The sequence below is a fragment of the Saccopteryx leptura genome, chromosome 2, assembly GCF_036850995.1.
Source record: "Saccopteryx leptura isolate mSacLep1 chromosome 2, mSacLep1_pri_phased_curated, whole genome shotgun sequence".
Taxonomy (NCBI): Eukaryota; Metazoa; Chordata; class Mammalia; order Chiroptera; family Emballonuridae; genus Saccopteryx; species Saccopteryx leptura.
The window spans coordinates 52602063-52720600 of record NC_089504.1 but is presented as its reverse complement, the minus strand read 5'-3'; the positions used below and the strand labels follow the sequence as shown (position 1 = coordinate 52720600).

Sequence of the window (118538 nt, the reverse complement as noted above, 5' to 3'; positions counted from 1 at the left end):
GATACAATTCATGGCTGGAACTAAGGTGAGTAAGAGAAAGGGGATGGTACTTATAGGTCAGACGATTTATTGTTGCAAAGGCTAAAGCCCACCCTTATATGGATTTTTAGGTCCTAGAGCTGATATACCATATGTTACACCATACAGAGTCATTTCTTTTATGTAGTGAACATAATTAAGGTAAGTAACAAGGAAAAGCTTAAAGGGAAAGAATACTAATTAAAGAAATCCCAAGAGTTGTATGTGATTCACTTCTATTCATGGTAATAGGCTTAGATCTCTCTTAATAACACTTTAACCTTTGAGGAGCTCTTTGGAGTCTTTGGATTGTTTCATAACATTTTATTTGATCTTAAGAATAATCTTGGGTTCATAGGATGGAGTTCAGAAGGTTGGGACTGAAAGATAGAGCTAATAATTGTGAACACCCACCAGGTGCTAGACACTTGACTGGGTGCTTTGTATGTATTAACCCTTTTAACCAAAACCCATGAGGTTAGTGTTAATCATTTTGATTTTGAGAGAAGCTCGGTTTCTTTAGCCTCAGAGAGGTTAAATGGCATGCCCATGGCCAAGCATCAGAGCTAGAAAGAGAACCCAGGTTTTTCTACTCATGGCCCACCTACTTTCCACTTGGCTGTTTCACTCTTTAGCATGACCAGTCATTGCTGCTGACTTCCCCACTTGATAGGTCCATGATTCACTCTTCATCTTCTGGTAGCATGGGACTCCCGCAAAACAAGGGATGCTATAATTGTAGGCCCAGACTTACTGTATCCTCAGAATGGTTTTTTTTGTTTTTGTTTGTTTGTTTTGGTGAACACTTCCTTACAAGCCTAATGGAAAGAGAAAGAGAGAGAGAGAGAGAGTGAGAGAGAGAGAGAGAGAGAGAGCAAAGAAAAGTATATTGGGTCGGAAAAGAGACCTAGTTTATATTCTATATTGAAATAAATCCAAGTCTCTAGGAAACTCTACCTTTGTTTGATTTTTATTAAAAATCTGACTCTAATGCAGACTATTTGAGTGGCCCCAAGTAACACTTTGGTACCTCATTTTCCTGTGTTGTTAAGTGGGGTAAAATTCCAGGCTGGTCTGCCTTTCATGCTGTGGAAGGATAGGTGGCATGAAAGATGGGAAGCACTTCATGTTCCTATATGTGTTTGGGGGGAACGAAAACCTCCTGAATCCCTTTGAGTGTCACCCAAAACTTGGACTTCCTCTATTTCTGGATTTACAAAACACAAAACTTGGATTTTCTTTATTTCTGGGTAAAAATTAACCACAATCAAACAAATCTTTATACAAATGAGTTTTGCAGCCCAATCACCTTCTCTACGTTAAACTTTCTTTGCTAAAATTAAGCACTAAGGTTTCCTCTACAATCTTCATCTATGGCACAGGCTCTTGCATCTATGAAGCAGCCAAGCCAGAACTGGAGGTGTTTCTCCATAACACCCAGAAGAAAAAGCTTCTTCTTACAAAAAAATTTTTTTAAGAAAGAGCTATCTTAATGTTCTAGCTTAGTGTCAGTTTTCACAAAGGCTCCCTTGTAGGTGCTATTGTATAATCATACAGGTTGTAGCTCATAGCCCTTGTAGACCTCTGAGTCAGAGTCATGCCATGCTCTGAGAGCCGGGCAGAGTGGGGCAGAGTGGGGAAGAGCAGGGTCTCATGCCACCCTCCTCCACAGCCACCCACTTGCTAGGGAGATGACAGCTGTTTCTTTAAAGCAGGGCATGGCAGAGCAGAACACAGGGAAGGCCAGAGCAGAGGGAACGTTCGAGAGCAGGATGAGCCCCGTCACAGTGAATACACCAGCTTCTTCCATGTATTTTTCATAAAGCTAAATTATCTCCTAAGAGAGGTAACTCAGACTTAGGAAAGTGATTATTGTTTAATCATGGAATCCAAAAGGGATTTCTATGCTGCTACTGTGATTAGTATTATTAGACTAGAAAGAGAAGACATGAATACAGGCAGTTGAAAATCGCTAGCATAGACCATTCCCTGATGCCTTTGTGCCTTATTTTTACCACATCTTCCATTTCAAAAACAGGAAGAAAGAACAAAAGGTGAATACCCGGATAAGTCCAGAAAGAGTCTGCTGGCTCTATCTTTTGCCTGGAGGGAGAAAAAAACAGCAACTCACAAAGGTAAATTCAAGGAACATGTTGAACAAACACGCCACCTTGAATTGAGTAGCTACAGATTCCATGTACTCCTCTGTCAGCCTCCTATTGTATTAACTTCTGTGATATTATAACAAAGGGAGCACAGAATGTTCCGAAGTTAGACGGCTACTCTGATTGGTTCTTGTATATTGAACTATGAAGCCCTTTTACAGGATATAAATCGGGTGGCCTAGAGCCATGGGGGTATAATTACCTACTAAGGGCAGTGACAACAGCAAGTAGGTCACAGAGATTTAGGATTAGCTTCATAATACAATATAGCATATTGGTCTAGAGCTCTCTATTTGGGTCATGAAGACTTTGGGTTCCAAACCTTGTTCCAAGTGTTAACAGTATGACTTTGGGTATTTATTTTATACCTCAAAGCCTCATATTTATACAGTTGTTATAAGGATTACATAAAGTAATGTATGTAAAGTATTGCAAAAATATACTTTTCAAGAAGTTAAAAACATGACTGTCTTACAAATGTAAAGGGAACATGTGTTAAAGATTCACTTAACATTTTAATAAGGGAACTGGCAAGGTGCTTTGGGAGATTCAAAGAAAATTGGAGACAGCAATGCGTTCATGGTAGCTGAAGGAAAAAGGCTTGAATAAGATGATTAATTTTAATACAAAACTGGTTAATGTGAAAGGCAGTAAAACTGTCATTTTTGATTTTTTAAAATTAGATAACTCACTTATATCTCTGGTGGACAAAGTTAATTTTCATTGCTATCAGCAGTTGGTCTCAAGTGGAGATAATTTTGCCCTCAGGGGACATTTGGCAATGTTTGAACACATTCTTTTTTTTTTTTTTTTTAAGATTTTATTTATTCATTTTAGAGAGGAGACAGAGAAAGAGAGAAGGGGGGAGGAGCAGGAAGCGTCAACTCCCACATGTGCCCTGACCAGGCAAGCCCAGGGTTTTGAACCAGCAACCTCAGCATTCCAGGTCGATGCTTTATCCACTGAGCCACCACAGGTCAGGCGAAGACATTCTTTGTGTGTGTGTGTGTGTGTGTGTGTGTACTTTAACATTTCTTTTTTTTTTTTGTATTTTTCTGAAGCTGGAAATGGGGAGAGACAGTCAGACAGACTCCCGCATGCGCCGGACTAGGATCCACTAGGCACGCCCACCAGGGGGCGACGCTCTGCCCACCAGGGGGCGATGCTCTGCCCCTCCGGGGCGTCGCTCTTTTGCGACCAGAGCCACTCCAGCGCCTGGGGCAGAGGCCAAGGAGCCATCCCCAGCGCCCGGGCCATCTTTGCTCCAATGGAACCTCGCTGTGGGAGGGGAAGAGAGAGACAGAGAGGAAGGGGGGGAGGGGGGGAGAGGCAGATGGGCGCCTCTCCTGTGTGCCCTGGCCAGGAATCGAACCCGGGACTTCTACACGCCAGGCTGACACTCTACCACTGAGCCAACTGGCCAGGGCCACATTTCTTAATTGAATTAATTGGGGTGACATTGGTTAATAAAATTATATGGGTTTCAAGTGTAAAATTCTATAATACATCATCTGTATATTGTGTTGTGTGTTCACCACCCAAATTTAAGTCTCTTTTTTTGTCACCATTTATCCCCCTTCTTTACCCTCTTATATCTTCCCCTATGCCCTTTCCCTCTGGTAATCACCATACTGTTGTTCGTATCTATGAGTTTTATTTTTTTTTCTTAATTCCTTAACCTATTTCACCCAGCCTCCCAATACCCCTCCTCTCTGACAATTGTCAATCTGTTCTCTGTATCTATGAGTCTGTTTCCATTTTGTTTGTTAGTTTGTTTTTGTTCATTAGATTCCACATATGTGTGAAATCATATGGTACTTGTCTTTCTCTGACTTGCATGTTTCACTTAGCATAATACTCTACAGTTTCATCCAAGCTGTTGCAAAAGGTAAGATTTCCCTTTTTTTTTTTTTTACGGTGAAGTAGTATTCCACCGTGTGTACCATAGCCTTTTTATCCACTCATCTGCTGATGGGTATTTGGGCTGCTTCCAAATCATGGCTATTGTATATAATGCTGTAATGAACAAAGGAGTGCATATATTCTTTTGAATTAGTGTTTTGGGTTTCTTATGAGATAGTTCCAGAAGTGGAATTTCTGGGTCATAAGGCAATTTCATTTTTAATTTTTCAGAACCCTACACACTGCTTTCCACAGTGGCTGCCCCAATCTGCATTCCCACCAACAGTGCTTGAGGGTTCGCTTTTCTCTGGAGACATGTTTGCTGTCACAACCTGGGAGAGGGGACCACTACTGATACCTAGTGGGTAGAGAACAAGGATGGTACTATACATCCTTCAATGTACAGGAAAGTCCACCACACAGAAAAAAATTATCTAGGTCCAAATGCTAATAGCACTATGGTTAAGAAACCCTAGCTATCAATTTCCACAAGATAACATTTAATCTTGTGGCAATCAAAATATCCTAATCAAGAGAAAATAGCAAGTCAAACAGGTATATACTGCTAGAGAATTGTCTAATCCTTCGGTGGGTTGCCTAGGCAATCCTGTGATAACTGAAAAGGACATGTAGTAAACTCTTTTGACTGTTTCCAAGCTTTGGAAAATTTTCTTAATAGCACTTGACATCATATCTAGCACATGCAAAGTGCTCAAAAAAAAAAAAGTTTAGTTATTATAAATTCATAGGCCACTAGATAGAAGTCCAAATGATAGATCATACTGAGAAATAAATACACATTTAAAATTTTTTTCTGAAATCCTCACTCAAGAAAAGCCTTTCTTCCAATTTAAGAAACTTGACTGTCAAATGGAGAATATCCGAGATAGCCTTAGAAAGTCCATTTCACGTCTGCTGTAAAAAGAAGTACAGTAACATAAAGATCAAAGGATTGCAGGCTCTGGCCATTTTTTTTTTTTTTTTGTACTTTTCTGAAGCTGGAAACAGGGAGAGACAGTCAGACAGACTCCACATACGCCCGACCAGGATCCACCTGGCACGCCCACCAGGGGCGACGCTCTGCCCACCAGGGGGCGATGCTCTGCCCCTCCAGGGCATTGCTCTGTTGCGACCAGAGCCACTCTAGCGCCTGGGGCAGAGGCCAAGGAGCCATCCCCAGCACCCGAGCCATCTTTGCTCCAATGGAGCCTCGGCTGTGGGAGGGGAAGAGAGAGACAGAGAGGAAGGAGAGGGGGAAGGGTGGAGAAGCAGATGGGTGCTTCTCCTGTGTGCCCTGGCCAGGAATCGAACCCGGGACTTCTGCATGCCAGGCCGACGCTTTACCACTGAGCCAACCGGCTGGCTCTGGCCATTTTGATGGACCAAAATGTTTTTATCTTATGAGCATGGTATCCCAGAGATAAGACATGTTAAAACAAGCAAGCAAACAAACAAATAAAAAAACCCACAGTTGCCCAAATTCATCTATAAATCAGTTGAATAGTATACCCAATAATTGTATCAATTTGAATTCATCAGGAGAGAGAAACCACAAAGATATGTGAACAAGGTAAGTTTAATATAAAGAATTTCATCGCCTGACTAGGCAGTGGTGCAGTAGATAGAGCATTGGCCTGGAATGTTGAGGACCCAGGTTTGAAATCCTGAGGTCACTGACTTAGCATGAGCTCATTTGATTTGAGCGTGAGCTCACCAGCTTGAGCACAGGGTCGCCAACTTGAGCGTGGGATCATAGACATGACCCCAAGGTCGCTGGCTTGAGTAAGGGGTCACTGGCTAGGCTGCAGCCTCCCAGTCAAGGCACGTATGAGAAAGCAATCAATGAACAACTAAGGTGCCACAACTACAAGTTGATGCTTCTCATCTCTCTACCTTCCTGTCTGTTTGTCCCTGTCTTTCCCTCCATCTCTCTCTCTCTTGCTTTAAAAAAAAGAATTTTAGCCCTGGCCGGTTGGCTCAGCGGTAGAGCATCGGCCTGGCGTGCGGGGGACCTGGGTTTGATTCCCGGCCAGGGCACATAGGAGTAGCGTCCATTTGCTTCTCCACCCCCCACCCCCCCTCCTTCCTCTCTGTCTCTCTCTTCCCCTCCCGCAGCCAAGGCTCCATTGGAGCAAAGATGGCCCGGGCGCTGGGGATGGCTCCTTGGCCTCTGCCCCAGGCGCTAGAGTGGCTCTGGTCGCGGCACAGTGACACCCCGGAGGGGCAGAGCATCGCCCCCTGGTGGGCAGAGCGGCGCCCCTGGTGGGTGTGCCGGGTGGATCCCGGTCGGGTGCATGCGGGAGTCTGTCTGACTGTCTCTCCCCATTTCCAGCTTCAGAAAAAAAAAAAAAAAAAAAAAAAGAATTTTATAAATTCTTACATAAAATATATATTATTCTTAAAAATTAATAATTGTATTATATAAATTAAATAAGTAGACACATAAGTTATATAGAAATAAATACATAAAACAGATTTTAAGTATATTTATATAAATATATGTGTGAAAATATAAAATACATTATAACATATAATATATATCATTCATTTATAAGACCTAAATCATTTAATTGTTATAATTATGTATTTATTATATAAACAGAATACACACAAGGTGCTGACTACTAAGAAATAATAACTCTAAGGAACAACCACATCTGCTGATTGAAAGTTAATACCCATGGAAGGGATGAGCCGGTAATGAGAGCCAGATCTTGTTGGAGAAGGCACAGCCATGGCTCACGAATGGCAGGGAAGTTGCTGTGGTGCCATGTCAGCAAAATTTGCTGGAAGTTAATCCTCTGGAATCCTGGGGAAATTCTAGGATGCTATTGAAAAGCCACTTGCCGGGAGGAGTCTCACCAGATCTTTGCTATACAGTTGCTGACTTATGGAAGCCAAAAAGCAGAAACCTTTTCTTTTTCATTGTCTCCCCAACGTCCTCTGTTGTCAAAGCTTAACATCGTTCCACCTGGTAAAGGAAAAATATTTAAAAGGCCCAGGTCCATTTTTACATGTGAGGCAAAAATGAAGAATTTGGAGCTAAGAGTGGAAAAGAAAAGTTGGCACAAGAGTGGTGCTGTAATATCTTTAGGGGCTTAATATACTGGTAAATTCAAGCTGGTAGTGTCCAAATAGCCAGTGTGGGCCCTTAACGGTCAGCCAGCTATTTGTCCATTATAGTGCAGAGTGTAGTAATTCTCAAAGTGTGGACCCTGGATCAGCAATGGCAACATCATCTGGAAACTTGTTTGAAATGCAAGTTCCAGTGCCCTACCCCAAACCTATTGAATCAGAAACTGGGGTTGGGGCCCAGCAATCTGTTTTAACAAGCCTTCCAATTAATTCAGATACATGCTAAGGTTTGAGAACCACTGCTATAACAAGTTCTTGAAACTTGCTTTGCAGGTTTGAAGGAAAGTCAATAGAGATTTCTTTGTATAAATTTTAGTCTCAATATTTTTTTAAGCAAAGTAAATGGGTATTATTTTTTCTCTCCCTTTTTGAAGTTTTATTGATTTTAGAGAGAGAGGGTGAGAGAAACATTGATTTATTGTGCCACTTATTTACGTATTCATTGGTTGATTCTTGTATGTGCTCTGACCAGGGATTAAGCCCTTAACCTTGGTGTATTGGGACTACACTGTAACCCACTGAATTATCAGGCTAATGCTACTCTCAATTTTTCATCTTGAAGAAGACAACCTAACTTCTTTAGGATCTGGAAGCTAGCAGAGACCATATTATTATATCTCTACTTTTGCTATATTGATGACATCTTTGTGGACCCTGTGGGTATGACTATATGGGATATGCTCACTTTGCTAAGAAAAAGAATTTTTTTTTTATGTTCTCTTTATCTGCGGATCATTCTACCTTAATTAGGGCCCCAAAGCTGCTATTGCAATTGTCATCTCTTTCTGTGTGTAAACAGAAGTGGAGAGTAGTGCTTATTCTATTTGTCCATATCTTTTTCCCCCTAACCACCCTGGTTGGAAAATTGAAAGATCTGAAACCGCAAACCTAAGGTCTGCACGGTCAGACAGTCAGAAAGTGGCATGGAGCTTGCGTTAGCTTCCTACACTCCTTGCCCCAAGGGAGTTAGCTTGCCTCCCTAAGTTGTGAAAGTCCAGACAGACAGCTTCATTTTCCCCTGATATATACGTCTTGTTTTTCCAGGCTCTTCCATGTGCTCTCTTCAAAGGAGAGATGGAAAAATGATGTATTCTAGCAGGCGTTTTTTCTATTCTCTGCTTTAAAATTTAAAATGTGTGTGTGCATATTTGAGTGGAGAAGGCTTGAAACCTGGCTCTGGTCCCACCACTAACTAGCTGCATGTGGTTGGGCAGGTCACCAGCTCTGATTTTAATATTCATACTGACCTATAGAGCATAGGACCAGTTGATACTGTTCCAACATTTTATGATTCTATTTTCTACCAGAAGCATATCCTTAAAAGGTAACTGGTCTTAAATCTCACCCTTTAGCATAACAGTCTCTTCATGAGATCCTCTTTTAAACTTTCTCCTCTATTTGATGTTAAGCTCAGTGAAGCCTTTCTACAGCAAATTCAACCTAAAGGAATTAAGGTTATTTATTCACATAAAGTGAAGACTTCAGCAGATTTTCTCGGTTCCAATAAATACAGAATGTACGCCTTTTGAAAGAGATACAATACCCCATTAATTGCTTTGATGAGTGCACTGTGAAACCACACACCCAGACACGAAGCAGTGTATTCTTTATTTCAGTCCTGATTTTTCACTGATAACAATATACGAAAAGATATTTCTTCTTCCAAAATTATTTGAATGTTTTTCTTTTTAATTTACATTAATATTTTGTTTGTTTTTCTTCAAGACAGTCTTTCTCTGACCTATTCTCACATGCGGAACACAAGTCAAGGGTCATGATAATCAGCAGGGTGAAGATGTTATTTCAGAAATTCTTGGAAATCATATTTGAAAAATCACACCTAGACTTTTATTCTAAATATAAATATTATATATTCCTACTGTTCTCATAACAGTAATTTGGAATTGTAGCCATCAGCTTGATAAAATCATGGCTAACACTCCTAGTTGCTTACCTGTTTCCTAGTCCTTCCTTGCTAAAAGAAGCTTGATTTTGTTCCCACAGCCACATCCCCAGGCAATGAATCATAATTGCTCCAATTCTATCGTGACATTCTCTTTCCAGCCTCCTTTGCAGTGAGAGGTGGCGATGTCAGCCAGTTCTGGAACCAGAGGCATACGGGGGAGTCTGTTAAAGACACTATTAGGTGATTTGGGGAGGCATGTAGCTCTCTGTGCCGCCAGTACTCATCTTCTTGCCTTGATAGTTGACACTATTCAGGTAGCTTTTGCTGCTTCCTGTAATCTCCTGGCAATGGGGCCACAAAGCTAGGATGAAATACCCTGGCTTTTTCATGACATTTTTGAGTTGCGGCTAAAGTAGAGGTACAGATAAAATACAGGAACACCCCAATTAAATTAGAATTTCAGAAAAACAGCACTCTTAAATGTTTGGAACTAACATATATAGAAAGTTATTTATACTTTATCTGAAATTCAAATTCAAATGTGTGTCCTCTAACCCCCCCCCCCCCCCCATCTGACATCTGTATGCACAAGCCTGGACTGTCTGCCTTGGACTTCCTTGTTATGTTTAAAACAACAACAACAAAAAAAACCTCCGATGAGTGTAAGCTATTAGTTAAGTAATATATTGGTAGCATGTGAACTCATTCCTGACTTAACAGTAATTAACAAAAGGTACCTAGCATTTATTGTGTTCATCATGTGCCAGACACTGTGCTAGTCAGCAGGGACACGTTTATAACTAAGTCACAGAGGTAGGGCCTGCCATCATGGAGCTTGTATCTAGCTGGAGAGACGGCCACTAAGCAAGAGATCCTGCAAGTGGCAGTATAATTACAGTTGTAATTAGTGCTTTCAAGAAAAAAAAAGCGTTTTGAGAGCACCAAGTAGGGGGGATCAGGAAGGCCTCCCTGAAGTGGGATTTTAGGGGCAATCTGAAGGAGGAGGTGGAGGAGGGAGCAAGCTGGTTGGAAGGACGGGCTGCAGAAGTTCGCTGTCAGCATTGGGAGCAGAGTGTGTGCCAGCTGCGGCCGGGAGGGGTCCTGGTGAGTTGGAGGAGAGCTCCCGCTGGCTGACCAGGAGTGTGCTGAGTGATGGGAAATGAGGGTAGAGACCTACTCAGACGCTAAATCGGGGAATGCCTCAGAGGTTATTTTAAGGATTTCAAACTTTTTTGGTACTCTGCACAACACCTTAATGTTGATATCCCCACCTTAAAAAGAGGAAATCAAGACTTTCAATAACTCCATCAAAGTCATACAGCCTTTAAGTATCTGAACTGTAATTTGAGTTCAGGTTGGTTTTCTTGTTTTATATAGAGTGTGTGACAAACAAAACAAAACTAAGCAAAGCAAGAAAAACAAAACCAAAGCAACCCCAATCATCACCAAGTGCAAGCTAGTTAGAAATACAGAATGAGCGCTGATCAAATGAGTCTGTAGAGAACATTTAAAGTTAATGTAACAAAATATTTTATATTTGTAAGGACTGAAAGGGCTGTGAGCAATCTATTTGTTATTTATAAACAAAAAGTTGATCAGTACAGTAGATACTTTAAATTCCAGCATTGAAAAAAGCCTCAAAAAATCACACAATTCAAATTTCTTATCTGTGCTATATTACTTGTAGTTGAAATAACTATAACTCATTTCTGTGATTTTTAGACCATTGGTTTTACAAAAACAAAACAAAACACAGAAAAAAAAAACCCTATTTGTAATACTGTCTCAACATAAATGACACAATGATTCAGTGGTTTTAGACACACACAAAAAACAGTAAGTGAATCAATAATGAGAAAACACACAAAAGTTACTATAGGATATCTCTGATTTATTTAATATGATTGCTACTCTTGGTAATGCCATTATTTGTAGGAGGCGAGCATTAGTGTGTAATATTTTAAAAAATTAAAAATGGAAAAATAGAAGAATACACATATATAAGGTAAATATTTTATGATACTTCATTATGTGTGTGTATATATACACACATATATAAAGAATACACATATAGACATGTACACACAAACACATACCAGATTACATTTATACTGGATTGTGATATAAATCTTATTGCTTACTCTGGGTCCCATTCAGAGAAGTTTGACAATTCATTGGTCTAGAAGAGGAGCTGACTCACTGTTTGTGAGCTATGCTGTATCTATACACTGCTTGGAGTGAAAACAACTCATTATGATAAATTTATGCCGCCTGACCAGGCAGTGGCGCAGTGGATAGAGCATTGGACTGGGATACAGAGAACCCAGGCTCCAAACCCTGAGGTCGCCAGCTTGAGCACGGGCTCCCCAGCTTAAGCATGGGGTCGCTGGCTTGAGCGTGAGATCAAAGACATGACCCTAAGGACACTGGCTTGAGCCCAAGGTTGCTGGCTAGAGCAAGGGGTCACTTGCTCTGCTGTAGCCCCCCAATCAAGGCACATACAAGAAAGCAATCAATGAACAACTAAGGTGCCTCAACAAAGAATTGATGCTTCTCACTCTCCCTTCCTCTCTGTCTGTCCCTATCTGTCCCTATCTCTGTCTCTCTCTCTGTCTCTGTCAGAAAAAAAAAAAAGTTAAGTTCATGACCATTGTCAGGGATAACTGTTTACTGTTCCACATATTGGGGAAATCATGTGTGCTAGAACAAACAAAACAACAGTTATCATTGTACCAAAGTGCATGTTATATCTTGATAGGTTAAGGTTCTTGAATAAGGTCCTTGGTTAAGTTTCTTAATTCACACAGGAAGAGTTCAGTGTGTTCCATCTTTATGTTGTTACTTGCAGACCTTGGAAATAAATATAATAGAAATTAATGGAGAATTCCATTCTCATTTTACTAGGTCCTCATACAAACAACAGTCAGTATCCTAAGGCTGTTATTACAGAGATTCTGGAGCCAGCAATGCTGGTTTTCCATAGAACTAGAGTCCAAGTCTCATTCTTTTCATCCTTGCATTAAATTTAACTCTATATTAAAATATCAGATATCCATTATGATTTGCAGTTGGTATAATGATCCTTGACTTCAAGGAATGAAATAGTTTGAGAACTAGAAGAATATCACAAAGTGGAGCTAGCTGCGTAGAATTTGTGTTTTGGAGTGTTGTTCTTGATTTGGAAAAATAAGTATTGTTACCTTAATCATTTTTCTTAAACCAAGGAAGCCTAGCTGAATACTTAGTGACTTTGCCTTAGAAATCCAGTAATAAACCTACTGCATTCTTATTACACAGCTCATGTTGGAAAAACACATTTTTAGCATAGTATTTAATTTTTGAAGTATGTAAAATTTAAAAATGATTCTACTCTTTGACCAAATACATGTTCCTTTGAAAAAAATTTTTTTTTGTATTTTTCCAAAGCTAGAAGTGGGGAGGCAGTCTGACAGACTCCCACAAGAGCCCGACCAGGATCCCCCTGGCACGCCCACCAGGAGGCAATGCTCTGCCCATGTGGAGCATTGCTCCATTACAACTGGAGCCATTCTAGCACCTGAGGCAGAGGCCATGGAGCCATCCTCAGTGCCAGGACTAACTTTGCTCCAATGGAGCCTTGGCTGTGGGAGGGGAAGAGAGAGATAGAGAGAAAGGAAAGGGAGAAAGGTGGAGAAGCAGATGAGCTCTTCTCCTGTGTGTCCTGACTGAGAATCAAACCTGGGACTTCCACACACTGGGCTGACGCTGTACCACTGAGCCAACTGGCCAGGGCACTTTGAAAATTTTTAATGTAATTTAAGAAGAAGGAAACCAGAAATCTGTACAGATATTTTTATAGCATGTTATTTGCCAATGTGAAAAATTTGTACAATACTAAAAATCAAGCAAGGGGGAAATGACTCAATAATTATATGTTAATTTGAACTATTATGCTACTATTACTTTATAATTAGAAATTATATTTTAAATTCAATACAAAAGAATGCCAAACAGAAAAATATAAACATTCAATTAAATTTTTATTTTGCAATTTCTTATTCCTATTATTTGAAAGTAGGCATGTGACATCTTCTCCACTAAGATGTCTATGTCAAGCCTATAATTCACTTTTAAAACAGAACTCAGCCTTCAATCCTTTAACTGGGAGAGCTATTTAGTTTTATTTAGTTTCATTCGATAATGAACTCTATAAAACTTCTTGAATATTAAATATTAATCTAAAAAGGAAATAAGTGTCACAATTAACCATGTAACCATATAAAAGACAGATGAATGTAAACAGCAAAAAACAATGGATGTATACTCATTAAAATATTAACATTGCTGACTGGTAGAAATATAGGTTGTATTTTTCTCTTTTGCTTTTACATTAAAACCTTTTTTTTTATAATTAATATACTTTTATCATGAGATAAAAATAAATATTCTTAAAGGAAGTATGAATGTTGCTGGTGGCAGACTGCTTTGTTTTAGTGAGAATAAGTAATGATTCATTTTTGCCTCAAAGTCTGGATTTAGATAAGTATTGAATTAAATACAAAACTTCATATCCTTACTCTCTTGGGTCATTTATTGTTTCATTATTAAGTAAATTGAATCTTTGTTGTTTCCCTTTCATTACTGTTGCTTTATCACAATTATGATTTTAGATGCTTAGAGTAGAAAATTAGTTTAACAGGTTTATGAGATCTTAGGAGAAGCTTCAAGAGTAGTCAGCTGAGCCTGACCAGGCGGTGGTGCAGTGGATAGAGTGTTGGACTGGAATGCAGAGGACTCAGGTTCGAGACCCCGAGGTCGCCAGCCTGAGCGTGGGCTCATCTGGTTGGAGCAAAAAGCTCACCAGCTTGGACCCAAGGTCGCTGGCTCGAACAAGGGGTTACTCGGTGCTGAAAGCCCGCGGTCAAGGCACATATGAGAAAGCAATCAATGAATAACTAAGGTCTCGCAATGAAAAACTGATGATTGATGCTTCTCATCTCTCTCCATTCCTGTCTGTCTGTCCCTGTCTATCCCTCTCTCTGACTCTCTGTCTCAAAAAAAAAAAAAAAAAAAAAAAGAGGCCCTGGCGGGTTGGCTCAGAGGTAGAGCGTCAGCCTGGCATGCGGGAGTCCCGGGTTTGATTCCCAGCCAGGGCACACAGGAGAAGCGCCCATCTGCTTCTCCACCCCTCCCCCTCTCCTTCCTCTCTGTCTCTCTCTTCCCCTCCCACAGCCAAGGCTCCATTGGAGCAGCATTTGCCCGGGTGCTGAGGATGGCTCCTTGGCCTCTGCCTCAGGTGCTAGAATGGCTCTGATTGCGGCAGAGCGATGCCCCAAGATGGGCAGAGCATCGCCCCCTGGGGGGCGTGCTGGGTGGATCCCGGTTGGGCGCATGTGGGAGTCTGTCTGACTGCCTCCCCATTTCCAACTTCAGAGAAATACAAAAAAGAAAAAAGAAAAAAAAATACTAAAAAAAAAAAAAAAAGATGTGTTTTAAGAGTAGTCAGCTAAAACTTCTGAAAAGCCTCCCCAGTGGCTCATTCCTGAAACTGAAAGGTTAAAGCAGGTTATACTGAGGATCCCTGCAGGCTGGCTTGGCCAGGACACTGTGGTTGGAAGAAATGGGAAAGAAAGATGGTGGTTTAAGAGAACACAGTAACTTATTTATGTAACTAAAAAAAATAATAGGAAAAGCTGATCTGCTTTGGATTTTATTTCTCTTCTAATATATCTGTCACATACAAAGATGGGCAAAAGTAGGTTTACAGTTGTTCATATAGAAAATATAATATTAATAAATAATAATGCAAGAATAAACGCTGTGTTTCATGTACTCACAACTGTAAGCCTACATTTGCCCACTCCGTATTTTTTTTAAAACTTTATCCAATATCTAGTACACAAGCATGATAGCCTTAAAGGTTAAATATTTCCTTACAAGCCTGTAGGACATTGGCAAGGAAAGAGGAGAGGTCAACACATGGACATGTATAGATACTGTCTCGTGGGCTTTCAGTACCTGTCAAAACACGCCAGATATTCCTGGGCCTTGGACCAGACTGCAAAAGCTGGCATTTGGTAGGAACTAGGTGCTGTTTGCTGGAAATACATGATCAAGGCTCCTTTCATTCGTATCAGCAGGTAGAACAATCATAAAGCCAAACTCCAGTATTTGACTTAGTCGCTAAGGGAGAATTGCACCTGCACACTGGTCATTATTAAGAGGATGGAGAAGTCTAGCTGACCCACTGGCAGAAATGCCCCCAGAAGTATCTCATTAGGGTCAGAAAGGAAGCCAATAACCTCTATAAAAGTGGTTTTGGCACAGGTGCTATCCTGAAGGCAGAGCCCCTCCCTTCCCCTTACATTCTCTGTGTCTATTCATGATGATGTCCTTAGCTTCACTGTTGGAGGCCTGCTCTTCATCAGAGTAACAGATGGTAGGGGTGGGCAAGCATATCTGGCAAGAATTATAAGTTCTACTAAGAAGCAATTTAAAAACAGTCCTGAAATTTCTTCAAACTGGTTCATGCCTACATGAAGGGATGGTCTTGAAATTAGGAGTATGTAGGAATAAATAGCTGCTGGGTGGCTGAGCTCAGTCTTCTAGTCAGATGGAAATTTACAGAGGACATTGGAAATCTTTTTATTATTTATTTATTTATTCATTTATTTATTTATTTATTTATTTTGAGAGAGATAGAGAGGCAGCGAGAGAGACAGAAACATCAAGCTACTCCTGTATGTGCCCTGACTGGGGAATCGAACCAGCAACCTCTGCACTCCAGGACGATGCTCCAACTAACCAAGGGATTGGCCAGGGTTTAATTTTTATTGATTTTTAGAGAGACAGGGAGAGGAAGGGAGAGAGAGGGGAGGGGGAAGGAAGCATTCATTTGTTGTTCCACTCAGTCTTGCATTCTTTGGTTGCTTCCCATGTGCGCCCTGACAGGGGACCAAACTATAACTTTGTCATTTCCAGATGACACTCTTACCCGACTGAACTAATTGGCCAGGGCTAGGAAATCTAGTTCTTATTGAGAGATGATGACATTTGGACTAGGGCAGTTATGTCTCACCAAAAAAGCGTGTAATATTCTTAATTGCTGGAGTGATTCATACTGTTTTCTCTTGATCAGCTGATGACTGCATTTTGCATGAGTTAGTCATGAATATCCATTTATTTCAAATATAACAGTAGGCAGAGCTACAATTTTGTTCTCCCAGTATGATTTGTTATCCTTTTTCTTCTGGTTTCTACTTCCTACCCTTCTTTCTCTTTGGTGAATTTCTCCCCTTGATTCAGGAGGCCTTATGAGGTATATTCAATTACAAGATCAGTACATGATCCATTCCTAGCCATTCAGAGTGTGCCATCTCCCTGGCCATAGTGATTGGTTTAGCAAAAGCCATGTGACCCAAGCAGGACCAATTAAAGTCTTTTCTGGAAATTGTCAGGTGGCCTGAAATGGAAAATTGCTTTAAAAAAACTGTTTAAGGGGAAGAGGTTTTGGAGGAGGTAGATAAAAAAGGTGAAGAGATTAAGAAGTACAAATTGGTAGTTACAAAATAGTTGTGGGTTATAAAGTGCAGCATAGGGAATATAAGCAATAATATTGTAATAACCAAGTATGGTGTCAGGTGGGTGCTTGAAATATTGGAGGGAATCACTGTAAATTATGCGATTGTCTAAACACACCTGAAACGAATATAAAATAATATGGATGTCAATTGTACTTGAAAAATAAAATTTTAAAAACTTTATAATAATAAAATATTAAACATTGGCAAAAGCAGTGAGAATAATATGTAAACCCCTTGTGCCCAACACCAGCTTCAACATTTATCAACTTATGGATAATTGTGAAAAAGGATAAACTATCTTTTGTCACTGGGGCTGTCAAACCCAGGGAGACAGTTCTTCCAACAGCCATGATGACCATCAGCGATTGATGTCTGTCAGTGATGGCTTCCCCTGTATGGTTTTTGCTTACGTTAAATTTAGGAGGATTTCTGTCACTTACAAAATGTGTTGTTGGCTCTGGCCGGCTGGCTCAGTGGTAGAGCATCAGCCTGGCATGTGGTTGTCCTGGGTTCGATTCCGGTCAGGGCACACAGGAAAGGCACCAATCTGCTTCTCCACCCCTCCCTCTCTCTATCTATCTCTTTCACTCCTGCAGCAATGGCTTGATAGGAGCGAGTTGGCCCCAGTCCCTGAAGATGGCTTAGTGGCCTCTGCCTTAGTTGCTAAAAAAAAAAAAAAAAAAAAAAAAATGGCTTGGTTGCTGAGCAATGGAGCAATGGCCCCAGATGGCCAGAGCATTGCCCCCTAGTAGGCTTGCTGGGGCTCATGTGGGAGTCTGTCTTTCCTTTCACTAAAAAAAAAAAAAAAAAAGTATTGTCCAATATAAAAATCTGAAAGAAACACTTAATAATTTTTTAGAATCTTGTGTTACTTTTGAGATATTTGGTAAGTAGAAATTCATGTACAATCCTTAAGAGGAATCTTTAAGAGGCCCTGGGCAGGTAGCTTAGAGCATTGCCTCTATACGTCAAAGTTGTGTGTTTGATCCCCGGTCAGGGAACATACAAGAATCAACCAATGAATGTGTAAATAAGTTGAACAACAAATTGATGTTTCTCTTTTTCACTCCCTCCTTTCCTTTCTCTCAAAATCAATCAATAAATTTTAAAATATTTAAAAAAGAAGAATAAAGAAGAAGGGGAGCTTGAGACATATTAAAACAAGATCATTAGCATTTTAACTTCACTTGGCCAAAGGATAGTTTCAGTCTTATTGAAATAGCAGCCATTTATTAAAATATTAAACTACATAACATAAATATTATTAGGAGATATATCAAAGGGTGGAAAAAATAATCAAGTCTCCAAATCCATTTAGAGCATCTGATTCTGAATTGTCTTCAAAGCAATGAATGAATGGATATAATCACTCCTACGTTAGCATCTGGATGCCATTTTGGGTGTATAATTAACTATATTCCTCACTGTTCCTTCACCATCTATGTTGACAATACTTACATTTTTGCTTTGCTAGTTGTTGTCTTAGATCTTTATACACTTGTGAAAATAGGTCCTCTTCAGATTTTGTTCCATCTAGGTAAACTGAAAAGTGAAAAAGAGAGCAAATCAAATGCTAACAAGCTTATCAATATAAGATGCTTACTTTGGCACCTGATAGCTCTTGAAAGTACCTGTAGGTTTAACCAAAGAACCCTGGACCATAAAGTGAAAAGAAGAGAGAAAGAGAGCCTGACCAGGCAGTGGCACAGTGGATAGAGTATTGGCCTGAGACACTGAGGACCAAGGTTTGAAACCCCCGGTCACCAGCTTGAGCACGAACTCATACGGCTTGAGCACGGGATCACAGATGTGGACCCATGGTTGCTGGCTTAAGCCCTAGGGTCGCTGGCTTGAAGCTCAAGGCTGCTGGCTGGCACAAGGGGTCACTGACTCAGCTGGAGACCCTGGTCAAGGCACATTTGAGAAAGCAATCAATGAACAACAAAAAATGCCACAACTAAGAGTTGATGCTTCTCATCTCTCTACCTGTCTGTCCCTGCACCACTTAAGAAAATAAACAAACAAAAAAACGGAGAGAGAGATTACAGTCAGAAACAACAGGTAATATATTTTGGTTAATTACAGAGAAATACACACTAGCTAATGTTACATTGTTTTTAGAAAAAGAAAGAAAAAGAATGAAGTAGCATTGTGAATACGGTACTTAGGAAGACTGAAGAAGGGCCTCCCTGAAAGAATCATTTAAAAGAGTAGTTCTTCAACTTACTTATGCATCAAGATGACCAATGAAACTTTTTAAACCATGTAGGGGGCTGGGCTCTGGCATACGTTCTTAATCAGAATTCTCTAGGCCCAGAAGATATGTATTTTTAATAAAACTGGCATAGGCAATTTTCAAGAAAAAGTAGAAGTTATGTATGTTAAAGGAAGGAAAGGTCTTCTAGTCGGAAAACTGCAGAGATGGGGAGGTAGGAAAGAATTTTGCCTGTTAAGAGAAAGATGCACAGTGTGGAAAACCAGGAACAGTGGAGAGATGAGGTTTTAGAGCAAGTCTGTGTCTTTGTCCTTAGATGTCTGGCTGTGTAGGTTTTACCCAAGGGCTGGAAACTCTCTGAAGATGTTCAACAAGGCAGGACATAGTTCTGCATTTTAGATGGAGGAGCAGTAAGAAGAGGACACCCTGAAGCCATGATCCAGACTGGAAGTGTTGTGGCTAGAACTTCAGCAGTGGCTCTGGAGATGGGGAGAAGGGGTTGGACCTGACTGAGGAAGAGGTCAGGGCTGTCAGAACATGGGGAGGCCGTAGGCGTTTTCCGTGCAGCTCAGACATAGCCACCCTGGAGGCTACAAAGCTTCTCAGAATATGGGCAACTCCCTTTATTCTGAAAAGTATACATCAGTTCTGATACCTCTGCCCCGACTAACAACCTTCTTTCTCAACCTCCTGTAGCTTCTCGGTGTTGAGCTCTGTATACCAGCTGTTTGTTCTAAGCCTGAGCTCACAGAGTCAGATGTTTATCCCTAAATACTCCCTTTACATCTCTCAGGCATCTCCACGACATTATGTGCAAAACAGACTTGCATTCTTACCTTACAGACCTGCAACTCCTTCACTTGGTTTCTGTTTTCCACAATAGCACCAACCAGGTTCCAAGGTGTTATCCTTGACACTTCAATTTCCCGCACCCTCCATATCTACACTATCATCCAAGTCTATTGAGCACGCGTTTCTAATACTGCACCCTCTACACCCACCCTCCCCATAGCCAGAGGGATCTTACTACAACAAGAATCTGATATCTATGATGTCCTTGTCTAAACCTCTCTGTAAAGGGCTTCTCACTATTCTTGGGATAATCCTTACATGACCTATGGCCTTATAGGGTTTGGATCTTTCCTGTACTGCCAGCCACACCTCTTGTCCTTGGTTTTCTCTATCACAAATACACCAACCTTCTTTCAGGTGCTGATCATTCCTTCCCGCCCCCTGGCTTTTCATATACCATACCCACTGTCTGGGGTGATCTTCCATCTTAACACTCTTCTCTTTGTCCAGTGAAACCTGTCAGAGAGTGGTTTAACTGTGGCCAGATCACTGAGGCTTAGGCAGTCCCCCAAGAGCTTGCTGTCATGTCCTCAGCACAGTGAGAAAGGACAGCAGCTAGAGTGTTTAACATCCGCTTTCCCGACAGAATGTTCGTGCAGGAGTTAAGGGACGGGATTGGCCTATTTCCTTTGATATACATCATTATTCAATCAACATTTATTGAATAAATGACCACCTAGAAGTTGACAAGCTATTCACAAGAGCCACAGAGAGATCAGGAGAAGCCAGGAGAGCCAGTTGTGAAGAACTGCCCGGGGAGCCCAGTGTTATGGTTTAAAGTATTCCTTTATAATGTAATACATGAGAAATGTGCCTTCTGATGTCCTTTTGTTTGTGTACTTTGAGGCAATGATAAGTAAGAGGCCTTCCGTGGAGGGAGAAAGGGCACTTACCAATTTCCCATGTGATGTCTTCCATTTCTTGTCTGTGCTTTAGATACATGGGCCACACGTGTCCATCAAAGTACCCTGGGGGGTCTGGAGGCGTGTAGACCCTAGTACTATTGAAACATGTAGGGAACTTTATGTTGATAGAAACACACATTGATAAAGTAATATAATAATAGTCAGAATAATGGGAAAAATCACTCAGAGACTGAATCTAAACAGGATTAAGACTATACATTTTAGACTCAATGTCAGTTAAAAAGACAAAAAAATGGATTTAGTTCACTTGTCCAAAAATTAATCTTCTAATACACTATCATTCATATTATTTTTCCCCTTCTTGTTTTTATAAAATAATTGAGAGATAAGTATTGATATAAATACTGATATGTTTAAACTAAGTGGTGTTCTTTGTGGCTGTAGCAGACTATAAGCCAACTAATTTAAAATCATAATCAACATGAAATAGTGAAGATTTAGGAGAAATGAGCCAAATAGGTCCCATCAGGGACTTTTCTTAGAAAAGTAATCTGTGCCCTGGCCGTTTGGCTCAGTGGTAAAGCATTAGGCCTGGTGTGTGGATGTACTGGGTTTGATTTCTGGTTAGGGCACACAGGAGAAGCGACCATCTGCTTCTCCACCCCTGCCCCTCTCCCTTCTCTGTGTCTCTTCCTCTCCCACAACCATGGCTGTACTGGTTTGAGCATTTTGGCCCCAGGTGCTGAGGATGGCTCTGTGGACCCTCTGCCTCAGGTGCTAGAAATACATGGCTTGGTTGCAAACATGGGCCCAGATTGACAAAGCATTGGCCCCAGATGCAGGTTGTTGGGCGGATCCAGGTTGGGGCACATATGGGAGTTTGTCTCTCTATCTCTCTATCTCCCCTTCACTCACTTGGAAAAGAAGAAAAAAAAATAGAAAGTTGTAATACTCCTGTGAATGATTATTTATGAAAAAAGGTTTTGCTCATTGTATAAAAGAGTTAAGGCTTCCCTTGTTTGAAAAATGACATATTTCTCAATAATGACACTTTCCTCACTTTTAATAAAGTTTGCCTTCTGAATAACATCTGCAAAGGCACTTTTAAAACTCACCTCCTCCTCCTCTTACATTCTTCATATGGAATGGTCACAAAGTAGCTTCTATTCCATATAGTGTCAAGGGGCCTAAAATAACAGCATATTTAGTTCACAAGATTTTTACTCCCATTCATTCAGAATCAATATTTGAGTGAGGAATACTTACTTATAATTAAAGAGAAGGAAACCTTCGATGATTAATATGGGAATTTCCTCAGAGCTTCCCCAGTCTGTTGACACCAGAGAGTGTCTCGGGTTTTCCATCCAGCAAGAAATGGTGGCCATCATTTTTTCCATGTTAAGTGCTTCAAGCACTTCAAACAACGTACAAAAAAATGAAATCAGTACAAAAATTTTATGGTGCAGCTTTTTATGATAAGTATATTATATGTAGCTCTATAAATTTATAATGCCATTTACTCTTCAAAAAAACCTAATAACAGCTCTGGCCGGCTGGCTCAGTGGTAGAGTGTCGGCCTGGCATGCAAGAGTCCCAGGATCGATTCCCGGCCAGGGCACACAGGAGAAGCACCCATCTGCTTCTCCACCCCTCCACCTCTCCTTCCTCTCTGTCTCTCTCTTCCCCTCCCGCAGCCAAGGCTCCATTGGAGCAAAGTTTCCCCGGGCGCTGAGGATGGCTCTGTGGCCTCTGCCTCAGGTGCTAGAATGGCTCTGGTTGCAACAGAGCAATGCCCCAGATGGGCAGAGCATCGCCCCCTGGTGGGCGTGCCGGGTGGATCCCGGTCGGGCGCATCCCGGTCGGGCGCATGCAGGAGTCTGTCTGACTGCCTCCCGTTTCCAACTTCAGAAAAATACAAAAAAAAAACACAAAAAAACCCAAAACAAAAACCTAATAACAAAACTTTTAGATACGTTTTGAACTCTAATATTGATAAATTGGTATGCTTGAAATATTTTATTATGGGAAATTTGAAATATACACAAATGTAGAGAGTAAAGTAAAATGAACTCCCACATCCCCATGCTCAGCTTTGACAATCATAAACTCATGACTAATCTTGCTCTATTATAATTTCTACTATGCCCGACTACATAAAAGTTTAGCATTTTTGGATGACAAAATATCTATAAATTAGTTAAAAAGATATATGACACACTGAGGAAAATATATGCAATGTATTTGGCAAAGAGCTAATATTTTTAATATATAAAGAGACCTTACCTATAAAAGAAAAATCATTAAAAACTTTTACAATGAACACAAGTATGTCATTTTCAAACTCTAAAATGTGTATACTTTTTTTGTGTGAGCAAGAGAGACAGACAGGGACAGAAAGACAGCATCAACTCATAGTTGCAGCACCTTAGTTGTTCATTGATTGCTTTCTCATATGTGTCTTAACCTAGGGGGCTCCAGCTGAGCTAGTGACCCCTTGTTCAAGCCAGCAACCTTGGGCTCAAGCCAGCAATCTTGGGCTTCAAGCCAGCGACCTTTGGGCTCAAGCCAACAACCATGGCGTCATGTCTATGATCCCACACTCAAGCCGACAACCTCAGGGTTTTGAAACTGGGTTCATAGTGTCCCAGGCCGATGCTCTATCCACTGCACCACTTTCTGGTCAGGCTAAAATGTGTATACTGTTCTAGCTTATAACACTATAGTAACTATCAACATGATTCTGAAAGTGTGATCCTAGACCAGCAGCATCAGCATCGCCTAGGAACTTACTAGGAATGCAAAGTCATCTGGGTTTAGAAGTTTTTAGTTAAATTATGGATTAATTTATTTAATAGATACAGGGCTATTAGGATTTTCTCTTTGTTCTGGTGTTCGTCTTGGTAAGTTGTATTTTTTCTGGGAACTTGTTCATTTCATTTATATTTTCTAATTTAGTTATTTAAGTTATCTATAATACCTTCTTAACTTTTTTCATGTTTGTAGGATCTGTAATGCTATTATCTTCTTTTCATTTTTGATATTTGTTATTTGTGTTTTCCCTATATTTTTCTTCATCAGTGTTGTGTAACCTGTTTGGGGATCACTCAGATTCTTACATATGTAATTTATGTCCTATGCTAAATTTGAGATGTTTTACCCCATTACTTCTTTAAATACTTTTTCAGCACCATACTCTTTCTCCTCTCCTTCTGAGACTCCAGTGATACGTTAGATCTTTTGTTATTGTTTCGCATTTCTTTTCATTTCTTTGCAGTCTATTTTCTCTTTGTTGTTTAGGTTGAGTAATTTCTACAGTATCTGTTTTGCTTTATAGTTCACTGATTCTTTCCTCTATCTTATTTTTTCCATTGAGCTCATTCAGTACGTTTTAAATTTTCGGTTACTATTTGTTTTCAGTTCTAAAATTTCTCTTTGATTCTTTTTTACGTCTTGTATTTTACTGGAGCTTTCTAATTTTTCACTTGACTCAAGAATATGCACAATTGCTTGCTGAAGCCTTTTAATAAACACTGCTTTGAAATACTTTGTCAGATAATTCCAACGTCCATGCCATCATGGAGTTGATGTCTGTTGTTTTTTTTCTCACTCAACTTGAATTACCTGGTTCTTGATATGATAAGTGATATTCAATCTTGTCCTGGAAACTTTGGGCATTATGTTGCAAGGCTCTTAAGCCTACTTAATTTTCTTTTTTTTCAGGTAGTCAACCTTTTTTTTTCAGGTGTAGTCTGCCCAGGTAGGGGGATGTTCAGCTCCTTGCTGGGCCTCACCAAGAATGAGTGAGGAATTGCCATGGAGGGAGAAAGGGAAAAGCAAACAGCTGGTGTGGCTTTACAGCTGCTCAGTGAAGGGTGAAGTTCAGCTCTCCATTGAGTTCTGATAGTAGCTGACACCATTTGGTTGAGGAAAGTGACCAGCTAGCACCACCTCACATTGCCTCATTCTGCCCCTTAGCTGCTAGGTGGTGGTGGAAGCTCAGTCACAGTTTGGCTCCACTGATACAATCCCTGTGGATGACATGGAGAGCCAACTCAACCTTCCTTACTAGTGTTGGTGGATTCAGAAGTCTTGCTCCCCACATGGCCCTGCTAAATCCACAAAGGAGAACAGTTTGTTTGTTTGTTTGGGTTGAGTAGGGTGGATATTATAAAAATGATTTTCTATTCTGCTAAGATACCCTTTATATGGTCCTTTGATTTAGAGAACAGTCTTCCTGTTTATTTTTGTCTGTACCTATTGATGGTTCCGTATTGTACCCTTCTCCAGCACCTCTTTCTGAAAACCTAAGAGGCAAAAAGAAAACTCTGGTAACTCACAGCCATGTTCTTCCTCAAGTCCTATAGTCCCTAGTCAGTCTGCTCTTGTTTTTCATCTTTCAAAGCCTTCCTTTTGTTTGCTGTATCCATCCAGGGTTTTTAGGTGTAAGAGGGAGGAACAGCAAGGAATAGGGCCAATGCATTTTGGCTGGGGCCAGAAATACCATTAGTTTTAATATATTTTCACTATCACTCAGTTAAAAATATTTTCTAATTTTCATTGTGATTTATTCTTTAACCCATGGGATATAGAATTGTTTTGCTTCAAACAAAGTTCAATGTCTGGAATTTATTCAAAATAATATAGGAGAAAGTGAGTGAGGATATAGATAAAATATAATTGGTTAAGAGTTCATCATTTTTAAAGCTGGATATTGAACTCATGAAAATTCATTGTACTTTCCTGCCTACTTTTATATATATTAAAATTTTTCCATAAGAAAAAGTTTTTAAAAATTAGAAAAAAAAGGTACTGATTATTTTCCAAACACTTGGGACTTTTCTACTTCCTCTTTTGTTACTGACTTCTAATTTGGTTCTCTGTGATTGGAGGGTGTTTCTGTATTACTTGAATCCACTGAAATGTATTAGGACTTGCTCATGTATATAGGCCTCCATTTTGGTTAACGTTTCATGTGTTCTTGAGAAAACAAATGTGCATTCTGCTGTTGCTGGGTGCCTGTTTCATATGCGTTAGTTTGGTCAAATTTGTTAACTGTATTGTTCAAGTCTGTTATACTTTATAAATTTTGCCTGTTTATTCCATTAATTTTTGAGGACGTTGTATTAAAATCTGCCATAATAATTATAAGTTTGTCCATTTCTCCTCTTAGTTTAGGTCAGTGGTCCCCAACCCCCAGGCCATGGACCAGTACCGGTCCGTGGGCCATTTGGTACCAGTCCGCAGAGAAAGAATAAATAACTTACATTATTTCCGTTTTATTTATATTTAAGTCTGAATGATGTTTTATTTTTTAAAAATGACCAGATTCCCTCTGTTACATCCGTCTAAGACTCACTCTTGATGCTTGTCTCAGTCACGTGATACATTTATCCGTCCTACCCTAAAGGCCAGTCTGTGAAAATATTTTCTGACATTAAACTGGTCCGTAGCCCAAAAAAGGTTGGGGACCACTGGCTTAGGTCATTTGGAAGTTTCTGATTAGGTACACACAAATTTTAGGTTGTTTATCTTCCTCTTGAATTGATTTACTTATCTCTCTTTATCTTTAGCAATACTCTTTGCCTTAAAGTTTACTTTGTCTGATAGTAATATAGTTATATCAGTTTTCTTTCAGTGGGGTATGTGCATGATGTACCACTATCTTTTTCCAGCCTTTTACTGACTACTTTTCTATGTTATAATATTTAAATATATCTTTTATAAGGAACTGGCAGTTGGCTTTGAAAAAATAAACCAGTCTGATAATATCTAGAGAATTTTAGTTCATTTAATTTAATGTAGCTACTGATGTATTTGTTTTAAATCTATCAGCTTACTATCATTTTCTATTTTTATACCACCCTTTGATGTTTTTAAGATCTGTTTTTTTACTTCTTTTGACTTACTTTGTATTTACCAACTATATTTTAATGATTCCCTTTATTTATAAATTTGATAGCTGTATGTTTAAAAATTATTCTTTTGGTAGTTATAAAGATTTCAACATTACCTTGATTTACCTTAAATTTGTACATTTACCTAAAATGCTCAGATTTTTGCTTCTATGAATAGTTTATTCACATCCTTGGACATTTTTTCAATTGGGATATTAATGATTTTCTTATCAGTTTGTAAGAACTCATTTAAATTAAGAATACCTCTTTGCCAATTATTAAAAACAGTTTTTCCTTGTTTAATTCTTCTTTGTAATAATCTTCTTTACTAACCTTTAGAGGAGGGGAATATAAAAATAATATCCTGGCTGCAGCTCAAGACACAAGAACAGACAGCAAGTCAAGGACTTTGCCTCTCTTAAAACTATCATGTGTAGGTGAGAACTAACTATACAACATTTTCCCTCCAAGATTATCAGTGAAAAATAAAGAACATATTTTATAGATCCTCAAGAGAAATCTCTTGGTTGCTAGTTTACATAAGCTCTCAGTGATCATCCTGTTAGTTATAAAAGCTGATAATACCATTAAATATAGTTTATTAGCATGATATTCTTTATAGGAAAATAAAATTTTTTTTGATGGACTTTAATCCTTTGGCTTCAAAGCAGTGTTAGATTGGGCAGAGAAGTGACGTGAATCCATCTTAAAAATAATCACTGTCCTTTCTGATCAATGAAAAGGAAACGTGCTGCCAGTCCACCCTGGTCACTGGGAAAGAAGGCTCAGAAGATGATGCTTAGAGTGTGTTCTAGGTGAGACTAGGAGGTGGGAGGGAAGTCTAGTTTGTTATGCATTCCCCAGGCAGGGAAGACTAGAGTGCCAGTGGACCCACAGTGCCTCAGCTTCAGAAGAGATATCTATATCATTCCAGTGTGTTCAGTTTTAAATATAAAACTGGGAAAAAGATTTCAATTTTAAAAATAGCTGAACATATATCACAAATCTTTACAAAGGCAGGTTTAAAGTACAGTGATATATTTTAAAAATACTTTGAGAATGTCTTCATAGACAGTAAAGTATTTGTGTTTGAAGAGAAAATGAACACGAAAGCATAATATTTTCACAAGCTCATCTACTTACCATCATACTGCAGAAATCCATTTTTATCTGTCTCTATCTCAGATTCTGGCTGAAAAATAATAAAGTATCAATAAAAACTGTGCAGTGCAGAATTACAGAATGAAAGGTGATAAGCCTTTAATAAATGCACTGGATGACGAAGATAAATAAAAATATAAGAACAGCATCAATAGTAGTGCCATCTAGTGGAAAAGTAACGCTACTGCATTGACTCGACCTTCACTTCAAAAGCTGTATCACTCAGCAAAGGCTTTTTGGATGTAATTCATTTAACTTTGCAAATAGAACATCTTTTGTGTTAAATAAATTACCTTAAAGAAATCATCCTGAGATATGACACTGCAGTTTGGGAGATGTTTCTGCAAATTTTTAGCCAGTGTTGTCTTCCCACCATTTGTCACACTGAAGCCAAAAAAATAAATAAATTAATAAAAGATCGGGGTTTTTTTTGGAAATACTGAAAATACCAAGAAGATGCATTAAAAACATAGAACATTTAGTCTGCCAAGGTGGTGGAGCAGTAGATAGAGCATTGGCCTGGGACATTGAGGACTCAGGTTCAAAACCCTGAGTTCCCTGGCTTGAGTGCTGGCTCATCTGGCTTGAGCATGGTCTCACCAGCTTGAGCACAGGGTGGCCGGCTTGGGCATAAGATCATAGACATGACCCCATGGTTGCTGGCTTGAAGCCTAAGATAGCTGGCTTGAGCAAGGGGTCACTGGCTTGGCTGGAGCTCCCCCATCAAGGCACATATGAGAAAGCAATCAATGAACTAAGGTGCCACAATGAAGAATTGATGCTTTTTCTCTCTCTCCCTTCCTTTCTGTCTGTCCCTCTATTTTTCTCTTGCTAGAACAAAACAAAACAAAACAAAACACAGACCATTTAAAAATTATCTTAGAAAAAGAATATTTAAAACAATATTTAGTACCTAAGGAAAAAAATACTTCTTTCATAGATGTTTTTCTGTTGGCAAAACCACAGGCATAAATAGACCTGATATAATAAATGGTAAGAAAGAAGCTGGAAGGGTTGAATAGAAAGGTAACTAACTACTGGGCAAGTAAATTGGGTAATACCAACACTAAAAATACAGCTGTTGTTTTGGAATCAAAAGAATTTTTTGTCTATGATGAAACATTCACAGGGTTTATATGTAACACAGAACATGAGTAGCACATTTTAGTGCAAGGATAAAACTGCCTGTGGTTATTGTGATTTTGTTTCAATGCACAGTATAGAAAAATGGAGGAGTGGCTTATTACAATCCCACCTATCATAAATTTACTTCTCTGTGGTGTCTCTTTTTCCTTTAATCTTTTTCCACCTTAGGGCTAGGTGGGCGGTCCATTTTAGGTTTATCACACTAGTCGGGTGAGGTGGTTCCATATTCCAATATCCAAAGCTGAGCATAAGAGAAAAGAAATGATAGATTTTCTCCAGTGTTACACTGGGGAAGCAGCCATATGGGGAATGAAACCATCCCGACCCAAAGTAGCATCTGATCAGGCCTTGCCTCTGGTATCAGATCCAAAAAATAGATGATAAAGTAGGCATACTTCGCTTATCGACTGTATTGTTTTTCTGTTTATAAGAAAACTCTCCCGTCTCTCACTGGCATTTATGTAGCCGGTGCTGCACTGTTTTACATTCGATAGTGGCCTGCTTTCTCCAGGACTCAGGAATCCTCACTGCCTCTCCTTCCCCCACCACATCCACATTAAAACACCCTTTGGACATCCTCAATGTCTTGACCAGCTGTTTGTAGCAACATTACTTACCCACCAATTCCAATGACAAATGTTTTCATAATTAGCTTTGAAAATGTCTTCCTAAAAAAAAAAAAAAAGCAAATGCTTATCACTTAGATGTCTGAAGAGGCAAAGGAAAGAGTGTAAATTAGGAGGACCAGCAGGGGGAGAAAGATGGCTACCTCACCCCTGGATTAACCACATTCTGTGGAAGAGCTTCACACTGTACAGGCATACCTCAGAGATATCGTGGGTTTAGTTCCAGACCACCCTGCAATAAAGGGAATCATAATCTTTTTGCTGGTGGAGGGTCTGGCCTTCACTTTGTAAAAAAAGTGCAACATCTGTAAAGTGCAATAAAACGAGGTATGCTTCTGCTGGCTTCTCTCTGCCATACTCCCCTGCTAAGTGCCAACAGATGGCGCATGCTCAGGGCCTGTATGCCCAAGTCAAGTGAACTGAAAGGACCTTGGAGACAAAACATCTACCTTCAAGGTCTGTTCTCAAGGCTCTGGAAGAGTTGCTAGGCCGCAGAGCACACTACAGTTTCATACGCTTCTTAGCCAGGTCACCTTTTACTTGCATGATTCAGTCACTTGGAGATGACTCATTGCCCCCATGGAGGGGCCAGCAGAGCCTCTCCCCCCAGACCCCCTTCTGAGATGGGGATAAAGGTACTGTTGGCCAAAGGCAAAAGGAATTTAATGCCCTTTAAGGGCACTATTTCCTCACTGAAAAGACTAGGTCTAGGGCCAGGGTAGACACATTTTCCTAGAAATGGGATAGACTGTAAAAAGTAGAGGCTCTCTGGGCTAAGAGGCAAAATCCAGGTTATTATGCAGGAATTTCTACAAGAGAGAAAAAAAAATTTCCACAATTTTTTTTATGAAAGTCAAAACATCATAATAATTGAGTACAATTATTTTTGGTAATTCATGTCTACTAATGAGAAGGATGGTTTTCTTTTTTTGTTTGTTTGTTTGGATAACACTTCCCTTACTGGATTTGAAAGTTTGTGCTACCAATCAGGAAATTGACAGCCAGTGTTCAAGCAGAGGTCCAGTTTTTAGCCACAGGTCATTGTCTGTTGACCCCTGGTCTCAGAGGTGGAGGGCAGTTTCACACATGGTCATCTAAGATTCACCATAGCGTTCCCTTCCAATGGGCCATTTTCACCTTTTTAAGTGAAAAATTGAAGTTTGCTGGAGGGACTTTAGAAAACTGCTCATTATTCCTGATTGCTTTGGTTGGGTCATCAGGCACCTAAGTTGTGCTGTCCAGGGTGAGTGGCTTCTGGATGGAGGTTCCCAGCTACCCTGCCAATGCCTGTCTCTGACCCGTGTCTAGCCTTCCCCTGGGAAGAGGGGGTGAGAGAAGAACCTGGTGGAGAGAGGGCTGTTGTTTCTTGGCATCATCTCAGTTTATTCAGAATATTCCAAATTAAGAGCAATTGCCCAAGATTCAGTTCTACTTTCATTAACAAGCTGATGTGAGACAAGAATTCAACAATGTGCTAAAAATAAAATAGCAGAAAAGTTGAACATCTGAGTTTCACCAGGAGTTGCATTATTGAGTATTTATTACACCCAAATTGACAAAGAGTATCAAGGGAACAATTGCATACAATGAGTACTGTAAATTTTTATGCTATAATTGTCAATGTAGGAAACGTCCAAACCTGTAGAGACTTTTTATGAGTTTATTTGAGCATTTGGGCCAAACTGACAACAATTGCTGGCAAACAAGATCTGAATGGATTGAGATAATGCTCTGGAAGATGGCAGTTTTGAAGCTTATTTATACATTAACTTTATTTTTACGCATTAGAATCAAAGGAGGATTAATAACGTTTAACCAGACTTTTCAAGAAAAAGAGAGAGAAAATCCAAATAAATGAAATAAAAAATGAAAGAGAAATAACAACTGACACCACAGATATATGAATGATTATAAGAAACTATTACACACAACTCTATGCCAACAAATTGGATAATCTGGAAGAAATTGATAAATTCCAAGAAACATACAATCTAAGAAGCTGAATGAAGAAAAAACTAAAAATCTGAACAGACTGATTATAACTAGGGAAATTAGAGCAGTAATCATGAAATTGCCAAGAGACAAAAGTTCTGGGCTGTGGCTTTACAGATAAATTTTACCAAAAATTGAATGAAGAACTAACACTTATCTTTCTCAAACCATTCCAAAAAATTCAAGATATGGAAATACTCCTAAGCTTATTTTACAAGGCCAACAGTATCCTAATTCTAAAACCAGATAAAGATACTAAAAAGAAAGAAAATTATAGGCCAAAACCTCTAATAAACATAGATGCAAGAATCTTCAACAAAATATTAGCAAACTAAATCAAACAATGCATTTAAAAAAATCATACACATGCCTGACCTGTGGTGGCGCAGTGGATAAAGTGTCAACCTGGAAACACTGAGGTTGCCGGTTCAAAACCCTGGGCTTGCCTGGTCAAGGCACATATGGGAGTTGATGCTTCCTGCTCCTCCCCCCTTCCCTCTTTCTCTCTCCCCTCTCTATAATGAATAAATAAAGTCTTTAAAAAAATAAAAATAAAATAAAAAATAAAAAATCATACACAATAAGCAAGTAGGATTTATTCTTGGAATGCAAATCTGGTCCAATATCTGCAAATCATTTAAGGTGATACACCATATAAACAAAATGAAGGATTACAATCATATGATTGTAGCAATAGATATAGAAAAGACATCTGACAAAATCCAGCACTCATTCATGATAAAAACTCAGTTAAGTTGGGAATGGAGGGAACAAATCTCAACATAATAAAGGCCAAATATGACATACCCACAGCTCACATCATACGCAGCAGGAAAAAACTAAAAGCATTTCCCTAATTATCAAAAACAAGATGGAGATGTCCACTGTCACCACTCTTATTCAACATAGTACTGGAAGTCTTAGCCACAACAATCAGACAAGAAGAAAAAATAAAAGCCATCCACATTGTAAAGAAGTAAAACTCTTATTATTTGCAGATAATATATGACACTGCATGCAGATAACCCTAAAGATTCTACCAGAAAACTACTAGAAGTGATAAATGAATTCAGCAAAGTACCAGATACAAAATTAATATTCAGAAATCAGTTGCAGTTTTATACACCAATAATGAATTTTCAGAAAGGGAAACCTGGAAAATAATCCTGTTTACAATGCCGCAAGAAAAAAGTTATACACCTGAAACCTATATAATTTTATTAACCAATGTTATCCCAATAAATTTAATTTTTAAAAATATAGAAAATTTAAAAATAAAAAGTTAAAATAATTAATTAAAAATACCTGTACTCGAAAATTATAAGACAATGACAAAAAATTGAAGAAGATACCAATAAATGGAAACATGTATCATGCTCACAAACACGAAGCCTAAAGATCATTAACATTTTAATACTACCAAAGTTATCTACATGTTCAACACAATTCCTATCAAAATACTAATGGTGTATTTCACAGAACTAAAATATTTAATCCACAAATTTACATGGAATCACAAAAGACCCCAAACAGCCTCAGGTATCACACTACCTGATATCAAACTATACTACAAGGCTATAGTAATCAAAACAGCTTGGTACTATCATAAAATCAGACATATAGCTCAATGGAACAAAATAGAAGGCCTAGAAATAAACCCATGTCTATATGGTCAATTAAAATTTGATAAAGAAAGCAAGAACATACAATGGGGTAAAGACCTTGTATGTGATAAATGGTTTGAGAAAATTAGATACATGCAAAACAAAGAAGACAACCTTCTTATACCGTACACAAGAGTAAACTCAAAATGGATTCAAGTCTTCATTTTATGACTTGAAACCATAAATTCCTAGAAGATAACGTAGACGGTAAAATCTCGAACATTTGTCTTAGTAATATTTTTTTCCTGATACATGTTTCACTGCGTGGTGTAGTGAGCTGACTGCCCTTGCCAGGAAGTGAAGTCACTGCTCTTGTCTGGGAAGCCACTCAGGGTAGGGGACCCAGGCAGTGACTGCACTTCCTGACCATGGAACACAGCCCTGGTAACCAGGCAGCCACATTCTAACACAGCCTCTACTCAGCTCACTTGGCTAGAGACATTTGAACTCACAGAATGTTCTCCTGTTGTATGCCAATGCCCAGAGGCTGTGGCCCCCAAAATGCCAGCCATGATGGTATGTTCCCGTGGACTCAGCCCAGACGTCTGTGGCTCTTTACACGGGGGGATCCAAAGGTAACACCTGGTTGGTCAGGGTGGTTTTGTTGAGGCCACGCCACCACTCTGATCCTACCTGAGCAGCCCTATGTCCCCTGTGTGTGTGTAAGAGGGGTTCACCTAAGGAAGGCCTGCCAGGAGCAGGAACATGCTGAGCAGGCATCAGAAGCCTGGCGGGCCTGTCATGTTCACCCCTAGGTCAAGGCTGGCTGGGTGGACACGGAGTGCAAGGGGCACCCTCTGCCCGAGGTTCACCCGAGCACTGGAGGTGTATCTCACTTCCCCTGGGTGGAGGTCTGCCAACACAGGGCTGACCCTGATCCAGGAGCAGAAGGTCCGGTGGGCAGAAGTGGGAACAATGAGGGCCAGTCAGGGCTTGATGTCTTCTGACCTGCTGCTGCTCACTGTCATTGCAGAGCTCAACCAAGGACACTGAGGAGCAGCAGCTGGATGAGGAGACCCCTCAACCCCATCTCCACCAGTGAAGGGTAATTGTGCCACACCACCAGAAGCACAGCAGGCCTGAAGTGAGTGTGGCCACCTGGGAGCCTGGGGAAGCAGGGCCCGTGGAACCAGGGCCTGTGGATGGCCGAAGCTGCCCAGGCTCTACAGGCCTCCTCCCATGACACCGCCCAAGCTTCATGGGCAGCTAATGATTTCTGACTCCAACCTGGGGCACTAGGCCCATGCTAAACCAATTGGGCAGGTGGACCTGGAGCCCAAGTAGGCAGAGCCCAAGGGTGAGAAGGTGAGGGAGGTGGCGGTGCATGGGGGCTGGAGGTACATGGAAGATTATTGGAGAGGGTTGGTGCCAGACGCACAGGGGTCACCCCCAGAGGCCAGGAGCAAAGACCAGCCTCAGACCACCTATTTGCTGAACTGCCAGCAGGGAGGACGTCCTGTGTGGGTCCTGGGCTGCAGCTGTGTTCTAACTTTGGGGGGAACATTGAAATGCAGGCACATAGGTGATCGATCTTTTCTCCTCTTGTAACTCTAGCAGCAGCCGCCCAGGAGGCAGAGCCATTGCTGCTACACCTGTGGGACATCCCATGGAGCCGGCTGCACGGGCAGACCTGGAGGCAGACGCGGACTGGGAGCAGTGCCCAACACCAGCGGTTGTGCCCCCTCCAGCAGCCACGCCAGCTGCAGCGCTGGAGCCGGCCAGCACAGCATCTCCTAAGCCACCTGAGGCCCTGCCACCCCTGCCTGAGGCAGCCTCTCCCAACATGCCTTGGGTCCTGCAGAAGGGAGGAGCTGCCTCTGGAAAATGCACCAGGGCCAGCTCTAGAGCCACCTCTAGAGCTCAGTCGTCCAGCCATGAGAAGAATCTTTATACGCCTCCTCTTTGACTTTTTTCTTACTTTCTACAGTTGGTATGTTTTTCTTCTCTATGGCGTGATTCAGTATTTTATTTTCTTTATTTGGGATTATGGGGGTTTCTTTCTTTTTTTTTTAATTTTTTTTTTTTTTTTTTTTTTTTTTTTTTACAGAGACAGAGAGTCAGAGAGAGGAATAGACAGGGACAGACAGACAGGAACGGAGAGATGAGAAGCATCAATCATTACTTTTTCATTGCACGTTGTGACACCTTAGTTGTTCATTGATTGCTTTCTCATATGTGCCTTGACCGTGGGGCTACAGCAGACCGAGTAACCCCTTGCTTGAGCCAGTGACCTTGGGTCCAAGCTTGTGAGCTTTGCTCAAACCAGATGAGCCCACGCTCAAGCTGGTGACCTCGGGGTCTCGAACCTGGGTCCTCCGTGTCCCAGTCCGACGCTCTATCCACTACGCCACCGCCTGGTCAGACTGTTTCTTTTTTTTTATCCTTTGTTTTTTCATGGCATGATTAAGTATCTTAAGTAATAAAAAATGTTATTGTTTATATTTTAAATTGTGCCATTCCTGAGCATGAAGTACATTCACGATGCGTGCGAGCATGGCCACTGTCTAGTTGCAGAATGTTCCTTCACCCCCAATAAGAGACCCTGCACCAAAAGTCCTCACCCCACTCCTCCTGCCCCTGGCAAACCCTGATCCTTTGTCTGTCTATGCTCCTTTACCTATTCTGGTCATTTCCCAGCAATGGATTAGAGATCAGATGTAAAAAAAAAAAAAAGCCCTTTTGTTAAGTGTGAAGTGTGTGCTTCATCTCGGGGTAGAGACCACTGTGTAATGTGTGACCCCACAGTCAGAAGACAGTCAGGTAACAGCTGGCTCTTCTTGTGCCCAAAACAAAAAAAAAGAGAAAAATGCAGAAATTTGAAAATACAAACCACACGCTGGACAACATTTCTCACGCAACAAGACCAGAGAAAGGTTAACATCTCTGTAGTGAAGAAAACTTTCTAAGTTGGTGTTTTCTAAAGGGACAGAGGGCAAACACGTGCACTTGAGAGATGCACATTAGAGATGCCTAACGGCCCCGATGGGGACACACACGCAATGTAAACACTGGGGAGACAGCACTGTCACTAACAGACTGGATGGCCTCTGGTCTGATGGCGACCAGCCCTGGGGACAAAGTGAGGAAGGAGAGGCCCCTGCACCTCCCTGTGAAAGCCTCCCCCCACACCGAAAGAACAGTGTGCAGCACCTGTCAAACTTCCACAGGTGCTCACCTTCACCTGGCAGTGCTCATCCTAGGAGGTTACCTCGCAGAAATTCTTGCTCTATTTATCAAAATGTACTTTCGAGACTGCCCTTCAGCGCTCTGATGAAACAGCCAGAAATTAGGAAAAATACTTATGGCCATGGAGAGAGAATGGGACCAAGCAATCCTGGTCCACATGAACGAGGGAAGCTGAACAGCTGCAGAAGTGGGTGTGGGGGGGTCCCTACATGCTGACAGATAAAGACCTCAGGGGTCCTCTTACATGAGACACATGAACCAACTGTCTGCATCCAGGATCCCACCTGTTAGACCACATACGTATGATTTTAACAGGAAAACATGCATATGTGAAAATCAGTCTGAGTGTAACAGACACGGGCAAGACAATGAGACCGGCGAACCCTGTGAGATATCCACCAAGCCTGTCATGATGGTCACCTGTGGAGTGAGGCTTGTAAATCTCTTATCTTTTCTTTGAGGTGATGCCCAAATTTTTATAATGCATGCATAACTTTGATAGTTCTAAAAATGTTAAAATCATATGTTCAATGTTATCCATTATCACTTATCTATGGAGTAAAGTACATTATTTAATTTTTATTGTAAGAGATTAATGACAAGGAAAATTAAATATTTATTATAGTACAATAATGAATTCTAAAGGAATTCAGAATCAAGAAAGAATTCTAAAGGAATTCAGAATTAAGAAAAGTACCAAGTCCTTCCAGGGAGGAGAGCCCTGACATGGGGTGCCCACCGTTCCAGCCCTTTCCCTGTGTGTCAGCATGTGCACGTGTGTGTCCCTGTGTTCTCACACCCATGTGTCTATGTGTGTGTGTTTCCACACCTGTGGGTTTCAGGTGGGGAGGGTTTCCAGATGTGTACCCGTCCAGAACCACATTTCCCTAGGGGTGGACTCTGCCAGTTAGTTCTCTTCCTCCTTGGCATTTTCTGTGTCCCCACTTCAGAATTTCCCAAGGCTCTACTGTGGAACATGAGCTGTTTCCAATTTTTCACTCCTATCTTCATGCGGAAGGGCAAGTCTGCATCCATAAATCTTTATTTATCTAGAACAGGTCTCTCAAACTGGAGATTCTTGGTCTAATGTAAAAATAATTTTAAGGCGTTGGATACCTTTCCCTACATCCAAGGTCCCCTGTCCCTTTGAGCCTTGTTTGGGAAAGGAGGGGTGCTGAGACTGGGGGGGTGAGACCTCAGGGAGGGAGGGAAGAGGAGAGGCCAGGAAGGAGGGGAGGGGAGGGGCAGGGAGTAGAGGAGATGAAGGTACCTGGGAATGACAGGTCCCCTCTGTTCTGCCTCTGCCCGACACAATGTCTCACACAGCTGCCCCTGCCCTTAGCCCGCACCAACCCCACTCTGCTCCAATAACTCTACTGGGAGGGACAGTTTGGCCCTGCCTTCCTGGACACAGGAGGGAGCAGCCCTGCGCATTCTGGCTTGCTCCCTGTCTCTCCAAGTGCAGAGCCCGTTCCTCTCAGTCAGGAGAGCAGGTCTACAGAGGGTGCTCTATGTAGGTGAATTCTCAGTGGCAACAGCAGAACCCGCTTGAGGTTGTATGAGCAGAAGGGACCTTGCAAGAGGCTTCATGGAAGGTGCCATAAGGTGCTGTAGAACAGCAAACAAAGCCCCAAGCGAGTGGAAGAAAGGAAACGATAAAGATCAGAGCAGAATTAAACAAAATAGAGTCTATTAAGTACACACACAAAATACCAATGAACAGGATTAATACATGAAATCCATTGGTTTTTAGGGAGGCAGGAGAAAGCGAAGTGGGGAAATCTCTAGGATTGGATCAAGAGTAAAACACAGACACCTCTTTTACACTGGTGGGTCCAGGACAGTGAACAATTAACATCACAGCCCACAGTGATGGCATTTAGGAAACAAGCAATGAGGGGTCCTTGGCCTTGTGCCCTGATGCAAGGTGGTATTCAGAGGGGTCTGGGAAAAGGGGATTACTCTGACATTCCAAGGGTTTGTTATTTTAGATGCAAAAGGACAACAGACAGGCTTCCTTACAGTAAAGACTGACCTTTGCCAAGGAAGCTGCAGGCCTAGGATGTGACTACCTGCCATGACTAGCTTTTAGTTAGGAATATTTACATTCTTACCATGATTATATGGTTATTTTTAGTTTCTGAGTCTGTGAGGCCCACCCTGCAGGCCTTCCCTGAGCTTGTCAGGTTTAGGATGTGGCCCCTTTTTATCCACATAGTTTTTCTGCTTTTGATTTTAATTTTACCTTATTCTTCTTTTTAATATGTTAGTGCAAGGTTGGTAACTACTCTTTTTTGGGGGAAGAAAAAGGCTGCCCTTTATCGTGAGATGGTGCCTTTTAAATTTTTTTGGTGATAAATGTCTTTTCTCTTATGCAGTAAGTAGTAGATTGATGTCCTTACTTGGCAAAAGAAATAATAAATAAATAAAACTTTGTCATTCCTTGCTCCCACTTTACTTAATTTTAGATGGTTTGTCAGAACATTAAACTCTCAAGCCTAGAGAAGTATTGCCTTGGAGTTTACTTAGTCTACCCCTTCATTTTGCAGAAGTTGAAACTGACCCAGAAAATGGAGTGACTTGCCAAGGTCACACAGCGAGTAAGTTTTCGGAAAGCAAGAAACAAAACTAGACCAAAGAAGTTAACTTCTTTCCTCTTTCCAAGCTGCTAAAAAGCACTTTCTTACCAAGAGCAAAGAAAAGATGGTGTTCAGTAGATGAGTGGATAAAAAAGCTGTGGTACAATGGAATACTACTTGGCCTTAAAAAGAAGGAAGTTTTACCTTTTACAACAGCATAGATGGACCTGGAGAACATTATGCTAAGTGAAATAAGACAGTCAGAGAAAGATAATTATCATATGAATTCACTTATATGTGGAGTCCAATGAACAAAATAAACAAGCAAAATAGAAATAGACTCACCTGAGTGGTGGTGGCACAGTGGATAGTGTGTGTTGACCTGGGACACTGAGGTCCCAGGTCTGAAACCTTAAAGTCACTGGCTTGAGCGCAGGTTCACCAGTTTTAGCACAGGGTTGCAGGCTTGAGCGTGGGATCATCGACATGATCCCATGGTTGCTGGCTTGAGCAAGGGGTCACTGGCTTGGCTGGGGCCCCCTGATCAAGGCACATATGAAAAGTAATCAATGAACAACTAAAGTGCCGCATCTACGAGTTGATGCTTCTCATCTCTCTCCCTGTCTCTCTTTCATTAAAAAAGAAAAGAAAAAAGAAAATAGATTTGTAAATATAGAAAATGGACTGATAGCTATTAGAGGGGAGGGGGATTAAGGGGCTGGGTGAAAAAGGTGAGGAGATCAAGCAAAAAAAAAAAAAAAAACAGAACTAAAAGAAAACTCATAGACACAGACAGCAATATGCGATTTAGACAGAAAGGAAGGTGGGGGAAGGTAGAGGAGGATGGCCGGGTGATAAATGGTGATGGAAGGATACCTGACTTTGAGTGGTGAACACACAATACAACATGCGGATGGTATATTATAGAATTGTATACCCGAAACCTATATAATTTTATTAAGCAATGTCACCTCAATAAATTCAATAAAGATAAAAAGAAAGAATGGTGCACATGCGCTGGCTTGTGAGGTTCTCATGTATAATAAATGCCCTTTTTATTGATGTATTATTGATGGGTGTATATTTGCTGTGCACACTGAATGGCAAGGATTACTGGTCCCCAGTTCTTCTTGCCACATCTGTGCACACACACTAAGGTATTGTATCAATTATACAGCATGTGAATAACAAGTGAATGTGGAAATAGGTTCCCAGAAATAGGTTTGAAGGGATTATCATGTGGAAACTCTAGCAATTCAGAAACTAGGAGTGAGGGAGCGTCAAAAACCTAATATTATAAAATCTCTCAGGTTCAGGAGGGAACTCCCTCTGTCAAATGCAAGTTTTTACCAAAACAGGAACTCTTAGTTTTATACCAGCAGTCTTAGCCTATTATAAGACAGTGTTTGGATAACTGTTGGGTACTGTCCATTAGCAATGAACAGGTGACAATGTGCTGGTAAGGGTGGGGAACTGGAAGAAGTAGAAGCAAGACCTGTGTCTGGGGTGAGTAGCTGGGGTGGGAGAGGGTGTAGAAATCCCTGAAGCCATTTAATTTCATTAACACTGTTGGGTGCACAGGGAAGCTTCAGGTGAATTCTAAGTTCAAGCCTGGCACCTGTTCACCTCAACACCATGTTCTGCTATTTCACTGCCAGTTGTCCTCCTTAAGAACTACTTTAAAACCACACTTAAAAAGCTTTCAATCAGGAGTTACCCATCACTAAATATCTATACGTAGCAGCAGGCTCCATGGAACAAACACAAATTTGATCAACTACATACTATTTATCACTGCAATGTCTCCAGAGAGACAGACAACCTTTTGGACTTTCCAGCCTCATCAATCCAGGGCATCCAATTACTAGGAATATAAATCAACACCCAATCTCGTGGATATTTGTATACTTTATTCTCCTAATAAGTGCAAAGCTTTCCTCAACTGCACAGAACACCAAATAAGAGATCCATGAGCAAACCCAAAATAAGTAATTTTAATTATTTTTAATACTTTTTTTAAACCTAAGTAAACTATGTTGTTGAGTCCTTTTTTCATAGCTCATGTTTATTATATTTCATTTATTTCACGACTAAACTTGGTATATTTTAAATTCCAAACTGCAAAATGGTCAGGTGGCATGTGCAGATTCAGCAGATTATAAGCATGAAGCAACTCCCTAATACAAACTGTCTGAAAGAGGGATTCTGTTTTTCCATGAATTGAAAGAGTGGTTTGATATTTCTAAGAGTGAAATGTTTTAAGAACTTCTCTCTCATTTATTTTATTCAATAGGTATTTTGATTAGCTTCTTCCAAGCAGCAGGGAAGACTTTTCCTACTATTGTTTAAACTTTGCTCCCTTTTAGTAAACAAAACTCTCCCAAGGCTAAGGTTTCTAAATATGCAAACCATCCCCCTTTCTCTTGGAATCACTCCATCTTTCACTAACCCCTAGTAGAAACTTTGAAGCTTCATTTTATGTAGACACTCACGTAGAAAGTAAAAAAAAATTTTTTTTTAAATTTACCGATTTTAGAGAGAGGAAGGGAGGGAGGGAAGGGAGGGAGCGAGACTGGGGAGAGAGAGAAAGAGAGCCAGGGAATGGGGGCGGGGAGGGAGAGAGATGATTTGTTGTTCACTTATTTATGCATTCATTGGTTGATTCCAGTATGTGTCCTAACCCGGGAGCCAACGGGCAACCTTGGCATGCTGGGAGGACTCTTTAACCAACTTAGATACCCGGCCAGGGCAGGATTTAAAAATATTCTTTTCAATGTTTTTACCCCCAAACACACAATTGGTTTATAATACTGACTGTTTTTCCGAACTCATGAACGTTGCAGATTCTGTGTGATCCAGCCCTTGCGTTCCTTGTTAGGTTATGGGTGGGCACACTTCTGTTAAGTCTCTGATCGAAAATTCTTCGGACGATGCGGCGGGCAGCTGTTGTCAAGTGAAAGCGGCCACAGACAATAAATAAGCAAACGAGTGTAGCTGTGTTCCAATAAAGCTTTATGAACACAGAAGGGTAAAATTTATATAATTTTCACAAAATATTCTTTTGATATTTTTGTTAGCCATATAAAAATCTAAAAACCATTCTCGGTTAGCAAGCGGTACAATAAAAGGAGGCAGGCGGGCCGCAGAGTCAGCCGACCCCAACGCGAGAGGAATAAAAGACTTCCTGCCGTGAAGATCAGGGCCTGGTCTCGTCCCCGGTGACTTTCCCCACAACCTGTACGATCTCTGGGAGGCGGACTCCTATTTTAAGGGTTATCGCGGGGCGTGAAAGCACTAAGCTGTCACGAGTACACTTGGCAGGCCACGTATCAGCCCTTTCAGGGTTGTTAGGAATCTCTATGGGGCTTGCAAGACGCAGCCAGGGTCGGGCTCCAGCGCGGGAACACGCGGGACACACTCCTGGGCCCCCCGGGAGGCTGCGCGGCGCGGCGGGGTCGGGCAGGTACTCACCGGGCGCCAGTTTTAATCCTCCCAAGCAAAGCGGCAGAGGCGACGGCCCAGCGCGCGCTTGGCACTAACCCGCCGCAACCCCACAGCTCGCTAACTGAGAGGCCCACGGTCCCTTGCCCAGCGCCCCTCTCGGGTCAGAGGCGGTCCAGGTAGAGATCTTCAACCTTGGGATCGGTCCCAGCCCGGCCCGACGCTGCGCCCGGCACAGCCCCCGCTGGGCGGGGTCGGGCTCCCGCGAGCGTGGCTGTGCGCGCGCCCCTGCAGGGTCCGGCCCTTTCTCCTCGGGGGCGCGCGCCGCCCGCGCTCCCGCCGCAGCTGCCAGCGTCGGAACCAATTAGCGCTCGGCAAGGCGGCGGCCACTTCCTCATCGGCCCGGCCGCGCGCTCCGGGCGGCTCCGGCGGCCGCGGGGCGGGGCGGGGACTGTGCGGAGCCGCTCTGCCGCGTCCGCTGGTCCTGCCGCCGAGGGTGGGCGCAGGTCCTTGAAGGCGCAGCACTGCAAACCAGACAAAAAGAAACTTTGGGGCGCCGGGAGTACCGACTGGCGGGGTATTCGGTTGGCTTTTCGTCCGTGGACTTTAGGCTCAGCTGCTCCAGGAAGCGAAATGTCGAAGCCGCCACCCAAACCAGTCAAACCAGGTAAGGGAGGTGCTCTCTGGGTCCCTTGATCGCCTCGGTGCCCTGCGCTTCCTCTGCCACTTGGCACGGCGGACCAGGCACGTACCCGGCCCGGAGCCTCGCTCTTGAGATCCGACCCACCGGGATGAGAGTTGTTATCTTTGTTGCATTCGCTAAAGGGGAGGGACCGCTTTGGGTAGCAAGAGGATTTCGAGGATTTTTAAAACGTTTATTTTTAAAGAGGAGTCGCCCTCGGTTTTGCAACATTGACATTCTCTGCAACTTGAAAGTGGGTGTGATGGCTACGTCCTATTGAAGCTTTCGTGGTATACAGGGCCACCGATCTCCCTTTAAAAAATAAATTAAATAATTGTCTTGAGAAGGTCTTGTAGCCACTTCCTTTTTTTTTTTTTCTTTCAGTGTGTGTCACTGTCAAGTTAGAGTTCTTGACCGGCCAGAGCGAACGGGAAGTGCGCTGCTTGCAGGGAGGGGTGGGTGAGCGAGTGTCCTTTGGGACTTTTGAGAGGAACATCGTTTGGAATTGACCTCGAAATCTTGGGGAAAACATTTAGAAGAAAAAACAAAACTCTGTACTCGGGTTCATGGCGAGAACAATCTAGGCTGCGGCAGAGTAATCTCGGCTATTCCTATTAGGAAGTGTCACTTTATCGTGCAATACAAGTTCTGAGCCTCCGCTTCCCCGGTGAATTTGGCCTGCTAAACTGGAGAGGGCGAGATTAGGAACTTCCTCAAAATCGTTTTCTTGTCAAATAGTCCAGGTTAATTTTTTACTTTATTCTTAGAATATTGTCTGTGATAGGGAGAAAGGAGAATTTAAAAGGAACTGATGTATTCAGCTCAATACTCTATAACAAAATCCTTCCTACCTTCATTTCGTAGGTAATTATGGGAAACATACGGAATGGAAAATAAATAGCTCTGACATGCTGTCAGGTTTTTTCTTTCTTTCTCTTAATCTCATGTAACTTTAGTACAGCACAGGCTGAAATTTATCCACTTACCTTACATTTCAAAGTAACCTTGATTGCAAGGCATAGAGTATCAGCGATTAATTATTTTCTTTATTTTTCTAAAATTTAGTCAAGCACTGCAACTTGCACTCAGTTTTCTTTCTTTGCCCTCAAGCATTGTTAGTTTCAAGTAATTTTACTTGAAAATTATGTACATACTCACATATGTGGAGAGTGATTCACTGAGGAATTAAATTAAATTGGTGGGCTGGGTGTGGAGGAAGTTGCTGGGATTTAGGCTCTGCTGTGAGCAAAGATGGGCTAGAATTGGGCTCTGTTCTTCTTTAGATGTGGAATCTGATGAGGAATTTGCATTTTGAGTGAATGTGTAGGAGGTGGCAACTTTGTAATCTCAGATGGGACCTCAAGTATTCAACAAAGCAGAGTTGTTATTTTTTTATTTTTCAGAGACAGAAAGAGAGAGTCAGAGAGAGGGATAGACAGGGACAGGCTGACAGGAATGGAGAGATGAGAAGCATCAATCATTAGTTTTTTGTTGCGCATTGCGACACCTAAGTTGTTCATTGATTGCTTTCTCATATGTGCCTTGACCATGGGCCTTCAGCAGACCGAGTAACCCCTTGCTGGAGCCAGCAACCTTGGGTCCAAGCTGGTGGGCTTTTGCTCAAACCAGATGAGACCGCGCTCAAGCTGGCAACCTCAGGGTCTTGAACCTGGGTCCTCCGCATCCCAGTTTGACACTCCATCCACTGCGCCACCGCCTGGTCAGGCCAGAGTTGTTATTTGATAGTGAAACAAAGTGCTATATTTTAGAGTGTACTGTTCATGAGGTTTTTCATCCCTCTAGACATTAAGTCAGAGGTCCCCAAACTACGGCCTGCGGGGGCCATTTTTCTGGCCCCTGCCGCACTTCCGGAAGGGGCACCTCTTTCATTGGTGGTCAGTGAGAGGAGCACATTGACCATCTCATTAGCCAAAAGCAGGCCAATAGTTCCCATTGCAATACTGGTCAGTTTGTTGATTTAAATTTACTTGTTCTTTATTTTAAATATATTTTTTCCCATTTTGTTTTTTTACTTTAAAATAAGATATGTGCAGTGTGCATAGGGATTTGTTCATAGTTCTTTTTATAGTCCGGCCCTCCAATGGTCTGAGGGACAGTGAACTGGCCCCCTGTGTAAAAAGTTTGGGGACCCCTGCATTAAGTGATGTCTTTTTGGAGGGACATCAACAGTGATGTATATGTGTGTGCATATGAGTATGTAAATGTGTACTTATGTACACTTATGGTTTAGGGATCATAGTTTTGCCGGTTGGGGATAAACTTCCAGGAACCATTTTTGTTGTCTAATGCCACTGCTGTCTCCTGTTCTGCAAACCAGAATGCAAATGGTTGAAAATGACTGCTGTTTAGAGAGAACTTGGACTCAACACTTATTTATAAATGACATCAAAACTTAAATAAGGTCACCACAGAAATTGGTTTGTACAGTAAGAAATATTACTTGCAATCAGACTTGAAACTTTGTGTGGTCTGACTTAATTGAAAACAGAATTGTCCTGTTACAGTACTGGCCCATATTTACTGTGTGCCAGGCACTGATCTAATCACTTTAAATGTATTAACTCATTTACTTCTTACAACCCTGTGAGGTCAGCACCATTATTGTTTCCATTGCACAGGTGGGGAGTGAAGGCAAGGCACAGAAAGAGTAAGTAACTTGCTCAAAGTCGGTAGCTGGATGAAGAAGAGCAGGAAAGATTAGAACTCAGGTAGTCTGGATCCAGGGTCTGGGTTCTTAAGTGTAATGCTATTCTGCCTTACAGTGCATCATTCATATGAGTGGCCATATGTATTTTAGAGCTTGTGGGCAGGAAGTGGAAAGGAAAGTGCCTCTGGTTCTCTGTCAGACTTTCTTGTCACAAATGCACGTAAAAGTCACCCTCTGGTTGGTAGCAGCAAGAAGAGTGGTGCTGAGCTTTACTCACTTGTCCTGCAAACAGGCTACATAGGTGAAAATGTCTGAAGCCAAGATTGGACTGGGGGATTTAATTATTGGTTTCTTGATTTGTTGATACTCTGCCTCATCCCAAATGAGAGTATAAAAATAAAGAAAGCAGGGTCGTAGAGGGAGGAAAGAGTAATAGGAGGAAACCAGTAGAAAAGTTAGCTTTCAGACACATGTTGTAAGGTCCTACAAAGTTTGCAAAGGAGGGTTGTAGATTTGGCCGTCAGCTTCAAGCAGAGAGGTAGGAGATAAATTACAAGATTCCTAGTATTCACAAAATTAAAATGTATTACTTGCTTTGAGAAGAGCTATTTTAGTGGCACTGAGATGTGAGTGGAAGATCATAGTGGTGGTCCCTATGGCTTTCTGCAAAGCAAGTCTTGGCAGAACAGCATGGCTCACTTCATAGGCAGTGCTAAAAGAAGGGCAGCTGGGCGAAGGAGGACAAAGGACTTAATGGAAGATTTTAGTAGCAAGGAACATTAAACTATAATGTAGGCTCCTGTATCTATTGGTCTGATTAGCAGTTCCCTGGAAGGGAGACCTTTTTGGAAAGGAGGCTGCCCAGACAGGCACTCATCAGCTGCTTGTGGGAAGGCTGTCGCTTATTTTTTCTTTGCACTTCCTTAATTTTCTTCCTGAGGTTATACCAGGGGTCACCTTGTTTGAGATTTTGGACACAATCAAAATTCATTTGCTAAAAGCACTTCTTAATATGTGTAGCTATATTTTAGGACCTGTGTTAGGCACCGGGGTTCCAAGGAGCAATGAAATAAGTTCTCATTCTTGAGGGTCTTGAGTTTAATGAGGGAGATTTATGTATTCACAGATTATTTTTATTTTTTAAGTTTTTTTCATTGACTTGAGAGAGATAGAGAGAGGAAGAAAGAGAAAGAGAGAGAGAAGCACCAACTCGTTTCACATAGTTGTTCCATTTAGTCATGCATTCACTCATTGCTTCTCTTTCGTGCCCTGACCAGTGATCCTACTCCATGACCTGGGAGCTCTGGGTTGATACTTGATCCACTGAGCCACCTAGCCAGGGCCTACAGATTAGTTTTAGATTGTTCCATATATACTGCTGGATGGCTAGTATTGTTCATTTTGTTTCAAAAATCTTGTAGTTAAAAATAAAAGTAATATTTTTATTATAGAAAATTTAGCAAATATAATAGAGAAAAATAATAAATATATAAATAAATTTATAAAAATTATCCCTAGCCTGACCAGGTGGTGGCACAGTAGATAGAGCATTGACCTGGGATGCTAAGGTCCCAGGTTCAAAACCCTAAGGTTGCTGGCTTAAGCACAGGCTCACCTGGCTTGAGTGTGGGCTCACCAGCATAAGCACGGGGGCACTGGCTTGAACATGGGATCATAGACATGACTCCATGGTTGCTGGCTTGAGCAAGAGGTCACTGGTTTGGCTGGAATCCCCTGGTGAAAGCATGAGAAAGCAATCAATGCACAACTAAGGTGCTGCAACTATGAGTGGATGCTTCCCATCTCTCTCCCTTCCTGTCTGTCTGTCCTTTTCTGTGCCTCTCTCTTTCTATCTGTCTTGCTAAAAAAAAGAAAAAATAGTAAAATAAAAATCATCTCTTCTATCACCTGGTGATAACCACTGTGTTTTTCCTTTTTTTTTTCTTCTTCAAATCCATTTCAGTTGAAAAAGAAAACGCAGTTATCCCAAGAACAGTGTCTTAGTTGTTGTTTTAAGTGCCCTTGCTGTTGGTTGGCATTTGTTTCCTTCAGCCTCCGTAGTATTGCCTACCCTCTGCTTGAAAAATCAATTTTGTCGCATTTTAACTTTTCTTCTTTACTGTTTTTTTCCTGTAGGGCCACTTTTGGCCACTCAAGGTCTGTTATCAAAACTCTCCCTTAAATGTGTCATTGTGGTTCTCCGTTTGTTTAAATGTATCACAGTTTTGTGGTTCAGCTCATTCTTTTTTTATTTTTTTATTTTTTTATTTATTCATTTTTAGAGAGGAGAGAGAGAGGGAGAGAAAGAGACAGAGAGGGAGAGAGAGAGGAGGGGGGAGGAGCTGTAAGCATCAACTCCCATATGTGCATTGACCAGGCAAGCCCAGGGTTTCAAACCGGCGACCTCAGCATTTCCAGGTCGACGCTTTAACCACTACGTCACCACAGGTCAGGCCTCAGCTCATTCTTTATGGGACCTTTCTTACCTACTGAACCGGCCCAGCCTCTGTTTTACATACGCACGCACGGCAGTTCTGTTGCTTTCAGCCACCCTCTGAAGCCTTGCAGTTAAGTTAGAGTGAACCTGTCTGGCTTGTCAGAGTGTAGAAAACAACTTAGGTTCTCATAAAGACTTTTTTTTTTTTTTAAAACAGACTTTATTATGAGACTTCATGTATTATGGGCCAAAGGATATTGAATGAGATGTGGACTAGAATCATTGCATTTGGAACAAGTTTGATGACCCTGCACTGTAGTTGGAAGCCTGATGTCTGACCTTGACCAATTATTTTAATGGCTTATTGATTTTGCAGGAAGTAAAGCAGTATAAATATTTCACATATCTTGTGAAAAATCATGGGACTTTGAAGAAGCATATGTCAATGTTTTGGGTTCTTTTGTATACATGGTAAAAACAAACTTCAAAGATGTTACACATAGGCTGCTTATATAACACCTTTGAAAGGAAAAAAGGTCTTCATCTAAAACAATCTGAACTTTTGTGTAATTGTTTTCCCTCTTAATAAATGAATTAGTCAGAGGTGCTCCATTTATAAAGTTTGAGAAACACCTTCAAAATTACAGGATGATGATGATGATGAGAGTTAACATTTATTTGGCCCTAAGTGTTGTGAACTCTGCAAAGAACTTGAAATGCTATATCTCATTTGATTATTTTAACTTGCCTAAAAGGTAGATCCTAATATCCCCATTTTATGGATGAAGTAGGACTTAGTGAGGTTAAGAAAACTACTTGAGATTTCAAAGGTAGGAAGTGGTTGGTTTCACCTAGAAATGGAACACAAGCCTTAACTGATGTCTGCATTTTGCACAGAGAAATTTGTGAGGATTCTGTTAGGTTTGGATAAGCTTTCCTTGGGTGGCCACCTTCACTAATTTATGCAGTGGTATGTTTTGCAATTGCTTTGTATAACTCTCTCTTTCAATAGGTCTGTATTACACTATTTGGTACCTTTTGAGAGTAGAATAATTTTTTGTTTCTTTGTAACTGCATAGCAACTAAACTTTTTATGCATGAGGGATACATAGAAAGTCTTGACACATAATACAGTCTTTGTCTGGAAGAAGGTGAGGGAGACTGGTTGGGTACATCTTGTAACTTCATTATAAAGTAGCAAAAGCTGGAGGCATTGTCTATCAGCACTACTTCTGAAAATAGTGGGGTCCCCTCCCTTTTTTGTTAATATTCCTACTGCTTGACTTCAATGTATCTAGTGACTAGCTCTTCTGCCATGCCTCCTTCAGGGAGCAAAAATCTTTTTCTCTACCAGGTTAAGTTCTATTTCTGGATCCTGTGAATTAAACTGACAATAAACAAACAAGCAAACAAACAAAAAAGACAACAAGCAAACAAACAAACAGATTAGTAGGAGTAAAAGGCATACAAATTTAATTGATGTTTTGAATATGATATGTATAGGGGATCTACAGAAAATCCAAAGAAGTGGTTAGATTTGTAAGCTTATACAACATTTTAACAAAGGGTAATAAAATGTGGAAAAGTGACTAGACAAATAATAAAAGGGTTGGGCTTCTGAGGGGAGTAAATTGTGGGAAGGTAAATATATGGGGAAACTAATGGAAGATAAGAATTATTTTTGTAAGGTTTGTTTATGTAGTCTCATCTGGGTGCCATTTCCACCTGCAGTGGAAGGAAAGGCTAAGGGTTGTTTTCTTCTTGTATAGGGGACATGTTGGGAGGGGTGCCTGCACAAGGGGAATTTCTGCTCTGCTTTTAAGCAGAAACGAGGAGGACAAAGAGTTCTTCCTGTGTCTGCTGCTTTTCAACTGCCTTCAGCTCAAAATAATCCTTATGCCAAAGTGGCATATTTTGGGGTGGCAGATTTTGATCCCCTTTACTTCATACATCATTATATCCATTAAACCATTGCCAAAGTTAGGTCCTCCCTTGCTTAATGCCCAGAAGAAAACAAATTACTTGAGAGAGAGGCACTGAGACACCCTTTCAGTGGGCTGATGTGATCTGTTTAGTTAGGATTCTCTATAAATTCATCAGTCATATCTCAGTAAAGCTGATGGAAAAAGATAATCTATCAAATAAATTAAAGGAGTTTGGGAGGAAACCTTCAGATATCAGTATAAAGAGAGAGCTTCCTGGTTCTTTTGAACAACTACATGGTACTCTATTATATTTATTTAACCAGACCTATATTAAGGAGCATTTACATGGTTTCTACTATTTTGTTATAACAGGGTTATAACAGCCTTGTTGCTTACCAGGTGAGTAAATCCACAGGAGAGTCTTGATTATGGGGTTGTTGTACTGTTCGAAGGCACGTGCCTTGTCATTTTTATAGACATTTCCAAAATTTTCTCCAAAGAGGTTGTACCAGCTGACCTTCCTACCAAAAAATGTGTGAGCTTGCCTTAAACAGAAAAACTGCAAGGCTTGTCATAGATGATATTATCTAAGTGTGATCAGAGAGCTGGAAAGTGCAAGGTAAGGAGCTTGAGGAAGCTGAAACATGTCACAGAAAAGGGGAAATATAAGTAAGAGTTTCGCAGGCAAAAAGGGGGGAAGTCATTTGACTTGGGCAGAAATGAAAGAACTTGATACGCCCTTCCTATCCCCATTCGCCTGACTGCACAGGGGCTGGGTTTCGCTTGGAGAAGTCAGAGAGACTGCTGTGCACACGTGGGACTGTGGACTGGAGAAATTTGTTCCGAATTAAAGAGAAAGCCATTTGTCTGGTGTAGCAGTCGGGAAAACCAGGAATGTGTTCCACACAGGAATCGAAAATTTAACTGTCTGCATATCAGCCCTCTCCATCTCTGCATATCTTTGTGTCTGAGCATTAACAACAGCTGTGGGTGTTCAGTTTGCAGCCATAGATGAAAGACGGTCACATGGAAATCACTCAGACGAGTCAGTGGTGGGACTGCTGTGACCACCTCTTTTTCATTCATTCTTGCCAGTGATTTTCTGTGTGGTGTTTGGGCATGTTTGGAATTTTTTAAGAGCCACAGGCAAATTCTTCCGCTTACTCTTGGGTTAATAGTTGTATTTGTACATTTTGATTAACTTGGGATTTAAAGCTCGTTAGCATCCCTTAGAATTTGATAAGTTACGTTGGTTTTATTATATTTGTGGGGCCAAAGAATACTCTCCTTTTGGTTATTTCCTAGTTTAGTGCTCCTGATTTCCAGGGAGCCTGAAAGCAATTTGAGTTCAAATTAAGGAAGGCTCTAGGGACCAATTCAGTTTATACTGTACAGAGGTTGCCGTAAGCCCTTGAGGAGGATCTGACGGCAGCTCTAGGGAGTCTTTCTGGCAGCTGACACTTCAGGGATTTTGCCTGGTTCTGAGAAACTCGCGGGTTCTATTTCAAGATTCCCTCCCTCATCTGGGAGAAAAGACTTGAATCAGCTTCTTTGCATGAGACAAAGAAATGATTTCCACTGGAGAGTGTTCTGGGGTGGTTGTGTTTTCTGTGAACGTCCCAACCCAATCCATACTTGGGGGAAGGACACTTCTAATTGCAGCCTCTGAGCGAAGCCTCTCTTGCCTGCGGGCACAGTGGCAGGTATCTCAGACTCCCGATTTGGAAGTCTCCAGAGTCTCATATTTCCTTGCTCAAAACCCTGATTCCAAAGAACTTCCTCTAAAATGTTGCCTACCTGGGTTTACAGGGTTTTCTGCTCTGGGGGCCTGTTGTTTTGATGAGTTAGTACAAGGTTGTCAATAGTAGCCCTGGGAGGACCTAGACTGAAGGTGTTCTCACTAGTTTTTCAGGCAAGGAAACTCACTGGCTGTGAAATATTACAGCAGAAATCCTTCCCTTTAAAGTTTGTTTGCTGAATACTGTGCCAAATTTGAGGTCATTTTTTCTGCCTTAATTTTCTGTTGGGGAATAAAGCATTCTCTTTCATTTGTCTGCACTCAGGTTCTAAATCTAAGTTCTCCAAGCCGCTGCCAACAAGAACCTGGGCCTGTGTTAAGTTGAAATGTGAGGTAGGAGTCATCACTTATGGTGACTGTCCACATCTCCTCTTTCAGGAGCCTGCCCCACCCACAGGGCTGCTTCTGATCTTCGCCTGATGCCTTCCCACTCTCGAGGACCAGTGCTGTACCTAAATCTTGGGGTTCTACGCGTCCCTGGGACTTGACACTGGCTTGGTAGGAGCTCTGTTCTCCACAGTGGGCTCCTGCCCATTTCCAGATTCCTGATTGGTGCTGGATCTCTCTCCAACGTCTTGGTATCTGTTGTGGTGCTCTCTTGTTGATTGGCACTGGGTATCTGCTGCTTGGTCTGCCCTGGACTCTTGTCATTGGCTGGCTTTTTTTCTGCTGGGATGCATGCCCTGTATCATTTATACACACCTGTCCTTTTCAGATATACTGTGACCCTAAGATTGTCCTGGGTCTGTGGCTACTTCTGGATAGATTTCCCCTTAGGTGCCTGTATGGCCAGTAGTCACAACCATCGTGGCCGTGCACATACAGGTTCAAGTTGGATTCGGGCAGATGGTAAAGAAACAGCGGAGCCAAAAAATAATGGGCCATTCCTTTATTCAAGTTTCTCACGGGCCGACAAGCAAACACACAGGGCTCCCAAAGCCCTGACACATTCTCCGGTTCCACAACCAGTAGAATCTTCTCTGGTTCCTCCTAGAATCAAAGGCCCCACCAGTCTCAGCGGAGCTCGCAAAAGCCCCTCAGCTCTGGTTCCCCATCTGCACACCTCCTCTCTCTCTGCACAAATTGGCTTCTTGCTCAGCACTTTGTATTCTCTCTGCTCTCTCACTCTACAAACATGGCTTCTCTCTCTTTCTCCTTCTCCTTCTCTTTCCAGTACTTTCTGGCAGGAAAACCTCTTGTTCAGCAAACATTAGCAAGACAATAGCCCTTCCCAAGCAGGAAGGTAATTTGCAATTTCACAGATCATATATACCTGGCTGCTCAGAGCCATTTTTTCCCCAGAGCCATTTTTAACAATAAGAATAAGCAAACTCAAAAAACATAAATTTTACACACTCATTTGCCCAACAGTGCCCTTGCTTCTTCAGACCTAGCTTTAGGCAGACCTGCATACCATAGCCAGTTGGTTAGACTATTTATGGCACCTCAAGGGACCAGGGCCATATACCCAGAGAGCCTTACAGTAGCATGATCTCAGTCACCATCCTGGTTTTCCTTGCTGACATCATCTGGAATGTGGTTTCCTCTTACCTCAATTCTATAGGGCTCTGAGCATGAACTGACTCACTGCTTCTCATCTGGTGAACGAATCCACCTTCCATGTTAAGCCAATCACTGATTTCTCATAAGCTCCTTCCCAAAGATGCTTACATTAAAAAATAAAATAATGCTAAAAACAAGATTCCTGAAAGAATTCGCTTTTCAATTGAACTAAAGTAGTCCCCTTATTCACGGTTTTGCTTTCTGTAGTTTCAGTTACCCGTAGTCAACTGTGGTCGGAAAACGTTAAATGGAAAGTTCTAGAAACTCATAAGTTATTAATTGTGCATTGTTTTGAGTAACATGATGAAATGTCATGCCACCCCACCCATTGTGAATCATTCCTTTTCCCACTGTCTCCACAATGTATATACTACCCAGCTGTTAGCCCTCTCAGTTATCAGATCTATTGCCTCTGTATCACAGGGCTTGTGTTCAAGGAACCCTTATTTTACTTAATAATGGCCTGAAAGCACAAGATTCTGGCAATTTGGATATGCCAAAGACAAAAGCTTTCTTTAAGTGAAAAGGTGTGTATTTTGTAGGAAAAAAAAATAGTATATACAGGGTTTGCTACTATCTGCAGTTTCAGGTATCCACCGGGGTCTTGGAATGTATCCCCCATGGGTAAGGGGAACTACTGTATTTTTAAATAGGATTTTAGGCATAAAGACAAGCTAATAAAGTGCATATTCTAGGGACTAAATTTTGATTTGGAGGAGGAAGCAGAATATAAACATAGGAAATAAACATTAGCTTTGGGGTGAAATTGTGGCCTCAAATTTTTAATTAACTTGCTAGGTCACCTTGATCAGTCAGGCCACTGTGGACCTGTTTCTTCACTTGATTCTAAATCTGAGACTAAACTATCATGGCCTTAGACTGGTTTTTCAGATAACTCCTCACATTTTTACATGATTTCATCCTGTGTTTCTTAAAGAACCCTCTAACATCTTTGATGATACCATCTTTCTGCTACCTCCAATGCTCATTGTCATGGGAATGCTTTTCCTAAGTCCAGAATTTCATGATAACCAGGGAAAGAGGGGAAAGGATGGGAAGAGGACATAATATATTCATAATCAGGCCTGATATCATTTTACATAGGCTCTGGTTAGATAGGGCAGTGGTGGGCTTTCGTTTCATTTTGTTTTTGTTTTTTTTTTGTAGCTGCCTAGAGGAAGAGAACATTGGGGTGGCCTGCAGAAACCTACGCTGTGGACCCTACTTTCACAGCTAGAAAACCCTTGCAAAATGTGGTCATACATGAATGGCCTGAGACGTTGAGGACTTTTATGTTTGGAATTTGTATAAAGCTAGTGATAACTCCATAACATCACTTCCATAGATTTCCACAGATTTGAGATCTAACAATATATCTTTGGCTAGTGTTCAGAAGTTAACTCTGTTCATAATACACCCTTCTCTGACAGTTTTTTCCTGTCTGTTTGGAGGTAACAGTTTTAAACCATGGATTCTAATTCAGACCTTGCTTTATAGAAATTGCCATATTTTATTCTGGGAAGGAAGTTTCTCAGGGCTTCTCTCTGGAAGAGGAATAACAATTCATCCTCTAAGAAAATTGTTCTCAGCTTACCCATCACTCTATCAGTTAATGTAGTTCTTGTACAAGAAACAAAAAGCCTCTTTTAAAATTTTTATTTTTATTTATTGATTTTAGCAAGAGATGAAGGGAGAGAAAGAGAGACAGACAGGAACATTGATCTGTTCCTGTGTGGGCCCCAATTGAGGATTAAACCAGCAACCTCTGCACCTCAGGACGATGCTTTAACTAACCGAGCTATCCAGCCACAGCCTCTAATTTTCTTTTTTTTTAATTTAAGAAAATAACATTTGTACATTTATAGGGATTCTGATAAAATGACACGTTTAAGAACATAGAATTGTACTGGTGGGTATAAGTTTTATTGCTAAAACTTTAGAACTTAAACCAAAAAACAATTCTGTTTGTAGTCAAACTATTATAATGTTCTCAACTATAACATTTTCCACTAAACACTCAATACATATAAGGTCATAAAGGACTGCAATTTGTGCCTGACCGGGCGGTGGTGCAGTGGATAGAACGTTGGACTGGGATGCGGAGGACCCAGGTTCGAGACCCCGAGGTCGCCAGCTTGAGCTTGGGATCATCTGGTTTGAGCAAAAAGCTCACCAGCTTGGACCCAAGGTCGCTGGCTTGAGGGGTTATTCAGCCTGCTGAAGGCCCGCGGTCAAGGCACATATGAGAAAGCAATCAATGAACAACTAAGGTGTCGCAACAAAAAACTGATGATTGATACTTCTCATCTTTCTCCATTCCTGCCTGTCTGTCTCTATCTATCCCTCTCTCTGACTCTCTGTCTCTGTAAAAAAAAAAAAAGAACTGCAATTTGTTAGGACAGATGACAAAAGAATACAGGTTACTTATGCAACTGGACAGTGGTTATTGAAGGAGGACAAATTCCTAGTAATTAATATGAAAGCCTACAATTTAGACTACCACTGCGTGTTGGCGGAAAGCCACTGCCCTAGAGAGTGGTGAGTTTCCCCTCTTCTGTCCCTGTGGGCAGAGAGGTTATTTTCTCTGTCAACCCATTCACATCATAAACAGCCAGTGGTTCTGCAGGCTCAAGGGTTTGGAAGGGGACCAGAGGTATTCTTAGAAGTTTAAGGGCAAATTGCAGTGTCTCAATCCCCTGCCTTCCACCCACTCATGACCCCATTTCATAAAGATAAATGATCTGCTGGGTGTCTGCTAATGAAAAAGAATTAAAATTCATGAGCAACTTGCAGCCTGAGGAATGGATATAAAAGGTGCCTTGGGCTTGGAGTTGCAGAAGCTTGTCACTGAGACCTTCAGCGAAGCCCAGGCTCTGAGTGGATGAGGACATTTTCAAAAGAATGGTTCTGTAATTACCCTATTTTAATTACAGCCCCAGAAAAACCACAGCTTTTCATTTGTCTGACCTTTGTCATTCTCTAGGGAAACTCTAGGGACTTCTATATCATTCTTTAGGGACTTTATTCTCTTGGGCCTCACTTCCCTCTCCCAAAATCTGATAAAAAAATGTTCAAGTATTGGGAAAATACCTGAACATTTCTTTGACGTTTTCTGGGAGCCACTGGGACTCTGTAGGGGGAGGAACAAACTTTCCTCTACCCTCAAGTTTCTTCTGGCTGGTCTAATAATCAAATAGACATTAGCTAGAGAAAATAACCAAATTTACTACATACAGCTGTATGGGGACCCTGCATACATGAGCAAGTATGCAGGAGAGGTTTATATAGAAGGGATTGAAGTATAAGACATTCTGATTTAAGGACCAAGTAAAGTAATGCCCCACAGGGGCTTCGAAGGGTCATTGCAGGATAAGAGCAGCTGGTGTTTAGAACATATAAGTTTGCCCTGTCATTTCAGGTGGGTTGAACAAGTCATTGCTGATAAACTCTTATGGGCAAGGCCTCTAATTCAAATTCTTCTAGGCAGTTAAGGGTGGGGGTCAGAAGTTTCTCCTGAGCCTGTGGTTTAAAGTTGCCTTTAGCTAAAAGCTATCTTCTTACCACAGAGGCACATCTTTGTGGGTGACTTGTTCTGGTCCCTCCCAACTCCTTGGGTCTTCTCAGACCCTCTAGACTCCTGTCAGGCTCCCCTTTCCATAACCAATTTCGACTCTCAGAACCAGGCAAGCTGGGAGAAAGAACTCATCTCTTGGGGCACCCCCTGTCTGCCCTGCCCCCAGCCGAGCCTTCAGCGAGATGCCATATCTGGCTCTGTAATGGCCGGAAGTGTCATGTCCAACACTTCCAGAACCAGCAGGCCAGGCTCACCACTTTCATGGTAGGACCACGGCTCTTGGTGCACTTCGTAAACCTGCTGAAGGAGCACTGCTGTGGGACTGGAGAGTGGGTGCAGTTAGGGGAACAATTTCTAGTTTAAAGACTGTTGAATAGGTAGGTGATCTAGGAAGCAATGAAGTCTTAGACATGTTGTTGGTGCCTTGTCGATGGCCTTTCTGAATCCGCTTTCCTGTTTTTGGTTCTGTTCTCATTTTGGATATGGACGTTCATGGAGTCTCTTGAATGTGCCACAGAAGCAGATTGGACTCCTTTTGTTTTCTGAACTGAAAGGGGCTCAGTTTCGGCTACTGCTTATTCTTTGCTCTCTAGTTACTTTTTCCTGTTGTGTTTGATAATATTTCTCACACATCTAGAGTTTGTATTGTTGTACAAGAGTTCTAGTGTTAAGTAGAAATAGTATAATGTCGTCCCCTACAGGTTTGGCCCCTCTGTATCCATCAGGTAAGTTTCGAGTGAGCACCTCCGTGTAGCTTAAGCTCAGTTCATTGTCTCTAGAGATTCTCTTTTCTTTATTTTGGACATAGTGTATATCTTTGTCCTTATATCAGGTTTTAAAGGGGTTCTGCTTAAAATAAAAGAGACATATTTTTAATCCTCATGTTGTGTTGCTAGCATGTGTTTTTATAGAGGGCTAAGACCAAAGCCATTTTATTGTTGTTAAAAAAAATTTTTTTTTGTATTTTTCTGAAGTGAGAAGTGGGGAGGCAGAGAGACAGACTCCTGCATGTGCCTGACCAGGATCCACCCGGTACGCCCACCAGGGGGCGATGCTCTGCCCATCTGGGGTGTTGCTCCATTGCAGCCAGAGTCATTCTAGTGCCTGAGGCAAGGCCATGGAGCCATCCTCAGTGCCTGGGCCAACTTTGCTCCAATGAAGCCTTGGTTGCAGGAGGGGAAGAGAGAGACAGAGAGGAAGGAGAGAGGGAGGGGTAGAGAAGCAGATGAGCGCTTCTCCTGTGCGCCCTGGCCAGGAATTGAACCTGGGATTTCCACACACCGGGCTGATGATCTACCACTGAGCCAATCGGCGAGGACCTTGTTGCAAATTTTTATTTTATAAATATTTATACATTTGCAATTTTTCTAGAAATTGGACATTCATGAAATCTGAAGTTTAAGCTTGTCCATTTATTATTTGCTCAAATTAAAAAAAAATTCTCTTGGGATAAAAATAATTTCCAAGACCATTTTTAATATATTTTGAAAGCATTTTTTAAATTATTACCAAGAGTACCAGATATCTAAATCTGAAAATTTTTTATTTGGTTTTTCAGCACTGGTTAGACACATTCATGTATTAAATGCTCTGGCCTGGTGCTTATTTAAATTGTGAGTGGCGATCCAGTAGTAGGTCATGAAGTCATGAAGTCTGAATAGTTAGTCATGACTAGTATTTAGTACAGGAGTCAGGAACCTCTGGCTCACGAGCCAGATGTGGCTCTTTTGATGGCTGCATCTGTCTTGCAGACAAATCTTTAATAAAAAAAAATAATAACATTAAAAATATAAAACATTCTCATGTATTACAGTCCATTCATTTCCTACCACTCATGTTCATGGTTGCAGGTGGCTGGAGCCAATCACAGCTGTCCTCCGGGACAACACCAAATTTTTATGGATAATGCGTAACGTACATGGGTCGTTGTATGGCTCTCACAGAATTACATTTTAAAATATGTGGCATTTATGGCTCTCTCAGCCAAAAAGTTTCCCGACCCCTGATTTAGTAGAAACAAACAGAGAGAGAGACACAGAGGGACAGATAGGGACAGACAGACAGGAAGGGAGAGAGATGAGAAGCATCAATTCTTCATTGCGGCTCATTAGTTGTTCATTGATTGCTTTCTCATATGTGCCTTGATGGAGGGCGGGGCTACAGCAGAGTGAGTGACTCCTTGCTCAAGCCTGTGATCTTGGGCTTAAGACAGCGACCATGGAATCATGTCTATGATCCTATGATCAAGCCAGTGACCCCGCACTCAAGGCAGATGAGCTCGCACTCATCGACCTGGGGGTTTCAAAACTGAGTCCTCTGCATCCCAGTCCAACACTTCATCCACTGCGTCACGTCCTGGTCAGGCTAGCCTCACTTTTGTGAGCATAGTTGGCATCGCGGTTGCTTATCTCTACACAGATTTTTTTTTTTTGGTGGTGAGATCTGGGAGACAAAGATGACAAAAAAGACTCATATTAAAATACTCTGCTGGCCCTAGCCAGCTGGTTTAGTGGATAGTGTTGGTCTGTCATATGGACATGCCAGGTTCTGTTTCTGGTCAGGGCACACAAGAGAAGTGACCATCTGCTTCTCATCCCCTCCTTCTCCTCCTTCTCCCCCTCTTTCCTTCTCTCAGCCAGTGACTCGATTGGTTTGAGCATTGGCCCTAGGCACTGAGGATAGCTCGGTTGGTCTGAGCATTGGCCCCACGTGGAGGTTGCTGTGTGGATCTTGGTCAGGGTGCATGAGAGAGTCTGTCTCCTTATCTCCCCTCTTTTCACTTAAAAAAGCTGATAAATAAGAGTACAAATGACTTAAGATGTCCTCCTGTAGGGCATTAAAATAGAATATGTCTGCCTGATTATATTTGGAATTTGTATTCTTTGTAGACAACTTAGAAAATAAAGAGGAATATAAACATGACTCATAATTCTACTGCCCAGAGGTAACTATTAACAGTTTGATGTTTTTTATTTCTTCCAGTGTATCTCCTATGCATATTTTTGTTTTGCATAGCCGAATGTATACATGTAATATTACCACCAACCATTTTTTATGTAACAGTAAAACATAAACATGTCTCCAAAAAGCTAATTTTTACTATTATTGTGGCAGCCTATATTCCACCGTATGTATACATTTACATGTTCTTGCATTTCTGTTTTTTTAAAAAACAATTTTGCATTTATAGCTCCTCTAGATTTAGTGTTTTATTTATATCCTAACGCACAATGTGGTGGTATGTGGAAATGGGGCCTTTGGAAAAGGTTAGGTGAGGTTGTGAGGATGGGGCCTGTGCGATGGGATTAGTGCCTTTATAAGAAGAGAGGTCTGTGTGTGTGTGCAGAAAAGGCCACGTGAGCACACAGTGAAATGGCAGTGATCTTCAGGCCCGGAGGAGACTTATCTCCAGAAACTGAGTTGGCTGGTGCCTTGATCTTGGACTTCCCAGCCTCTAGAACTGTGAGAAATAAAGGCTGTTTAAGCCACCCTGTCCATGGTATTTTGTTAAGGCATCCTGAACTGACTAAAGACTATAGCTGTAGGTTTCAAAACCGACAACTTAAAACTCACATTTAATTCTTTAATAGCCATGGTGAGGGGTATAATACTAGATATTATGCTTTATTTGCATAAAAAAGCATTAAGATTTCTCTGCTGGCATATTATGGATGATAAACCTCCTAATATACAAGAATAAGATTTTGATAAGGTTGTTTCGCCAGAATGGATAAAGACAGAAGGAATAAACCCCAAAATAGGGTGAAAATTTGTAGTATTTAATAGTAGCTAATACTTACAGGCACATACAACACCACAGGAACTGCATTCAATACTTTATGTATATTAATTGGTTTAATTTATTTAGTGCTAGTGTGCTTGCACTAAAAGCTCAGCTCTTTCTAAACTGCATCCAGGGTGTTCAGAGCATCATGGGCCCTGGAACCCGGGCCTGGGTTTACACCCAGCTCTGCGCCTTCCTAGCTGTGCAGACCTGGGCTATGGACTTACCCTCTCCAATCTCAGTTTCCTGAGCTATAAAATAGGGCAGATAAAGTACTTATGTCCCAGAATTGGTTTGAAGATTAAATGAGTGGCTGCAGATCAGCTCTTTACAGGGTGTCTGGCATTTGGGCATAGATGGGTAATTTTGTTTTGGCTTAGAGATTTTAGTGTTAGAGAATATTCTATTTCAGTCTTGGATGTATAGACTTATTTTCCCAGCCAATTATTTCTCATAGGATGAGGCTGGGACCGAGCCTGCTTGTGGGATCAGTGGGAGGTAGGTTTAGACCCATAGCTCCTCACATTATACCATAGTGATCCTGTGGTCTGACTTGTTATGCACAGAAGAAGGAACCAGATGATAGGACTTGGCAGACCTTTTCCATAAAGGACCAGATAGTAAATATCTTAGGCACAGACGGGCTCTGTTGCTGCTGCTCACCTCTGCCATTGTGATAGGAAAGCAGTCATAGACAGTCCACAGAGGCTGGCCGTGTGCCAATGAAACTTTATGGATGCTGCAATTTAAATTTCGGATAAGTTTTCATGTATCTTGAAATATTATTTTCATGTTCCCACCCTCCCATCCTGACCATTTACAAATGCAAAACCATTCTTAGCTCCTCACTGTTTGTACAAAAACAGCGATTGCCATCATGGGCCGGCTCTTAGACTTGTCTGGCCTTTTGCAGAAAGTAACATGGTCAGTGCAGCCTTTTTTTAAAGTTAAATCCCAAGGACCGAAATAAATAATTTTCTTTCATTCATCTCTACCGTCTCCTCAAACTGACTTTGGAAGCAGTTTATCTTGGGATGAAGGGTCCTCGGGGGCCCTTGCCCCCACTCTAATTTTTAGCCAGTCAAGACACAGTTGGCAATGAACATGTCATCTGAAAATTTGAACCCTGCTCTTTGGGACTTTCACATAATATTGTAGAGAAGAAACAAAAATAACCAGCAGTTATGACCCATTGAGATGTAAAAGTAACCAAGTTTGCTGAAAGGCACTGAAAAGTGTAAGCAAAGGAAAAACTGGATAAGAAAGGCACACTGTTAATAAACAGAACCCTCTTGTCTGAAAACACACTGGCTACTGTTTTTAATGAGTCTGCCATTCCTCCAGCTGAAATCAAGACACATTTCAAATTCTTTAGGTTTTTTTTTTTTTTTTGGTTAAAGTGCTAGGGAAGAGGTGGTGTTGGAATAAGGAGAGATGAAAATATTATGTTCTTAGCCTTTTTTATTATATCTTTCAAAGGTATATATGCAATTCTTTGAATTTCATTTTATTAATCCAAGAGTATAAGTACAGAGGGAAGAAACTTATTCTTTACATTGGAAACTCTTGGACATTGCTACGCTCACATGATGATTTTTCGTTGCAAGGATCCTAGCCTCTATGTTTTATTTTCAAGGGCAGTGGGCTTTTGTGAAATGACACAAATAGAGATCATGACCAAGAAGCCTGTCCTGAGCTACCCGCTTTATTTGTGGGTGTTTGCCATGCACAGAGCCCAAGGGAGCCTTGTGTTGGCTCAGCAGAGCACAGCTGTTTCCTCTCACCCCAGCCGTCAAACGGTGGCCTTGACTCTTGGATACTATCACGTAGACTCCTGTATTGGTTTTGAGCAGAAAACATCCTGTTTCATCCTGCATGTTTTATGGAATAATTTAAATATGCTTAGTAGAAATAACATTAATACTTTTACTTATCCTGAGAAGAGAAAGGGTGGTGACACATTTGTTTTTTCATCCAGGATGTGAATTAAGAAGTTAGCACTCCCTGCGTTCTCTTAGGCAAATGTGAGAACTATATCTACATGGTAAATTCTGATTTTTCCATGATTCTCCCTTGTTCGTATATTTTTCTTTCTCTTCCTTTTCAAAAGCCCTAATGTTGGTTATAAACTATCTGTTTTAGGGGGAGATAGGAGAATAAATAGTATTTATATCCTTGGTGAATTTTAAAATTCATAAATTAGAGGAAATATTACTTATTCTTTGGAGTATTTTGTAGCAAATTCCTAATTTGATTAGATAGTCTAGAGCAGTGGCTTTCAAATTATTTTTTTTTGATGTTGTCTTAGGTAAAACAATTTACTTAATGACCCAGTCCAAACACACACATGTGCACACATGATTATAGGAGTACACAGAAGTTTACCTTAGCCTCAGATTTCTTTCTAACTCTGCCATTCAGCTCTGGCTGACTGGCCAAATGGTGGAGTGCCTACTTTAGTGTCCTTTTAGGCACACCTAGATTGATACTAGAACAAAGATTGTAGATTGACTGGTAACCTTCTTGTCTAACCAGTGTAGTGCACCAGTCCTGCAAACAAGGTGTGCCATTTGGACTTGTTGTTATCTTAATATTCACTGTGAAAAACAAGTCAATACTTTAAATGTACTTTATTCTGAATGCCCCCTTTTGTGCTTTATATATGAAAATTTCCTCAGTCAGTGGAAAGTTTAAATGTATATTTGTTATTGGAGAATAAAAATACTGCTCTAAGTAATGATGATTGTTAAAGGCTGTGAATTTTATTATGTCCAAAAATTATTATGTATATAAATAGTAGAGAATTGATATTGCAAGAGTGTGATTGGTTATAATTTTGGGGAAACCAGTGTGTCCTTTGTGGGATTGCCTCTGGTGAAATTGCATCGTTACCATTAAGCAAATCTTCCAGCCCAGGAGATAGAGAGGAAGTGAGTCTCTTCCTCAGTCATTTTCTCTTAGGAAGGAAGAAAGCTTACTAACTCGGTGGCAACATCACCACGGGTACAGCTCAGCTGGCAGAGCTAGCACTGAACTGTTGCTTTTCAACAGACCTCATTTTATTTATTTTTATTTTTTATTTTTTATTTTTTTTTACAGAGGCAGAGATAGACAGGGACAGACAGACAGGAACGGAGAGAGATGAGAAGCATCAATCATCAGTTTCTCGTTGCGTGCGTTGCGACTTCTTAGTTGTTCATTGATTGCTTTCTCACATGTGCCTTGACCGCGGGCCTTCAGCAGACCGAGTAACTCCCTGCTGGAGCCAGCGACCTTGGGTCTAAGCTGGTGAGCTCTTTGCTCAAGCCAGATGAGCCCGCGCTCAAGCTGGTGACCTCGGGGTCTCGAACCTGGGTCCTTCTGCATCCCAGTCTGACGCTCTATCCACTGCGCCACTACCTGGTCAGGCCAGACCTCATTTTAGACAGAACATTTATTTAGATTTACACAAGGCTCATCAGGCTGCAGATGATGGTGCCAAGGAATTGGGGTTCCTGCCCTTTTATATTAAACTTTTAAAATGGGTCTACCAGAATTTTTAATTACTAAGGTTATAATCATAAATAGTATTTTGAATAACATTTCAGATTTATTCTTGTCTCTCAGTAGTTCATCCTGTGAAGGCAACATTGGAGTTAGGCAAATATTGATTTTAATATTTGGCCATTTGGCATGATGCCAAACAAAATGTGTGTTCAGGAAATCTGTAAAATAGACATCCACCTATCCCGTCCCAATAAAACAAAAATTTCACAAACTGTTATTACTTCTGTTGTTCTCTGGTCTATTTAGTTCTCTTTGATATTTTTTAAAGCTACTAAATTAGCATCATGATATACCTGTAGATACTATATTCAGGCGTCCCCAAACTACGGCCCTCGGGCCGCATAAGGCCCCCTGAGGCCATTTATCCGCCCCCCCCCCCCCCCCCCCCCCCCGCCGCACTCCCGGAAGGGGCTCCTCTTTCATTGGTGGTCAGTGAGAGGAGCACTGTATGTGGCGGCCCTCCAACGGTCTGAGGGACAGTGAACTGGCCCCCTGTGTAAAAAGTTTGGGGACCTCTGTGTATAGAGGTTATGATATATAGTTTAGAAATGTGGAGACTCACTGTATTCTGAGAGTAGTGACACTGTCCCAGAGGGGTCATCCTTCTCTGCAATATTTTAGTCCTACAAAGATGCAGTGAAGGTTTTTGACTTATGCTTTTTTCCCAAAAATGAAACTTTAGGTCTCAAAGACATGTTAAGACTTATAAAAAAATGAATTAAAGCTACTGCAAAATAATCTTCTGTAGTGGCTACACCAGTTTACATACCTTCCAGCAGTGTCTGAGAATTCCAGTTGTTCTGTATTCTTCACACTTAACATTACCAGTATTTTTAGTTTTAACCATTATAAGCAGGTGTGTAGTAGTTATAGCCATTTGAAATGAAATCCTAGATGGCTCATGCTTCCCAAATTCTTAGCAGCACATGAATGAAATAGCTCAGCTGTTCTAGATAACTAAAGTCTGATGTTTGAAAAGTCATTCCTCTTGCTGTTTATTACATGTTTGTCTGTTATAGTGAGCAGTCCCTTTTTAATTCTGTCTCAGTGGCTTACTCTAGGAACTTCTTCTCCTCTACTCCTTCATCTACAGAGAATAAAACAGATTAACAATTTTTCATTTGAGTTTATAAACCCCAAGTCCTAAGTGCTATTTCAGAGCCTTAGAGATGCAGCAGTATATAACGTTTTCTCAGAAACAGAAAATTCTCTTATGTTTCCCTGTACAAGGCCCTGTCCAGATCCCCTTCCCTCTACCTACCTCAGCCACAATGGATAAGGATTAGTTTATTGACATGTGGGGTCAGCCTAATTCCAGAGGAAAATCGTATTTGGCTGATGACCGGTAGACTCAGTCCTTCTCTGTAGGGGCAGGAAGGGGTGTGCCAGGCAAGATGAGAAACCAGCAAAGGGAAAACCAGCAGGAGCCAGCTGCTGCGGGTGCTTATTTATCTTGTTAACATTGGGAAGCCAGCCCTACTAAAATCCTCAATACCATTCACATGCTAGTTCATGCGAGAGCCACGTAAAGCATTAGGCATAGGATCTGGCCTCTCTCCAATCTTAATTCTGGTGAATTCCAGGATGATTTCAGGTAATTTACACAGTCTTCCCAGCTCTGCTTTCTCTCTTTGTTATGTGTAACCAGATTTCCATGAAAAAAAAAATGATAAGATGGAAGATGCCCGAAGAAGGCATCTGAGCTAGCCTCCCTGCATACGCAAGAACACAACTACGTTAGATTTGTGAGTCTGCCTTTAAATAATTCTGGCTTTGATCAGTACCTGCTCTTGATAATTAAAATGTTTATTATTTTTTTAAATGCATGCTAGGACAATACTATAGTAACACATAGTACCTTATTTCTTCCCTTCAATACTCTGTTTAAACCTCTATAAAACATCATGCACAGTTGAATTATTTATGATGTAAAAATGATCACTGTATTAAGTATTATTATTGTTCTCTTGAGAGACTATTCAAGGTTGGTAAAACTGTAATCATGAAAGTCATGTCTTTCTCTTTTTTTATGCAATTCTTTCATATCTTCTATTTTCTTTTTTGTTCTTTTATTTCTATGTGACTCAGATCTGAGAATGGAATAACTTAAGGCCCAGAACTTTTATAATATATGTATATAGATTAACAGGGATCCACTGGAGGCTAACATCCCAACATTAACTGCAAAGTAGGATCCTGTATGTGGCAGGGTTTCTACAGCATTTCACAGAATGTTCCCTTGCCTAATGTTCAATGTAAATCAAAATGCAAATAAATCTCCCACTTTCTTTTATTTGTGAACATTTTAAGTAAGACCATCACAAAAGATACAGTTACAAAAATCAGTGGGTTAATCACACTCCAAGTATTTTATTCAGGTTCTTTATGTTGAATTTTATCTAAGCTCATTAAATTGACCTTGGATCTTGTTTTCAAAATTAGCCAGAGCACATCCCATTGTAACCATTCCCTCAAAGGGACAAGAAAATCTGTCATTATTGATTTTGGTCATGAGTAGTCTGCTTCCTGTGTAACTTCTCTTTGGAAAGTTTGAAGTAATCAAGATGCCCAGTCTCCCTTCCCCTTCTCAGAGAGACGTCAGGTCAGCAGAAAATGTTTCTCCTGGTGGCTCCTCCTTCCCCTTGGTGTTGCCTTTCTTAGGCTTTGTGGGTGTGGGTAAAAAGTAAACTCGAAACAAACAAAAAGGTTTTCACCTGACCAGGCGATGGTGCAGTGAATAGAGTGTTGGTCTGGGACGCAGAAACCTCAACCCCAAGGTCACCTGCTTGAGTGCGGGTTCCTTTGCCTTGAGTGCAGGCTCACCAGCTTGAGTGCCGGGTTGCTCACGTGAGCATGGGATCATAGACATGACCCCATGGTCACTGGCTTGAGCCTAAGGTTGCTGACTTGAGCAAGGGGTCTCTGGTTCAGCTGAAGTCCCCTGGTCAAGGCACATATGAGAAATATGAGAAAGCAATCAACGAACAACTAAAGTGCCGCTGTGAAAAATTGATGCTTCTCATCTCTCTCCTTTCCTGTTTATCTGTCTCTCTCTCTCTAAGAAAAAAAAAAAGTTTTCACCTTTTCTTCTGCCTATTGAACTCCCCCTAGTAGAGCAGGAAAGAAGTAGCACTAGAATTCAGGTTGCAAGAATATTTTCTTGCAGACACACTAAGTAACAGGGATCTGAGCTGCTCTTCTGTGTTAGGGAGTTTAGGAGAAAGAATGACTCCCATCTTTTCATCCCCCATGAAAGTATCTTTACTACTTTTATTGATTATAAAAGTAGTACATGCTAAGTGTGCCCAAGTCAGGTAGCTCAGTTGGTTGGAGTGTCATCCTGACATGCCGAGATTGCAGGATGGATCCCCAGTCAGGCACATACAAGAATCAACCAATGACAGCCATGAATGAGTGGAACAACAAATCGATGCTTCTCTCTCTGTCTCTGTCTCTCTCTTGCTCTCTCTAAAAATTAAAAAATAAAAATTTAAAAAATGCTTGCTAAATGTATTGAATATAAACAATACATGTAAAGTAGGAAGTGAGGTTTCCTCATAATTGGTGCTATCAGTCAAGGGGTGTGTGTGTGTTGTCAGCATAAAGGCGATGATACTTGGCCTAATGTTCTGTAACCTGCTTTTTCACCGAATGTTTTGTAGGCTCTTTGCTGTCAGTGTCTGTGGATCTCTCTGCAGCCTTCTTCTTTAATGACTGTGAACAAATCAGGGTTAATTTATATAGTCCCCTCTTAATGGACATTTCATCATTTCTCATTTTCTAATGTTCTAAACCTGCGATGTTCAATATGCTACCGACGGGCCATGTGTGGCAATTTAGTTTAATTAGAATTAAATAATGTTTAAAACTCAGTTCCTCACTCACTCTAGTCACATTGTGTTATTAATCATTTATTGGGGGTGATATTGGTTAATAAAATCATGTAGTTTTCAGGTGTATAATTCTATAATACATCATTTGTACATTGTATTGTGTGTTTACCACTCCAAGTCAAGTCTCCTTCCATCACCATTTTTGTCCCTTTTACATTCTTTTACTTCCCCCAATTCCTCCCTTCTCTCTGCCTGTCACCATACTGTTGTTACTGTTGTTTATGTCCATGAGGTTTTTTTTTCTTTTGCTTAATCCCTTCACCTTTCTTACCCAGCACTACTCCCACAGCCGTAAGTCGGTTTGCTATACCCAGGAGTCTGTCTCCTCTAGTCACATTTCAGGTGCTCAGTAGCTTATGTGACTAGCACAGACATAGAACATTTCCATCATTGCATAGTTTTATGGGACAATGCTGGTTTTTTTTCCTTTTAAGTGAGAGGTGGGGAGATAGTCAGGGAAACTCCGGCCTCCCTCATGTGCCCTGGCCGGGATCCACCTGATAACCCCATCTGCGGCTCATGCTCCCGTACCAAGCTATTTTTAGTGCTTGAGCCTGATGTGCTTGGAGCAGCTGAGCTATCCTCAGCATCTGGAGCTGATGTTTGAACCAATTGAGCCACTGGCTGTGAGAGGGGAAGAAGAAGAGAAGAGGGAAAGGTAGGGGAAGAGAAGCAGATGGTCACTTCTCTTGTGTGCCCTGACTGGGAATTGAACCCAGGACATCTATATACTGGGCTGATGCTCTATCCACTGAGCACCAGCCAGGGCTGGACAGTGCTGTTTTAAACTATGGGTTTTCAGACTTTTTTTTTTTTTTTGTATTTTTCCGAAGCTGGAAACGGGGAGAGACAGTCAGACAGACTCCCACATGCTCCGGACCAGGATCCACCCGGCACGCCCACTAGGGGCGATGCTCTGCCTACCAGGGGGCGATGCTCTGCCCCTCCGGGGCATTGCTCTGTTGCGACCAGAGCCACCCCAGCGCCTGGAGCAGAGGCCAAGGAGCCATCCCCAGCGCCCGGGCCATCCTTGCTCCAATGGAGCCTCGGCTGCGGGAGGGGAAGAGAGAGACAGAGAGGAAGGAGAGGGGGAGGGGTGGAGAAGCAGATGGGTGCCTCTCCTGTGTGCCCTGGCCGGGAATCGAACCCGGGACTTCCGCACGCCAGGTTGACGCTCTACCACTGAGCCAACCGGCCAGGGCCCAGACTTTTTTTAAACACGTTTCCATTCCTTTATTCATTCATTCTTCATTCATCTGACAAATAATTATTGAGCGCTCTTATGTGCTCAGTACTTGGATGTCTAATTTGTGAAACCAAAACACCTGTCCTCCTAATGCTTACATTCAATCAGCAAAAGGTTTTGAGAACTCAGCCCTTATAAATGTATGTGTATTTATAACTTGCATATGTAGTCTATTATGCTGTTATATTATAAAACATGTTAAGTTAGGAATGAAAAGAATAGGTAAAGATGTGCATAGTTTCTGAAGTAGTCTTCCTGTATCCCACCTGAGAGGCTACCATTCTGCATGATGCTCTTGTGATAGATGGCATCTCTAAGTGTGCTTCCAGTGCTGAACCTGAACTATTAACACTTTTTAAATAGGTAGTTCTTCTATTTTGATATTTCTTCTAAATTTATTTCATAAAAAAAACATTTTCCCCTCTCTCTTTATGCTTTTTCATACACTGTGTGGATTTGTTCTTTTACTTACATATTCATTTAGCAAGCATTTATTAAGTTTATAGTACATATGCCAGGTAGGGGCCAGGAAGTTGAAAAAGTTAGGAGTCTTGCCTTCGAATGAGACAGGCCAGCAAATTAGTTAGACATGGTACTATGGAAATGCGGCAAAGGGGCTTAGAAGGAGAGATACTGTTTGGAAGAATGGAGGACAGCTCTCATGAGCATGGCCTCTGCTTTGTACTTTGTTTTGGGAGTTAATGAAACCGCTGATTTCTCCAATAGGTACTGTTGTTTTCAGTAGTATTTTGGGGGGTGGTGGTGGTGGTAAAATTCTAAACCATTAACTGAAGAATACTAAACCATTGTCATTTGTCATGTTGGGTATCTTTTTTATGTTAATGCTCACCTTTCCAGTTTTAAACTTAGATTTTAGGGTTTGAAGGGCTCTCTATATAGGATAGAAGGTAAGTACATATAATTATGTAGCTGCTGTTATTTGAGAGGAGAAAGCAAAATACTCTAGAGTTCATGCTTTTATTTAATAAATGTTTAAAAAATATCTCTGATGTGGAAAGGGCACTTAATTTCAAAGTAAATTTCACATGGGCTTTTAATAGGGAATTCTGAAGACTATAATGGATAATACTAGATAGAACAAATTTAGAAATGAAAGAATTGATCATATGTTGTTTTCCCCTTTCTTTTAGGACAAGTTAAAGTGTTCAGAGCTCTTTATACATTTGAACCCAGAACTGTAAGTATTCAGTTTTTAACTTTAAAATTGGCATAGAACGTAAGGTGGTTTCATTTAGATACTTCCTCTGGCCTAAATGGTCTGCCTGTTCTTGGATAGCCATAAATAATTTACAGGAATGGGTGTTCGGTCACTTCCCGCTGCAGTTCAGAGGGGTGAACGCTAAGCTCCTCTGCTGATCTGCATGTCCTTCTGTCTCAAGGTCATGTTGTCTATCTTGAGCTGCTTCTGCCCCTGCAGTAAAACAAAGTGACCTGCATAGCAAGCATATGACCCCATCTTAGTCATCCTTCCTATGACTCTCACGCTTATTTTCACCTTGACCTTTTGCTTTAAGCTACATTGTAGTGGCACCTTCTGCCATTTGCCCAGAGCATTTTTTTTTATGTCTCTGCTGTATGCAGTTTTCATTGTTATAGTTTCTGGTGTCCATCCATAAATCTATGTATTCACCCATGGTTTAGTGAGCACCTATTATGTGCCATACACTGGTGCAGGCCATGGAGATAGTGTTGTGACACCAGAAAGGACCGTCTCATGGAGCTCACATCCCACTAGGGAGAGACAGATAGTAAGCAGACAAATGAGTGTGACTGTTAGGGCCTGGTAAGTGCTGTGAAGAAAACTGAAGAGGGTAAGGGGCAACGAGGTTCAGGGAGGAGGAATGTTATTTTCAATAGGGTGTTTAGAGATGGTTGTTCTATAGAGGTGACATTTGCGTAGAGGACGTGAGGGAGCAGAAGGAACAGCAGGTGCCAGGAGGATGCTTGGTGAGTTGGAGAAACATCAGGGAGGACAGTGGGGCTAGGGAAGTTGTAAACAAGGGAGAGGGAGGTAAGAGATGAGTTCAGGGATGCTAGGGTCCTACAAGCATCCCTGGGTCGTGTTTGGATTTTGCCCTGTGTAGTTTGGGAAGCAGTTAAAGGGTTTGAGTACAATGGTGGTTAGATAGCTGAGTTTTGGAAGAATCACTCAGAGATGTGGACAGCCATCTTGGATAAGAATGGAAGCAGGGGTTCCAGACAGAGCACAGAGGAGAAAGCAGCTGAAGTAAACCTGTTCTTATTGACTTCTCTCTCTTACTAGAGGTGAGAGCCTTCCTGCTGCTTGCTGCTGGCCTCATCTGGGTTTGCCCCGGGCCCTGTGGTCCCTAGGACACGTGGCACTTGAGCTTTGATTCACTGTCAGGCCAGTGCCTGACTTCAAACCCCAAATCTGTCATTTACTCATTGTGTGAATTCACTTATTCTTGTGGTCATCATTTCCCTAATTTGAAAATGAGAATAACATAAACCATCCTCCAGGGGATCCTTGCTGTGAGCACGGAATGTGATGATGCATGCCACTAAATGGCAGCAAATAATGCAGTTAGCAGGAGTGTGTGTGTTCAGATGAGTTCTCCCGATACTTTGTAAACAGATGTTTCTGGGACAAGAAAGGGATTTGGTGAATAGAGGTAAGTCTTAGTTTCTTTTCTTTTTTTTAAAGTATGTACATTGTTTGATTTTTATTGAGGCATAATTGACATATAACATTATATTAGTTTCAGGTGTATAAAATAATGATTCAGTAATTGTGTATATTGTAAAACAATCACCACAATAAGCCTAGTTAACATTTGTCACCGTACATAGTTACAAAATTTTTTTTCTTGTGATGAGAACTTTTAAGACCTACAATCTTACGAACTTTCAAATATACAATACAGAATTATTAACTATGGTCACCATGTTGTACATCCTGTGACTTATTTATTTTATGACTGGAGTTTGTATCATTTGATAACTTTCATTCATTTTGCCCACTCCTTGCCCCTGCTCTGGCAACCAATCTGTTCTCTGCATCTATGAGATTGGTTTTTATTTGTTTTGTCTTGAGATTCCACATATAAGTGAAACCATACAGTATCTGTCTTTTTCTGTCCTACTTATATCACTTAGTGTAATGCCCTCAAGGTTCATCCATGTTGTCATATGGCAAGCTTTCCTTTCTTTTTTCTTTTTTAAATTTTAATTTATTGTGTTTACATAGATTCTAGTGTTAGTTTCTTACTCTTTTCACGGAGAGGTTGCGCTGACACCTGCCCTGTGTTGGCCTAGGTGGGAAGGGGCGGAGTGGCGGTCGACTGGGGCTGCTGGGACAAACCACATCAGCCTGCGTGGCTTAAGCAGCAGAAATTTATTTTCTCAGCTTTCTGGAGGCTAGAAGTGTGAAACCAAGGTGTCAGCAGGGTTGGTTTCTTCCAGGGCTCCCTTCCTGGCTTGTGGATAACTGTCTTTCTCTCTGTGTCTGCAACATGGTCTTTCTCTGTTTGTCTGTATCTCAGTCTTCTCTTCTAAAAAGGACACTGGCCTGACCAGGCGGTGGCGCAGTGGATAGAGCGTCAGACTGGGAAGCGGAAGACCCAGGTTCGAGAACCCGAGGTCGCCAGCTTGAGCGCAGGCTCATCTGGCTTGAGCAAAAAGCTCACCAGCTTGGACCCAAGGTCGCTGGCTCCAGCAAGGGGTTACTCAGTCGACTGAAGGCCTGCGGTCAAGGCACATATGAGAAAGCAATCAATGAACAACTAAGGTGTTGCAATGAAAAACTGATGATTGATGCTTCTCATCTCTCTCTGTTCCTGTCTGTCTGCCTCTATCCCTCTCTCTGACTCTCTCTCTGTCTCTGAAAGAAAAAATAATGAAAAATAAAAAATAAAATAAAAAGGACACCGGTCAGACTGGATTTGGGCCCACTCTAATGACATCATTTTAACTTTAGTATCTCTTTAAAGACCCTGTCCCAAATACTGTCATATTCTGTGGTACTTGAGGGTTGGGACTTCAACATATGAATTTTAGGGGGACACAAAAAGTGAAGAAGTATGAAGCCCAGACATTGTTGTCTTTGTCCCTTGAACACAGGGAGGGCATCTCTATCTGAGCTGGACTCTGTGGGGCCATTGCTGGCTGTGCAGCACCCCAGGGATGCCTGGGTCTTGTTTTTAGCTACTGTTGAACCCTCAGGAGATAGGAACAGCAGTGCCCAACTCCATTCTTGGTGATCTGCTGAACACATAGAACACTGAGCAGCTTGTGGCTCCTGGTTCTGCCTGCCACCCCATTTCTCTTCTGTTTTGCTTGAAGGCAAGATGGTCCTCACACCGCCCAGGCCTGTTTAATTCTTATTTCTCATCCAACCCCCAGAGCAATAACATGTCATACAGAGGCCTGGCTGGACTGGATAGACCAGAGTAAAGACATGCTGACACAGAAAGAGCAGCATTGCCTGTATGCTGGAAGTGTAGCACTGATCTCTAAAGAGAAGCCAGCAGGACCCTGCTCCATCATTAATGTTGGCTGGGCTTTGCTAGGTTTATAGCATTAAATGTGAGGAATGACCCCTAGAATGGGATTCCGAAAGCTGAAATAGGAGCCCAGTCCTGCCACTCACTCTGTGACTTGTGGCAAGTTCTTTAATCCTTCTAGCTTGGTTGTGAAATGGAGACTATGCCCATGTCCAGCCCTGCCCTAATGGGTTGTTGTGAGGATCAAACGAGGTTATATATGCTTTGCAAGTATAGGGTGCTGCTGTTGGTTTTGTTGTAATGCATTATGTGGGGGCGAGTGGAACAGATATTTCCCATGGCCACTGCCTTTTAACCAGGTCATGACTCCATGATGACCAATAGTGGTTATGCATGACCCTTCTGTATGAGAGAAAGCATAGGTTTTGGTGAAGAGCAGGGATTCCAGAATCTTACTATCATGGTGCAAGTCTAAGGTCTACCTTGTACGTCTCTGAGGCCTTGGATAAGTTTCTCATCTATAATGTGGTGATGAGAGTAGCACCCACCTCATAGTGCTGCTGGTGAAGGTTAAATTAGTTCATCTTTATTAAGTATCCAGACCAATGTCTGGTACATAATAATATCATGAAACGTTAAATGAAAATATGCATCAATCTGATTTGTTTTTTATCTTTTTATTAATTTTAGAGGCTCCAGATTGACAAATCTGAAAAATTTCCGAAGTATCGCACAGTCTTTCTAAATTTTTTCATAAAATATGTATTTGTGTAAACCAACAAAAATAATGCCTTGGTAATTATATTACCCATAATTTATGGAACAAGAGTGAGCATATATGTTACCAAGTTTGTGCTCATCACCGTAACATCTCAGTGGTCGACAATTTACTCGTTCTGATATCTTGTGGTTCTTCAAGGAGAGAAGGAAGGAGGAATGTGGTTAAAAACCAAAGAACACGTTGGAAATAGAGACATGCCTCCTTGATTGTGTCACTGTTTTACCATTTCTATTCCTTGAATATGATGCCAGTAATTTAAAAGTAGATCCTCACTGAACCATTTGCATTAAGTGTCCTGCAAGCGGTTTCTTAATGGACAGTGGGACTATGATAGGTAAAAATCTAATTTTTAAAATTATGAAATTACCTTGTTTATGTGGCTACCAGCAGTCTGAAGAATTTGGGAAAACTGCCACTAGTTTCTTTGGAAGAAGGTATTTTACGGGTACTAAGTAGCATTGTGTGTCTGGGGGCTATTGGTTAACAAGAAAATAAACCATCCACTCTTTTTTCTCAAGATAAAAAAAATAGACCTATTTATACCTGACTGAAATTGACTACCTATTGTTGTCTATGTTGAAAAACAAGTCTGACTGAATACGTGGCTTGTGGCAGACACTACGATTGAACAGCAGCCATTAATTTCAAAACCAAAAGAACACTGAGAAATATAAAAATGACTATACTTAGTGATATTTTCCAAATAATGCATCTAACCAAAGTACACAGGACAAGAATTACTTATAAGACATTAAGAGTTTTAACTTTTGTTGGCTTTTATTTTTGCCTTTTTAAAAATTGAGGTAAATTTCTCATTACATAAAAATAACCACATTAGCCTGACCAGGCGGTGGCGCAGTGGATAGAGCATCGGACTGGGATGCAGAGGACCAAGGTTCGAGACCCCGAGGTCGCCAGCTTGAGCGTGGGCTCATCTGGTTTGAGCAAAGTTCACCAGGTCGCTGGCTCGAGCAAGGGGTTACTCAGTCTGCTGTAGCCCCATGGTCAAGGCACATATGGGAAAGCAATCAATGAACAACTAAGGTGTTGCAACAAAAAACTAATGATTGATGCTTCTCATCTCTCTGTGTTCCTGTGTGTCTGTCTGTCTCTATCTATCCCTTTCTCTGACTCTCTCTCTGTCTGTTAAAAAAAAAACCAAAAAAACCCCCACATTAAAGTGAACAATTCAGTGGCATTTAGTACATTCACTGTGCTGTCAGCCACCACCTCTTGTGTTGTTCCAAAATATTTTTATCACCCAAAAAGGAAACCTCATATCCATTAAGCACTTACTTTCCATTTTTCTGGGCTTTATTCCTTTTTAAAAGTGAAAAACTAATCACAGGGATTGTATATGTGTGTTCATACTTTCCCCTCCCCCTCCCCCCAGTAGTTTGATAGTTTTTCACAATGTGCCTTTTGCTTCCAAGGGTGAATGATCTTATTAAATGAGAAAATTTAGGCAGAACTGACTTGCCATTTCAGGCATAAATGACCCCTTAATTCCAATGAAAGCACTGATTGAGGATTCATTGTTAGACGAAAGTGGGCAGGATTAGCTCTTAGAGAGGTACAGAATAAGAATGTCCCAGCATGGCTTTAAAAAAAAAAAAAAAAAAAAAAAGGCATTGAGCTCTTTAAAAACTCCAGGAAACTTAGTCACTCCAGAAAAATGCTACATGTTCACTTATATTCTGTTTTCCTTACTTCCTTATATCCTATTTCGTTCTCTCCTTCCATTGCATACTGTCATCTAGAGGAGAGATGGTCAAATGGTGTTGCCAGTGAAGGCTGATCTTACTGTTATGGGTATGGCCACCGCATCTAGTTGGTAAAAGGCGAAAGATTTATGTGATCTGAAGAGAAACCAGAGTATATACTGCGTCTAGTTGGGATGCTATCTACAGTGGTAAGCAAGTCCCCTTTCTGGCCTCTTGGAGAGGGAGATATGAAAGGAAATACACTGCTCACAAAAATTAGGGGATATTTTATTGCTTCATATTCATTTTTGAAATATCTTCTAATTTTTGTGAGCAGTATAATTTGTTTCCCTAATCATTTTCTCTATCACAATAGTAGTAGTCAATAATATTGATCATAGATCATCAGAACAATTTAGCGAATAAGTAGAGGAAGTCTTAGAGGGCTTTGCTTTTTTTCTCCTCAATGCCTATTTCAAATAATATTAAAATCAAGTCTATATACATTCAACTAATTTTGAATAGCTTGTGCTATTTATAAGTCTAGTTTCTGTAAATAAAGTGCAAATGCCACAAATGCTTCAGGGAGTTGCCTTTTAAAGAATCTCAGCCATTTTTTTATATCAATCATTATTTGCTAATTTTTATATTTGTATTTATAATGCATGTAAATATTTGTGTATTGTGGTTGTTAAAGTATGATATAGCTGTTATAGTCTTTATATTTGGGAGAAATAGTTATAATAATAATATAGAACAGCTTTGAAACTAAATACATTACTAGTGTAGAATGGTATTTATTACCCTAGTCTGTGACTGATAGAGGAGGTAAACAAATGGAAAAAGAAATGGATGGAATAATTTTTTTCACTAGCATAAATTTTATGTGTGTGGAAGAATAACTAGTCAGAAATATCAAAGGCTTGTGCTAAAACGTATTTTCCAACTAAAATTATGAAAGTAATAAAATTTGGAAAAATTTCTATACATATTTCATGTATTATTGTGATCTTGTCCTATAATTTTGTGTCTTACATTTTTTTTTTTTTACAGAGACAGAGAGTCAGAGAGAGGGATAGACGGGGACAGACAGGAATGGAGAGATGAGAAGCATCAATCATTAGTTTTTCATTGCGCATTGCAACACCTTAGTTGTTCATTGATTGCTTTCTCATATGTGCCTTGACTGCGGACCTTCAGCAGACCGAGTAACCCCTTGCTGGAGCCAGCGACCTTGGGTCCAAGCTAGTGAGCTTTTGCTCAAACCAGATGAGCCCGTGCTCAAGATGGTGACCTCGGGGTCTCGAACCTGGGTCCTCGGTATCCCAGTCTGACACTCTATCCTCTGTGCCACCGCCTGGTCAGGCATATTTTTCACTCAATGTGACATCATAAACATTTCTTAATATCTGAAACTTGTTTTGAATAGACATCATTTTACTTACTTATAAGGTCATGCTGATAAGTGTTATCTACTGATGGGAAGAAGGGGATGTTTAATTAAAGTGTCTAGCTTTATCCAGAGAATGTGTTGAACATTTGATTGGTATGGGCCAGAGCAGATACTGACTGTAATCAACTTATCCTGTAGAGCTGCTAATGGGCTGGACTGTCTGAGTTACTGCTTCACACTTTCAGCTCCATAGCTTTCATAGTTGAACTATGTATTCACTAGTCTCACATATAAAATGCTTATTCTCTCTGAACAAAAAGAGATGGGAAATATTTTTTTTCTCAAAGTAACCATTTAAAAAATTTTGATATGAAAGTGTTTAAAGAATTGATGCCTAATCATTTAGGAGAGAACCAAGCTTCAAGTCACTTTTTATAGTTTTAATTCTAGACATTTATCCTTTTATAAAGAAATATATATCACTTTTTGGAATTTCTATCAAAGAAATTTTATTAATATTCTCTTGATATAAAGATGCACTGCTTTCATTGTGGAAGAATGTGAGATGTGTGTATTTGAGGAATCTTTGTTATAATTTCTTGAAGTTCGTCATGGAAAAAGTTCAGCATCTGTGTATGTGTTAAATTGTTAATGTTTTATTAAATGGGTTATGTAATTTAAAAACCACATTGTCTATATCATTATTATAATTAGTGTATTCTAATTCATGAAAATGTCACATGAAATCAAATGTAAACATTTTTTTTTCCTTTAGCCAGATGAATTGCACTTTGAAGAAGGTGATATTATCTACATTACTGACATGGTAAGCCCAGCTAAAATTTTGTAATATCATATATGAATTAAAGATAGACAATAGAAGCTATTTTTTTATAGCTGTAACATTGTACATTATTTAAATGATATCTATATAGAAATACATATATTCATTTTAGCATGGTTTTAATAGCATAAGACTAGAAAAAGCCCAAGAAGAAACATTCAACTATGTATAAGAAGAAAATAGTTGAATAAAGTTTGCTATATTGGACTATTATGCTGCTACAAAGAATAAGAAGTACCTCTATTGTGGAGTAATTTAAGTGAAAAAAAGCCGGGTGAAAATGTGTGGATAGCATGCCCTCACTTATCTAAGAAAGGGTGAGGAGTAAACATATACATATTTTTTAAAGTTTAAAATAAAATGTCAAAGGAGTCATAAAACTGAATTTAAAAAATACTTTCTTCTCTGTGGGGGAAGGGAAATAGAGGAGAGGAAACATTGATGGAAGCTAGACTTTTATTAAAAAATTATCATTTGTTTTAGAGCTCTGACCTTAGAATCATATAAACTTTTGCATAGTTATACAATTTGGTTGGTAAAAAGCAATCCCTGAAAATTAAAAGCAGCATGAATCAAATGAGCTTAATTGTACCCCAGGTAATTGGCATAGCCACACAGAGAGGAGCTTTTCCAAGTTGACTTTAAAACATAGCAGTACGACTGAGCATCTCTAGTAGAATACAGGTGAAGGACAAAACAAACTGCCAAAAGAAGTGTAAACTGTTTTTAAGCATGCTCTTGTTGGAGAAGTGTTGGTGTTGCTATTCTGCGATTGTTGCATGTGTGTTGTGGAGCAAATGAGCCTTTAGATAAGTGATGTTGATAACAGATTTTCAGCCAACAAGAAAGGATATACAGGTGTAAGATCAATGAGAATAAATGGAAACCTTCCCTGTAGCTCTGCATTTGAATTGGGTATTGTATTTTATCTAAAATAGAACAGTTTCTCCTGCTCTGTACTTAGAAGAGGCCTAGAAAAAAATGACCAACCAAGAATAACGTGTTATTTCCCATGAAAAGGAATAAAGCTCCTTTGAGAAATGTTCGTGTCAGATCAGGGGCAGTTAAGATATAAGTTAATCCCCAAATATCTTATTTTTAGATAGCAAGGAAGCTACCAAAGACTACTTAGAGTCATACTGAAAAGACATAGGAACTAAGCTGAAGAGGCTGCCTGTGGCCAAAGATAAGATGATTTGAGCAACCAATTAAAGCAACAATTCCCAAGGATTGAAACACATTTACTATGATTAAATTATGAGTTCATAATGATATTTCAAAACAAATATTATCAGACACCCTGAGAATGTGAGGGATCCAACTTTTTATTCTGCATCTGTTAAGGAAAAATAATCAGCATTTATTCTGACTTTTTTCGATGAACTTCACCTCTGAATAACATGAGAGTTGATAAGGGAGAGCTTCTCTTTGAAAAGATACCCTAGTTATTTCAGTGAAGAAGACTTAGCATATGACCCATGTTGCAATGGATCCAGATCATGCTCATCAGTGATTACTAACACTATAAAAAAGGAGACCACCAGACATTATATGTTTTTGATGGAAGAGATCAAGATTGCCTGTGAAATAGTTTTGCTAAAAAAATTGATTCTGAATCGAATTAAGTCTCTAGAACTAATGACCAATTTAAAGGCAATACAGGGAACAGAGGAACACATTTTTGCTAACACAGGGATTCAACAGGCAAATCGAGGCTGTATGAAACTCTACAAAACAGACTTGGTTTTTCAACATGTAGATTATGAAGAAGTAAAAAAAGAAAAAAAAAATGGAGGGGGAACCCATAGACTAAAGGAGAGTGAAGAGGCAAATCAGTCAGTTATTGTGTGACCCTTATTTGGATTCCTGTTTATGGGGCAACAAGAAAATTTGAGTGTTGATCTAGATATTGGATGACATTAAGGAGTTAATGAAAAAATTTTAATTTGTGATAATGATGTTATAATTGTGTCTGAAAAAGTCCTTATCTTTGAGAAATATATATTGAAATATTTATAGATGAAATAATAGGATGCCTAGAATTTATTTCAAAATAATCTGAAGGGGAAGAAGGTTGTAGGTGGAGTTATATATGAAACAGTATTGACCATAAGTAAATAATTCGTGCAATTGAAAATGGGTACATGTAGGTTCATTATACTGTTCTTTCCTACTTTTATATAGATTTGGATTTTTCTATAATAAAAAGTTACCCCCAAAATAAAGGTGAAATAAAGAGATTGTTAGAAAACAAATAAAAAATCTTGACACTAGCAAAAATTAGACTGTACAAATAAACCCTATAAATAGTCTATAAAAACTAAATGTAATTTTTTTATTTGAATTATCTCTGATTTGTTTGATTGTTGAGGCCCTGTGATGAAGTGTATTTGATTTGTTGCACAGATGTGTGGACTTGTAATTTAGTGATAAGGGGAATGGACATCCATAACAGAGAGTGAGGAAGCTTGATCATTGTGACCAGGGTCAATGGATATTTTATAGAGCGGGTACACTCCATGAGTTCAGTGGTTTTAAAAGTGGTTGACTGTAAACTGGATTTTGTACCACTTAATTTAATGCTTCTTTCCCCAGAGTGATACCAGTTGGTGGAAAGGCACCTGCAAAGGCAGAACTGGACTAATCCCAAGCAACTATGGTAAGCATGGCTGCTGTGGCTGTACTTTGGATATACTGTTCTGCACTTTCACTTATCTGCATCCTGAGCCCTTTCTGCTTGTTGCTGTGGCTAAGAAATCAAAGGAGCATTGCCAGTCTAGGACATCTTCTCTTCCTTGAGCCTGCTGTTAATAAATTGGTCATGAACTCTGGAAGTCTAGAAGTGCTAGAGCCTTGACTTATTGGCTTAAGAAAATGCATTCTAGGCCCTGACCAGTTGGCTCAGTGGTAAAGCATCGGGCCACATGTGGAAGTCCCGAGTTCAATTCCCAGTCAGGGCACACAGGAGAAGCGACCATCTGCTTCTCCACCCCTCTCCTCTCCCCCTTCTCTTTCTCTCTCTCTCTCTTTCTCTCCCACAGCCATGGCTCAAATAGTTTGAGCAAGTTGGCTCCGGCACTGATGATGGCTCCATGCCCTTACCTCAGGCACTAAAATATCTTGGTTGCCCTAGCAATGAAGCAGTGGCCCCATATGGGAAGAGCATCCATGTGGGAGTCTGTCTCCCTCCCTGCCTCTCACTTAATAAAAAATAAATAAAAGAAAATACATTCTAACATTCTTAAAAGAATCCAAGGTTTCCAAGGAAATGCTATGGTTTTACTTCATTCAACTCTTTGAACTTTTTTTTTTTTGATGTTAAATGAAATTTTACAGATTGTTTCTTAGCACCTCCCTTTTTTTTTCTGATGAAGTAACCCTACCTTGTTTATTTATGTTTGGTGCAGTATGGTCATTAAATGCCTATCAGGAGCAGTTTAGGGAGCTTAAGCTGAGAGATTCGGCAGCTGCCATAATCTACTTCTAGTTGGAGCGGGGACAAAATAGACTTTCCTAGAAATCAGCAAAGTAAAAAGAGCACAAGATTGACAAATAAGGATCCTGGGTTCTAATCCTTTTTTCTATACTTCCTAATAGCCAGACACCTTAGTGAATACATTGAACTACTACCTAATGGACTTTTCCTTTATCTATGTAATGAGAAGGTTTGATTTAAACATTGCCCTAGCTGGATAGCTCATTTGGTTAGAACATCATCCCGATACACCAAGGTTGTGGGTTCTATCCTGGGTTAGGGCACATACAAGAATCAACCAATGAATAAATAAATAAGTGGAACAACAAATTGATGTTCCCCTCTCTTTCTTGCCCTCTTTTTAAAAATCAATCAATAAAAAAATAAGTTATTGGTCTATAAAAAATATAAATCACTTATAAGGTTCCTTTGGACTTTAGCATTAGATGAATCCTCAGATGAATAGGGCTGGCATCAGGCACCAGTTCCAAGAGCTTGAAGAGAATTTAGAAAATTTCAAGGAAGGCACTTTAAAGGTCCTAGTGGAGGGGAGGAGCAGAGAGGATGGGGAGCTGAGGCTTGGTTTTAGAGTGATACTGTTCTGGATTTAAAAAGACTTTAAACATTTCTACATTTCTTTAACCATGACATCCAAAATATACCTCATTTTTGAGGGTGTAAATTGTTCACAGACACTGAGGGTATAAGATGTTCCTTTGTTGCTTTGGATTGCTGGTTGCCAAGGGAGTGTTCAGTTACAGTCCGTTATGGAGGGAGGGGGCATGTCTGAAGTCTCATTTGAACAATGGTCTTGTCACTCCTGCTGATTCTAGGACAACAGTGAACACACCTTTCTTGAAAGCAGCTGGCATAGTCATTGCCTTTTCTGAATACAGGAAGCAAAATATTTTTCTCTCAACACACACACACAAACACACACACAGAAAAAAGTTCTTTTCAGCCATCTCATATACAGTGTTTTTACAGGATATAAACATGAACATCAAATGCTTTCTTTTGCATTTTTGTGACTAAATTTGTTTATTAAATAACTTGAATAAACGGTATGTAGGCCATGAATTTGTTTTGTTTATACTCCAGTTAATTGCTATATTATTGTCTTATTGTTTAGCTTGCTTTTATTGAACACATCATTCAGCTGCTTTTAAAGCAGGAAACATCAGTTTGATTTTCTGCTATACATATGTTTTTTCCATATTAAGTAAGGGAAGCTGAATTGTGGAAGGCCCTGGCACTGTGGAAGCTAGGGGACTGTGAAGGCTTTAGTGAACCATTTGGATGACATTCTCAGCATTGGGTTTGTACTTTTTCTTTTCAATCTAGTGGCTGAACAGGCAGAATCCATTGACAATCCATTGCATGAAGCTGCAAAAAGAGGTAGGTGTGGTTCTTTTTGACTGAGATACACACACAGTGATATAGATTTACTTATATATAGTTTGGTGACTTTTGACAAATATATACACTTATGTAGCTGACACCCATTTCAGGATCTAGAATATTTTTATCATTTCTGAAAATTCTCTTTCTAGTTAAATCTCTGCCTTCCCCGGAGGCAACCTCTGTTCTGCCTTCTGTCATGCTAGAGAAATAAGTGTCATTTTAATTTTGAAATTTAAGTCACAAACACTTTGAGTCCCTTACATACCTGTGCTCTGTGGCAGATGGAAAGGCATGGTCTGTGACTCCCAGATTCGAGAGTCTGGAAAGGGTGAGATGTGTGTAACAGAACAAAATGGTGTGATAATATGCAGCGATTGAGTAATAGAAGGGCAGGGTGGTGGGGACTTCTTGTGAGTGCAGCAATTGGGAAAGTGTTGATGTAGTGCCTGTGTGGTAAGGGAGGAGTCAGGAAGGGAGGGAGCAACCGATGGGCCTTGTACAGAGGTTTTATTCTGCAGATCAGTGGTTTTCCACTGAGTGTAATTCCTCTCTCCACATCTGGAACATTTGGCAGTATGGAGACATTTTTTTCGTTGTGACTAGGGGGATGCCACTGGCATCTTTTGGGTGGAGGCTGGGACTGTTACGGAATATACAACAGTGTGCAGGACAGCACCGATAACCCCAAGTGCCAGTAAGGCTGCTGTGGAGAGACCCTGTGCAGGAGTTTTTGCAAGGCCTCACTAAACTCCCTTTTATTCTATTTTAGGTCTTTTTGAAATCTGAATATGCAAGAGGAAATTATTGGTTTAGGATTGTGCATAAGTCAAAATATGAAACTGACATTTAAAGCATTTTTAAAAATTAGATATTTAGGGCATTAGCCAGAGGATATAAAATCAGTAGTTATACTTTAATACATAAGAATAGCGGATTTGAGTAGGTCATTTACTGTTTCTTTTCTTGTAAGAACTGAAAGTGCATTTTAAATATCAATATAAGTAGTGTTGCTTGTTCTTAGGTTTGATTGTTTTTTTCTCCCAAGTTTCAGGAATTCACAAAGGAAAAAAAAAAAATATATATATATATATATATAACTATCTTTTTTTTTTGCAGAGTAAAAATACCTTAAGCAGACCCAGTTAGGCAGCTCTTCTCATAAGCCTATTATTAAAAATTGATGTTAATGCTTTCCATTAATAAACTGGAAGTCAAAATGTACCATAATAAGTGCATAACTGGGCAGGTCTTAATTTCAGACTTGCTGATTAATCCATTGCAAATGTAAATTTATGCAGGCTGAAGTTGATTTAAAAGCAGAACAACAAAAAAACAAAATTCTTTTTCTTGTGTTTTTTATAAATGTAAAATTTTTTCAGGCAACTTGAGCTGGTTGCGAGAGTGTCTGGACAACCGAGTCGGTGTTAATGGCTTGGACAAAGCTGGCAGCACTGCCTTGTACTGGGCTTGTCACGGAGGTCACAAAGGTATTACATTCTGTTTGTTACCATAAACGTCTATGCTACTGAAAAATGTGCTTCATGTAGGTGAATTAGAATAGGTTATTTTTTATTTTATTTTATTTTATTTTTATTGAGAGGTGGGGAGGCAGAGAAAGACTCCTATGTGCTCTGACTGGGATCTACTCAGCAGGCCCCCCACCAGATGATGCTCTGCCCCTCTGAGACGCTGCTCTGTTGCTTGGCAACCAAGCTATTTTAGCACCTGTGGCAAGGTCATTTAGCCATCCTTAGTGCATGGGGCCAACTTGATCAGACCATTTGAACCATGGCTGTGGGAGGGGAAGAGAGAGAGAGAGATGGAGAAGCAATGGGGGGAGAAGGAGATGATCACTTCTTCTGTGTGCCCTGACTGGGAATTGAACCTAGCACTTCCATACACCAGGTCGACGCTCTACCACTGAGCCACTGGCCAGGGCCTACTTATTCTTTTCAAATTCTTTTTGAACATCAGCCAATAGCCTGGTTACTGCACTTTCTTTGTCAAACAGTAGATTGATTATGATTGTTCAGCCTCCTGTGGACCTCTTTCACTTGAAAGAGTTCCTCTCTCAGACTTGGCAAAGTTACAGGAAAACAACAATAATATAAAAACACAACCTGATAGCTAATCTGACAGAAGAAAGGGGCAGAATTGACTCTTAGCATAAGCCTTTCCAGGATACTGCTTTTATGATATACATTTTAAGTTTAATATAAACTGTTAGATTTAGGCAAAAGAGCATTTGCTTGAGTTAGTGATTCAGTTGGTAACTTTCTCTTTTATAATTGACAATAATAATAACAGATGGAATTTCTAGGTGTATTTCAGACTGGCCAAAAATCTACCATATCCATTCATTCTCTTTCTACCTCTCTCTACAACACAAATACATACATAATCCCAACAATGAGAAACAGAGAACCCAACAAATTAAATAGCATAGCCAAAGGGAAATTTATGGTTGTCTCTCAAAAAATACCCATTTTATTTTAGCTAATAAACACAAATTAGTAACACAAATATTAAGTATGATAGCAAACATAAAAATATTCCCATAATAGATGTCAGAAAATGCAAAAGCCAAATTATTTGAAAAATATTTCCTTTTAGAGTCTGCAATTTAGATATACCTTGAAAAATTTATTGTAAGGATTTTTTTTGAAGATTCTTCTAAAGAATTCTCTTCTTTAAACTTATTATGCTTGGTTTTGCCAGACTTCCACTTCTCATTCTTAAAAAAATTATTTTTTTCTATTTGAATTTCAGATATAGTAGAAATGCTGTTTACTCAACCAAACATTGAACTGAACCAACAGGTAAGATTGTTTACATGAAAGTCATTTAACATAACTGCCTTGTTCTCTTTGTGCAGCTTATGGGCATGAAAAAATCATACCATAGTATCTTGAACTGACCTTTCCCCGTTCATTATCTTTCATAAATTTTTAATCAAAATACTACAAGCACAGTCTAGCCAGGCTGTGGCACAGTGGATAGAGTGTTGGACTGGGACCCAGAGGACCCAGATGCAAAACCCCAAAAGTCGCTGGCTCATCTGGTTTGGGCACGGGCTCACCAGCTTGAGTGCCGAGTCGCTGGCTTGAATGTGAGATCATAGACATGACCCCGTTGTTGCTGGCTTGAGCCCAAGGTCACCGGCTTGAGCAAGGGGTCACTCGCTCTGCCATAGCCCCCCTGTCAAGGCACATATGAGAAAGCAATGAACTACTAAGGTGCCACAACAAAGAATTGATGCTTCTCATGTCTCTCCCTTCCTATCTGTCTCTATCTGTCTCTCTCTTTGATTCTCTCTGTCTCTGTCCAAAAAAAAAAAAAATACTACAAGCACATAGTTAAATTATTATTGTACTAAAGTTCAAATTGTATAAAGCCCAAAATGCCTATTACATTCCTCCTTGTATATCACTTTTGGCTTTTAGCTCTTTCTTCTTACCTTCGTGTTACTCAGGAAAATACTTATGGAGCTTTCTCATAATTTGTCATCTCATATGCATTTCAGCATCCTATCTGGTAGGTGAAGATGTAACCTTGCCAACGGCCCCACGCTCACCTTTGAGCACCTCATCACCCAACCTTCCCCTAGCTCGTCCTCCACAGTGTATCACATCATAGTTTTGGTTATATTACTGTGTATTGCTTACATTATTATGGCTGTTTAAATATTGTTCACTGCTTGTAGAACTTCTTTGTTTTTATACTTACTGACTTTTATTTAGCTTTTTTGGGGGGTAGCTCACAAAGACTTCTATACTGCTTCATACTCTCTTGATATTCTTTTCCAAAATGTGTAAGATAATCAATTGATTGCTTCTTTCTCCCTGGAATCATCCATCCAGAAGCCACCCATTTGCATTCTCTAACCTAAGCAGTTTGCCGTCTCCCTGGGAAGTCCGTCACCTCCCTCTTGTGTTGTGTCTTCATGCTTCTGGATCCTGTGTCTTCCATTTGCTGAAGAACATCTTCATATAGGTTGCTGAGAAAGAGGAGCTTGGTGCTGATTATTTGGTTGACAGAATCATAGCTTGAAAATGATTTCCTTCAGAATTGTGCAGGCATGCCTCCATGGTATTCTACTATCTGGGGTTGCCTTTGAGAGGTTCGATGCCATTTTGATTCCCTTCCTTTTGTGTGTGATCTGTTTCTGCTCGTGATTGGAGTCTTTACTCTAACCTTGGTATTCTAAACTTTCACAGTGATGGGCTTTCGTGTGGGTCTTTTCCCAAACATGCTGATGAATTCTTTCAGCTTGGAAAAATATTGTATATTATTTTCTTTTATAGTTTTATGGTCAGTTTGCTGACCATTTTCTTTGTTCTTTGGCTCTGAATGCCATTGGTAGTTATATTGAACCTTTTAGGTTGAACCTCCAATTATCTTAGTTTTTTTGAGATTTTTCTTACTTTTATCTTCATGTTTTTATTTTGGTTTTTAATTACCCAGAGCTCTTAATAAGTCTTCTATTGCTACATAACAAATTACCACAAACTTAGCAGACTAAAACAACACCCATTTACCGTACATTTTCTGTCAACTAGAATGCTGAGCTGGCGTAAGTGGGTTCTTGCTTAGTCTCACAGGCTGCAGTCAAGGTATTGGCTGGAGTGGGGTTCTCATGTGGAGCTCACATCCCATCCTGAACTCAGTCAAATCAGCAGGAGAATTGAGTTTCTTGAACGGCAGTAATGTGGCCTTCAGCTTTCCAAGACAGTTCATAACATGGCTATGTGCTTTTTTCCTCACAGCCAGCAGCAGATTGTGTCTCTGACTCTATACACTTTTTTTTTTTTGTATTTTTCTGAAGCTGGAAACGGGGAGAGACAGTCAGACAGACTCCCGCATGCACCCCACCGGGATCCACCCGGCACGCCCACTAGTGGCGACGCTCTGCCCACCAGGGGGCAATGCTCTGCCCCTCCGGGGCGTCGCTCTTTTGCGACCAGAGCCACTCTAGTGCCTGGGGCAGAGGCCAAGGAGCCATCCCCAGCGCCCGGGCCATCTTTGCTCCAATGGAGCCTCGGCTGCGGGAGGGGAAGAGAGAGACAGAGAGGAAGGAGGGGGGTGGTGGAGAAGCAAATGGGAGCTTCTCCTATGTGCCCTGGCCGGGAATCAAACCCGGGACTTCTGCACGCCAGGCCGACGCTCTACCGCTGAGCCAACCGGCCAGGGCCTATACCCTTTTTTTGAGAAGGGCACACCTGATTAGGTCAGGCCCACCCAGCATAATCTCTCTTTTGATGAACTCAGTATCAATTGATACTTTGTTATATTCCCTGGCCTCACTCATACCCCAGGGGAGGGAATTATACAGTGGGTGTGTCAAGGAGTAGGAATCTCGGTGGCCATCTTAGAATTCTCTTTACCCCAAGCTCTTTCTTTTACTCCGATTGTTATTTTGAATAGCATCTTTTTTCTTATTTCGTTATTTAATATCATATCTCTAATGTTAATAATAGCTTTTTTTTTTCCTGAAGTTGGAAACAAGGAGGCAGTCAGACAGACTCCCGCATGCGCCCGACCGGGATCCATCCAGCATGCCCACCAGGGGGCGATGCTCTGACCATCTGGGGCGCTGCTCTGTTGCAACCAGAGCCATTCTAGCCTGAGGCAAAGGCCATGGAGCCATCCTCAGCGTCTGGGCCATCTTTGCTCCAATGGAGCCTTGGCTGTGGGAGGGGAAGAGAGAGACAGAGAGGAAGGAGAGGGGGAGGGGTGGAGAAGCAGACGGGAGCTTCTCCTGTGTGCCCTGGCCAGGAATTGAACCTGGGACTCCTGCACGCTAGGCTGATGCTCTACCACTGAGCCAACCGGCCAGGGCCAATAATAGCTTTTTAAAAGATTTTCTGCTTTTCATAGTACTGTGTCTTTTTCTTCAGAGATTATTTTATTTTGTTTTGGTCTTTCCTCAAATACAGGAGACTTTCCTCAAATACATAGTGTCTTTCTTTATCCTTCATGCTTAAGTGGAATTGGAGGCTTTATGTGCTTGAGGGCTTGTTGGCTGGTGGGCTTTCCATAGGATGAAGTGGTGAAGTCCTAGCTGTCTTGCTGGCTTGTCCCCAGATGTCAGTATGAGTTACTCACCCCTCCCTGGCATGTGGGGCTGTTCAGCTTTACCAGGGATGTAGCCCCCAGCATCCTGCCTGGGTTACATGGCTATATTTATGCATTGGGGCTAGGGAGGGGGTTATAAAGGCAGCTGGGAGAGTTTCCAAGTTTTTCACCTACCCCCAGGTTTTATGCCTGTGGCCTTATTGCCACCTTCCCTTGTCCCTAGTGTCCATGAGCTTGGAAACTATCTGGTTAATTTCTTGACAGAGTAATTCTAGCATCTTTACTGGGCCACCTGGCATCAAGGAGAGAGGCAGGTGATCTGGGGTTCTGGGGTTACTCCCTATAAACACTTTCACCCAGTACCCTTGTTTCCACCCCATGCCTCATTCCTGCTCCAGTGTCTCTGGGCATCTCTAGTTCCTAATTCACACCAGGTCCTGTGGGGCTGGGGGAACCTGCTTGCTTCCTCCTGGTGTCTTCCTCTGTAGGCATCTGCACTTTCACTTAGATTCCATCACAGCAGTTTCTATTCCTCCATCCCATTCCGTCTCCCAACGTGACTCACCTTCCGGCTCTTGAGTCTTCATGCCTTCTTTGGAATTTTGTATGATTTTATAACTTTCTTCTCATTAGAGGTTTACTTAGAGCAGTGATTTTCAACTGGTGTGCTGCGAGAATTTTAAAGACATTCAGCATCTGACTATTTAGTCAGAAACATGGACCTCTTTTCCCTTAGATTTTCAAATGAATAAATGACAACTTGCCAACACAACAATAGCTGTCTGGTGTGAATGCCCTGCCTTGAACCGTAACTATATAAGTCATATAAAAGAGTTGTATCTTACTGTTCACAACTCATAATAATATTTTGTCTGGTTGGGTAACTTTTGGTACCAGAAATTTTTATATACAGGTATAGGCACCTGATTTTTAAAAAAGTTGCTTTGGAGCAAAAAGGAAAGGTAATTACAATTGTTATTTTATTTTATTTTAATTCAAAGTTATACCAGTTTTGTTTGTTTTCTTTGTCAGATTGGCAAAAAACATGGTTTGGTGTACCACAAAATTTTAGTAATTAGTTTATGTGTTCCATGAAATGAAAAAGGCTGAAAATCACTGATTTAATGTAAGCATAAATTAAAATCCTGTGTGTTTTCAGTCCACACTCTATTTTAAAAATGCGACTTTCTCTGTGTTTTGTGTTGTTTGTTTTCTTTTCTTGATTTTTTAACATTGAATTTATTGGGGTGACATTGGTTAATAAAATTATATAGGTTTCAGGTATACAATTCTGTAATATGTCATCTGTATATTGTATTGAGTGTTTACCACCCCATTCTGCTAAGTGAAATAAGCCAGTCAGAGAAAGACAAGTACAGTATGATTTCACTGATATGTAGAATCTAATGAACGAAAGGGACTAACACAAAATAGAAACAGACTCATAGAGAGCGGGCTGACAGCTGTCAGAGGGGCATGGGGTTGCGGGGCTGGGTGAGTAGGTGAAGGGATTAAGCTATTTTCTCTTTTCATCACCACAGAACAAGTTGGGAGACACAGCTTTGCATGCTGCTGCCTGGAAGGGTTATGCAGATATTGTTGAGTTACTTCTGGCCAAAGGTAAAGGGTGCTGAGTTTATCTGGTGTTTGCTTTCTCTGAAAAATAGGCTAGATCTAATTATACTGTTTGAAAGAGTAGGAAGAATAATGGGCTCCTTATTTTCTTTCTTTCTTTCTTTATTTTTCCTTTTTAATTGAATTTATTGGGATGATACTGGTTAACAAAATTATACAGATTTCAGGTGCACAGTTGCACAACACATCTTCTGTCCACTGGATTGTGTGCTCACCTCCCCAAGTCAAGTCTCTGTCCGTCTCCATTTACCCTCCCCATTCCCTCTTCCACCACCTCCCTGTTCACCTCCCCAAGTCAAGTCTCCGTCCGTCTCCATTTATCCTCCCCGTCTCCCTTTATCCTCCCCATCCCCTCTTCCACCACCTCCCTGTTCACCTCCCCAAGTCAAGTCTCCGTCCGTCTCCATTTACCCTCCCCATTCCCTCTTCCACCACCTCCCTGTTCACCTCCCCAAGTCAAGTCTCCGTCCGTCTCCATTTACCCTCCCCATCCCCTCTTCCACCACCTCCCTGTTCACCTCCCCAAGTCAAGTCTCCGTCCGTCTCCATTTATCCTCCCCGTCTCCATTTATCCTCCCCATCCCCTCTTCCACCACCTCCCTGTTCACCTCCCCAAGTCAAGTCTCCGTCCGTCTCCATTTACCCTCCCCATCCCCTCTTCCACCACCTCCCTGTTCACCTCCCTAAGTCAAGTCTCCGTCCGTCTCCCTTTATCCTCCCTATCCCCTCTTCCACCACCTCCCGCCCTGAGGCTCCTTATTTTAAAACTGGGATTTTTCCCTCTACTCTGTCTGTGTCACAGAGTTATCATAAGATGGAATTATTGTGATTTGTATAAGTTTTTAGTTTTAAATGTAAACCATTGTAAGCTTTAAAATGACATATATTAATTTTAGTAAAAACTTATTGTATATTTCTGTAGGATTAAAGGGCCTTAGAAGAAAGATGTGTCAAGTGTGTGTGGGGGGGCATGCATGTGAGCGCACATGAGCACACATGAGCAGACAGAGCACACATGAGCAGACAGGAGGTCCTCTCTGAGAAAGCTGTGTGGGCTATGTTTCTGTGGCCCCTGTGCTCGCAGCAAAGGCTTGATAGATGAGAAAGACATCTGTGGTTACAGTGTCCTACTTTGAGCTGAGCAGAGATTTCAGATGTACAAAGAGATCCCTCAATTCTCTGTTTTTACACAAATTAGAAGTTAACTGTGAATTTATGGACTGACCCACCATCCCTTTATTTGTCCCACAAATATTAATTAATCCTACAGACAGCTAGGTATAACACCCCGTACCACACCCTGGTCCAGGAGGTTATAATATAAGATGTTTGAGCCCCTGAAGCTTATGTTATATGGATGTACTATCATTAGGGTGCCTCGGAGCAGTGTTGGAGATTATGAGAGGAAGTATTTTGGATTTGAAGTATGTTGATAAACTCTAGGTCTAAAAGATTGGATGCCACTTTTGCCCCTCAAAAGCTATACTGAAAGCTAAACTCTCTGTGAAACAGCCACTGGCTACCTGTGCTTTTGAGCCCTTGGATAAAGGCTAGTGTGATTTGAGAAGTACTGTAAGTGTAAAATGTACCACAGATTTTGAAGATTTAGTGAAAAAAAAAAAGTAAACTATCACAATCATTTTTATCATGGTTACATGGTGAAACGATAATATTTCAGATACACTGGGTGAAATAAAATATATTATTTAAAGGAATTTCTCTTTTGGAAAATGTGGCCACTAGACAATTGAAAATTACACATATGGCTCACCCTGTATTTCTGTTGGGCAGCGCTGGGAGAAGGACACAGGAAATGGTTGTGTTTTTTTCTCAGCATCACTGTCTCTCTGAACATTTCCTGTCCTGACCAAAATCATGTCTGCATTCTAAAGTGTAATTTAATGTAAGTTATGATTAGTCACAGAACTATTAACCATCAGGATTTTTTACCATAGAGAAGGAGGTTTTCTGTATAACTGTGGATAGATATAATTCTGTTTAGTAGAAAGGTTTTCATACACGATCACCATATTCCTAATTAAACATATTATTTTTTTTCTTGACTTAGTATTTTTCTGCCTTTGAGTTTTAGGACATTTGTGTTTTGTTTGTTGAAGAGGATGTGGTTACAAAAAAATGGTACTTTCATACATTGTGGCAGAAAGTATAAATAAGTAAAACCTTGGAAAGCAGTTCAACAGTCGCTAACACAGTTAAAAATGTACATATTCATACATTTCAACACCACTTGTAGGAAACCATTCTTCAGAAATATATAAATGAACAAAGATGTTTAAGATGTTCTGGCAATATTGTTTGTGATAATGAAAATTTTAGGAACAACACCCTATGTGCCTCTCAACAGAGGAGTTATTAAATAAATTTTTGAACATCCACAAAATTGAATACTTATAAACATTTAAATAGATTGAGTTATAAGTATGTGTACTACTAAGGAATTAGTGCCATTATAAATTGTTAAATTAAAAAATCTTGGGGTTAAAAGGTACAAACTTAGTTATAAAATAAATCATGGGGATATAAAATATAGCATGGTGACTATAGTTAATACTGTATTGCATATTTGAAAGTTGCTAAGAGAGTAGATCTTAAAAGTTCTCATCACATAAAAATATTATTTTGTAACTGTATGGTAAAAGAAGTTGATTAAACTTATTGTGATGATCATTTCACAATATATATAAATATTGAATCATGCTGTATACTTGAAACAAATATAATTTTATATATCAGTTGTACATCAATTGAAACATGAAATTACAGAGTAAAACGTGTAGTATGACTTTGTGAGTATGTACATACATGCCTGTGAATGCATTCGTGCACATAAAGGAATAACTGCCTACTCTTGGGGAATGGTTACTTCTCAAGGAGGTAGAAAATAGAGGAGGATGGATTTGTTAGGAGTTAAAATGGGATATATGGTTTTGTTCAGCATATTTCTATATTTTTGAATCTTTAACGTTGAGAATATATTCATGAATTCTGATATAACTTTTAACAGAATAAAGACAAGGAAAAAGTGTGTAGAACAGAGGCTATAGGAATTATATTTTAATTGCCCCTGGGTTTTATTATGTTACTGTTCTGATAATTTACATGAGAGTATACTTATAGATATAAAATATTAATTCCCTCAAGCTCAACCCACATGGTCTTTTCCATGAACAGAAGAGGCAAAGAGTATATTGGATTTAATCTCATGCTGAGGCGCAATAACTATTGGGGGTCTAACTGATTTGAGACTTACCATAGGAACGGTAAACTCCTCACTGAAAAGTTCACATGGAACTCTGTAGGAACTCAAAGGGAAAGGCTATATTTTGATTGTGCATAATTCTTCCAGGTGCAGCAACAAGCTCCCTGATGCCAAGTACAGTATCACTGGTTTAAGAAAGTACTTTTGCTTTGAAAAAGCTTGCTTCTGGGCTGGCAAAGTTCTCCAGTTAGTTTTGCCAAAAGTGATCAGTTTTGATGGAAAGCGTATTGGCTGCCACTGTAGTCTTCAAAAACATCTAATTGACTTTTCTTGTGTTGGGGAAGGTGCTAGAACAGACTTAAGAAACAATGAGAAGAAGCTGGCCCTGGACATGGCTACCAATGCTGCCTGTGCAACTCTCCTGAAAAAGAAACAGGGAACAGGTATTTGGTTTTAACCTTCCTTTCTCCTATGGTACTGACATGACTAAGGTTTATCAACTTAGTAATGGGAAAAAACTGTTTTGATAATCTCTTCAGGTGATTCTGAAGTTATATTGTATACCCTTGGTCTAAACCAAAAACCTCTGACACAGAAGAATACCCTCATGCAAACACATCTGAAGAGACAAATTAAACACATACATTTTTGTGTATTTCTTTTCTTACACTCAAACTAATCACATTGCTTTCCATTACAATCCTTATCAGAGAACCATGGTCTCCATCTCCTCTTTTTAGGTATTTTTTATGAGTGGTATCTCTGATATTTTAAACTTAAGCACTCAACAGCTCCAGGATTATATTTTGTTTCTGTTTGAAATGAAGGCATCAATAAACTATAGTCAAAATTATTCCCGGTGTTGTAAACATTTTGGCATTTATTCATAGTACTATAGGTCATTTTAAAGATGAAGTATAGGTGTACATTCTTAAAGATAAAAGAGCTATTGATGTGGGAGAATAGATTTTAAAAAATGAAAGTTTTGTGTGGTTGTTTTGAAAAGGTGTTAAACATGATTGCAGTCATTTCTGACTAGAAACCGGATGTTTATTTGCCTTCTCAGTATATAGCCTACTGAATGTGTCCCGGATGTTTATTTGACTTCTCAGTATATAGCCTATTGAATGTGTCCCCAGAATCATCCTAATGTGAAGATTCCTGAAAGAAGTGCTGGGAGGGTGTGTCTTGAGCTCTTTCCTCCTGTCTTCCCCTTCTGTTTCCCCCTCCTCATTCATTATCAGCCTCTTGCCCCCCGAGAACCCCAGACATGTAGGAAAAAGAAAAGTGTAAGATGATTTGGTTAGAGGGAACTTCTCGTCTCTTTTTTTTCCTCACTTCTCAAGCCTTGCTTGACTTTATTACCTCATGTTTGGCACTTTAATACCACTTTGAAGTATATAATTAATATATATACGTACATCTATATATTATACTAGTTTCTTTCTATATATATGTAATATATATTATATATATATATTATATATATATATGATTTTTCCAAGTCTTTAGCATTGCTACTACTCATTTCAACACTTCTTAGTGTAGCTTTAGAGTCTAAAGGTTAGACTCTTCAGTGTGGTGGAGAATCACCAAAGCAACTTTTGAAAAATTTCTATTTTAGAGGCTAAATGCATGTGTTTTCATTTTAACTTCAGGATACTATCACTTTCAGAGTTTGTGGCATGAGATACTGATTTCTGTTTTTATCACTTGAATTGATTTTCCATTAATTTTTGAACCCTGGGAAAATTTATTTTTCCCTTAGGTATTCTCTGATTTATGAGAAGTGGCAAAATTATGCAGTCCCATACATATCCATTCCTAGCAGAAGCAACAAAATAAAGTCAGTCCCCTATCTTCCTGTTTCAATCAATCAAAAATATCAGTCCCCTTCTCTTCATGACTCACCAAGGAAGCTTCCCAGAATTATCCTCCTTATTAACAGAGTCTCATCTTAGCCCTCCTCGCAAATCTGTTGTTATTTTTGGTCTTTTATTCCAGATATTTGTTTGTTCCAGGTAAAAGAAATAATTTGAACTTCAAATACATAATGTACTATTAAGCAGTTTGGGATTCTTCAGTTATTTCAGCCATGAGTGCTTACTGTCAGGGCAAGTCTTTCCTTAATGCAGTGATTCCTGCATCGACAAAATAGGTTCTACCATGTGAGTGAGAAAGTATTTTCCAGCTGAGCAGAGCTCCCCAGCTGCAGTTTTACTGAGCAGCTGTATTTGCTGCCATGCAGGAGGGGCACTTTTATGTGAAATGGACCTCCTACTCTTTGCAGCCTTGGTTGGGTCAGGAAGTAGGACTCTGGCCTAACTTCCTTTTTTTGCTACTGACTTCCTGTTGCTTTGTGGGCATCTTTAGAATGTCCTGACTGAGGAGTAAGGTTTCTTGTGAGCAGAAGGTTATCCGAATCTTACGCATAGTATGAGCTTGATTGTGATTGGCCAGGAAAATACCAAACTTGCTCAACCCTACACCCAGAAGCTTTGGTATGAGCAGCGGGACTGGGGAGAGGCCAGAGACAATCTCTTCTCTGTATCCCTCACCTTTTCGCCGTCTTTGTAGAATAAGGCTAGGACCTGGTACTCTTTTCCTCTGTTCACTCACCGAGTGCCTTTAGTCTGCCTTCCTAAATATATACTGATGGATAATGGATTCATTAAGAAGGTATTCTTGAGCCCTAGCAGACAGAGCCAAGCAATGAATTTTCATATCTTGATTTTTATATTACCTTTTTTTCTTTTTTCTTTTCCCTTGCTTCATTTCCCCAGTTATCCAGTTAAAAAGATTTAATTTGTATTTTGATCCTATTTGAAATAAGAGTTTGACTATTGGGCCATATAACTGCCAGCAAGAATTCTAAGCTGGAAAGGTATATTCTGATACAGTTGTCCACTTTTAAAACCACATCTTGGATTTTTTAGAGGGACAAAATAAATCATTTGTTTTAGTTAAGATGAAGGGTAACTTAAAGGTATAGGGGTGGGGTCAAGGTCATATTTAAGGGTTGAGCCCTTAAATAGTTCTTTCTCCAATTTTAAGAAATTGGGATATAGCCCTGGCCGGTTGGCTCAGTGGTAGAGCGTCGGCCTGGCGTGCAGGAGTCCCGGGTTCGATTCCTGGCCAGGGCACACAGGAGAAGCGCCCATCTGCTTCTCCACCCCTCCCCCTCTCCTTCCTCTCTGTCTCTCTCTTCCCCTCCTGCAGCGAGGCTCCATTGGAGCAAAGATGGCCCGGGCGCTGGGGATGGCTCCTTGGCCTCTGCCCCAGGCGCTAGAGTGGCTCTGGTTGCAACAGAGCGACGCCCCGAAGGGGCAGAGCATCGCCCCCTGGTGGGCAGAGCATCGCCCCTGGTGGGTGTGCTGGGTGGATCCCGGTCGGGCGCATGCGGGAGTCTGTCTGACTGTCTCTCCCCGTTTCCAGCTTAAGAAAAAAATACAAAAAAAAAAAAAAAGGGATATAATTTACATTAAGTACATAAATCCAAAGTGTTCAGCTAAGTGATGAATTTTTTACTATGTGTACACTATTTGGCACAACCCAGATCAAGACAGAAAACTTTCTCCATTCCCCAGAAGCCTCCTCAGTATTCTTATTTCTCTCTCCATAGATTAGTTTTGCCTGTTCTTGAATTTGACAAACATGGAATCAAGCACTGTGTACATTTTGTGTTTAACTTCTTGCCCTTAACATTATTTCTGTGATATTTATCTATGTGTTTGTGTTTATTTCTCCATCATTTATTTATTTATTGTCTGTCTGCAGTGCTGATGCTTGACTTGGAACATGTAAGTCCAGGGCAGTGAAACTGAGGAAAAGTGGAAGTGGGGGCGGGGAGTTTGGGAAGTACTACCAGGCGGCACGTTATCATGCTGGTCATGCTCCAGGTTGGGCTGTGAAGAGAAGCAGCTCGTGACTCAGCGTTTGTCTGTCTGAGATACTTCCAGAGAAACTGTGTCTCAGAGTAGTCTATGGAAGGAAAACGAATTTATTTGCCTGGCTCGTTTCTGTCCCTTGAGTTCTATTCAGTCCAAGTTTTCACCATGCCAAGCCATCTTTCTCTTGCTATCAGAGGAAACAAGTTTAAAACAAAGTACAGAAGTAACTGTTGAAGTACAAAGAATATCTTCAATACAGCAAAATACAGGATTGTAGTAGCAAAGGAGAAGGGGAAACAACTTTGCTGCTTGTCTTTTTGTTTTTTCACTTAAAATGCTGCTTTTAACCAATTTGTCAGACAGTCTTGAAGTTTGTGGGTGTGTGTGGGATAGAGCAAAATATATTTCTTGCAGGTCTCCAGAACTCCTTTCAAGGAGAATGGAGAAGAATATAGTCAATCTGGAGACTCCTAATAGTCTGAAAGTGAAATCATTGAAGTTTGCCTCTGGTGTGCTTATACCCACTTGTTCTTTTATCTTTCCTTCTCTCATATAAAATAAATTGGTTTCTACCTGCCTTGTTCTGACTTTCCCTTGTTCCTCCCTTTTTCTTAATAATTATTTTCCTAAACATGTAATGATTATTTTAAAAAGCTACAATATCATTAACATACCAAAAATTTAATAAGTCCTTAATATTATCAAATGTCATTTTCCAAATTTACTCATTTTTATTATACCTGTTTATTCTTTGCTTACTTATCTATTTATTTTCTTATACTTTGTATAAGTCAGGGTCCAAATAAGGCACTTGAAGGGTATGTCTCTTAGTTTGTTTTTTTAAAATAGTGTTTTTTTTTCCTGAAGCTGGAAACGGGGAGAGACAGTCAGACAGACTCCGGCATGCGCCCGACCGGGATCCACCCAGCACGCCCACCAGGGGGCGACGCTCTGCCCACCAGGGGGCGATGCTCTGACCCTCTGGGGCATCGCTCTGTCGCTACCAGAGCCACTCCAGCGCCTGGGGCAGAGGCCAAGGAGCCATCCCCAGTGCCCGGGCCATCTTTGCTCCAATGGAGCCTTGGCTGCGGGAGGGGAAGAGAGAGACAGAGAGGAAGGAGGGGTGGGGTGGAGAAGCAAATGGGCACCTCTCCTATGTGCCCTGGCCGGGAATCGAACCCGGGTCCCCCGCACGCCGGGCCGATGCTCTACTGCTGAGCTAACCGGCCAGGGCCAAAATAGTGTTTTTAAATCATTGTTTCCTTTCCCTTTCCTCTTCCCCCATTTCTACCTTGTAGTTTATTTGTTACAGAGACTGGGTTAGTTTATCTGAATTCACTAGTGTAGACATTGTTGTGTGTATTCTATGGTGGTGTTTGTCATTTTCTCCTGTCTTCTGCATTTTTGCCAATTGATGTGAGATCTAGAGGGTTTATTAGATTTAGCTAGATCTAGTTATCTTAGGGGGAGAGGAAAGAATACCTCATATAGGAAATCATGTTATTCCACCAGAGGCATATAGTATCTGGTTGTTACTCAACCTATGATGTTAGAACCCATTGATGATCATTGTTTAGATCCATAATTTCACTAATCATTGCAAAATGGTGACATTCTAATTCTGTCACTTCTTTCCTTAGTTATTAGCTAGAATATTGTATAAAGAAAAATTTCTCCTTATCAGCTGTTTGGTTACCCAGAGGAATAATAGTTTCATGTAGCAAAAGTGAAATAAAGTCTTGATTTTTGCCCTTTATTTAAGAGTTTTCAAAATAACATGCTAGTTGCCTGTCATTCTCCAAGGGGGCCAATGAACTTGCTTTGGCGTATGCTGAAATATCTGATGTGTTTTAATTTCTCATAACTAGTATCTCTATTGATATCTTTGACTAGTGAAGGCCTCTTTAGGTTGGATCCTGAACACTTTTAAAATGATGCTATCTTTGGTAGTATCCTTGCTTTGTGGCACAAGTAGTTCCAGGTGCATTTTTACAGTCTCTGCCCCAGACTTGAAATTAGTCACATCTCCAACAAGCTATGGGGATCTAGTATTTAGAGACCATGGTCTATCAGGGGTCCCCAAACTTTTTACACAGGTGGCCAGTTCATTGTCCCTCAGACCGTTGGAGGGCCGCCACATACAGTGCTCCTGTCACTGACCACCAATGAAAGAGGTGCCCCTTCCGGAAGTGCGGCGGGGGCCAGATAAATGGCCTCAGGGGGCCGGATGCGGCCCGCGGGCAGTAGTTTGGGGATGCCTGGTCTAGGTGATGTAACATATATTTATTAAGCTCTAACAATGCGTTTACCCATGCATTTCAATTTCCCCCCTAAAATTTTACCTGTTGATAATATAACCTCTTCCTATAGAAATTTGATTAGACAGTTGAATAGGTGAACAGATAAAGGTCCAATGTCTTTCTTTTGAACCTTGTTTAAGATTGATTTTACATTTGATGAGGTTTAGCTCTTTCTGTTTCACTCTTTTATTAATTTTCTTTTCATTTCAATCCTTTTGCTTCTGAGTGTACTTTATCAGTGTTTTCTACAATAAACTGAAGTTTTGTGTTTTCATTCACTTCCTTTTTCCCCCTCGTTAGTTATCTTTCTACCCAGTGACCTGGCCTTCAGGTAAGGCCACAGGTTGTCGACTGACTGAAGCCACATGCGCACTTGTCATTGGCAGAGGAGGTGGGAAGCACGGTTGTCAGAGGGGAGCCTGGTGTGTTTCATGTTGCTGTGTACCACCTTTACTTCTCTGCATGTCTAAGGAACATGCAGACAAGTGTACCTTGCCGGCCCCTGTAGCGGCAGAAACTGAACAGTTAGGCTGAAAAGCAAAACTTGAAAAAGATCCTTCGGGAAAGTACTACCCCTGGGTCTGAATAAAGATGACAAATTGTTGTATTGTTAGGAACTTTGACAGTGAAAAGAAAAATAAAGCAATTTTAATTTTTCTCTTTTGCTTTCTCCACTTTTTCAGATGCTGTTCGAAGTTTAAGCAATGCTGAGGATTATCTTGATGAGGACGACTCAGATTAATTCACTTCCAAAGCCTTAAGAGCTAAAACTTCTTTTGCTTTTGCCATTCCAAAACCTTTTCTTTGCCAGGAGAGTGTTGGTAACTGTTTTCTCTCTTTTTTTTAATGTCTATATGAATGTGGCAATATTGCACTGTGTTTGAGTAGAACATGTAAATGAATAGTTCTCACCTTTGGTTTGCCAATAAGTGACTGGATACTTTGCTGTATAAAGAACATTCTTGTTCACCAGAGTAGAACAAGAAGAGATTATTGCTATTTATCACATTAAAGGAATTTTAAAATTTATTTCTTTAAAAAAAATCAGGATGGTTTTTAGTTAAAGTTCTTTACTTCAAGGATTGAGATATTTTGAATGGATTTTTCAAGGGGGGAAATGCTTATTATAATAAACCAAAAGACAATAGAAAATTGTCAGTTATTCTGACAAAAATAAACATTTTAAGAGACTTTATTCCTTTTGTCTGTTTTTCTGGTATCACTCTTTGCTGGTAAGTAAAGCTTTCTATATTTAGGTAAAGATTGATTTAATTTTTTAAATTATATTTTGTACTTGTGAGCACTGAAGAATTGTAATAGCCAAATTTTCATTTAGCTTTCTATATCTACTTTTATTAGAGTCAAGACAATAATCACTGAAAAGATACATTTCTAATAAAATATATAACTAATAATTATGAAATTTTCAGTTTTATCTGCAAGGTTATGCATAGTATGAAGAAAACTAGCAGCTCATTATAGTTTATTTAAGTTTGAAAGGTTAAAAAATGATTTCCTTATTATGGAAGATACATAGTTTCTGTAATAGAGTAGCCAGGAGACATGACATTTTTGGCTTTCAGTTTTTTACTTTGATAACATTTGTTTTCTCAAAGCAGGGCTCTAGCTCATAATGATTTGGATTCTTTTGCCAAAACATCAGTAAACATTTCAGGGAAATGTTCACATTACTACTGAAGTGACACTTTATTTGAGATTCTAGTTTTATATCACTAGTATGATGATATTAAAAATGACAGAGCTATTGGCATTCGTCCAGATTTCAGGTGCTAGACCTAGGACGACCATATTTCCCATGTATAAGACACAACTTTTTTTGAAAAATGTGGGGTCTAAAAACTGGATGTGTCTTATACAGTGGTTGTAAAGTGTGGCATTTCAAATGCCATAGATGGAACTGAAGAGGAGGCACTATATGAAGACAGCGATTCGTCATCAGACACAAATGAGGACAAGCTAATGGATGGGAGTTTTGACAGTGATGAGGAGTTGTATGAATTTTATGATGAATAAAACTTGAGTTCAATAACTTTATGTAACACATCTTTTATCAAATTTTGGGCTCCAAAATTAAGGTGCATCTTATACATTGGAGCATCTTATATATGGGGAAATATGGTCTATTTTGTAAGAAGACTTTGAGACTAATTTCAAAAAACACATTGGTGAAGAGAAGGAAATATTTGAAGAAGGAAGTGGGTTAGCTCAGGAAACAAGTAACTGCCTCTGTAAAGGTTTCCTGTGGTGCTGACTGGTTTTTCTGTCTGTGGGTGCCGTGAGAAAGGACACCCTGAGAAGCCTGCTCGAGGGCTTTCATAGCTACCCCAACTAAATGGTAGTAGAAGGAAATCTGATCAGTAGTTGCAGCAAAAGATGAGCACAAAGCCTGAAATTAATAAAAAGGAGATATTTTATTCTCGAAACAAATATGTTAGTTAATGTTAGACATGTGTATTTCTTCATAAGCGTAAGTTTGAAGATATGAAATCATTGTTGAAATTATATCTGTTCTCACAGTGCCTTTAAGGATTTGTACTTTAAAAAGGGGTTTGTGCCATAACAAAAAGCTGTTGGAGATCTCTGACACTTTGTTCTAGTCCACTGTGGGCCTGGCGTAGTGAGGACAGATGCCAACTAAATATTCTTAATTTTTTAACATGGGTAGAGAGAATACAGTTTGCATGAATATGGATAATTTTCATTACAATAGGCTATGCTTGATATAGATATATTATTTATGTATTTGAGAAGAATAGTGGGACATCCACTGTCATTGATTCTAATATTATCAAACCTATGAGAAGTTTAGAAAGTTGGCCAACTGTAGTTTTTTTGGGAAGTGGAGGGTGGCCTTAGGTATTTGCATGAATTTTTGGTGAAACAGGACAATGCATTTAGCTGTAGTTGAAACTCCATGCTAAAATTTACTTTTGCTTCTTGTTTATTCAGCCTAGCTGATCTGAACGATCAGAGATTGTTCAATGCTGACCTTGGCAACAAAAATCAGTTCTAGGAATTTGCCATGCTCAGACTCTGCAGAGGAGCGCTTGGCTCATGTTCTGGAAATGACTTTCAAGATTTTGCTGTAACTTGAGCTTTCTGACAGTCGCAGTGGCCTGAACTTCTAAGCCGTTGCATCCTTTAGATAGAAAATGCAGCCCTGGCCGGTTGGCTCAGCGGTAGAGCGTCGGACTGGCGTGCGGGGGACCCAGGTTCGATTCCCGGCCAGGGCACATAGGAGAAGCACCCATTTGCTTCTCCACCCCCCTCTCCTTCCTCTCTCTCTCTTCCCCTCCCGCAGCCAAGGCTCCATTGGAGCAAAGATGGCCCGGGCGCTGGGGATGGCTCCTTGGCCTCTGCCCCAGGTGCTAGAGTGGCTCTGGTCGCGGCAGAGCAACGCCCCGGAGGGGCAGAGCATCGCCCCCTGGTGGGCAGAGCGTGGCCCCTGGTGGGCATGCCGGGTGGATCCTGGTCGGGCGCATGCGGGAGTCTGTCTGTCTCTCCCCGTTTCCAGCTTCAGAAAAATACAAAAAGAAAAAAAAAGAAAATGCCTTTCAGCCCTGTGCCAAGTGAGATGCTAGTAGAGCTACCAGCCCAGTAACTTCATGCAAAGAATATATATATATATTTTAATTCTGAATTTCCCATTTCAGTTTTCTTTCTGGGACTGGTCTGTTCTAAATTACATATTTATCATTGGACTTCCATGCATTACTGCTGTTGGTTTCTGTATTTCCTTAGTGAGCCCCTCCACTGGCCTCTTTAGCAATAGACTGGCTATTTTACCCAAAAGGAAATGTTGAGCAAAGCAGTGGTGACCTTATTTTTTTTTAATCTCATACAACAAATTGGAAATAATGCTGAAAGTGAAATCTCAGATAATTTTAGGTAGAGAAAAATCTAATTTTTTCTATATATGCTTTTTTCATAAATGTTCTTTATTATATAGAATTTCTGATTTAGTGGTATTTCTTATTGTAAGTCCTGTATTTGTCATCTTCAAAGAAGATGATTTCTTTTCTAATATGCTGTAGGACCTAACAGTGACATCTGATCATCACCATGTTGACTTTGATTTTGTGTTTGTCCCCTTAAATTTTATGTTGCAAATATGTAGGTAGCAGTAATACACAGGGCAGCCGTACGTTGCGCAGCCAAACTTCGAAGTGTCTGCATTACCAAAATTTGAGGTTTTAGTGGGAGAAGTATTGCAAAAGATTGTGCTCTCCCTGTTTTAACTGAAAATACAGGCTTGGTAAATGGTTTTCTGAGGTGAAGGAAAAATAGCAGACCACAAATTTATGGTTTCTGTCTCCTTATTTCTAAATAACAAGCCTTTATATCTGCCTCTCCCTTAAAATGATATAAAATTAAATAAAACTACCATTTGTTTAATGCTTACTCTGCCAGTTTCTGTGCTAAGCACTTTCAATGACATGATGTCATTTGATCTTTACAGCAAATGTTCACTGGGGTGGTGAACATTAGTGCTCCTGTGTCTTTACAGAGAAGTTGAGGTGTGAAGAAGCTAAGTAACTGGCCCAAGGTCGCAATGCTTGAAGGTGGAAGTGCTGGTCTGGCCGGCTCCTGAGCCAGTGCACCTGCTGCCTCCTGCTATTGGCAGACGATGCCATTCACATTCTGCCAGGAAATTATGCAGAAACAGACCAGGTCCTTTTCCATCTCAATCCCTGGATGTAGCATCTCATAAATTTAATATATCTACCAATTTAAGTAAATGTGTTATTTAAATCAACCCTAAGACCTTTTTCTTATTAAAGATCTTTTTATCCCCTCAGAAAATTTTTGGCTAAACGTTTTGGTTCCTGGTTACCTTGTAGAACTATGATTTAATGAAACAGGTTGTAGCCCTCAAATTTCCAAAATTTCCAACTTTATGCAAATTAAACTGAATATATATTAAAGAAGGAAAGCCTAGATTAGTGGTCATTCAGTGCTCTGAGTTTGCACTGCTAAATGCAACATTTCTCTCAGACAGTCTGAGAGCTCCTCATGTATTTCTACATAATCATGAAAAGAAACGCATCCCAGGAAGGGTCAGAGTGTACTGTCTCACTCAAGTCTGGGAGCTCATCATGGATATGTAGGTAACCTCACACTTCCATGCAGTTCTGTTTTCTGTCAACAGCCATCTGCTTGGGGTTCCCAACAGGCTCAGCCTCCACCTAACTTGCACCATGGCCAACAGGGAGCTGGAGTGAGGCCAGGTCATGGCTGTGGCTATAAAAGACAACTGAGGAAGTTCAAAGGCAGGAGTTAGAGAACCTGAGAAGAAGCAGAAAGGAAAGTGGGAGAAGAGACAAGGAGGAAAGAGGCTGAACAGCGAAGGAGAAATGGTGACCATTTTAAAATTACCCACACTTCTGATACGAAGTCATAAGAACGCCTCAAGAAGTAGCTAAGAGGGTGTGGGCTTTGCAGGGAAACTCTGGATTCAAGACTGGCTCTGCTGCTTATTGCTGAATGACCTTGGACAGATTAACTAAAACACAGCTTCCTTAGCTATAAAATGGGGGGAAATAACTACCCTACTTCTAAAGTTAAGAGGATTAAATGAAATGAGCTATGTAAATGACTTAGGATAGTGCCTGGCAGACTTGTTGTTCAATAAATACTGGCTATACACATATGCCCCAATGCAGAAGTTTTCATTAAAAACAGATAACTGTGGCCCTGGTTGGGTAGCTCAGTTGGTTAGAGCGTCGTCCTGCTACACCAACACCAAAGTTGTGGGTTCTGTCTCTGGTCAGAGCACATACAAGAATCAACCAGTGAATGCATTCATAAGTGGAACAGCAAATCAATATTTCTCTTTCTCTGTCTAAAATCAATAAATAAAAATTTTAAAATATGTGTACGTATGAAGGATGTGTCAACGCATGTTTTTTAAAGTTATCACTATTGTGGAAAGTGGAATATTCTAGAACACTTTAAAAATAAGGGGAGGACAGTGATGTTTCCTTTCAGTCATTTAGGTGTATTTACAAGTGATAGCATTTTTCAATGTACACTTACTTACTGAGAGTTACAGAGGAGAGGTACATAACTTGAAAAAAACCTGGTTATTATTATTTATTATTAAAGTAATTCAAATTTCAGGTGAGGAGAATGTCTGCCACTGTTTCTGTTTTACATTGTTGCTTTGGAGTGGTCTGATAGGCTTGAAAGTCCATGGGTCCAATATTTGCTATGTGATGATTTCAAATAGGAAGATTACTTGATGGTACCATCTTTCTCACATGTTTTCAAAACAGAAACAGTCCATCTCTCCAAATAGATAAACTTTGCATCTTCATATGTTTCTCCTATGAGATCGAAGCTTCAAGAATTTAATCAGTGTCTATGAGATAGAGAATCTAAGGCACTTAGAAGTTAAGTATCATACATTCCTCACTAATTTTGAAGAAGAAAGTAATAGAGTAAGAACTAAATTGTATAGTTCATTAATCCACATTCCAGAAGAGGAACTCTTGGGATCACAAAAAATGCCTTTTTATACCAGGAGTAAGTCTAAGACATGAAAGTGAGGTCTATTTGAACACAGATTTGTATGAAGAATCAGCCAAAGAACAGCCATTGACCGAAAAGTTCTCAGATAAAAAGGGCATCACCATGACAGCCAGTGTTCTGGGAAAACCTGGCCTGCAGCACTCACCCATCATGTCTGTGTCCTGTGACATTGGCCAGACCTCTCAGTCCCTTTGATACACCTGTAATGAGGATCAGGTGATGTTGGCTTCTCATGGGAGTTCAAAGTGTCATTTCTGCTTCAATTTTTTAAAGGACCTCGACGAAGGACCTGATTTTTGAGAACCTCACATTACAGCATAACCCACTGTGGTTGCTGTGTCACCTTTGCAGCGTGTGGTAGCCCTGCTGCAGGCCACATGGAGAGCCCCTGCTCTTAATCTCAGAACGAGGGTTCAGATGGGGGGGTTCAGGATAAAAGGACACGGGAGGTCTTCTACTTCAACCCAGGTGAGTGTGTGAATGTGCTGTGGTGTATTGGGAGATTTTTACTTTTTTCTTTAGATCTGCATTCATCACTGCTGGGAGTAGTGCTCTTCTATGAGTCATATGCTTTTCACATTTTTAAGATTTTGATCACCACTTAACAGACACTGTATGAAACTTGTAAATGCCCTTGTCTCTTAAAATTGGACATTGTGCCTTATTTCTATTTCTCATTGTTAGCAGTGGTTTCTACTGTCCTGTGAACTCATTAATTCTACCTTTAAACTCTAAGCATTTACAGGGGGTCCTCAGGTTACAACACAGTTCTGTTCCTATGATAGTGAGTTAACCCAAATTTTGGTGTAAGTCGAAATACACCCAGCTTAAGTCACTTACCTATCCTAACACAGTTGTAAAATCATAATTTAGAACATAAAAACACAACTAAGCCACAGAAAAAGGAAAAGGACATAAATGTACTGTATACTGCACTGTAGTAATAGAAAAAATGACCAAAAAATGAGTGTAAAAAAAATCCTTACCTTTATTCCTGTGGCTGGCTTGCACACTGGAAGGGGCATTGCAAGGTGGGGGAGAGTAGCCTATTAGGAGGCGGAAGCTGGAGAGGCAGGAGAACCTGCAGAAGGTGCTGGAGATACAGGGTCAGGTGAATCAGGATTGTCTAAGGAACATGCAAGAGACAAAACATTCACATCTCAGTTTCTTTAAGTTTTTATGGGAGTGAGCATAGTAAATTCAAAACGTCATATGTTGAGACTGTCGTAACCCCCTGTATTCCTCACTAGGAAATTTCAGCAAGAAAAATACAACTGCTAATACGAGAGCTGTTCTTTAATGTTTTTGAACAGTCAGATGTTGTTTAGTTCACTGTCCCTTCACCCCTTTTAAATGAATAGAACCTGAGGCCAACAAGTGGCTTCCTATCAGAAATAAAGCAAATTAATAACATAGCTGATCACCAATGTGGAATCAGATGCATGGGATTTGCGATAGTTGCCATGGGCATCTCTTTCTAGATCATGTTGCTGTGTGTGAGAGATCAATTTCCCACTGTAAGCATTTTTTTCCAGTGGATTTTCCAGGTCCTTTATAATCAACTCTTTCCACTGTCCTGTTTCTTTTTCTTCAGTATGTTTTAGCCACGCACATAGGAAATGGGAAGGGTCTGTTCAAATATATTTTTTTGATCTATATGTCAAAAATATATTTTTTTACTTTTGTCTCCTGGTAAAGGTTAGTATGGGAAGAAATTGAAATGCTAGCCAAAAATTAAACTTGAGATGAATGAATTTATTATTCATGTTTAGTGTCTGGCCCTTCTTACCTATCCTAGGTGAAGAGGAGTTAAAACTCTTGTGTCCTTATTTTTATGGTGTCTGAGTTACTAAAACAAGGTGACTCAATTCCATGGAGTATGTCCAATCACAGGATATAAGTGTTATGATATTTTCTCTCTAGTTCATCTATCAGTAATGAGTATTGATGTGTATTCAGCAAATATTTATGAACCTTTTTATGTTTATGGTGCTTTCTTTTTAGATTGAAGAATAAGGACTAAATATTTTGAATGGTTTTATTTTGTACTTGTTTAGCAACATTGCCATTTAAACCAACTGAGGAATCTTAAGAATGAAACCATGGTAAATAGGTAATGTAGGTACTCGTGGCCATTATGTTTCCCTTTGAACCAAGAGCCCTGTAAACTTTATAACTTCAGATGAGCAAGAATACAAGTCTGTTTTCATTTCCTCAATCTTTATTGATGTGCCCTGCTTATTTTTACTATTTTTTACTTGTTTGCATATTTTATTGCAGTGTTAATAATAATTTTATGTACATTCATGCAAATAGGAAAAATCTCGTGTTCAGTTTACTTTGAGTCTCTTCTGTTACATACAATTGTGGTTTAATACAAACACTAAAACAATGTACATCCAGTACTATCAAATTTTATTTTTACTACAAGCTATATAACAAACTTTATATGTCATTTTAATCTCTCTTTCAATAATTTTTTTTTTCTTGTGAGAAAAACCACCAATACAGATATACCTCATTAGGTAATGTGGGTTCCATTCCAGACCACCAAAATGAAGAGAGTGTTGTAATAAAGCAAGTCGAAATCTCTTTTGCTGTTGGAGGGTCATGCCTTTCATTTCTAAAAATTGCAACAGTTGTGAAGAGCAATGAAGGGAAGCTCAATAAAATAAGGGCGTGCCTTTATTCATTTTAAAAAGAATTCTTCAATCACATTTTATTTTCTTGTTCTCTGTAAAGTTCATGAAAATTCTTCCCTCATCTCCACACCAATAAAAAGTTTTTAATTGTGATTTGAAGGATTGTCTATTTATCTTTTAAAAAATTGGATTATATCATGCTGTTACTTAAAATACTTTCCACTTTTTTATTTAAAGTTGGAATGGCCTGTTACTGTTTTATTGCCCTGCATGCACACTTTAAATAAAGAAAAATTGATTTATTTATAAATATTGATTTAAGCAAACTAATATTTAAATGTAGACGTTGGAAAAGAGTAAAATGGTCACTGGCTACATTAATTTTTTTAGTACTTTCCCTCTAAACTTGTGTTTTTTTCTTCCATATTCTTCCATTCTTTACATCCAACTTACAAACCAGTCTTTTTTTTTAAATGTTTATTTTATTGATTTTTAGGTAAAAGGAGAGGCAGGAACATTGATCTCTTCCTGTATGTGCCCTGACTGGGGATTGAACTGGTGACCTGTGCTTCAGGACAATGCTCTACCAACCGAGCTATCTGGCCAGGGATCAAACCAGTCTTGTCAATACTAAATCCAGAATGGTGTCTCTCAAACCTGTGCTTTCCATTTAATTCCCGGTACTACTGTCTGGGAATACAAGGCAGGTTGTATGTATCCTTTTTGAGGGGGGCACCATCTGAGTAGAGGTTGCTGGAAAATAAAATAAGCTGGGAAAGGATCTTCTTAGAGATCTGAGGATAAACTGCAGATAAAAATTGCATAATTTTGGTTAGGAAGAGCCAATGTTGTAGCAAGGAAGATGAAGATGTGACCCACATTTGTAAATGAGGCAAAACAACAACAAAACAAAAAAACAACAACAACCTCAATTGGTGGGAATAAAATGAAGAAATAGATCACACCAACCTTCTTTGGGTCTCTGGGGTATCCTACAGGTGTGGGTCCGCTCCCTGGAAAGGCTTACTGTGCTAGATAGATGGTCAACACCCCAGCTCAAGCTCTCCCTAAATTCCTTATATTCTAATCAGGCATACTTTCTGCCCTCTGCACTTTCTGTTCCTTCCTGCATGCTATTGACATAATCTGACTGACCATTTTTTCACATGGAATTATCACTTGCCTTCTCTTGCTCTAGAATCTGAGATCCCAAGCCACTTCTGCTCTGAAGCATTTTCTGTTAAACTGGAAATGATCTTGCCTGTAATTTTCTATAACATTTGCTGTCATTACATTTCAGTTATCCTATATTAAATATTTTGTGTCCTAGTTACTTCGTGTTTATATTTACACCTTACTGGGCTCATTGCTTTTGCCTCAGATAGCATAGTGCCTGGCACAGAGTTTAATTTTTTTTTAAAAAAAGTTATACAGTAATTCAACTTTTTCTCCTTTTCTTTGTAAAGTTCTATGACTTTTAACACACATATAGATTTGTATGACTCCACCATTATCAGGATACAGAACAGTTTCAGTCAACCCAAATAACTGTGTGCTATCCCTTGCAGGGGTCCCCAAACTTTTTACACAGGGGGCCAGTTCACTGTCCCTCAGGCCGTTGGAGGGCCGCCACATACAGTGTTCCTCTCACTGACCACCAATGAAAGAGGTGCCCCTTCCGGAAGTGTGGCAGGGGGTTGGATAAATGGCCTCAGGGGGCCGCATGCCGGGCGTAGTTTGGGGATGCCTGCACCCTCCCCTGACTCCACCCTGTCAATCACTCTATCAATTACTGATCTGTTTTCCAGCCCATAAATGGAATCATACAGTATATAATCTTTTTTTTTTAAACAGAGACAGACAGAGAGAGAGAGGGATAGACAGGGACAGAGGCAAGAACAGAGAGATGAGAAGCATCAATCATTAGTTTTTCGTTGCATATTGAGACACTTTAGTTGTTCATTGATTGCTTTCTCATATGTGCCTTGACTGCGGGTCTTCAGCAGACTGGGTAACCCCTTGCTCGAGCCAGCGACCTTGGGGTCTCGAACCTGGGTCCTCTGCATCCCAGTCCGACGCTCTATCCACTGCACCACCGCCTGGTCAGGCAGTATATAATCTTTTGAGATAGACTTCTTTCACTCAACATGCCTTTGAGATTATCCAAATTTGTTGTATGTATCAATGGGTCTTTCCTTTTATATTGCTAACATTCCATTTCATGAAAGTAACACAGTTTGTTGCTGAACATTTGGGTTATTTACAGGTTTTGGCAACTTTGAAAAGCTATGAACATTTTATTTACAGGTTTGGTAAGCACTTTACTTCTTTGTTACTGAGCACACATCAGAAAATCAGATTTCCCTTTCTTTCCATCTTTGGCAGGGAGTGAGAGTGTCTGGATTCTAACTCCCACATATGCGTGGACCTTTTCCTGTGCCCATGACTTCCCTGTTTCTTTCAAATGTTTTTTCCTTCCCTGGACATTTATTCTGGAAACCTTCATTCCTTCTGCAACATGCCCAAGACCCAGGTGCACAGACCTCTGCTGCAGCCTGGTGATAACTAGCCCAGCTGTATCTGTAAATCCATGATTGTTCACAAGCATTTGGCCACAAGGCCCGTCCTAGCGGTCTCCATGCAGGAATTAGCGTGGGCTCCGCAGCAGCCACCCAGCCAACACGTGGAAGGAGAACCTGGGTCTCAGGAAGCCCCAAAGTTCAGCACTCGCTCTACAAATGTGCCCCTCCTGGCCCAAGCCAATAACCTCGGTAACCTCGCGAGATCTGATTCATGAGTTCCCGCTCCAGCAGGGACACCCCAATCACAGCCTGGCGGGACAGCCATTACTTCAGCACCTTGACTCCAGCACCTGGAAGGCCAAGTCACTCTAGGACCAGCTTCGCATACTCTCCACCCCCTGCTGCAGAGGCTTTGAGCAGCCCAGATGCTGCAGTGTTTTCCACGAGGAGTTTGTGGGCCCACAGGCCTCCTTCTCCATGCCAGCCCTGCCTCTAGACCCAGCATCGCTGTCCAGGTAAGTGCTTTTTCCACGAACAGATGAATAGGGATAGTTTGAACCACTAGGTCTTAAGGACTTTCATGTGTATTCAAAATTTGTGGTAGGCCTCTTTGGAAGCTAACCAGGAAAACTTCTTTCTATTGTATTCACTTCTACACCTTTGTGTGGGGTTTCCACACCAAGCCACTTTCCAACTCTCTGGACACCAACTGAGTGTCCTGTAATTTAATTCAATTCTGACACTCGCCCTGGGGTTAGTACCGGGACTGACAGGTTAAGGGCTAAGTCCTACAAGACTGCCTCCTGGACCCACTGCATATTGCCAATCGCTAGTTCAGGTTGTCACCTGTTTTTCTGACCAGCTGTTTAAAAATCACGTGTACCTATATAACCTTCTCCCTGAGATTGACAATCGCTAACATGACTCGCAGAACTCAGGAAAGCAGTTTACTTATGTTTAACAGCCAGATGGAAGAGCCGCACAGGGCAAGGTATTGGGGAAGAGGCCAGGAGCTTTAATGTCCCTCTGAGTGCACTGTTCTCCAGTTACCACCATGTAGTTACCAACCCAGATCTCCAGACATGTTCAGTTAAGGTGCTTTTTTGTTTTTTGTTTTTTTAATGGAGGCTTCATTACCTAGGCATGATTGATTAAATCAGTGATTTTCAACCAGTGTACAAAAGAATTATTTTTGTTTTGAGAGAGAGAGGAAGAGGGACAGATAGGGACAGACAACAGACAGGAAGGGAGAGAGATGAGACCCAGCAACTCATAGTTGCGGCACATTCATTGTTCACTGATTGCTTTCTCATACATGCCTTGATGGGGGATGGGGGGCTCCTGCTGAACCAATGACCCCTTGCTCAAGCAAGCAACCTTGGGCTCCAATCCAAGCCAGAGACCTTTGGGTTCAAGCTAGTGACCATGGGGTCATATCTATGATCACACTCAAGTCAGCAACCCCATGCTCAAGCTGGATGAGTCCGTGCCCAAGCTGGCCACCTCAGGTTTTGAACCTGGGACCTCAGAGTCCCAGGCTGATGCTCTATCCATGTGCCACCACCTGGTCAGGCTGAAAGAATTTTAGAGCATACAATACCTGACTATTTAGTCAGGGGCACTGGCCTCTTTTCCCTTAGATTGGCAAATAAGAAAATGACTATGGCCAAGACAACAATAGCTGTCTGGTGTGATTGAATCAAAATTATACTTATTTTTGTTTGTCAGATCAGCAAAAAATATAATTTTTGGTGAGCTGCAGAATTTTAGTAATTAGGGTATGTATACCATGAGATGAAAAAAGTTGAAAATCACTAGATTAGATCATTAGCCATAGATGATTAATTCAACCTCCAGTCCTTCTCTCCTCCCTGGAGAGAGTTCTAACCCTTTAATCTCAAGGATGGTTCTCAGTTCAAACACCCCCTATCCTGATACTGTCCAGGAGCCCCCAGCAATTAGTTATTATTGTGCATGTTAATAATATTAGTATGCATTAGCAGACATAAAGACACATCACTTAAGGGATTCCAAGAATTTTAGTGACTGTGTGTCAGGAAAGGATAATGAGACCAAATGTATATTTCCTGTAATGTATAGACTATTAGTATATATTATATATACATAAAAGTTATAGATACAAATTATATATATGTATATATGTAATCAGTAGTTCCAAAAGACATGCAGGAAAAGATTTTTCAAATTTCAGGAAAAGATAGAATTACTTCTGGCTAGTTGTGAGTGTTACTGAGGTATAATCAATATTATCTGGATTCTGAAATCAAATAATTGTTTCCCAACAGGCTTGACATTACAAATCAAGGAAATACATAAACTTGTATAAAGGTTTGTTTATTTTGTAACTTATATAGAATTGACCATTTTTGAATGCTTGTAAGTGGTCCAAAATATGTTTTTATTTTTTTTTAAGATTTTATTTATTCATTATAGAGAGGGGAGAGAGAGAGAGAGAAGGGGGGAGGAGCAGGAAGCATCAACTCCCATATGTGCCTTGACCAGGCAAGCCCAGGGTTTCGAACCGGCGACCTCAGCGTTTCCAGGTTGATGCTTTATCCACTGCGCCACCACAGGTCAGGCCAAAATATGTTTTTTATCATTGACTGAATAATTCCCCATGACTCAGAAATACAAAACACTTAAAAAATAGATTTTTAAAGAAGTTGTCACTATAGACATTTTCAGAAATTTCCAGTGCAAGCCCTTCTCAGAAAAGTAAAAATAGTGGAAAATATTTTGACTTCCCCTTTTACTCACATAAAGCAATGTGTTTTACAAAGTACAGCACAGAGAAAAGTGCATTCGTTGTTAGAGAAATTTGAGTTTTAATCCTGGATTAACTATAAACTAGTTGAATGACTTTAGGCAAATCACTTAACCTCTCTGTACCTGTTTTCTTCTAAAATGAAGGTACTACTGGCTACCAAGCAGGAGATTATGCATATTTCAAGATAAGGCATGGAAAATGCTTGTCATATTATTTGTTAAGTAAATGTTAAGTACCTCCCTTCTTTCCCTCTCTGGACCTGAACTCCATTATTTTAAAAATTTTATTTTTAATTATCTACCATGGATTAAACTGGATTTTAAAAAAGGATGTAGGACATATTTGACTTGCTGATTTAGAAATTTGTGAGCTTGAACATATATTCTTGTTCACAGTTAAATTGAGTTCCTGGATACCACCAGGGTGTCTGAAAATTCAACTCAATTCTGACACTATGTACCTGGAGACAGCACCAGATTCCACAGTTTAAGGGCTTAGTCCTACAAGACTCCAGTTGTAAGCCCTGTGTGTTTTCCTGTGTTTCTGATTATCTGGCTATAATTCAGAGGTTCCCACAACCTTCTTCCCACAACCTTCTTCAATTAATTTGCTAGAAGGGCTCACAGAACTCAGAGACAGTTTAGTTACTAGATCTCTGGTAGTCCCAGTAGAGCCCGAGCTCTACGTTGACCAGGCATCCCCGATTTGACTTTCCTGTGCAGTGGGACATTCCTGCTTAATGGCAGGGCTGGCGGCTTTTTGGAGACTATCTTGAGGCAGCTGTGAGGATTCTACTTATTGGTACCGAGACCAGTCATCACCGGAAGAAAGACACGACCGACACACAAGTTAGTTGCAAGAATCACACAGGCAGTTTATCATTCACTGATCCTATGGCGTGCCTGGATACAGCTTAATGGGGCGCTGTCAGAGTGCTCCTTTTGGCTGTCCTTGGTCAGAGCAGCGTGGAGATGCTTCAGGGATGTTCACCGTTAGAGTCTGGATGACTGACTGCAGATGGGACCCCCTTGGTTTAAGTACCCTTTCTGACATACGCCTTCTAACAGGTGTTAATCTACGGGATTATCACATCAAGCCACGTTTAGGGAGTTCCTGGCAAGGAGCTCCTTTTATCTAGATATCATTTCACACATACACTAACTGGGCCATGTGCAGAGGGCAGGGTCTTGCCTATCACATCTCTACACACTAGATTAGCTCTCACCCAGAGGGCGTAACCTTATTCACTTGCCTTAGGTTTTTAATATTATATCCTAACTTATTTCTATATATCTTCTATATTTCTATATATTTATTTACTATAACATTATATTACTATAACACTGGTTTATTATAGAAGGATATAAATTAGGAACACTCAAATAGTCCTGTAGAAAGTAGAGCTGAAAATACAGTAAAACTTGCTCTTATATTTGCCTATGCAGTTACCTTTTCCAGAGATTCTTTTTAAGAGAGAGAGAGAAAGAGAGAGAGACAGGAAGGGAGAGCAATGAGAAGAATCAACTCATAGTTGAACAGGCTACATGTCTTAACTATGGATTTGCAAACAAGCCACCTTTGTGCCCCAGGAAACTGTAAGCAAAGCCTTTGTGCTCCAAGAACGAATGCCCAGTTAACTTTGCCTATGGTGTGACTAACTTTCTCTTAAAATTCCAAAACCCCATGCCTACCCTTTTTCTTCCCCTTATAAAAAGGATGGCTAAGGATAGGTTGTTGAAAGGGCTTTTTAGGGTACATAACCCCTGCCTCCTCAGGTCACTGGCCATCTGAATAAAGTGCTCATAAAGATTCAATCCCTATCAATAAACAACTAAGGTGCCACAGCTATGAGTTGATATTTCTCATCTCTTCCTCTTCCTATCTGTCTGTCCCTGTCTCTCTCTCTCTCTTTCTCGCACACTAAAAACAAACAAAAAATGATTCAATCCCTGTGTCTACTTATTTGTTGAGTGGGTGACAGGCAGCACAGATGCTGATATTTTCAGTTTCAGTTGTATCTTGAAATATATTCTCTGCATGCATAACAATTAATTGGATTTCTTCAGGATAACAGTAGAGAAATTTTTTTTTTTTCATTTTTCTGAAACTGGAAACGGGGAGAGACAGTCAGACAGACTCCCGCATGCGCCCGACCGGGATCCACCCGGCACGCCCACCATGGGGCAACGCTCTGCCCACCAGGGGGCGATGCTCTGCCCATCCTGGGCGTCGCCATGTTGCGACCAGAGCCACTCTAGCGCCTGAGGCAGAGGCCACAGAGCCATCCCCAGCGCCCGGGCCATCTTTGCTCCAATGGAACCCTGGCTGCGGGAGGGGAAGAGAGAGACAGAGAGGAAAGCGCGGCGGAGGGGTGGAGAAGCAAATGGGCGCTTCTCCTGTGTGCCCTGGCCGGGAATCGAACCCGGGTCCTCCGCACGCTAGGCCGACGCTCTACCGCTGAGCCAACTGGCCAGGGCCGAGAGAAATTTTATTTAATTTTTATTTTAGAGTAGTTGGCTAGGACTACTCTAAAAGTAGTGAAGTCTTTTACTAGACAAAAGTTATGACAGTTTTTATATACTTGGAGAAGAGTTTTGATTTAGATTGACTTCTTTCTCATATTCTGTTTAATATACAATAGCCTACAAATAAAAGACAAAATTTTAAAAAATCATAAAACTGCCATGTAACAAACAAAAAATCAACATGCTAGTCTTTCTTCCTTTCCTTGTTGTGCTGTTTTAAATCTTAACTTCAAAATGTTGAAACTGAGGGTTAATGCTATTATCCAAATGGAGTGTAAATGCTACATGCTTATACAAAGTGAATAAAAGAGTTTTTGTGAAGTAATTCAAAAGGATTGAAGAAACTCAGAGTGATATATATGCACAAAAGCACCATTAGGTCAGTTAATGGCAGACAATTGTGCCATTATATAATAATTTTGGATTTAGTACTATCCTCCAGGGTAGTTTAAATTTAAATCAACTATTGAATAACACCATAGAATAATAGTATACGTTTGTAGTTTATTTTGACTGGGTTGACTTGGCTTGATATGCTGAATATTTGAGGATAGATGGCATGGCTATTAGTGTGTTTTTTAAAAAAGTTCTCATTTTTTCATTCATTCAATTATTCAACAAATACTTGTGGCTTGCCTAGTAAATGCCAGCCATTGATGGTGAATGAAGGTGATGTATTTCTTGCCTTTATTGAACTGAGGTCTGCTTTTGGAGATAACAGTAAACAAGTAGACAGATAGTATGAATTATGATAAGTGGTCTGCAGAAATATAGTATGAATTATGATAAGTGATATGCAGAAATATAGTATGAATTATGATAAGTGGTAAGCAGACATGGACTAGGTGCTGTGTTAGAGAATAACAGGGCTACTTCAGT

General features: G+C 40.5%; 2 protein-coding genes across 4 annotated transcripts; one reads left to right on the top strand and one right to left on the bottom strand.

The window, feature by feature from the left end:
- Positions 1–11262: 11262 nt before the first annotated feature.
- NMRK1 (nicotinamide riboside kinase 1) lies at positions 11263–42570 on the bottom strand. 3 transcript variants are annotated; one of them, XM_066367970.1, is made up of 10 exons: positions 42341–42559; positions 41685–41812; positions 29440–29490; positions 27970–28060; positions 27659–27707; positions 21888–22035; positions 21737–21808; positions 20649–20755; positions 18147–18230; positions 11263–11976 (listed from the first exon to the last, which is right to left on the bottom strand). In XM_066367970.1, the coding sequence occupies exons 2-10, from the start codon at positions 41699–41701 to the stop codon at positions 11957–11959; spliced, it is 639 nt and encodes a 212-aa protein (XP_066224067.1). In that variant the 5' UTR covers positions 41702–41812; positions 42341–42559; the 3' UTR covers positions 11263–11956. The 3 variants fall into 3 exon arrangements, with proteins under 3 accessions (XP_066224067.1, XP_066224066.1, XP_066224069.1); XM_066367969.1 differs by lacking the exons at positions 11263–11976; positions 18147–18230 and having other exon boundaries at positions 20530–20755; positions 42341–42570; XM_066367972.1 differs by lacking the exons at positions 11263–11976; positions 18147–18230; positions 41685–41812 and having other exon boundaries at positions 20530–20755; positions 42341–42569.
- Positions 42229–101825, top strand: OSTF1 (osteoclast stimulating factor 1). Its single transcript, XM_066362939.1, has 11 exons — positions 42229–42390; positions 42494–42977; positions 70578–70624; positions 78563–78613; positions 81227–81290; positions 83451–83504; positions 84890–84997; positions 86280–86329; positions 91127–91205; positions 94785–94883; positions 101314–101825. Exons 1-11 carry the CDS (start codon positions 42229–42231, stop codon positions 101370–101372), a joined length of 1257 nt encoding a protein of 418 aa, XP_066219036.1. The 3' UTR covers positions 101373–101825.
- The last annotated feature ends 16713 nt before the right edge of the window (positions 101826–118538 follow it).

Coding starts and splice junctions, on each gene's coding strand:
- NMRK1 (XM_066367969.1), bottom strand. Junction 22,036..27,658: donor TGGATTTCTGCAGTATGATG/GTAAGTAGATGA, acceptor CGTTGTTTGAAG/TGCTTGAAGCACTTAACATG. Junction 20,756..21,736: donor GAATGTAAGAGGAGGAGGAG/GTGAGTTTTAAA, acceptor ATGTTTCAATAG/TACTAGGGTCTACACGCCTC.
- OSTF1 (XM_066362939.1), top strand. CDS start 42,229: ATGGGGCTTGCAAGACGCAGCCAGGGTCGGGCTCCAGCGCGGGAACAC. Junction 83,505..84,889: donor GCATGAAGCTGCAAAAAGAG/GTAGGTGTGGTT, acceptor AAATTTTTTCAG/GCAACTTGAGCTGGTTGCGA. Junction 86,330..91,126: donor ACATTGAACTGAACCAACAG/GTAAGATTGTTT, acceptor TCATCACCACAG/AACAAGTTGGGAGACACAGC.